Below are 127911 nucleotides of genomic sequence, written 5' to 3'. Positions count from 1 at the left end.
ACTTTCAGCCAATGTGCATTTATGAGCACCCACTGTGTGCCAGGCTCTGGGAACTCAGCAGCGTCTGCGCCAGATATTAACGAAAGAGGCTCCAAAATCCATACACAACTGCAGCCAAAGGCGTTTCAAGGAATCAGAGAGGAAGGGTGCCTGGCAAGGGAACAGCAGGAGCAAAGGCCCTGGGGCCACATGGAGCACGGACTGGTGCAGAAACAGTGTGGCCCTGAACAAGCCCATTTTCTTCTCGTCTTGGAGCCTTATTTACCCCATCTGTGAAATGGGAATAATCACCGACCCTCAGTGATCCCCCTCCCTGCTCCCACCTGCCCCCCTTCCTGGGTTCCTAGGCCTGGCATGCAGTAGGTGCTCAATTAATACTTGCTGCATGCGTAAATCAGAAGTGTGAAGGAACGCTGAGCATGTGCCGGGCCCCGTGTTATTATAATCCCATTTCACAGATGGGAAGACAGGGGCATGGAGCGCCTGTCTGTCTGGGTCTGCGGGCTGTGGGTTTGCGTGTGTGTCTTCACGTGTCCGCATCTTGGTGTGTTCTTGGTCTGACCAAGTGCGTCAAGATAACACACCAGAGGCTTGCACGGGCCCGGGATGGCTGCCTTGAGCTGCAGGCCAGTCCCAGGGCCGGAGTGGGGAGGGCGGGTGGGCAGCAGGGCCCCCCACTCTTCGGGGCGGAGAGTCCAGCCTCCGAGCCTCGTCCGCTCTGCGAGAGCGGGCCCCTCCCGCCTGCGACGGCCTGGGCCCGGCCCAGCCGCCGATCTCGGGAACTCGAGTGCCCCCGGGGACGCAGACAATCAATTAGAGTAGGCAGCGCCGCCTAAGTAAAAGCCCCGCTCTAATGAGGAGGCCGGAGACGCTGCGGCGGGCGGCAGGCGCCGGGCTGCGCCAGGCGGGCCGGGGCTCACAGGGTCCCGCGGCCACCAGTGCCCACCGGCGGCCAATCCCGCAAGTCCCCGTGCGTGTACTTGTTCTGCTTCTCATCATGAGGCCAGAGCTCGTCACAGGCCCCAGTGGAGCCGCCTTCAACAAATGCAGGCCACGAACATTTATTGTGCTGGGTGCGAGGGTACCACAGGGCAAAACGCACGGGCCGCCCCGTCCCAAGGTCTCAAAGTCTGGGACAAGTGACAGATACGTCACCAGGTAACCCACACGGGCTGGTGAGGGCTATAACAGGGACACACAGGCAGCAGTGGGGACCCGAGGGGGCATCAGAGTGGGCTTCCCGGAGGAGGTGACGCATAAGCTGCGATCTGAAGGATGAAGAGGAACAAGTCCCAAAGGAGGGAGGTGGGGGAGTATGGTGGTGTGGTTAGGAAGCAGTCCACGTGTTCCAGTTGTCGCAAGCTGTGTCACCAACTATGGTAGGCAAAGCGATGCTCCCCCAGACGTGTCCACGTCTGAATGCCGGCAGTCTGTGACTATGTTTCCCGCCATGTGAAGGGGAATTACAGTTGCTAATCAGTTGACATGAAGATAAAGAGATCATTTTGGATTATCCTGGGGACCCCAGTGCAGTCACAGGGGTCTTGATAAAAAGGAAGCAAAATCATCAGAGAGATGCATGTGAGAAAGACTGGCCTGGCCGTCGCTGGCTGTGCAGATGGAGGAAGGCGCCCCGAGCCCAGGACGCGGCGCCTCTAGAACCTGGAAAAGGCAGGAGATGATTCTTGCCGGAGCCTCCGGGAGGACCAGCCCTGTCCGCACCTGGACTTTAGCCCCATGAGACCTGTGTCGGACTTCTAAGCTATGGAACTTTAAAATAATAAATTTGTGTTAAGCTGGTAAGTTTGAGGCCAAACTTGGCATTCCTTGGCGCGTGGCCGCGTCACTCTGGTCTCTGCCACCGTCGTCCCATGGCCGTCTTCTCGGTGTGTCCGCGTCTCCCTCTCCTCTCTCATAAACGCACCTGTCATTGGGTTTAAGGCCCACCCTAAACCCAGGACGATTTCATCTCGAGCTCCTTAACTAATTACACCTGCAAAGACCCCGATTCCTGATAGGGTCCCATTCCGAGGCTCCAGGGGGGCATGAATTTGTCGGCAGGGGGTGCTATTCAACCTCTACATGTGTGTGTGTTTGGGTCTATTTCTGCCTCTGGAATATCAGCTCCAGGAAGGCAGGAATTCTGTCCATCTTGGACCTCGCAGTGTCCCCCACACCTAGAATACCGCCTGGCACACAGTAGGTGCTCAATAAATGTCCATTCATTCCGCAAGCAATTATGAAGCACCCACTGTGTACCAGGCCCATCTTTTCACACGGAGAGGGAGTTTTTTGCCTTCTCTGGAAAAGAGAGAAAATATCTGATTCTCCGTTGTTCCGAGGACCTGGGGCAAACTGAGTGAGGATGGGAGAGACCAGGGGACCGGATGGAGATTTCTGGTTCTTCACCGTGCAGCCCTGGGCACCACCAGCAGCAATAACAGGGGACCTGGAGGCAGAGGGAGGGGTGACGCTGTGATGGAGACGGTGTTTCTGCACCTTCTGGGGGTCAGGCTGGGGGAACAGGGGGAAAGAAGAGGTTGGTGGGAGAATCCCGCGGGAGACGGGACCAGAGGGGCCTAGTGCTGCCCGGCCCTGCTCTGGAGGGACAGGTTGAAGCTGCCGGGGGAGGCGGGGCGAGGCGGGGAGGGGGCTCCCCGTGTGGACCAGGATGGAGGAGGACAGAGAGAAGGAGAGCCTGGGAGGAGGCGTGATGGAGGTGAGGAGAGACAGACAGAGAGAGGCACAGAGAGATGCGTATTCTCTATAGCGACAGAGATAGAGAAACGCAGAGGACAGAGGCAGTCAGAGATAAAGGGAGGCGCAGAGAGACTGAGAGACAGAGAGACAGAGGCTCCCAGCCCATCCCCCACTTGTCCTCTCTGGGGTACCCCCAGGCCCTATGGCTCTGGCCCCCCCTTCCCCATTCCCCTACTTAAGACCCTTCCCTGAGGGGCTGCAGTCCCCAGCATGGGGTCTCCCCACCACAGAGGGGGACTCAGCCATGAGACCCTCTGGGGATTAGGGTGCTGACCCCCGACCCAGCCAGAGCCGGATCCCAGAAACAGGGGCACCATTTCCCCTGAAATGGGAGATGTGTCCACCACCCAGGCCTGAACTGACTTAGGGAGGCTGCATTCATGATGCCCTTACTGTTTGCGATCATCCCGGCATTGTCCCTGCCTTCTCTCCCACACCTCATCCCAAGCCTGCATGGGAGGGTTTTGCCCCATTTTACAGAGGAGGAAACTGAGGCCTAAAGATGGGGAGGATTGTCGCGGGGCACACGTTCATCCACTCGGAACACACGGACTGAGCACCTACTGTGTGCCAGGCCTTGTGCTGGGGGTCCTGGGTTCACTGTGGTGGCCAAGACTGACTGTGGCCACAGGCACAGGAGCACTTGAAGTGGAGGCCTGAAAGTTGAGTAACAGAAATAAGAAGAGAGAATGTGGTCCAGGCAGGGATGCAGCGTGTGCAAAGGGCCTGGGGTGAGAACCAGGCAGAGGATTCTTTTTAAAAACCAAAGAAGGAAATAAGAAGTGGATGATGTTGGCAAGGCAGGGGTGGATATGGTTTATTATTATTATTATTATTTTTAATAATTTTATTTATTTATTTTTCCCCCAAGGCCCCAGTAGATATTTGTATGTCATAGCTGCACATCCTTCTAGTTGCTGTATGTGGGACGCAGCCTCAGCATGGCCAGAGAAGTGGTGCGTCGGTACACGCCCAGGATCCGAACCCAGGCCGCCAGCAGCAGAGCGCGCGCACTTGACCGCTAAGCCACAGGGCTGGCCTGGTTTATTATTTTGAGGGCTCTTTTGGGGGTTCATATTTGCCAGGTAAATCTTTTTCTATTCTTTGACTTTTAAGCTCATCTGCATCATTCTTTTTTTTTTTTTCCTGAACATTTTATTATGGCAAATTTCAAACATCTATAAAAGTAGAGAAAATAATACAATGAACACGCATGTACCCACCACCCATGTCAACATTTATCAATCCATGACTCATCTTTTTTCATCTCTTTTGATATTATTTTGAAGAAAATCCCAGACATCATATAATTTATTCATACACAGATCAGTTTGTATCTCTAAAAGATAAGGACTTATAGTTAAAAATTTAGCACTACTTCCATAATATCATCAAATATCCCATTGGGTTTTAAATTTCCAATTATATAAAAAAATTCATCTCTACAGTTTGAAACAGGATCCAAATGAGATCCACACACAGAATTGGTTGATACGTCTTCACGTCTCTTTTAGTCTATAGGTTCCCATCCAGCTCTTTCTCTCTTTTCTTTTTTCCATGCAATTTCTTTGTTGAAGATGCAGCATTCTGTTTTAGACGTGTGACCTCAAAAGAACACAGAAATGGATTTTGTTTGTTTGTTGTTTCTGTGCATCCAATTTGAGAATCTATGTCTTTCAAGTGGCGGGTTTAATCCATTTATATTTATTGCATCTATGGACGTATTTGGATATATTTCCATCACCTTCTATTATTGTCTTTTCTGTCCAACATGATTTTTTTTCCCATTGCTTCCTTTTTCCCTCCTTTTCAACCTTCTGCTGAATTTGTCGGATTTTCTTTGCTTTCTTTTTTATTCCCTCTCGTGATTCAGAAGTTATCCGTTCTATTTCTGTCCTCTGAGTAGTCACCCTTATACTTTTTAACGTGCATGCTTAGCTTATCGTGGCAGAGTGTTAATCAACATCTCTTTGCATCTCCTAACAGGACAAGATTTTAGGATTTGTGCACACTGGACCCACTCCCCCACCCTCCACTCTGTGTGTCACTCTTGTCTGGCATTAGAGTCTCGCCTTGGCACACCCAAGGATGGAGATGGGGGGGTACCCAGGCAGTTCATCATTTGCCTGCAGGACTGGCAGAAGAGATAGAGATGGATACCAGGGGCCTTAACTCTCTATGTGACTTCAGGCAGGTCCTGCTTTGGGCCTCAGTTTCCGCATCTGTAGGAAAGCATTACCAGCCCCTCTTGTGCTAACATCGAGGATTTTGAGCCTCCCACTCTCATTTCTTCCCAGCACTCAGGCAAATCCGTGCAGGCAATTACAGTGCAGGACTGAAGTGTTGGGGGCGGGGTACTCCAGGAGCTCGCGGGAGAACGCTAATGTCATTATTTACTTCACTGAGCTACATAATCTCGGGAATTGCTCATCAGGGCCTGATAATTCGATTGGATTTCACGCACAATTAGGCCTTCGGAGTGAGGCATTTGTCGACCGGTTCGGGGAATAAGCCAGTCTCCCTGCCAGAGGGGCTCAAGTTGAGGGGGCAGCGATGGGAACCCCACCCCCGACCCCAGGAAAGGGCCAAATTCAAGTCCAGAGAATAGTATCACATAAGGACCAAGCTCAGCTAATAAACACGACTAATGTTTTGTCATTTTGGCCTGAGATTTTTGTTTTCCTTTTTGTGTGAACGAATTCAGAACAATCAATTTAAAATCTAAGTAGGTCCTCCCTCCTCTGCCCAAAGCCCTCCAGGGCTCCCACCTCCCTCGGGGGGGAAGCCCACCAGGCCTGCACCACCTGCCCCGTCCCCTCCCTGCCCTCCCTCCTCCCTCTCTCCCCCTCGCTCCCTCTGCTCCAGCCACGCGGGCTCCTCGCTGTTCCTCCAACACGCCAGGCACAGTCGTGCCCCAGGGCCTTTGCACGGGCTGTGCCCTCTGCCTGGAATGCTTTCTCCCAAAGTCTTTTGTTCCTAGTGATTGGTCTCCTGTTCATCCTTTAATACTCCGGCTCCAAGCCCCTCTTCTGTGCAGCCTGAATTCTCCTACCCAAACCACAGCCTCCTCTCCCAGCTCCCCTCTGGACAGCACCCCCCCACCAGCGCCAGCTCCCTTCCACCCCGGCCTGACCACGAGGGCTGGGGGTGGACTCCTGGCCTCCAGCACCTGCCTGGGTACCTAAAGCTAAGTCCTCGAATAACACAAAACAGGAGTTCCAACGTTTGTGACCCGGACGTCACTCTGAGTCTCTACGGCTGACCAGGTCTGTCTCCCTGATCTCTGTAATTATCTCTCCATCTCTCCTCATCCGTGCATATCTCTGACCTCATGTGTCTCTCTGTGTCTGTATCTCTGTCTGGGCCTCTTTGCTCTCCAGCCCTCCCACGGGGCACCTGATTCACGCACAGCCTCTCCCCCTCCCTCAGCCCCCTCCTCTCTTTTCTCCCCTCCCCCAGCTACTGTGGACACACATACCCCTCGGTCACGGGTCACAGAGTGGGGAAATGGTCTGGCCTCCCTCCCTCGGCCCCCCGAAACCCCCTCCCATCCCTTTGCCTCCCCTCTCCCCTCTGACATTCTATTTCAGTCTGTGTCAGCAGGTATCTCAGATGTGCTGGGCGCCCTCCCCCAGCACTGCCCGTCTCTGAGCTCCTCATCTCTACCGGGCTGGGGCCCCCCTCTATTTCCGGGTCCCTCCACCTGCTCCCCGCCTCCCCAGCTACTCAACTTAGAGCTGGGAGGCGGACTTGAAATGTATCCTGTGGTCTCACCTTCTCCCCGCCTGGCTGGGAGTGTGGTGGGGGGACCAGAGAGGGAAAGGGGCCTCCCCAAGGTCGCCCAGCGCCTGGCCTGGGACCCCCCAGCAGCTCCCACCTGCTGTGGGAGCCTGTGGAAGTTCAGCTTCCTCATCTGTATGGGGACAATGAGAGTGCCACCTCATTGGGTGACGATTAAGCAAACCAGCACGAGGAAGGTGCTTAGAACATGACGGAATCATGGGGACCCCTTAGACACCACTATTCCCAGGAGGTGGAGGGGGAGCTGGGGAGGGGCCAGCTTGCTTTGGGACCCTCGCCCAGAGGCCAGTTTGGGTGGGAATGGGTGGCCGGGGGTGCATGGACTGGGGGTGGTGGGTGGATTGGAAAAGCTGGTTTGTTCTACCCAGGAAAGAAGCACGGATTGGGGGCCTGGGGGAGTCATGGATTGGGTTGCCTAGCAACAGGGATGAAGCCGACAGACGGGTCAAGACCACAGATGTCCTGGAGTCTGGGATGGGGGAGCTGACATTCAGGATTTTGCTGGGGAGGCAGATATTAATCAAAGATTAATTTGTGTGTGTGCGTGTGTATAAATTCACATGTTCGACCCGTATTTATTGAGCACCTACTGTGTGCTAGGCGATGGAAACACAGCAGTGAACAAAACAGACGGGAGTCCTCGCCCTCACGAAGCTGATGTTCCAGGGCGGGAGGTGGAGGGTTAGCAAGATAAATATAAGGTCAAATGGTGAGCCGTGCCATGGATAAAACAATGTAGGACGGGAGGATCAGGGAGGGGGATGGGGCTACTTCAGACAGAGTGGTCACAGAGGGCCTCTCGGAGGAGGTGACATTTGAACACAGACCAGAAGGAGATGAGAGAGGGAGCCATGCAGAGAGAGGAAGGAAGAACATTCCAGGCAGAGGGCACAGCACACACAAAGGCCCTGAGGCAGGACCATTACTGGATTATGATGGATGTTTATAGACATGCATTTTTTTCTACCGTAACCGGATACTATTCTAAATTAAAACTCCCCTATCCCTTTTAACAGCTGCATAGTATTCCATGGCATGAGCATAAAATGATATCTTCAATGAAGCCCCAGTTCTACAACAGCCCTCCAAGGATCCCCGCCTCCCGCTTTATCACATCCTTGTGTAATCTCCTCCAGTTGGTGAGTGGGGCCAATGACTCATTTCTAACTGATACAATATAGCAAAAGTGATACAATGTTACTTCTGAGATTAGTTAGGTTACGTAAGATTGTAACTCCCGTTTTACTGGTTCCCTCTCTCTTTCTCTCTCTGGCTCTTCTCACATTCTTGCCCTGATGGAGGAGGCCACCTAGCAAGACACCAAATGCCACCAACACACACACAAGCAGACTTGGAAGCTAAGCTGCCCCAGTCAAGCCTTCGGATGACACCACGACCCTGGCCATCTCCTTGAATGTGGTCTGGAGAGACCCCGAAGCAGGGCACCTGGCTAAGCCACGGGGTTCCCGACCCACAGAAACCGTGGGTGGTGATATGTGTTGCTTGAAGCCTCTAAGTTTGGGGTCACTTCTTACACAGCAGGCGATGACTGAGACAATACGCATGACTTCTTCTTTGGGGTCTGTTTCTGGAAAGGGTGGGGCAGAGGCAGAGGGAACAGCATGGGCAATGGCTTAGAGGTGAGACAGCCTGAAAAGCAGTTTTCTCTGGGCGGGGGGAGCGCAGAGTGGGACAGGGAGGGCAGAGTTTGGGCTTCGCTCGAGGGAATAGCGTGGGACGGGAGGAATCTGGTTTTAGACTCTGGTCAAGGCTGTGTGGGGATTGAGCTGTCGGGGGGCAGTCTTGGGGGGGGCCGGGTCTGGGACCCCAGAAATCTCCTGTCACTGCCCTGTGAGTTTTACATCTTCTCCATCCTCTAAACCCCCCATCTCTCCCTCCCTGTTCTCTCCACTGCCCGTGACGGAGAATGGAATTATATTTTTATAACTTCTTGTTTTTCCCTAACCGAGTTCCATGTGCACCGGGCTAAATTTAAAATCGGATGGATGTAAGGAGATGATGCTCACTCTCGCTCCCCTGGAGAAAAACAAACGCATCGATTCAGGTGCTGCTTCCCCCAGGGATGCAGGAGGGGGGGAGGGGGCCTTTTTAATGGGGAGTGACAGGGCTGAATTGGGAAAATTCATACCCGGATCCCAGTTGCCTCTCCCCTGAAAGCTGATCCTGACCCACCATCTGAGCCGGGGGCTGCCCCTGGGGTTTCCCATCACGGCCCGGGTCACCCTGCATTGGAACTGCCTGCTTACATGTTTGTCGTCTCCTCGGAGCCCTCGCTCTTGCTGTCCCCTCCCCCAGGCACACCTTTCCCACACATCTAGGGCCGGCTCACCCTTCAGGTCTCAGCTCAAATGTCACCTCCTCCGGGAAGCCCTCCCTGACCACACTGGCTCAAAAAGCTACCTGGTCGCTTTCTATCCCATCATCTTCTTGCCTTTTCTTTCTGACGCCTGTCATCATCTGGAATTCTCTTAGGCTAATGATGGCAATTCATTAAGTACAATTAAGGGAACTGGATCTTGGCTGCCCCACCGTTTTCAAGTCCAAACTACACGCTCGCAGAGGCCTGCCCATCCCCCTCACCTTCTCTATTAGTCTTTCTGGATAATTCATTTACCACTCAGCAAACATATTTTAAGTGGCTACTGCACCGGACCGTGTATCCAGTGGTTCCCAGCCCTGTGTGCACATTAGAATCACCTGGGGACCTTTTAACTCCTACCACCGCCTTCCACCTGCTCCCCTGACCCCAGGAGACTCTGAATTACTTGGTCTGGAGTTGGGGGCTGGGTATATGATTCGAATGTGCCCCTAGATGTGTCGAATGGCTGCTCTAGCTTTCTTCATTTCCCGGAAAGACCAGGCTCACCGCAGCCTCCAGGTCTTTGCTGAAGCTGGCGCCTCTGCCGGGAACGCTCTCCCACTTTCGACCCCCCTATTTAAACCCCCCCACGACTTTGTCTCTTCATTATAATCATTTATTTTTAATTTTAAAAACAGTGAAAAAGAAAGGTGCAAAGACGAATTTGGCGCACACCGGTGATCTTCCACCTGGGACTCACAACGAAGGGTTAACACTTGTCATATCTGCTTCACGTCTTTTTCACTTCGCAAGAAACAAACAAAATATTAGAAGGGGAGATGACGTCTCATTTGATCCTCACTTCCATCCACACATTTTTATATATTTATATACGTACATACTCTCACACACATGCATCCACGAACAGTGAATAGGATTATTTTGTGCATTAAAAATACACACTAACGTACTCACGTGGTATATGAAATTCTGCACCTTGCATTTTTCATTCAATGTTTTACTTTTGACTGCCCAAGTTCAAATGTAAGCTCGGCCACGTGCAGGCTCTGTGACCTAGGGAAAGTGACTTAACCTCTCTGTGCCTCATTTCTCTCATCTAGTATAGTAGTCATCTACTGCTGAATAACAAAATACTCTGACACGGAACAGTTTAAAACAACAAACATTTATTATCTTGTAAAATTTCTAAGGGCCAGAAATTTGAGAGTGGTTTACCTGGGTGGTTCTGGCTGGAGGTCCTTTGTGAGGTTGCAGTCAAGACACTGGCTGGGGCTGCGTCATCTGATGGCTTGACTGGGGCTGGAGGGGCCGTTTCCAAGGTGGTCCACGCCCATGGCTGTTGTTTGTGGCCATGTGGACTTCTCCACAGCGTGGCTTGAGCATCCTCACAATATGGCAGCTGGCTCCCCCCTCGATTGGGTGATTCCAAGAAAGAAAGAGCCAGAAGGAAGCCAAAGTGCCTTTTATGATCTAGTCTGAAAAGACACACGTTGTCACTCCTGCCTTATCTTATGCATTAAAAGCAGGCACTGAGTCCAGCCCCCCCTCGAGGAGCGGGGAATTAGTGTCCACTTCTTGAAGAAATCCTCAAAGAATTCATGGACATATTTTAAAGCTGCCACATTTGGCAAATACGGATATTAATACTCCCTACTTTTTGGGCTGGTTTTCTAAAGGATGTTATGTTCTCGCACGTAAAGTGCTTAGCATGGTTGCCTGGCACCTAGTGGTTACTCTATAAATAATAGAAATTATTTTTGTGTACATCGAATTAATTCCTTTTTGACTGCTCTATGCTATTCCATACATGCACCTTCATTTATTTATCTGTTCTCCTCTCGATGGATTTTTGGGTTAATTCCCATTTTTTCATATGACAAACACCACTGCTGTGAGCAGCCTTTACAAATCTCTTTATGCTCTTGGCAAAATATTTCCCTGAGGACTGTGACTAAAAATGGAATCCCTGGGACAATGGGCATGCGAACCTGGTGAGCATCAATTCTCTTCCGTTCTCTCTCCATCTGTGACCCGGACAACAGCTCACCAGAGTTAATGCCTTTGCACACGCTGTTCCCTCTGCCTGAACGCTCTTCCTGCAGATAGCCACATGATCCCTCGTCACCTCCTTCAGGTCTCTGCTCAAAGGTCACCTCCTCAGAGACGCCTTCTACGATGACCTGGTGCCTCCACGAACCTGCTTCATTTTTGGTGAGAGAACTTACCACCTGCCATTATATCATGCATTTTATTCAATTGTTTATTGTGTGTTTTCCCCACTGGAACGTCAGCTTTATGAGGCAGGATTTTTGTCTGTTTTCTCCACTGCTGCATCCCCAGAGCCCAGAACAACGCCTGGTACACAGTAGGTGTCCCATAAATGCTGGCTGAGTGGGCGTCGGGGCTGGACGGAGCTCTCTGGGGTCCTGATTCCCTCGCCCTCCCTCGGGTTCCATCCTGAGATCCCCGGAAGCAAAATCAGGGTGTCAGCAGAACTGCCTTCCTTCTGGGGGCTCTAAGGGAGAACTTGTTTCCTTGCCTTTCCCAGCTTCTAGAAGCTTCCTGCATTCCTCGGCCTGTGCCCTCTTCCTGCACCTTCAAAGCCGGCAAAGGTGGGCCAAGTCTCAACCTGCATCGCTCCTGTTCTTTGCCCCCGTTGTCTCATCCCCTTCTCTGGCTCTGGTGTCCCACCTCCCTCTCGTAACGACCCTCGTGATGACATGGAGCCCACCCGGGTAATCCAGGATTATGTCCCCACCCCAAGATCCTTACCTAAATCCCATCTGCAAAGTCCCTTTTGCCATGGAAGGTGACATACGCACAGATTCTGGGGATTAGGATGGGGACGTCTTTGGGGGAGACTCGCTATTCTGCCACCCACAAGGAGATGCAGACGCGGATATGTTAATTCATTCTATAGACATTTATTGAGCGCCTACTGTATGCTAAGCTGTTCTAGGGGCTGGATTAGCTAGATACTCCGACCTTCGTGGAGCACAAATTCTAGGGAGAGGGACGGATGGGAAACACGACGATGAAGCAGACAGGACAGCTGATGCTGGCTGTCAGGGGGTGTCCCCCCGAGGGGGTGATGTCTCAGCACATGGTTCTAGAATCTTGTGACCAGCGTTGCCCAAAGTACCACGTGCTTCTCAGTCACAGATAACGCGGCTTCAGGGGTGCTCGGCATGGGATGAAATAACCTCCAACTCCAGCGGCAGAGGCTCCTCTTAAATGTTCTTTCCATCTTTCTCAAGTCCCATTGGGTCCTGGGGGTCTGTGACATCCCTCCCCGCCCCCCAATCCCGCCACACGCCCCAGGATCTGTGCTTCCGCAGGCGGCAGGAGCCGGCGAGATTCAGATTAAATTGTATTTTTGGTCACCTTCTACCCATGGCGAGAGATGCTGATTTTTCTTGCACCTTTATGACGAAAACAAAATAATAATAATAATGCCCTAAAATAACCGGTACATTTACTGATGTTCCAAACGTGAGCAGGTGTAAAGGAAAATATTAATTAAACGATTACGGATGTGGAGAAAATGGAAAATGTAAGAAACCGTTGGCACAGATGTGGAAAATGTTACCTGTCCGTTTTACGGATGGGGAAACTGAGGCCCAGGAAGGGGGAGGACTTCTCATGATCATGACCCCTGGGAGGGGCTGAAGGTCTTTCTCCAGGAGAAGAGGGTGAAGGGAGCAAAAGGCACTCCATCGTCTCCTCCCCCTCCCCCTGTTGATGAGAAGGAGATGCTCTGTGAAGATCTCCAGGAAACAGCATCCCAACCCGTGCAAAGGCCCTGGGGCAGGACCCGGCCTGGCCTGTTGGAGGAGCAGCGAGGAGCCGGTGTGGCTGGAGCAGAGGGAGCGAGGGGGAGAGAGGGAGGAGGGAGGGCAGGGAGGGGATGGGGCAGGTCGTGCAGGCCTGGTGGGCAGTGGGGAGGACGTGGGCTTCTCCCCCGAGGGAAGTGGGTGCCCTGTGGGCAGAGGAGGGGACCTGACTCAGTGGCGCACAGGCGCCCTCTGGCGGCTTCGGGGAGAAGGTGCTTGTTGCCCCAGATCCTGGCTGGGCGCGGGGCCGCCCCGTTATTTCACCGTCACCCCCTCCCGAGGTGGGAGGATGAGGTCAGCGGCGCCCGCAGCTCAGGCCCCGGATGAAGTCACCAGGACAGCCGGGAGGGTATGAGGACGGGGCGGAAATAGATTTCCCACCTGCCCCCCTGTCCCTCCAGAGAGGTGACGATTCGAGAACCAGCGGGAACGTGACACATCGCGGGCTCTCGGCGCCGTCCTCAGCACGCCTCGCTGCCCCAGAGCCTCCTCCTGCAGGAAGCCCTCCCGGAGTGCCTGGACGCTCTGGGGTCTTGCAGGAAGCTGCTGGGGGTAGCACCTCAGGGAAATAGCGAGCGAGGCCAGAGAGGCTGGAAGGGAGGGTCAGATAGTGCTCATTTTACAGATGACAAAGTTGAGGGTCAGAGAGGGCCACGGACTAGTCTGAAGTCACACAGTAGGTAACTAGCAGAGCAGGAACTTGAGCCCTTCTAGGAAAGGTTTGTTGAATAAGTAAATGATGGTGGGTTCATCGTGGGGCTCTACTTCCATTGGAACTCCTTGTGGTTTCCTTTCCTGTGGGGATTAAGTCTCAGGTCCTGATTTTCGTGGTGGATCCTCCAGCTCAGACCCCATTCGTCATTCCTCCCCCAGCACCTGGCTCCCATCACCCAGCCACTATAAGCAACTTGCTGTTTTCACACCTCTAAGCCTTTGCCTCTTCCTGAAACACCCTCCTTCTCGTTGCCAAATGCTGTTGGCTCCTGGAAAGCTCCTATTCAACCATCAAGACCCCAACTCCAATGCCCCCTCTTCCATGCAGCCCACCAGAACCCTCACAGATAAACTCTCTCCCTTCAGCTCCCTGAGTTCTGAAACCTCCTTTTGCTGGGAGGGTCTTTTGGGGCTCTGTTCCCCCCAAGATTGGGGGCTCCTTGAGACCTAGGTCTGGAGGATGAGGCTGCTCTGAGCCTGGGGCTAGGAGGTGGGTGGGGAAGTCACAGCTGAAACAGGGGCTCAGCACCAACCGTGTCCCCAACCCGACCTTGACCCTCTCTTTGCCCTTGTCCTCAACTCCGGGCACGCCCCCAAGCAGCTGATTTCTGCATCTCGCCGATAACCCCAAGCCCCCCAAATCCCCTCCACTCTTTTGGGGTGCCGTTGGGCAGGGCACCCTCTCTTTCCTCACACCCCTCCTCCCTGGCCTCCCAGCTCCAGTCCTGCCCACTGCTGTCCACCCCACGCTGGCCACTAGAGAGATATTCCAATACCCTAATCTCCTCCCGGCTCTGTTACCCTCCGTGGCTCCCTATCACCCTTGGGATGAAGTCTGGATTTCTATATCCAGCCTTTGACATCCCGAGGGTCCCTGTGGTCTGATCAGGACACACACTGTCCCCTGTCGGCCCCCAGAACTTTCCAACCTCCGCACCCTCGCTCATGCCTGGAGTGTCTTTCCTTCCTCAACACTTCAGCCTTTCACAATGTCCTTATGCCTCCTTCCTGTCGCCTGGGAGCTCCTGGGGGTAGGGAACAAAACCCCCCAAATAATCATAACCGGTCCTCATGCGGGTGCTTGTGCTGGGTTAAGCACTTTTCTGTACCCTCTCAGCCAATCTTTGCAACTGCCCCACAAAGAGGGTACCATGGGTCTGATTTACAGAGGAGGAAACAGAGGCTCAGAGTGGACCTGTGATTTGCCCGAGGTCAGCAAGCCAAGAATAAAAGGGGGCCTCCTTCCTGCTGCTTCCCGTGGCTGACTCCTGCTCTTTCTTAAGGTCTCAGCTCAGCTGTCACCTCCCCATGAAAGCCCCCCTGGGTCCCCAGGTGGACTGCACCCATCTGCCAGAGGAAGCAACTGAGGCTCCAAGAAGGAACGTTTCCTCCCGCCAGGAATAATGGGGGGCTCACTACCCTCAGAGGCAGCAGCAGGTCAGGCCACCCCCTCCCCAACCACACACACCCACATTCGCACGTGTCAGTGAGGGGGGGTCGCCCCGGGCCCTGTGACCCTGACCCCACGCTGAGCCCGGGGTGAAGACAGCCCCCCACGCTCAGGGCCCCCGGGAAAGTTCCATAGACCTCCTGGTCTGGCCCGGGGTGGGGGCTCCAGCGAGGTTCTCCCCTCCTCTGCCCCCCCCCCGGGGCGCGCCACCCACCCCCTTTCCCAAGTGGCTTTGGGGGGATAGACAGATGGCCCGGGGACAGATGGATCTGGGCACGTGGGCGTGGGGGCGCGGGAGGGGGGTGGTCTGGCCACCGCCACGGGTCCCCAAAGCGCGCCGGAGGCGGGGAAGCCTCCAGGCGGGGGAGGAGGGGCTCCTGGGGGCCCCTGGAGAACAGGGGTCCCCCCCTCCATCCTTCATCCCCAGGGTCCCATTGCGCAGGTGCGAGGCAGAGGCCCAGAGAAGGGGATCACTCGCTCCGGGTCACACAGCCCGATCTCGGGGTGCCTCTGACGCTGGGTGGGTCTAGGGTCTGCGGTGACTTGGACCTGGGGACCCTGCCCCGCACGCAGATCCCGCCCGGCCTGGCGACCCGGTCCCGGGACGCGGAGGCGCCGCGGGCCGGGCTGTGGGCAGAGCGCGCCCCCTGCTGGACACGGCCGGAATCGGCGCGGCCACCACCCCCGGGCCCAGGGACCGAGACCCCACTCCGGGCTGAGCCCCCACCCCGGCTGATGCTGATCCCGGACAGAGCCCCCGACTCTGGGCTGGGCCCCAACTCTGCGCTGAGCTCCGGACCCCGGATCGAGCCCCTGGCCCCTTCTTTACAAGGTCCAGCCCCCTGCCCGGCTGGGGGGACCCCAAGGATGTCGGGGCCACCCAGAGGAGCTGTGCACCTTACGCCCGACTCAACCTGTCCCAGGTTCTAATCCCACCTCTGCCACAACCTGGCTGAGTGGCCTGGGACGGGTCACTTGCTTCCTCTGATCCTCAATCTCATCATCTGTGAAATGGGACGCCTGTCCCCCATCGCGGGGTTGCTGTGAGGTTTTGGTGAGTGAATCACGGTCAAGGGCTAACAGTGACTGGCAGGCAATGATGACCCAGAAATATTCGCTAGGACATTGTTGCTGTTCTGACCGGATGTGCTGCTGGGCACTTTAAAAAGCCGCTCTATTGAGATCTAGTTCACATACCGTACAATTTACCCATTTAACGTGTACCATTCAGTCACTTTCGTATATTACATTATTCATTTTTTTAATTGTGGTAAATATATCACAAAATTTACCATTGTAACCATTTTTAAGTGCACAGTTCAGTGGCATTAATTACATTCACACTGTTGTGCAACCATCCCCACCATCCATCTCCAGAACTTTCTCATCTTCTCAAACTGAGACTCTGTCCCCATGAAACACTGACTCCCCGTCCCCTGCCCCAGCCCCTGGCCCCACCATCTACTTTCTGTCTCTATGGATGTGACTCCTCTAGGGGCCTCCTGTGAGGGGATCACACAGTGTCTGTCCTTCTGTGTCTGGCTCATGTCGCTGAGCATCATGTCCTCCAGGTCCATCCACGGTGTCACATGAATCAGAATTTCCTTCCTTTTATTGTGGAATAATATCCCATTGTCTGGATGGACCACATTGTGTTTATCCATCCTCCATCGATGGACACTTGGGCTGTTTCCACCTCTTGGCTACTGTGACTCATGCTGCTGTGAACACGGGTGTGCAAATATCTCTTCGAGACCCTGCTTTCAACTCCTTTGGGTCTATACCTAGGAGTGGAATTGCTGGTCCTCTGGTAATTCTGGGTTTAGCTTTTCAGGGAACCACCAGCCTTTTCCACAGCGGCTGCCCCCCTTTACATTCCCACCAGCTATGTGCAAAGGTTCTAATTTCTTCATATCCTCATGGGCACTTTTACTTTTTATCTTCTATGTGGACCTCTAGGCTTTATTATTCCCATGTCACAGATTCAGAAAACTGATGCTCAGAGAGAGGAACACAGGTAGGCAGACAGTGACAAAGCTGGGTTTGAGCCCACCTTGGTCACACTCCGCCCAGGCCCACCCTTGACTCTCTGAAGCAATCGGCTGTGGTTTGGTGGGTGCTAAAAACACTTCCTCTGTCTTTATGGCCCCCATTAGCTACCCTGATCCCAAAGAATGAGTCTCCATAGTTTGGGGCTCTGGGGCTGTGAAGAGACAGATCTGTAACAGGGGGTCTCAGCCAGGGCGATCCTGCGCCCCAGGGGACACTTGGCAATGGCTGCAGACGTGTGTGGTTGTCACGGCCTGGGGGGACGGGTTCTCTGGCATTGAGTGGGTGGAGGCCAGGGCTGCCGCTAGACACCCTACACTGCCCAGGGAAGGCCCTCCACAACCAGCCCCAAATATCAACAGTGCTGAGGATGGTCACCCCTGGCCTGGAGAGAGCGCAGGACCCGGCTGTGGGTGGGAAGAAGTGGGTGTGAAAACCTGGCCCTGTGTCTTGTGCCTGTGTGTCCTCAGGCAAGTCGCTTCCCCTCTCTGGGCCTCAGTCTCTCCCTCCAAAGCGGCATAAAGAGACATTTTATTATTTTTGCCTCATGAGACCTACGCCAGGGTTATGTGTCCCCCGCATACCAGACAGGCACTCAACAAAATCTGCTGTCTGGGCTGCTCCGGGCCTCGGCGGCAACGGGGACCCAGGGCTGGGGCCGCAGGGAGGAAACGGAGCAGCCGGGGAGCTGGGAGCCTCTCCCGGGCCGGGTTCCCAGGACTCACAGCTGCATCCTCCCCGGGGGGCCGCAGCTGGCCCCGCCGCACCCCCCGCTGGCGGCCAGGAGGCCCCTGCGTGCCCCGAGGGCTCCTTCCCACGAAACCCAGGCTGGACCTGGGAGCCCCCTGGTGGGGTCTCCACTGCCTCAAACCCCACCCCAAGAATTTACCTGTGACCCAGAAACCTTTACCTACCAACCTGGGTCAGATTCAGCCCATCTGGGGGGGCGGGACAAAAATCTGCATTTTTCAAGGGGCTCCCGGGTGATTCTGATGGAACGTGTTCCCCGGGGCTGTACTTTAAGAAACATGCTTCTGCCCACATTCCTGTTACCCAGATGGGTAAACTGAGTCCCACAGGGAGGGAGGGGCCTGCCCGGGGCCACACGGTTGGTCTGTTTCTTTCTGGCTCTCTGTCTCCTTCTCTCTTCCCCCCGGGTCTCTCCCTGTTTTCGACTCTGCGTCTCCTTCCGGTCCTTTCTCGGGCAGGGGCCCCTCCGGCCGCGCCCCCCACGCCCCCCGCATCCGGCCCCTGCGGCGATTCCGGAGGAATCCCCCGAGCCTCTTGGCCCCGCCCCCTGCGGGGGTGACTGCTCCCATTGGTCTGTTTGTACGTGGCTCGCGCTGCCATTGGCTGAGCCCGCGCCCTCGGTCCGCCCCCCGCGTCCGGCCCCTCTCAGGTTCTCTCCGCGCGGGCGGGGTCGGAGGGGCGTGGCCGAGGGGATGGGCGGGGCGACGGGTGGGCGGGGCCGCGCTTCCCGCCCCGCCCCGCCCGCCCAGTCCCCGGCGCGAGTCCCCGGCCGCCGCAAAGACCCCTCGGAGGCGGCGGGACAGAGCCCCGACGATCGGACCGACGGACGGGCCCCGGGGAGCAGGTGAGCGAGCGGCCCCCCAGCTCGGCGCATCTCGGGGCCACGTGGCCGCCCTCTGTCTCTCCGCCTCCCCAGGCCCTGCTCCCCCACTCTGTCTGTGCTCCTGCCTCAGTTTCCCTGTCTGTCACCCTGTCGCTCTCTTGCTGTGCGGGTTTGGGGGAGGCCGAGGGGGTCAGAACTGCGCCGCGCTGGCGTGGGGCTGTGCTCTGGGGCCACCCCCCCGCCCATGGGGACGCTGATGGACTCTGCCCCTTTCCCAGCGCGGGGTGCCAGGGCCGGATTCCAGACTCGGAGGGCATTCCAGGCGGCGGGCGGCCCGGCCACAGGCGCCGAGGTGGGCGTGAGTGTGGCTTCTGGCCGGGCCCAGCGGCCGGCGGAGCCAGGGCCAGGCCCACCCGGACTGGCCACCTGGGCGCTCCGCCGTGGCCTGAGGGCTTGGCCTCAGTTTTGCCAGCTGTGAACTGGGCGCGCCGCCGCCCAGGTAATTGGCGGGTTGTCTGACCTAGATCTGCAGGCGTCACCGCCTCCCATCCTGGGGGGCCCTCCTGGAGGAGGGGCAGCCCCCGCTGTAAACAGGCCTCCGAGGTTACTTCCGGGCATTTCTGAGCCCAGCTGGCGGAGGTGAGTGCCCTGGGGGGAGCCCCCCCGCAGCGGAGTGAGGGCAGTTTAGCCCAGTGGTTGGGGAGTCCAGACCTTGAAATCCGACAAACATGGGTTCCTGCTCTGCCGCTTGCCGTGGTTCCTTGAACAAGGGATTCGATTCTCCGAGCCCCAGCTTCCTGTCTGTAAAATGGGGGGCAGGGGGGGTGACATATCTCCTTGGGGGTCAGGGCTGCTTCCAGGATTAAATGCAGGCTTGTGGGCCTGCCTGTCTCCTTCTGGCCCTCCCCTCCTCCCTCCCTCCCCCTCGCTCACTCTGCTCCAGCCACACGGGCCTCCACGTTCCTCCAACACGCCTGGCCCTGCCTCAGGGCCTTTGCACGGGCTGTTCCCTCTACGCCTGGCCAGGTCCACAGGCGCCAATTTTAAAACATAACAAATTGCCGAGATAGGCCGGGCCAAGGAGTGCGAGGCTAGGGCTGGGCGGCTGGGAGAGGCGGAGGAGGGGCCGGCCCAGGACGCTGTACCTATGGAAACCAGAACAAAGAGCTGTCGCCCAGCCACGCAAACACCTGGGCTGTGCGTCTTCCACTGGCTGGCCAGGCAGCCTGGGACGCCGGTGGTGGGTGAGTGCCGGACCCCTGGGGGTGGATGGGGGGCTGGAACCCCACTCTGAAGGGGCACAGGGGGTCCCTAAGCAAAGAGACGAGTCAGGCAGGTGCAGATTTGAGGCCCCACAGTGTCCCCTCCCGCTGAGTGGCCTTGGGTAACTCAGGTGTCCCCTTATCTGAGGCCTGGGGAGGTGACGGGCCAGTCCACGGCGGGGCCAGGAGCCTTTGGTTGCTTGGTGATTCCGTGCAGTGGGTTCAGGAGGCCTCAGTGTCCTCATCTGTCAAATGGGGCACCAGAGGGTGTCTGAGGACAGAACTCCACCTGTTGTCATGGAAACGTCCCGCCCAGAGGCAGATGCTGGATAATGACTCACTCTGGTCCCGGTTCAGCCCCAGGTGTGAGGCGGAGAGCAGGGGCCTGGAGACCCAGTGTGGGCGCCTCCCCTGGGGTCCCACCCACTTGAGCTGGTAGGTCAGTTATTCATTCAACGAACAGTTTCTGAGCACCTACTGTGAGCCAATCCAGTGCTCTCCCTCCCTTGACTCACAGACTGGGGTTGGGGGAGATGGATGTTCATCCAGAAAAATCATTACGCTTAGTTGTAATTGCATGGTGATGATGGAGGGACAGATGGATGGGAAGTTAGTTCTGATGGGGGGTCTGGGCAGGCCTCCTGAGGAGGTGACATTTGAGCTGAGGGCTGAATGACAAGAAAGAAACAGCCATGCAGAGACCTGAGGGGAAGAGCATTCCAGGCAGAGGGAACAGCCTGTGCAAAGGCCCTGGGGCAGGACCGGGCCTGGCGTGTTGGAGGAACAGCCAGGAGCCTGTGTGGCTGGAGCAGAGGGAGCGAGGGGGAGAGGGGGAGAGAGGGAGGAGGGAGGGCGAGGAGGGGATGGGGCAGGTTGTGTGGGGCCTGGTGGTGGCGGGGAGGAGGTGGGCTTCTCCCCTGACGGAGGCGGGAGCCCTGGAGGGCTGTGGGCACAGGAGGGGGACCTGACTCGGGCTCACAGGCGCCCTCTGGTGGGGGCTTCGGGGAGGACGGACTGTGTGGTCCAGGGCGGCAGCTGGGTCCAGGTGGGCTCAAGGCAGTGGGTGCCGTGATGTTGGTGGGGGACATTGTGTGGGAACAAGGACGGGGGGGTGCATTTGTCACGGCGGGCGGAGGCCTGGGGCCCCTGAGGCCACCCCCGGCCACTGCGGCCGGGGCTGAGAGAGGCGAGACGGAGCGGGTCCATCAATTATTGACGCCCGTTGTGCGGGGCATGAAGAATTCATGTGGGGCGGGCTGCCTCGTCCCAGCTCACGGGAGCCCCTTGCTGTATTTTCCGGAATTTCACCATTTAATAATTTTGTCATTATTCAAAATGACACACTATGAATTTACAGTTAACACATGATATTTAAGAGAAAGGTATAGATGATTATTGGGCCCTGAAGAGGGGTGAGGCCCTGACACAGCCACACCGTGGATGGACCCTGAACACACGATGCTCAGTGAGAGAACCAGACACAGAGGGACACACGGTGTGTGATCCCCTTGATGTGAAATGTCCAGAACAGGCACATCCACAGAAACTGGGTTCGTGGTTGTCAGGGGCTGGGGAGGGGATGGGGTTTCCTTTGGGGTGATGGAATGTTCTGGAATTAGTGGTGACGGTTATTCAGTGCTGTGAATATATAAACACCGCTGAACTGTCCACTTTAAAAGGGTGAATTCTATGGTATGTGAATCATATTTTGAGAAAACTAAAAAAAGCAAAGGTAAAAAATAGTCAAAAATCCTAACTTTCTCATAATTTTACTCCATTTTACTACCACCTCTGCTCTTGAGGTTATTTTCCCCTGGTGTAGCTATTTGGTGGAAATGATCAGCATCTCTTCCCAACTCCGCATTGGCTGATGGCAACCTGGAAGCTTGAAATTGACCATGGGGGGAGAATTTACATCACGGAAAGTGGCAAATACCGCAAATCAGGGCTTGATTTGTTGTTCCGGTGATTGTCTAGACCAGAGATTGGCACTTTTTCCATGAAGGGCCAGAGAGTAAATTTTTTGGGCTCGGCAAAGCCACACAGTCTCCGTTGCATCCCTTCCTCACTGCCATAGACTGTATGTAAATGAGTGGGCGTGGCCATGTGCCAATAAAACTTTATTTACAAAAGCAAGCAGCGGGCCACCGTCTGCCCACCCCTGGCGTAACTTAAGAAAATGTCAATAATGAAAATTACGCGTAAAAGTGCCGCATGTCCGTGGCTGTTTCCTCGTGAAGAGCGCAGAAGCGTTAGATTCTCCCACTATTTGAAAACTGCTAGCTGATTCTGGAAAGAAATTGCTCCCATCACTCATGAAGGAATGAGCGAAGTTCTAATTCTCCTCGTTCCACGTTAGTCTTCCTTGTTAACGCAAAGGAGGACATTAAATGACGTCCGTGTCACAACCGCACCCGCGTGTCAGTCGAAACAGTAGGCTGCCGACACGAGTTTGACACAACTCGCCGAGAACATTCCGTGGGAATCAGTTGGCGACGTGGAATTTACAATAGAGGCCTGTGTCGTTGATAACGCCTGTAAGGTGTGTGGTCCACATCCTTTACGCCAGGAACAGTGATGATAAACCTGTGCCTGTACATCTATGGGGACAGTTTTTTCCGGCAAGGTGGCGGTTAAGAATTTTCCAGCACGTGTCGAGTGGGACACGGCCTTCACAGAATACCCGAGGGGCAGCGAGGACCCTGGAAGTGGGATGTCTTGCCCCGTGGGGTCCCCGCATCACCCCCACGTCCAGTGGGGGCTGCAGACCCCACCAGGAGTAGGACAGACCCGTTTCCTGCCTTCATGGCCCCATGTTGGGTGCGGGAAGCATAAATCATAAATCAACAGGCCGATCCAATGAATTGTGGAAAATAAACGGGTGAGCTTGAGAAGACGGGGGTGATGTCAAGGAAAGCGTCTCTGAGCAGGGGGACCTTTACGCTGAGAAGGCCCCCCAGTCCCATGGCAGAGGGCACAGCATGTGCAAAGGCCCTGAGGCTGCCATGTTGCAGGGACAACGAGGAGATCGTGGGCTGGAGACAAATGAGCGACGGGGAGACAGGAATGCCCCTCGGCCTCTGCCTCTGCAGGTAAAGGATGCTGTCCTGCCGAGAGCAACCCTGAGGCTCGAGGTCGGGGGGCAGAATGTGGGGGGCAGGGCAGGAGTCGACAGAGCCAGGGACTCAGCGCCTGGACGCCCATTTCACAGATGGGAAAGCTGCCCCTGGGTCGTGGGGCTTGTCTGGGGTCCCAGCAGGGAGGCCTCAGGGCTGTGGGAGGACAGAGGCCTCCTCGCTGTTCCTCTAACACGCCAGGCACAGTCCTGCCCCAGGGCCTTTGCACCAGCCATTCCCCACGCCTGGCTCCCCTTTGTCCCAGACCTTGCCTTCCAGTCCCAGCTCTGGGGGCTCCACCTCAGAGAGGCCTTCCTGACCATCCGGCCAAGGTCACCTGCTGTCCCTCCCCGCCCCCCGGGCCCTTATCTCTCCCTGAAATTATCCTGTTTATTTCTGTGTCCGCTGGTTTCTGGCGTCTCCTCCTTCCAGCGGGGGCGACAACACCTCTCAGGGGCTTGTTCTGGAATTTTGGAGGGCTTTCCTTTCGCTTGTGATAATAACAGGATGTTCTGGCAGCTGAGGGGGCAGGGACCAGGGACACCAGCCCTCCAGCCACGCTTGGGGCAGCCCCCCGGCCCCCACGACTTCCTCTGTCCCGCCAGAACAATAAACCCACGAGCGGGGTTTTTTTGCCCTGTTTTAATATTCCGTGAACATTCCCGAAATGCACCTCCTGGGTAAATCCAGGGAAGATGGGGGCTCTTTGTGGACGAGAATTTCTAGCTCCGTGTCCTTGCGATGTCCCCGGGGGACAAAGGGCAGTGGCCCTGAGCTTTTAAGGAGGGAAAATCTTTTTCATGAACACGCGTCGAGCGCCCACCGTGTGCCTGGCTGTGTGGACGTGGTTGACACGTCTGAACTGTGAATCCCTTTTCTTTCTGTTCGTGTCACAGTTTGGGCCAAATCCTGATTTAAAAAAATTTAAATTTATTTAAGGTTTTAAAAACGAGGCATAAAATATATCCAGTAAGGGGCACAGAGGCGTAAAATATAAACGCTTAATACGTGGACAGTAAGCGTCCAGCTTGGCGACATGTAATTCACATACCGTCAATTTCACCCTTCAAAAGCGTACAATTTGCCGGTGTTTGTGTTTTCACGTTGTTGTGCGATCATCTGGCTCTGTGCCTTTTTACAGTCGTGTAGACCCAGATCAGGACACAGACATGGAACATTCCAGACCCTCCCCGCTCAGTCTCCCTCCGAGGAGGACCTGTATCGCTGTCTATGAATTTTATTTTTAAACTGGCAGGTAGAGGCAGATGATGGTGTGTGTGGACTCCGTGTCAGGGACATATGGGGACACCCAGGTTAACTCGTAACGAGAAGGTGGCTGAGGTCTCGAAGACCGGGGTCCCCGGGAAGGCAGGGACGGGGTCTCTTTCGGTTGTTGCTGGATCCCCAGTGCCTGGTACACAGTTGGCGCTCCATAAATGCTTGTTGAGTGACTGAATGAGCGTTCCCACCGAGCCCCTGAAGCCTTAGCGGGCTTTTGTGGCTTGTGACCGTAGTGGGCTGTTCTGGCATTCGGTGGCAGGGACCGGGGACACTGGCTGTCCCCGGGCAGGGCTGACGTGGCCCCTCCTGGCCGGCTGCCCTTGGCCCCGGGTGAGCTGGGCGGCAGGAAGGAAGGCTGGTTATTTTGGTCCCCGGCCTGCTCCCCTGGGAGAGCTGTCATCTGCCCGTCTGGCCACTGGGATGGGGCGTTGCTGGCGGAACAATGGGACGGGGACGGGGACGGGGGGCGCGCAGCTGGGCTGGCCCAGGTGTCGCAGGCCTGGGGCTGGCCCAAGGGACTGGGAGTGGGGAGGTCAGAGGGAGGCCGCAGCTGCCCCTGCCCCGGCCCCTTTTCCTTCTGGGCTTGGGAGGGAGGTGCTGCCGGGGCCCGGGCCCTTCCAGAAGCCTGTCAGCAGGCCCAGCTCCCCTCCTGAACCACCCGCCAACCTCAGGACCTGCAGATGGGAAGGTCAAGGCCCAGAGAGGGGCAGAGCCCTGCCCCGGGGTCACACAGCATCCGAGAGGCCCTCAGGGTCCAGACACCAGGGCCGCGCCCCTGGACTCAGGGCAACGCCTTTCTCTCTCTCTCTGAGCCTCAGTTTGTTCATCTGTAAACTGGGCAGACCGGACCCAGGGCCTCGGGAGCCCCCCTCTCGATTCTGAGGTTTGCAGAGATCCTTCGCCTGGTGCATTCAACAAACACTTATGGGGCGCCCGCTGTGTACCAGGCCCGGGCTGGCCACTGGAGACGTGGTGTGAACAAAGGAGACTCAGCCCCTGCCCGCGCCATGGGGCCAGGGAGGTGGACATGGAAACTGGGGTGCTCAGGGCTGCGATGGAGGAAGCCCAGGGCGCCGTGGGGGCCGGGGGGGCACCTGGCCCAGCCTGGGGCATCTGGGAGGGCTTCCAGGAGGAGGTGACGACTTGAAGGATGAGTAGGAGTTTACGGGATGAGTAATGGGGCCAAAAGGTCCAGGTAGAGGGAACAGAATAGAATGTTCTAGAAAAACTGGTGGGAGGGTATCTGGGAGGCATAGGTACTCTTAGTGCCAAGCGGCCAGCCCGATGCTGCTGCTCTTTTTTCCAGAGAATTTCACAGAGAAGGTCGACACACTGGGGGTGCTGAGTGGTTGGAGCCTGAATGGCCAGGCCCCAGGCCGTGGGGTCCAGCCTCTTGCCCAGGGGAAGCCCACAGCCTGGGGGGCACTGGGTCGGCCACACGCTTCTGCCCCGGGACCGAGTTAGTTCTGATTTTCCCCATTTGACAGATGGGGAAACTGAGGCACGGGGCAGCTATGTTCCTCCACCAGGCGGTCAGAGCTGGGAGCAGGCCCTGAATATTGGGGTGTCACGGGGGTCAGCTCCCGGCCCTCCAGGACTCGGAGTGACTGGCAGGCGTCAGGCAGGGAAGGCGGAGGGAGGCGGGCAGGCAGAGGCGGCGGGGGCGGGCAGTCACCGAGCTGCTGTGTGGCCGTGGGGAAGTGGCTCAGCCTCTCTGAGCCTGTGTAATTTCTGCAAGACGGGCAAGCCGCCCAATACTGGCGGGAAGTGACGCACTGGGACCGGCCACGCGGGCCTGAGTCAACAGCATCCCTGCGCCGGCCCCGCTGCGGAGCCCCGGGGTCGGTGACCGGGTGGGCGCAGGAAGGCTGGTCCAGTGACCCCCGCGCCCGCCCTGACCCCTGAGGGCAGGGGAGAGGGCGGCCGAGGGTTGGGCTCCTCCCGGGGTCCGAGCTCGCACAAAGACGGCCTTGTGGGGCCCCAGGGTGAGTGGGCGCCCACGTGGCATTCCTGGCCGGCTGGCCTGGGGCCAGGGTGGGGGTGGGTCTCAGGCTCCCCGCGTTCATTCGGCAGACGTTTCTAGAGTCTCCAAGGAGACATCGGATAAGGAATGAGACCCATTACCTCCCCCGTGGCCTGGGGTCAGGCAGACCATTGAGGAAGCAAAGCCTGTGGGGGGGGGCAGAGCAGTGATGGGGGACGCCTGGGGCACTGTGTGGCCCAGAGGAGGGGCTTCGCTCTCAGTTTGGCTTTTCTGGGGTGGCTTCCTAGAGGAAGTGGTGTCCAGGCTGAGCTGAGGGATGAATCTGTGAGGGGAAGAGGCAGGGGCTTGGGGGCCAGGGCTTTGGGGGATGTATAGGAGTTCACCAAGGAAGAGGCAGGGGCTTGAATGAGGTATGGGGCTTGGTCCTGGGAGCTGCCAGAAGGTTCTCAGAAGGGAAGGGCTATGCCCAGATGTGCAGTTTAGGAAGAACTCTGGTGCTGTGGGAAGGAGGTGGTTGGACCCTCTCTCACCAAAGCGCGGGATGGGGGTGGGGAATGATGAGCTGGACCCCCTGTGATAACTCACCTTGAGCCCTTTCTCAACTCACAGCAAGGGTATGGTGGGTTTGGGGGGCTGGTGCCAGGGCCCACAAGTAGTGGGCCTCAGAAGGCCTACCCAGATTTCGCCATTAGGCATTCATTCCTTTGACTTAGCACTCTCTTTTTTTTTAAGAAACCAATCCCCTTAGGTCCCTTAGGGTCCCTTGGGGCATCATCTCTTCAGTGTGAATGCTGCTTTTCCACAAGCTTTTCCTATGCAGGTTCTTGTGCTCTGTGTTCCCCCACCTTCTCCTCTGCCCCTTCCTCCAGGAAGCCTGTGGGGCTCTCTTGACCGGCTGGGGTGCCCGCGCTACGGGCTTGTGGCTTCCCGGATCGTGTCACTTGCCACGCGTTCCTGCCCTGCTCGCGGGTCCACTCTGCCCAGCCCTGGCACGCAGTGGGTGCTCCCTAGCTGGTGTTCCGGGGGCGCTGTGTCCTTCCCGGCGCCCTGACCCGACGGGGGTCTGTCTGTCTGTCTGTCTGTCTGTCCCCGGCAGGGCCGATGGACGCCTTCAGCAGCAAGAGCCTGGCCCTGCAGGCGCAGAAGCAGCTCCTGGGCAAGGTGGCCTCGAGGGCCACGGCGGCCGCCTTCCTGGACGAGGCGAGCAGCGCGGTGCTGGACGAGCTGTACCGCGCCACCAAGGAGTTCACGCGCAGCCGCGCGGAGGCACGGAGGCTGGTGCGCGGCCTGGTGAAGGTGGCGCTGAAGGTGGCCCTGCTGCTCCGCGGCGGCGTCCTGGGCGCCGACGGGCTGGCCGCGCTGGGGCGCCTCCGCCAGCGCGCGCGCCGCCTGGCCCTGACGGCCCTGACCTTCCAGCAGGTGGCCTTCTCCTTCGACCGGCGCGTGCTGGCCGCCGGCCTGCTCGAGTGCCGCGACCTGCTGCTCCAGGCCGCCGGGCCGCACCTCACCGCCAAGTCCCGCGGCCGCATCGGCCACGTCTTCGGCCGCCTGGCCGACGGCGACTTCCTGGCCGCGCTCTACGGGCCCGCCGAGCCCTACCGCTCACACCTGGGCCGCCTCTGCGACGGCCTCTCCAGGATGCTGGACGACGGCAGCATCTGAGCCCCGCGCCCCCGGGGTCGCGTCACCCTCCTCACCCCCCCACCGTGGCCGCGCGCCCCGGACAGCTGGCCGTCCCCTTCGGGGGACGCTGACCCGTCTGAAACAGCAGATGTAAGGACCACGTCCCCTCTCTTCCCGCCTGATCTCGCGCAGGGAGTGGGATTCAGCGTGGGGACCCCCCCACCACGCGCCCCCAGAGCGCTGTCCGCCCGGGGCCACCTGTCGTGGCCGCGGTAGCCGGTGGGTGACCCGCCTGCACCCTCAAATCCCTTGATGTCTCCGAAAGCCGGGCTCCCCACTTCCTGTGTCTGGGCTTTTCGTCCTTCAGACGGGGTCACGGTGAACCGGGAGGGAGTGGGACGGGGGAGCTGTGTCCCCCAAATTCCTCTGCTGAAGTCCTAACCCCCAGCGCCTCCGAGTATGACCTCATTTGGAAATAGGGTCGTTACGCATGTCATTAGTTAAGTCGGGTCAGACTACAGGGTGGCCCTGATCCCGTGTGACCGCTGTCCTTAGAAAAAGGGGACGTTTGTGCCCAGACGCAGAGAAGGGCATATGGAGGTACAAGCAGAAACAGAAGGGGTGTGTCTACCAGCCAGGGGACCCCAAGGATGGCCGGCGACCCCCGGCAGCCCGGGGAGAGGGCAGATCGGCCCTCAGAGGGAGCCACCCCGCTGACCCCGATCTCAGACTCCAGCTCCAGAACTGGGAGCGGACGAGTGTCTGTTGTTCTGGCCGCCCGTCCGGGGTACCCTGCCCGCAGCCCCAGGACCGATCATGGGGAGCCGGCTGAGGGCTGCGGTGGGGCCGTCGCGAGGACGCCCCCATCCGGTTGGGATCGCAGCCCTGGCTCCCACGTGGGAGGGGACAGAGCGTGTGGATTCGCGATTTTTGTTGTCAGAAGGGGGCGTGGGTATAAAAGGTTGCAAAACACGGGGGCAGGTCTGGCCATGTTGGCGTCGGGAGGGTTTTCCTGGGCGCCCTCCGTGGAGGGGGATGGAGGGGAACCGTGTCCCGTGACTGTTTGGCAGAACCGGGTCTGTTGAGGGCAAAGGTTGCAGACAGGAGGCCTTCAGGCATTAGGCGAGAAGATAGCTTTGCTTGGCCCCACCTGGCGTGAGACATTTGGGGTTAGCTGCCAACATTTAAAACCGAGGAAATCGCGGGTCCCAATCTAGATCTGGAGTTTCTGCGCTGCCCGCAGGTGAAGCTGCACAGAGGCTGTCCCGTCTCTGCTTTGCCACAGTCCCCACCACTCCCTTTTGCCTCTCCCCAGCCTGCTGTGCTGGCTGCCGGGAGACGATGAGCCCGGATCCAGGGCGGCCTTGCTGTGGTCTGGTTTCTGTTTCTCTGAAAAAGCCAGAGGCTTTGGCGTGAGAGCCAGCTGTTCCCACCTCGGCCTCACCCTCTAAGGCAAACTTCTCCTCTTATCTCCGGTCAAGAGATGGCTCTGCAAACTCAAGAACGGACGTGCGTTTCAATGACCCCAGAAGCCCAGATGAAACCCTTTGCCCTCAGCCCTGCTGACCGAGTATTGTCAAGGTGCATGACGCTTTGTACTGTCCCCTGCTGGGCTGTGCAGCCCATCTTGACTCTTCATAAATTTGAGATTTCATTTTAAAAAACCAAAGAACACTACAGAACTCTTTAAATAAAAGCGCACATCTCCCATTTGCCTTATGTGGAAGTGGCGGTTAAACTGCTTGGCGTGTCTTTCTCGTGCCCTCCGGGGGTTTTTGCCTTTTAAATCGAGGTTGCATGTAAATGTCACAGGCCCGTGGCCTCGGTGACAGATTGACGGGCTCGGTTTCCACTCCGCCGGGATGACAGACGAGCGGAGTGGCGGTGCCTACTTCTGTGTGCCCCAGCAAGGGTTCCATTCAGCTCCTCGTCATGAGCAAAGATCCTGGGGCCACAGTGTGGATCTGAAAGCTAATAAAGACACACGCACACGGCACGTGGGGCTCAGGGGGCAGCTTCCTGTGTCCACAGATGCCTCCCGTCCCAGCACATTGCACCCACCAGCTCTGCACCCCAACGACGCCCGGGGTTGGGAAGTGGTGATTCCAGGCTGACCGTGGACCTTCCTCGGGGCCTGGGGTGCATGTCACCCTCGCCAGTGTCCAACGGCCTGGTTTGCAGGAGGCCCCGGGCGACCATAATCATCTCCTGTCCTGTTGAGACTCGCCTGGTCCACTGAACCTCAAAGTCGGGGACGGGAGAGGCTCTTGGCCCCTGGAGGCATCTCCCTGACCCCCGTAGGTCCCTGGGCTCGCAGACCTTGAAGCCCAGGTGTTCTTGGTCGAGTGACCCTCCCCGTGGACGTGGGCGCCCTTCAGAACCTCCCCCACGAGGCGGCACAGGACTCATGCGCATGACAGTGCAGGCGGCCTATTCTTTACCACGAGCATCCCCGGGCCGAGGTCCCCCTCTTCTGCCTGCTCAGGCACCTAACCCTGAAGTCACTCTTACACCTGTGTCCACTGCGGGTGTGGACGGGGTGTGACCCTGGGCGGGGACCCAGGCGCCCTCGGCCGCTTCTCCTCTGGCGGTGGAGTCCCGGCAGCGCCCAGCTCCTCGGCCGGCTGGAGGGAGGGCCTCCATCCCTCCAACACGCTCCCCTGTTGAGGACCCCGCCCCACAGCCCCGGGGCTCAGCCGACACAGCCACCGGCTTTCTTTCCCTTCATTTGCTGGCGAGGAGACATGCTCAGAGGTCGGGCTGGGGGTCAGACTCCCAGGGCCCCTCTGAGTGGCTGGGGGATTTGGGGTTCCATTTATTTATTTTTCTTTGCCTGTGGGTGTTTGTTTTTTAAGTCACCGTGCCACAATCCAGCTTCGAAACAGTAGCAAAGCCAGTCACCGGGTGCAGAGGAGGTCTGCCTGGAGCACCCCCCTCCGCCAGCCCCTGGCCTAGGAGCTCCCGAAAAGCCGTGCCCGGAGGTTCTCCGTGCCCGGGGTGACGCGGCTTACCCGCTTCCAACGGGGAAGGGAAGTGGGGGTGCGAGCCCCCCACTGCTGTCCCGGGGTGGGGACCCCACCCCCTGTGCCCGGCCAGGCGGGCACCAGTGCCAGATGCCGCGTCCGTCCGTGTGGTTGCTTTTCAGTGGTCTTTTTTATTTAAATACAAAAGAACGTTTCATTTCTTCCCAGTTAGTCTGGAGGGAGGCCCCCGGGGGAAAATGCCTGAGCACTGCGGAGCCCCGCCTGATCCCACGGGGACGCACGCTGGCTGCAGAAAAGCCGGCGTCCCCCGGGAGCCCCACCTGGTGCCGCGAGGCCTCCCAGGCAGGAAAGACGAGCAGCGGGTCTCAGACCCACACCCCACGTCCAGAGGAGCAGTGCGGGGGTGCTGGGTGGGTGGACCCTGTCCTGGGGCCTCGGCCACCCCTGAGAGCCCCTCGGAACAGGGCCACATCGGCCCGGGCAGAAAACCAACAGTCCCCCTAGAAAACCAGTGAGGCGCCAGCCCCCGCGGCCCGGCTCTGTCAGCAGAGACTAGGAACCGTCGCCCTCGCCGGGGCCGCTGGTCACAGCTCGCTGCGGGACGCCCTGGCCACAATCACCAGCTTGGACAGCTCGGCCTTGAAGGCCCCGGGCCTGTGGGACACTGCAAAACAAGAAACGTCAGTTGGGCCCTCGCCACCCTGCGGGTTCTCGGGGTCCTGGGCCGGGGGCCGGGCAGGGGAGCCGTCCCCTGAGTGGACTCCACCCAGGAAAGGCTCCCAGCCCCGAGAGTCTTACAGGTGAGGGAAGAAGAAAGGTGGAGAGGTTGGTGGGCCTGTCCTGAGGGCAGTGGGGGCCACAGGAGAGTTCAAGGTGGGCAGAGCCGTGGTCATTTTGGCCACATGGAGAATGGACGGGGGTCAGGGGTGGGACTGTGTCACCTCCTGCTCACACTGACAGATTTGTCAGAGGCCCATGTGACGCTTTTCCAGCAGGACCAGGGAATCCGGCCTCCACCTGCCGTCCCCCACCCGAGCCGGACCCTGACTCCCTGCCCCTCCTCTCCTCCCACTGCGTGCCCTGGGGCTCAGGGTCTGCCAGCAACCCCATCTCCCATCCTCGACCTCCACCCTGAATGCTCCCCAGGCCCTCGAGGACCTGCGGACTGGGCGGGGCTCCTTCCGGACCCAGCCCCTCCCCTAAAAGCCCCCTGCCCCTGCCGTCCCCTCCCCTCCACTTTCACGCCTGGTGACGCCCACAGCCACGTGGGGTCCTTCACCTCGTCTTTCCCTGCCCCTCAGGACCCTCAGGGCCCCCCGACTCGGCGAACCCCCATGTCCATCATCACACTTGCTCGCCCCCCACTGCTCGCACATTGAGCCCCAACTCTGGAGCTTCCCACCCATCTTTCTGCTCAGCACCTGCCCCGCGAGGCTCAGAGGACACGGGGCGTGACCCGCCTCCCCCGTCACACACGCGGTCCCACGGCTGGTACCCGGGTTCCGCCCCACAACCCCTCTTTACGCACCTGCCGTTTTGGTCACTTCGAATTCCTCACTTTTCAGGGGAACGTCGCTCTCCCTTTCAAACGCGGCTTGCGACTGCAAGGAAACGGGAAACTTTGCTAACCGGGGGAGAACGTGGTTCCAATCGCTGGAAGCGCGGACTAAAGCCGCGCGATGCTTTTCTTAGCATGGAAGGGAGAATCCCATAGAAGAGTTGGGTTAATCCACTTAAGAGACCCGTCAACTGGCTGAAAACTTCACGCCTTCACTGCAAATCCTGGGGGGGGGGGAGTATTTACTTCAAGTATTTTCTTGAGTTAATTTGTGGAAATGATACAAGCACGGCAGTCTCTTGAGTGTAATTTTTAAAGATCGGAATGGTGTCTCTTTCAACTCAGCTACAATAACAGAGCTTTAAGGTAAGAGGGGACCTCGGAGAGCAGCTGGCTCAAGGGCGTGGTGGGCCGCCTGATGTGTGGACTTGGAAAGGCCACGGTCCCCAGTGACGCAAACTCTCGCTAGTGTGCTGGTAATCTGGAGATGCTCTCAAGGCCCTCCTGAGCTGACCTGAAGTCAAGGGGATTATCCTCGGGGGCGTGGGTGGGCCTGCCCCCCCCCAGTGCCCTGAAAGGTGCGTCCACGGCGGGGCGGCCCGCGCAGCCCCCACGCCCGCCGGTACTCACGTAGGCCATGCCATACTCGATCTCGGCGCCCCGCACCTCTGCCCGGAACTGTGTGAAGTAGAGATAGGACTTGCCCTGGGGCCTGCAGAGAGAGCCGGGCGCGGTCAGGGGCTGCGCGCGCCCCCTCCTCAAGACGGGAACCGTTTCACGGCGCTGCTGGCTCTGGGGAGGACGGGGCCCCCTCAACATCATCCCCCTTTCCTCTTTGCCAGAACGTTCTTCTGGCTCTTTCCCTTTCGAGCTGTTCTGGGACGGGACCCTTCCTCCTGTTCGTTCACTGAATGGTTTGTAACTGAGTGTCCACGACGTTCCAGGTGTGGCAGTGAGGGCCGGGCCAGCGACAACCCCGGAGGGCGAGAAGTACAGGAGTTAACTAGGAAGGGGCGGGGGAGCATCTCAAAGGTCCCAGGGAGGGTGCAAACGGGGGCATTTCAGGACCCACAAGGTGAGCGTGGCCAGAGCAGCGAGGAGCCGAGGGGAGGGCCGGTGACACGAGGGGACGATGGTGTCTGCCATGTGAGGGCTCCATCGGGCGCGTGTGGAGGGCACACACTGATGGGGGTGGGGGGCGGCAGCCAGGAGAGCCCGGCCGGGGGCGTGTGCAGGTGGGTGGGGGGCGATCAGGGAGCCCCCCGATTCTCTCCGCCCCGTGGCTGCGTGTCCCTGGGCACCGAGAGGGCGGGGCTCACGTGGCAGAGCGAGGCAGCGATCTGCAGAGGATGGGCGCAGGCGGGGGCCTTCCCTGTGACGGGGGCGCGCCCACCACTGGGGCGGCGCAGACGGGCTCTGGCCTGGTGAGGACACTGGGCTCCTGGCCCCGGGGCCTCCGCCTGTGCCAACAGGGGCCAGTCCCGCAGAGCGCGTGAGACCCCCCACTATCTAGTAGACGCCTGCTGTTTATACAATGTCAAGCAGGAGACTGGGATGACGCCCATGAGTATGATTAACACGCGCCGTGTCCTTTAGTTAAATGTCGCCGTCACTGCTCTGTAATTGTGTCCCATTTGTGATCTCTCCCCATGTTGACCCCGGTGCCCTGAGGGTGGGACCTTGGCGTGGGCTTCTTCTGCACACCCCCACAGTGCCTGTGCTGTTCCAGGCGCACAATAAATGCAGGAGAAACGGTCCTCTTGGGCGATAGGCCCCAGGCCGCGGAGCCCGGGGAGCAGGGACAGGACCCGAGGCAGCTCTGTCACCCTCGTCCCTGCCGGAGGGCTGAGCACTCCCTGTCCATCACCCCTCTCGGGCTCACCAGCTGGCTCCCAGCAAGGGGACGAGGAGCATGGACAAGGCACTGAACTGTGACCATGACTGCGGTGACATGGCGGGAGCGTCTGGGGAGCCTGGCCCCCCCCCAGGTGCAGCCCCCACCGCCTGGACTGCACTCCCAGCCCCCCAACCGCTCTGGGCCTCCAGGTCCACGTGCTTCCCTGGGGGCCCCCCCGCCCCCGCCAGCTCCCAGCACGGTCAGGCACCCCTCTCCCGCCCGCACGTGGGTGACGTCCCCCCGCCGGCCTGCGCACCTCTCGGGGTGCAGGACCCCGTCGTGTGTCCGCCCCCTTCCCCTGCTGCCCGGAGCAGCCGCGAGCCAGGATACCGACCACGGCCGGGACCCACCCTCACCTCCAGATGGTGCAGGTGAAGTGCTGGTTGTCTTCGCTGGTCCCCAGACTCATCTGCCACCTCTGGGGACAAAGACAGACACGGGTCAGTCCGCACACACAGCCTGGCTGCGCGCGGCTCGCCCCGAGGGCTTCCAGTTCTGCAAAGCGAGCAAACCTTCCCTGGGCCTCCCGGCCGGAGCCCGGCCCGCAGGTCCCCACGCTCTGCCCGGCGGCGGTGACACTGCTGTGGGACCCATAATGGGGGACATGTGTCACTGTACACTCATCCAAACCCACAGAGCGCACACCACCGAGAGTGACCCTAACGTCAACCACGGGCTTGGGGTGACTGTGACCCGTCCCTGTAGGTTCCTCGACTGTACCAGCTGCGCCCTCTGGTGGCGATGTCGATAACGGGGGCCTGGGGTGCAGAAATATACCAGAATCGCTGTGCCTTCCGCTCAATTTTGCTGTGAACCTCAAACCGCTCTAAAAGATAAAGTCTGTTAACAAAAACAGACACGAGAATAAAAGAAACGAAGACAGCATATTCTTGCTTGCTTGGAGAAGCATAAAAGGTCCTCGGAAAAGACACGGGATTTTAATAACCGTGGTTACACGTAGGATGTGGGCGAGAACTGGGCACATGGAAGGTGCTGGGAAGCTTTTCATGTTTTTCTTTTTGAGCGATGTGAATGTGTTAGCTTTTCAAAAACACTAAATTAAAAAATTTCAAGGTTCCAAAACACATCGCTACCAGTTTATTTTGATTTTCACGGCCTCTGAAAACCCGGCCAAATGGGAACAGAAAACCTACATGACTTCTGGGTGGCCTAAGGCGTTTTTGCGTTTTGCTAGGAAAATGAGTTTACAGCCCTCTCCCAGAGCAATAATGGACTCAGATTACCAGTGTTCCGGGTTTAATGTCAGAGCCTTTTGCTGAAGAGAAACCAGGCCATTTTCACGTTTATTATAATGGGAGTAAATGGTCACCTAGAAGCTTTTTGCCTGTGGCAGAATGTGGGAACCAATTACACCTGCAGGACAGGGTCGCCTCCAGGCCACACCTGCGACCTGGCGTAATTTTTTTCTCTTTAAAAATAAACACCTGTTGGGTGTCAAGGCCTCCGAGAACGGGAAATGGTTTTCTGCTGTGAAATATATCTGGGAAGGTTTTCCATAGCTCTTAAAAGCTCATTCATGAAAATGAGGCAAATATTTAAACATTAAAAGAAAACTATGGGGGCTGGCACTGTGGCCTGGTGGTTAGGTTCGGCGTGCTTGGCTTTGGCGGCCCGGGTTCAGTTCCCGGGCACGGACCCACACCACTCGTCAGCGGCCATGCTGTGGTGGCGACCCACATACAAAATAGAGGAAAACTGGCAATGGATGTTAGCTCAGGGTGAATCTTCCTCAGGAAAAAAAAAAAAAATTGAATGCAAACAAATTTAAAACCAAGAGTTTCTTAGCACTACGGTCAACATCCGTCTGAGTGGTCCTGTGATACATGAACTTGACCATGGCTCGTGGCTGCAGGGCGGGGAGCAGCGAGGTGCCCCCTTCAGCCTGGGCCTCTGTGACCTTCTCTGTAAGGCCAGGGGGATTAGCGTTATAAGTGGCTGGGTATAATAGATGACATGTAAATGATAGCCGCTACTGTTTTTTATTAGGATATAAATAACAGATGGTGAAATGCACCCATTTTAGCGCCCAGTTCTATGAGTTTGACAAATGCATATGGTTGTATCCACCACTCTATCAGGATACAGATCCGTTCTATCTCCCCAAATAGGCCCCTGGTTCCCCCGGGTCAACCCCTTCCTGCAAACTCCTGGTGACCACGGATCTGATCTCGGTCCCCACTGCTGTGGCTCTGCAAAATGTCACCTGAGTGGAATCATCAGTGTGTGGTCTTTTGTATCTGTTTTCACTTCACGTGACAAATTCAAGGTCCATCCAGGTTGCTGTAAGCACCCACAGTTCATTCACTTTTAACAGTGAGAAACAGTTTGCAATATGGTTACACTGTACAGTTGTCCTGTTACATACTGTACAACTCAGTTTTTTTTTTGTTATTGTTGAGGAAGATTGGCCCTGAGCTAACATCCGTGCTCATCTTCCTCCATTCTGTATGTGAGACGCCACCACAGCATGGCTTGATGAGCGGGTGCATCGGTCTGCACCCAGGATTTGAACCTGCGAACCCGGGGCTGCTGAAGTGAAGCGCGCAAGCTTAACTACTACACCACCAGGCCGGCCCCTACAATTCACCCTTTTAAGGTGCACAATTCAGTGGTTTCTCATATATTCAGAATTATGCAACCATCACCTATAATTCCAGAATATTCCATCACCACAAAAAGAAACGCCACCCCAATGAGTGGTCACTCCCCACCCCCCTCCCCCAGCCCCTGACAACAAACTCATCCATTTTGTCTCTAGAGATCTGCCTGTTCTGGACATTTCCTATAAACAGATTTCCTTCTGTGTCTGGTTCTCTCACTGAGCGTCGTGTGTTCAAGGTCCATCCACTGTGTGGCTGTGTCAGGGCCTCACTCGTTTTCACGGCTGCGTCATATTCCAGTGTGTGGATGGACCGCATCTTATTTATCCACTCATCTGCTGACGGACATCTGGGTTGTTTCCGCTCATTGGCTGTTAGCAATCACGCTGCTACAAACAGTCACGTACAAGTTTTTGTGTGGCCCTAAGTTTTCATTTCTGTTGGGTGGATCGGGTTGTCTGTTAAGTGTGTTTACGAGAAATGGCCAGGTTTCCCAAGTGGCCACACCTCTTTGCGTTCCTGCCAAGCGTGCCGGCACTGAGAGATCACGAATAACCCTGTGCCCACTGTCACCTGACACCACTGGCCTCTCAGGTGACCCGGGAGAAACGAACCACCATCAAAGAAGCAAGATCCGCCGCCCTCCCTCAGAGGCCCTGGCCCCCGAGCCTGGTGTGAGCAGCCCCCTGTGAGCCGCTGCCCTGAGGCCTCCTGGGTGCCCAGACTGGAAACCGCTCTTTCTTCTCTCTGATGAGGAAGCCTTGGACACAGGCCTGGCTGTCTGGAGAAGCGCCCCTGGGCCTCTCGCACCTTCCATTTCAGCTGCTCCAAGGAGCATCTTGGAGGGGCCTGCCTGGGTGCTGCCTAGCAGATCCTGCGGAACATCTCCAACTGTGCCAAATCCGTTTGCTTCCCTCTTAGGTGATTTCCTTCAGGATGAATCCCCTCGTCCAAGACAGAAGAATCACACCTACTGCTGGTTTCAGAGTTTGTGACTCAACTGCTATTCCAAGAGAAGGCCTCAGCCATGGTCACACCGCCCGGAGGGAGTGACCGTGGCTCTCCCTCTGTGCTGCAGTGGACTGTCTACCTCCAGGTTCAATCAGGGAGGCACATGTGCTGTTTTCCAAGTTGCTGGTGACACTGGGCACGTCCTGGCACAGAGCAGTGGGGAGGGGCCTGCGTCTGGGGACCGCGGTCACCTCCCAGCTGCGGGAGCCTGGAGATTCCTCCACCTCTGGGCCTCCGTGTCCTCGAGTGTGAAAAGGGGATGATGCCAGAACAGTATCGCGTCCTGGGGCCATGGCGAGGATGAAATGCGATGCGATGTGGCTTAGCACCGGGCGGGCGCCTGATAAACGCCACGCTAGCGGGGCTGTGGCCATTTTATTGTCTGGTAAGTTGACTGTCTACACGACGAAAGAGGCATCGGCAGGGCTGACACGTGGAAGAGGGCGCTCTGGGACTCATTCCGGAGCTCCTGGGGGCCAGGGCTGGACCGCGGGCCTTGGCTCGCTATTAGGAAGAATGTTCCACCACTTGGCGCCCTCCCACAGCGGAGTGGACGGTCTGGAGAAGCAGCGAGGCCTGGAGGTGTGGGAGGAACGGGCGGATAATCGCAGGACGCCCACTGTCCGAGTGGCAGAGAGAAGGGCGGACGACGGCGGCGATGCTCCGCGGGAGAGTGGCCACCGCTGGCACCGCTGGGAGGGGTGTCACCAGTCGCTTGCTACACGTTGTTAAAACACTGCCGCTGGGAGTCATTGACTTTTATTTACAAAGTGGATATATCTAAGATAATAAAAGTGGATTTCATGTCACTTTTGCCCAGTGGTTTTCAACTGGGGATAATTCTGTCCCCCGGGGGACACTGGGTGACATCTGGGGACGTCTGTGGTTGTCACACTGGGGGTACTCCTGATATCGAGTGGGTGGAGGCCAGGGATGCTGCTCAACCCCCCACAGCACCCAGGACAGCCCCCCACAGAGAATGACCGGGCCCCATGTCAGCAGTGCCGAGGGGGGAGACCCCTCTGGCCCATTTCACTGTCCTGAGGGCAAGACAAGGAGATGGACGCAGAACCAGCCTGCTGGGAAGGCCACGCATGTGCTGTAGGGGTTCCCGGGTGGCCGCCGTCTCTCAGACTCTACACTGTTATGGGATGCGGGACCACAGAATGTTCTAGAATGAGAGCAGTGTTTCCTGAAGTCTGCGTGTTGGGGAGGAAAGCGCAATAAGGGATACAAAAAATGTTTTTAACTGATTTTCGCAGCGACGGTTAAGTCTTCCTTCTCAGTTTTGTTCCACTCTTTCTAACAGTCGCCAGGAGAAAGTCTGCTCTGCGCCTCTTCTCGAACACATGCTGCTCTCCCTCCAGACAGAACCAAGCAGCGGCACCCAGCCAGAACTGAAAACAGTCTTTTCTTCTCAGAGGTTTTACGTGTCACGGTGCATTCCTGGCTGTACCAGTCGTCTGTTGCTTATGTATCAGTTTCTGGGGCTGCTGTAACAAACTACCACAAATTTGGTCGCTTGCAGCAACTGAAATTTACTCTCTCACAGTCCTGGAGGCCAGAAGTCCAAAGTCAAGGTGTAGCAGGGCCGTCCCTCCGGAGGCTCCAGGGGAGGGTCCTTCCTGCCTCGCCCAGTTCCCAGTGGCTCCCCGTGTTCCTTGGCTCGTGGCCGCATCACTCGTCTCTGCCTCCATCGTCACGTGGCCTCTCCTGTGTCCTCTCCTCTTCTGTCAAATCTCCCTTGTGTGCCCTGGCTGACACCCTGATTTCGGTTTTATGAAGCACCCAGCACAGCCGCTGGGACCTCTGACCTCCAGAACCGTGAGATAACAAACGGGTGTTGTTTTGAGCTTCTGAGCCTGTGATACTTGTTAAAGAGCACAGAAAACGAATACAACACTCCTAAGAGAGGCTCAAGGGAATGGCAGATTCACATCTCACCTCCCTCTTTCTGTCCAGACATCAGCTCACTTTGTGGAATTATGAGTGGACTCTGCCACCACTAGTTAAAGGGAGCACTCTCGCTTTTATTGGTAAAGCAAGAATAGTTTAATGAGTGGAAGTTAACACACACACACGACCCAGCCCTGCTGTCCCCTGGGAGCATCTCTGGATGACAATGGACATCGTCATACTAAACTACGAGGAATTTTGAACCACTCACCTCATTGGTCCCTCCTTGAGAAGCGTAGGTGAACACACAAGTGTACTTGCCCTAAGAAGGGAAGGGGAAAAAAGGCTTGGTAGGAGGTAACCTTTAGTGCTTACGTGCAGGGCCTCAGGAGCCTCAGGCCATCCTTCCGAGACGCAGAATCAACCTCAGCCCTCTTTTGGGCATTTGTACTCAGGGGACAGGAGGCCAGATCGCTTTGGCCCATGTCCCTGGAGGCCAACCCTGCCAGGCCTCCCAGGTCTGCAGACCTCCTGGGTCAGGAGATGTGGGGATGAGGAACAGGAAGGGAGAGGTCACCCCCCTCCAGCACCCAGTCATCTAGGAACACGGGCTGTGGAAGCAGGGACACCTGGGGGCCCCGTCTCTGCTCTGCTGTGAGCCTTGGATAAGTGCAAACTTTTCTGGGCCTCCGTTTCCTCATCTGTAAGATGGGCTTAACACATGATGCATTCGGCACAAGACCCGGCGCTAAGGAAGCACTCAACAGACAGTGACTGTTGATATGGTTGTTACAGACAAGGAAAAGGAGGAGGGGGGAGGAAGCAACTTCTCCAACAAGCTGGGGACAGCACTGGGCTAGACCCAGGCCTGCTGCCTCCACGTAGAGGCCTGGCCTCACATCTCAACGTAAAGGATGTGGGGCCTTGTGAAGTGGAAGGAAAGAGCAGTCTGTCCCCTTCCTCCCTGGTTAGAGCTGCAGCAGCGACCTTCTGCAGGGCCCGGGGCATATACCCCTCAGCCTCCAGCTTCCCTCTCCCCACCTCTGGGTCCGCCCTGCTCTCCGATGGCCGGCCACTCGCCTGGGGCTGGGGGACAGGACTTGCTCTGGGCAAGTGAGAGGAGACGGGGACTGAGGCTCGTGACCCAGCCCCCTCAGAGTCGCCAGCCCCCAGGAGGCCTCTAGAAGTTCAGATTCGGTGATGATCCTGCACTGGAGTCCCGCGACCCCTGGTGGTCCGTGCCCCCTCCTCCAGCCCCGCCCCCGAGAGTCTGCGCCCCCTCCTCCAGCCCCGCCCCCAGGGGTCCGCGCCCCCGCCTCCAGCCCCGCCCCCGGAGGTCCGCGCCCCCTCCTCCAGCCCCGCCCCCGGAGATCCGCGCCCCCTCCTCCAGCCCCGCCCCCGGAGATCCGTGCCCCCTCCTCCAGCCCCGCGACCCCTGGTGGTCCGTGCCCCCTCCTCCAGCCCCGCCCCCGAGAGTCTGCGCCCCCTCCTCCAGCCCCGCCCCCAGGGGTCCGCGCCCCCGCCTCCAGCCCCGCCCCTGGTGCTCCGCGTCCCCTCCTCTAGCCCCGCCCCCAGGGGTCCGCGCCCCCTCCTGCAGCCCCGACCCCGAGTGGGTATGCGCCCCCTCCTCAGGCCCCGCCCCTGGTGCTCCGCGTCCCCTCCTCCAGCCCCGCCCCCGGGGGGTCCGCGCCCCCGCCTGCAGCCCCGACCCCGGGTGGGTCTGCGCCCCCTCCTCAAGCCCCGCCCCCGGGTGGGTCCGCGCCCCCTCCTCGGGCCCCGCCCTAGCGCGAGCCCCCGCGGCGGCGGCTGAGGCACGTACCCCCGGGCCCACGTCCTGGGAGAAGGAGTGCACGACGCCGCCGGGCCGCACGTCAAAGGCCACCGTCGTGGGCTCGGACGCCGCCTCAGCCGGCCCCAGCGCCACGGCCGCCAGGAGCAGCGCGGCCCACATGCTCGCGCCGCCACAGCTCCTCCCGCCGCTGGGCGCCGCCATCTTGGACTGGGTCCGCACGGCAGGGGCGGCGACGGGGCGCGGCGAGGGACACGTGGGGCGTCCGCGGGAGGCCACGTCCTCGTCGGCGCGGCCACGTGACCCGGCGCGCCCCGCCCCCTGCCGCCGGCGCCGCCATCTTGGGGGGCTTGGGAGTCCTGGGAGAATCCCTGGGGTGGGTGGCCTTGGAGCCCGTGTCCTGGCCTCAGGGTCCAGTCGTCCCTCACTTACTAGCCGTGGACTGACCCTGCTTCTCTTCCAAGTAGTAAATGTAGACGGAATGAGGGAAATGGAGGATCACCATTAGACTAACGCCTCAAAAACGTTGCAGCCAAGATCCGTGGATGGATGCTCAATATTGGTGCCGGAAAGGATGATGTGAAACAGGCTATTTGCACAGTCTCCAAGTATTTCCCCCCAAGACACTTATGAGTTACAAAGAGAAAAATAGTCATCTACAACGGAGACACCGTCTTTAGCCCAATGATCAAAGTTAACGTCACCAGAAATGAGACGGCGACATCACAGAGCCGCAGACAGGAAGCACCGAGGGGGACACACCTTCCCAGCGGTGCCTCTGGAACTCCTGCCCCAAATGCACGACCTCAATCTAATCTAAGCAAACATTCAGCACCCCCCGCCCCCGTGGCTTAGCGGTTAAGTGCGCATGCTCCGCTGCTGGCGTCCTGGGTTCGGATCCTGGGCGCGCACCAACGCACCGCTTCTCCAGCCTTGCTGAGGCCGCGTCCCACATACAGCAACTAGAAGGAAGTGCAGCTGTGACATACAACTGTCTACTGGGGCTTTGGGGGAAAAATAAATAGAATTAAAAAAAAAATTTATTAATCTAAGCAAACATCAGACAATCCCGAGATGAGGGGTGCTCTACAAGATAACTGGGCAGTACCCCTCAAAACCGTCATGAAAGACAAGGGCCGAGGATCCATCTCAGAATGAAGGGACCAAGACTACGAGAGGCAATGTGGGCCCCTCGACTGGATCCTAGTCTTGGTTCTGGCTGCTGTGACAAAAATGCCGGAAACGGAAGGACTTAAACAACAGACGTTTGTTTCTCACGGCTCTGGAGGCTGGAAGTCCCAGATCAAGGTGCAGGCAGATCCCTTGTTTGGGGAGGGTCTGCCTTCCGGCCATAGATGGCCCTTCTCACTGTGTCCTCACGTGGTGGCAGGGGCAGGGAGCTCTCTGGGGTCTCTGTTATAAGGGCTCTAATCTCATTCACCAGGGCCCCACCCTCATGACCTAATCACCTCCCAAAGGCCCCACCTCCTGATATCATCCCCTTGGGGGTTAGGATTCAACATATGAATTTTGGGGGGACACAAAGATTCAGTCCATAACAATCCTGGACCAGAAAAATGACCTAGAGGGAGAAATGGTGAAATCCAAATGAAGTCTATATATGAAATACATTAATTAAATTTTTTAATTCAAATTAATATATTAATTTATTAGTATATTAATAGAGTATATAATGCAGAATTAATATATTACATGTTAAAATAATTAATATATAATTGACACAATTATATATTTATATATAAATATAAATATGTATTATATCAAAATAGATATAATTTAAACATGTATGAATATAATTAATATTATTATGTATTAATATATTAATATATTAATATATTAACTTAAATCAATATAATTTAAATTAGCAATTATTTGATATAATTAAATATATCAATTAATTATATTAATCATGTAATTTAATTATATATTAGATAATAGGATGGTATTGATGTTAATTTCCTGACTTCAATAACCTGGCTTGTGCCACGGTTACATAAGATGTTAACATTAGGGGAAGCTGGGTGAAGGGTATTTGAGAACACAACCATTTCTTCAGCTTTTCTGTGAGACTGAAATTACTTCAAAATTAAAAATTAAAAAGAAAATAATTCCTACCTCAGGGAGTTGTCAGGAGGATTAACTGAGGGAATGTAGGTAAAGCTCCTACAAGTAAGAACTCTAAATACTGGCCGTTACTAGCATTAGAAGCCGACGAAGTAATCCCAAGTTCTCACCTACAGTAGGAAATCTTTTTTTTTTTTGCTCACGTATTGCTGAAAATTTCAAGAAAACACTGGTGGCCAGATCTGGAGTGTCCAGAATTAGAATTAGGCTGGTTTTCCTAGTCCTTCCTGGCTAGAAAGAACAGAATGCAGAGAGACAATGTCACAGGTGACCCCTGAGCGGGACTCCATCGCACCCTGTGAGGAATCTAATTACCCCCAACACAGAGGAGGGGCAATTTCAGGGGGATCAGGAGGGTCATGCGGTGGACTGGCTATCCTGCAGATAACTCCACCCACGGGATTCATGCTTTCCTGCTGTGGCAGCCTCTCCTACACTGGGACACCTGCTTGTGTTAAGAAATTTCTTCCGAGGCTGCCCAGTGGCATAGTGGTTAAATTCCTGTGCTCCGCTTCAGCGGCCCCGGGTTTGTGGGTTCAGATCCTGGGCTCGGACCTACATACCTCTCATCAAGCCATGCTGTGGCGGCGTCCCATGTACAAAGTAGAGGAAGATTGGCACAGATGTTAGCTCAGGGACAGTCTTCCTCAAGCAAAAAAGAGGAAGATTGGCAACAGATGTTAGCTCAGGGCCAATCTTCCTCACCAAAAAAAAAAAAAAAAGAAAGAAAGAAAGAAAGAAAAGAAAGAAAAATCTTCCTCCTTGCAACTGCCTGCTCTGGATCCATTAGAACCTAGCCGCATAAACTGGACGACCGCTGTCCTATTCCTTCAACATTTTGCACAGCATGGCTCCGTTGATGTCTTTCCCACATCCCACCACGGTATTTGACCTTCAGCCTCTCACTATGAAGGGTTCGATTAGTGGCCGAGCGCTGTTGCTAACAAGATATTTCAACTGTGAGCTGTTTCAGTAGGTTTGTGTGTGTTTGTGTGTGTGTGTGTTTTCTTTTCAGAAAGATTGAGCCCCAAGCTTCTTGAAAAAACAAAACAAAACAAAAAACCCACACTAAAGTGATTAAAAGAAAAAACCATCATTCCAAAGATCCTGCTTTCTAATCTTGACATGAAATTTAGCAGCCCTAAAGGAAAAAAAGATTTGATAACACCAAGTATCACGATTTCTCTCTCTACCATCAGGACACCACAAACGGCAGGGGGTGTGGATGTAAAGGGATTGGATAGAGGAGCTCCTTTGTGATGAATGAGCAGTTCTGCATTTTGATTGTGTTGGTGTTACAGGACTCTATACAGGTGAGAGAGGAACAGAACCACTCACACACAAATGAGCACGTGTGAAAGCTGTTAAAATCCAAAAAGCTCTCAAGTCTAGTTAATTGCACTGTGCTCATGTCAGTTTCCCGGTTTGGACAATGCACTCTGTTAGGTAAGCTGGGGGAAGGGTACACCGGACTCTGCACTATTTTTGCAACTTCCTATGTGTCTATAGTTATTATTTTTTTAAAATACCATAAATATGTTGGAAAGGCAAATGACAAACCAGGAAAATATCTGCAACCGATATGACATGGGTTTGTTGTGTTTTGTGTGTGTGTGAGGGAGATCAGCCCTGAGCTAACACCTGCCAATCCTCCTCTTTTTGCTGAGGAAGACTGGTCCTGGGCTAACAGCTGTGCCCATCTTCCTCCACTTTATATGGGACACTGTCACAGCATAGCCCGACAAGCGGTGCATCAGTGCGCGCCCAGGATCCGAACCCAGGCCGCCAGCAGCGGAGCACACGCACTTAACTGCTACGCCACGGGGCGGGCCCTGACACAGGGTTTTATGTTCATGTATATGGGTTCCTGCCAGTTAGGGAAGAGCTAAGCCGTTCCACTAGAAGAGGAATCGAGCACATATAGACAATCTGAAACAGCATCGGGGACCCTCCCGCTGACGGAAACCCCACCAGTGGGGGTGGACACTAGCGGCCCATGTAGCAACCTGGGAGAAACAAACGCCTCTTAACCTGCCATCTCAGGGAGACTGAGACTGACTGCCAGCAGACACTTGTCCTTTTGTAGCTGCCCATCATCCATTCCTGCTTCCTGTTGGCACCCCACTTCCCTTTCTGTGCCTCGTTTCTGTGACTTGTGACTAGTTCCCTCCTCCACTTTATTTCAGTGGATTGGGTGAAAGACATCTTGTTCCTGAGATGATTTTAAACATTCATTGGCTGAGCTTCCTACCCATAAAACATTTTGAAATCCGCAACATAGTTCAATTTGCAACATGTATGACAATGGATTGATTTCCTTCATATATAAAGAGTGTCTACAAATCAATGAGGCGGACAGGTCAAAAGAAAGGTGGGCAAATGATTACTAGTAAACAAGTGTCTTAAAACATGAAAATATCCCCACACATAAAAGAAATTTGAGTTCAAATTACAGTGAGATGACATGTTTCACCCGTAAGATTGGCAAAGACAAAAATGTGTGATAACACGTAGTGCTGGTGACGGAATGGAGAAGCAAGGCCATTTCTCCCCTCTTGGCAGGAGTGTACACTGAGGCATTCTCTTTGGAAGGCAATCTGGCAATATTCTTCAAAATTAAGAATGAATATGCCTTTCTTTTGTTAATTCCTAGAAGATATTCCTAGAATAGTTTACCCTATAAACTCAAAACATATGCCCCAAAGATGCACAAGGCTATTTGTTGAAGTATCAATTTTCTAGGGGTTGGCCAATTACAGCCTGTGGGTCAAATCTGGCCAGCTGCCTGGTTTTGTAAATAAAGTTTTATTGGCACACAGCCACGCCCACTCATTTACATATCCTCCGTGCCTGCTTGTGAACTAGGAGGGCGGAGTTGAGTAGTTGGGGGCACAGACTGTCCGGCCTGCAAAGCCTAAAATATTTATGATTTGGTTCTTTACAGAGAAAATCTCCTGTCCTCTGATTTATACTGATTTCATATAAAAAGCCCAGAATAACCCACATTATCCCTTGATAGGTACCTGGCAAAATAAATTCTGGCACATTCACAGGGCGGGAGAGAATGCAGGTATTAAAAATATAGACTGGGGCAGGGTCTCCTCTGGGGGGGGGGGTGCGTCTCTCCTCTCTATACCCTTTTATTTGTTGAGCCATTAAAAATAAAAGCGGAGCTTCCCAGAGGCTGGACAGGGTGACCGCGCAGGGCAAGGCCAGCCTGCTGTTAGGAACTCAAGCGCGCGAGCGCCGTCGGCACAGCCACCAGCCTCTCTCGGGCTCTCGGCTGCTGGGACAAACGTGAACAGGTGCACGGCCTGCGCTCCTGGGTTGGTGTTTCCTGACCCCTGAGCCAGGGTGTCAGGCCCCTGGATAAGCGCAGACGCAAAAGGGGGGCGCATCCTCCAGAAGGATGCGCACCTGGCTGTGCCGGGCCCGGGAGTCTGGGCAGGAACCGTCCCCACCGGACCCGACTGATGGGGGTGGGGGTCTCTCCCAGTGAGGGGCGGGCCCCCTCCCGCTCAGAGGAGCCCCTCCACCAGCCCCAGGGCTGGAAGGAACCTCATTCAGGCAGGTGGCCACGCTTACACCTGGAATCGTTTAATGAGTCTACTTCTGCCACGCATAATTATAAAAGAATAAGAATCGACAAAAATATTTTCTTTCCATAATATGTAGAGGTGGTTCGTTTCTGATGGGGCTTTTTTTTTTTTTTTTTTTTGCTTCTTTTGTTCTTTTTTGCCCCCCCGGCAGAACTGTTGGCGGGGAGGGAAAGGGAGGAGGAAGGATTACCCTGAGGCGGGATGGCTCCACTCCCGGCGCCCGCGCGCTCGCGGCCTGGGGGACTCGGCTCCCCGCTCCCGGAGAAGCGGGGCTCCCCGGGCGCCGGCGGGTGGCCCCCGCGGCGCACCCCGATTCTAATTGAGGCACCCCTTGCTGTCTTTTAAATAATGATGAAAAACGCCCTCCAGAACAAAGCACGGGGACGCGGTGGGCGGGCGGGGAGGCATCGCATGCTCGGTGCCGCCGGGGCTGGCCGGGCAGCCTCTGCCGGCCTCCTGCTCCCGGACCACAGCGGGGACAGGAGCGCATGGCTTGAAAAGTGCCTCATGGGTGTCGGCCGCATCTCTCCGTCCTGGCAACCAAGAAACAGCAGGCAGGAAACCCAGGAGCATTAACAACGGATCAAAGGCGCGGGGCGGCGAAGGCGGCCCCCCCGGGGCGGGCTGTCCGGCGGGGGCGGCGGGGCCACTCGGGCGCGCCCGCTGGTCCCCCGGCGGCGGCGGCGAAGCCACTTGTGCTCTGGATGCGCGGCCCGGCGCCGCGGGGCTCAGAGGTATTCCTGTAGAAAGTGCAGCAGCGTGACTTCGTAGTGCTCGCCGGACTCCGGGCAGCGGATGCTGTGTCTCTCGTTGGGGTAGATCTGGGGGGACAGGGAAGGCAGGGCTGCTGGCACCCAGGGACCCTCCCTGAGTCGCTCCCCACCCCTGCCCCCTGAAGCCCCCGCCCCCTTTCTGGCTCGGGGCGGCTCCCTCGGGGCCCCCGCCCCCTCCCATCCTGGGTGGAGCGGGGCGGAGAGGGGAGGGCAGGCGCTCTGCTCTGGAGCCGACGGGCCAGGGTTCGAGTCCCGCCTCTGCCGCCGACTTGCTGTGTAACTCTGGGCAAGCGACCACCTCCCTGACGGCGGCCGCCCCCTCGAAAACAGGGTGACGAAGACGGACCTCTAAGGTCTCTAAAACGCACAGCCCTTGCACATCGGAAAGACTTCACAACCCCTACAGCCGCTCTGGCCCCCACACCCGGGAAGTGGTGGGGAATGAACCCATCTTGGCGAAGGGGGCGGGGCTTCAAACCTCAGCGACCTTGGTGCCCTCGACCCGAGTCACTTCCACTTTACCAAAGGCCGCGTTTGAACTGCACACGGAAGGGCCCCAGGATGGCCCCGCACCCTGCCAGGCTTTGCCAAGTTTTGTGGGTCCTCCCCTCACCCGACAGGGATCATCCCCAGAGAGGGGCAGGGACGTGTTGGTGCCAACAGCCGTGCCCAAGGAATCACCGAGTCCCTGAGACCTGGCTGGCCGACATCCAGGCCCTTGGGTGGAGGGTGACAGGGCACAAGTTTTGTCTTTGGCCATGACGTGAGGGCTCCCACACCCCAACTGTTCTCTGATGGGCCCTGGAGGCTCGAGGGACAGGCGTGAACGTGCTCCACACTCGCCCCAAGAACCCAGCCCCGGTCTCACGCTGGCTGGTACCAGGGCCAGGGGGCCCATTCCTCACCTCTTCCTGCCAGCGAGGCGGGTTTCTGAGCTAAACCATTCCTTCCTCGCCAGACCCACCGCTGCTGCCCCAGCCCATTACCCCGGGAACGAATCAAACTGCCCACAGGTCTCCCCTCCTCCACCCTTGCCTTCTTTAATCCATCCCTGAATGAATCAAAATTCTGATCATGCTGTCCTCAGCTCAGACCTCTCTAAGTACTTGCCAGCCTGACGTCAAGATCCGGCTTCCTGGGTCCTGCTGCCCTGCAGCCTCACGGGCCCCACTCCTTCCCTGCCCAGGGCCCCTGCTGCCTGGGACAGACCCTGCCGCCCCCACCCCCTCACACCACCCTGGGTTCTGGTTGCCTGGTTACTTCTCCCTCCCCATGGGCTGTGAGGGCAGGGAAGGGGTCTGTCTGTGCTCCCAGCCCCACTGTTTCAGGGTGTCTAAAACAGAATGCGGGGAGTGCTCCATCACCCCCAAACACTGCCCCATCCCCACCCCGACCCCCATGGCGCGTCTCATCTCACTTTCGACCTCTGCTGGGGAGAAGGGACACAGGACACAGGCCCCAGCCTGTGTGCTACATGCTCTTCCTGAGAGAACTGGCCGGCACAGCCCCACTGGAGGCAAGGGTTATCGTGCCCATTTCACAGACGAGGAAGCGAGGCCCGAGGCTCATGGACCTGCCGCCTACGGCCGGCCACACAGGCAGGGAGTGGCTATCCAGCTACCCGGCTCAGGATCTGGGGCTCAGAAGGGACTTTCGAGGTTCCATCCCAGCCTCACCTGACTTCTTCGCTCTGATCTACAGCTGCCTCTGGCCTGTTTTCGAGGAGCATGTGCGGTGGTGTGTGTGTGTGGGGGGGGGCGAGAGAGGCCGCCATGAGGCTCCCCGACAGCTCTTCACCCCCACAGGGAGCTCTGTCTCCCTCCTGCCATGTCTGGCAAGCGCGTGCCCAGCCACAGGACCCTGAGGCCTGTCCCTCCCACCCCGGGACCCTCAGTTTCCCCATCTGTTGCATGGCAATATGGCGCTCCCGACAGTTCAGAGCCCGTGGAGGTGACTGAAAAGCAGAAAGACTGTGTGGCAGCAGCGTTTAATAAAATCTATCCCTCGTCTCCAGCACACCTCCTGAATCCACCAGGCCTCTCGCTCCCCACTGCCGGCCCCTCTCCTGCCCGGAGAACTGATCGTGGCTCACATCCCACTGGTCCCCCTGGGCCCCTGTCTGCAGGGCAGCAGAGGGATGCTGGTCACATGGCAAGGAGACTAGTCACAGCCCTGCTCACAGGCCAGGACACTGCTCCTCACCCTTAGAACAAAATCCAGCTGAGGCCCTGCCCCTCACCTCCAAGGCCCTCCTCCTCACGGCTGAGGCCCCGCCCCCACCTCCAAGGCCCGCCTCCTCACGGCTGAGGCCCCACCCTTCATTTGCAAGGACCGCCCCTTACTGCTGAAGCCCCGCCCCCACCACCAAGGCCCACCTCCTACTGCTGAGGCCCCGCCCCCACCTCCAAGGCCTGCCGCCTTACTGCTGAGGCCCCACCCTTCATTTGCAAGGACCGCCCCTTACTGCTGAAGCCCCGCCCCCACCTCCAAGGCCCACCTCCTACTGCTGAGGCCCCGCCCCCACCTCCAAGGCCCGCCTCCTCACGGCTGAGGCCCCGCTCCCACTTCCAAGGACCGCTCCCTTACTGCTGAAGCCCCGCCCTCACCTCCAAGGACCGCCTCCTTACTGCTGAAGCCCCGCCCTCACCTCCAAGGACCGCCTCCTTACTGCTGAAGCCCCGCCCTCACCCGAGGCCAGCCCAGCGGGCCCTGCCCAGCACCCCTGCCCTGGTCCCCAACTCCTCTCCGGCCTGCTCTAGCCACCCTGGTCTCCTGTCCAGGAGCTGCTCCCTCCTACCCCTTTCCTTTGCCTGGTGTCAGCCAGGGCAGGGCGGCTCCCCCAGGCCTAGCTGACTCCCCACTCATTGTTTAGCCCCCTTAAATGTCACCTCCGCAGGGAAATCTTCTCTGACCCCCAACCAAGGTAACACCCCTGTTAGATGCTCTCAGCACTCTGTACGGTTCCTTCAGAGCAAGTTTCTTGGTTTGAAATGAAACGCGCGCGCAACGACTTCGGTAACATCTACCTCCCCCACCGGGCCGTGGGCTGGGGCGGGTCTGGCCCGTTTCCGGTGTTCCCGGCACAAGGGGCAGTCAGACGGGGGCGAGCACTCCGTGTTTGCTGGATAAAGGACAATGAACGTCGCCAGACGGGGCCCAGGTGAGAGCGGGGCAGTCGGGGGTGGGGTGGAGGCGGGCAGCGGAGGGTGAGCCAGAGGCCCCCGGGGAGGCGGCCTGGCCCCGACCCGCCGCTGCCCACCCCGCCGGCTCCTGGGGAGGGGCCCGGACACGTCCAGGAGCCACCCACCTGGAGCTGGTAAGGTTTCCCCGCTCGGATCAGCTGGGAGACGAGGAAGTTGGTGTGGAAAAAGTGCACGTTCTCATCCAGGAAGCCGTGCAGGATGAGCAGGCGGTTGGGCCTGGAAGACAAGGTGGGGGTGAGGGTCTGAGGTGGGACCCTCCTCTCCCCGGGGGGCCGAGTCCCTCCCCAGCCCCAGCACAGGGAGGACAGAAGCAGCAGCTCAGCAACAGGCAGTGGCAGATGGGAAAGCCTGGGGACAACTGGCGCTCCCCGAGGCCCCTTTGCTTCCTTCCAGGCAAGGAGCGGAGGGGTGTGTGCGGGGCTGTGCGCAGGACGCCCTGAGCTACTGGGAAGCTTCTAGAGCAGTGCTGTCCCGTGGCACTCTGGGAGGATGGAATGTTCTAGACCTGTCCTGCCCCACGCCGTCTCCACCATCATCACCACGTGTGGCTACTGAGCACTTGAAATGTGACAACAGTAGCCAAGAGACTTTGTTTTTTCAGTTTTGATTTTTAAAAATAATTTCTTGAGGTGAAGTTCACGTAACCTAAAACTAACTCATTTTAAAGCGAACAGTTCAGGGGCATTTGGTGCATCCACAATGTTGCGCAACCATCACCTCAATCTAGTTCCAGAACATTCCATCGCTCCAAAGCAAAACCCCGTGCCCATCAGCAGTCACTCCCCATCCCCAGCAACCACCAATCTGGTCTGTCTCGATGCATTTACTAATTCAGTGAATGTGAATGAATGTAAATTTGAATTTCAGTGGCTATGGCGGCTGCTGGCTCTAGGATAGCACAGGTCTAGAGCAGTGGGTTTCAAGCTTGGCTGCACGCTGGCACCGCCGGCTGACCCAGGCTGCACCCCAGACCAGACTGACAGCCTCGCTGGGAGAGGGGCCCAGGTGGGGTCGGCCTGTGACGAAAGCCCGAGAACACCATCATCAAGGTGTGGACCTGGGGCGGAGGTTCACCAGCAGAGCCGCACCAGGAAGCACCAACATCGTCTTCTTTCAATCAGACTCAGAAACCAATGCCAAAACTGTGACATGGGACATCAGAGCTGGTCCCACAGACCCGGATGGTACAACCATGTGGACCCGTGGTCCGAACCACAGAGTGTCAAAGCCTGCAAGACCGAGGCCGTTCAGGTTCAAGACTGATGGACGGGCTCACGGTGCGCTGCGGGCCTGGGGGTGAGGGAAGCCCGTGTGTGCAAAGTGGCACGATTTTAGATCCTTCCTTCCATCTTTCTGGAAGGACAGCACCCCGGATGCCGCTTCAGCGCGGAGCGGTGAGGAGGGAGGGTGGCAGGAGGGGATGCGAGGCGCAGGCAGACAGGTAGGAGTGAAGCCACAGGAGCGCAGCAGGAGGCGGAGGGCGCAGCCGCCCAGCTTCACGGGGCAGCCTGGGGGCCTCAGAGCCCAGACGGCCGGGGTGGCCGGGGCCTTACTCATTGGGCAGCTTCTCCACGTGCAGGGCCACGGAACCCGCCTCGTAGCCGAGCTGGTTGTTCTCCGGGACGTCCATGTAGCGTTCCGTGTACCCTGTGTCATAGGCCATCCAGACTGTGACCGGGGCGCCCGCGATGGCCACCTGAGGGCCACAGGGGATGGACAGGCGGAGAGAGAGAGAGAGAGAGAGGAGAAGAGAGAGACACACACACAGGTCAGGACCTGGGAGCCCACGCTCGGCCGGCCGTCCCGGGGCCTCCCCAGGAGGACGTGAGGAGCGGGCATGCACACGGGGCTGGCGGGGGAGGGGCCCTCAGACCGTGTGTCCCCCGTGGACCGTGCGCTGTCGAGGGAGGGCGGGATCGGCCCCTCCCTGGTCCCACTGCCTTCCTGCCTCCTCCTCCTCATCGCCGCCCGCGGTGCCCTGACAGTGCCGCCGGCCTGGGGGCCCCTCCCCCGACGCTCTTCACACCATGCCCCACCTCTGCCCATCCGAGGCCGGGGTCCCGGGCTCAGCCTCCCACAGAGAGCTGCTGGCGGGGTTTTGTACAGCCGGATGCCATCCTGGGGTCAGCAGTGGCGGGCAATGAGGAGGGGGGCTCGGCCCCGTGGGGCTGCTGCGGGGAGAAACAGCCACGTGGCAAGGCCCCTGCCGAGATGCCTCCCGGGGGGCGGGCTCCGAGGGGCACGGGCGGGCGCCGGCAGACAGGAGGGAGAGGCGGGGCGGGACCCACCTTGAACACCTGTGGCTTGTGGATCAGCCCCATGAGCGAGAGGAAGCCTCCGTAGGACCAGCCGTGGATGGCGACCCGGCTCAGGTCGATGAAGCCGTACTTCTCAGCCACAAACCTCAAGCCCTCCACCTGGTCCTCGATCTCCACCTGGCCCTGGGGGACGAGGCCGGGCACCTCTGAGTCGCCTCCTCCCGGGCGTGTGCCCTGCTGTCCCACCCCTGTCCCTTGCAGGGAGCCCTCTCCCTCTTGGATCAAAAGCAGCTCTCTGGAAGCCACCTCTCCCTCCAGGCCCTGTTCACACCCTCCCTGCCTGCTCTCCAGGGTGGCAGTCAGACACAAGCCCAGCACCAACCTTGCTCTGCCACCACCTGTGAGTGACTCTGAGAAAGTCACGTCCTCTCTCTGGGCCTCAGTTTCCTCATCCCCAAAATGATGATGTTAACGTGAACAGGACCCATTTTACAGTGGGCAGGAAGAGGAAACGAGATGGAGAGTGTCTTGCACTCAGAGACCTGGCACGTGTTAAGGCTCAATGAACGGCTGGCATCTTCACTGTCACTGTCACCACTACGACTGTCACTGTCATCTACATTCTCATCATCACCACCATCACCATCCTCATCCTCACCCCTATCATCACCATCACCCTCACCACCATGCTCATCATCCTTACCATGCCCATTATCTCCATCTTCATTACCACCACCACCACCACCACAACCATCATTACCACCATCATCATCTCCATCACCACCACCATCACCACCATCATCACCACCATCATCACCACCACCACCACCACCTTCGCCAGCTCCTTCATCACAACCACCACCTCCATCATCATCACCATCATCTCCATCATCACCACCATCACAACCAACATCACCACCATCACCACCATCATCATCACCATCATCACCATCATCACCACCATCATCACCACCATCATCACCACCACCACCATCATCACCATCATCACCACCACCACCATCATCACCACCATCATCACCATCACCACCACCATCACCATCACCACCACCATCAACATCACCATCATCATCACCACCATCATCAACATCACCATCATCATCACCATCACCATCATCATCACCATCACCATCACCATCATCATCACCACCACCATCAACATCACTATCATCATCATCATCACCACCATCATCATCAACATCACCATCATCATCACCATCATCATCAACATCATCACCACCATCACCACCACCGTCATCACCATCACCACCATCACCATCAGCACTACTTCTTCAGCCACCTCCCTGTCTGGCCCAGCCCTTGGGACTTCCTGCCGCCCGGGGCCTGTACTCAGTGTCTGGCTGTATCTGGGTCTCAGGCACCAGGGGGATGTGTGTACACCTTTGTCCCCATGGGGCGCAGCTCAGAGCTGAGCAGCAGAGCAGACATTCCCCTTGGTTCCAAAAGGCCCCCCCCCTCTGCCTGGCATCCCAGCCAGCACTGTCCTTGAGGGAGGGCCCCCAGGGCCGCCCCAAACCCCAGCTCTCCCTTCACCACACAGGAAGGGCCCAGACAGACTGGGAAGAGCAGTTACCATTTGGTTTTTCAGGGCCCCTTCGAACCGAAGCCCTCGCTGACAGGAGCCCCTGCCATCTATGACGACCACAGCGTAGCCCAGGGATGCCAGCGTGTTGAGCCGCAAATACTTGATTCCTTTGAAGGAGTTATTCACCAGCTGCACCTGTGGGGCGAGGCGAGGACATGCGGCTTTGCTCGGATGGTAAGAAATCCAGCCCCAGACGCCAGCAGGATGGGGGGCAGGGGGCTTATGGCCTAAGTGGGGCGCCTGCACTGTATCGTGAAGCCTACAGATGGCCCGAAGGGCTGTGGCCGCAGGGGCGTGCACGGGTCAGACGGGGCCCACTCTGCAGCAGGCCCTGTGCTTGGGACATGCTGCAGAGAGGAAGGCCCCACCAGGCCCCCGTCACAGCCCCAGGCCCTCCCTGGAATCTCTCCACTTCTTCAGCCGCGTTCTGCCTCTTTTCTCCCCTCGGCTGTCTCCATCAGACACCACACCCCATGGGGGAGGCAGGCAGGCTGGTGGCGGCGGGCGGCTGTGTCTTCTGAGTGACTTAACCCAGTCCTCACACTGGCACTATTAATATTCAGGGTCGGATCTTCTCTGTCATGGGGTGTCCTGGGTACCGTAGGGCACTGACAGCATCCCTGGCCCCCACCCACTAGATGCCAGGGGCACCCCCACCATAGTTGTGACAACCACAGGTGTCCCCAGGGTGCAGAATCCCCCGGGTGAGAACGGCTGCCTTAGATGGACCCGCCTGCCAGGCTGCCTGCTGGCCCCTTCTCAGGGCACTGGGCCCAGGGCCACGCCCACCTCCATCCCCAAGCAGGTGACCAGGGTGAGGGCGGGTCACTGCTGGGCAGGTGGCCCAGACAGACACAGGGGGATCGAGGGCATTTCCCAGAGGGACCAGGGGGCATCAACAGGTGGAGGGAGAAGGGGAGGGGGAAGCTGTGGGGGAGGGTGGGGTGTGCAGAGACCCAGAGGCAGGAGTGAGGGGCCCCCGGAGCCCTGCGCGGTCAGTGGGCATGGGGCGGGGCACTGGGAGGTGCCAGGGCCCCCCGAGTCCTGGCGTGGAGGGAGGGGGGTCTGGGGAGCAGGGCCAGCACCCACCTGGGGGCCTCCATACACGAAGAGGACGGTGGGATGCTTCTTCCCTGGCTGCACGGCGTGCGGCTTGTAGATCATGCCGTAGAGACGCACGTCGGTCCGCGTGTGGAAATGGAAGATTTCCGGGGGCACGTAATCCGGAGGGCAGCCTGCGGGGACAGAGGGGCTGTGGCTACTGGGGAGCCCGCACGTCTGGCTGACACCCACAGTCCACTGCCCGGCCCCCAGCTGCACCCCACCTATGCTTCCCGACGGTTTACATCAAAATATGAGGACCAGAAATGACTCTGTGCCCTGTGAGCGTGCGCGTGCCAGGCCGCCGTCTGGCCAGAACCTTCTGCAGCAGGCCCGAGGCTGGCTGGTCCCCTACGGAGCTGACAACACCTCTGGAATGTGATTCACAGCCTATTTTGTGGTCTGCTTCTCTCTGATTTTTATGATTACCTTTATTGTTGCAGAGCAACACTAGTTTGCAATCGTGGTGAGGAGAAATCTTTCTCAAGATAAGTGCATTTAGGTGAATAGGGTGAGTGGATGGAAAGTTAATTAAGTGGTAATGTAAGTCAGGGATCGGCAAGTGCTCTGTGTAAAGGGCCAGAGAGGACATATTTTTGGCTTTAGGAGACATTCTGTGTCCTTTGCCTCAGCTTCAGGATTTCAGCGCTAAAGGGGCCACAGACGACGCATAAATGATCAGCTGCAGCCAGACCTGGCCCGCGGGCTGTAGTCTGCCAACTCCTCACAGAGGTGGTCACGGCGAGGCTGGGAGTGTGGGAAACGAGCCCTAGTCCCCCTGCCTGCAAACCCAGGGCTGGGGACCGGAGGATTCCTCATCTGAAAAACCAGGGCAGAGTTCCTGCTCCGTCACGCCCCGTGGTGACGCGAGGAGAGTCACAGCTGAGCTATGGGATGGAGGAGGCCTTTTATCTACTGAGGTTCCGGGGGGTGAGGATATAACAAGATGCTTTGTAGCCCATAAAACACCTCACACACGCCCGAGATTCTTATATCCTAGAATGTTCTGGAAATCTGGCAAGTGGCAGGTCTGGGGTCAGGGAAGGGATCCTTTTAGTGAGGGATTCCCGTGCCCTAGGCGCTGTACAGTGTGTTTGGTTTTCATCCTACAGACTGCTTTGTACCATCCTGTACATAAGGAACATTTAAGGGAGACGAACTGACTTGTCTACACTTCTGCAGCCAGAATTGGAACCCGGGGTCCCCTGATCAGGGCCCTGGCCGTCCTCCAGGCTCATGGCCAAATGACAAGCTCCTGTTCCCCAAGGCTCCACTCGAGACTGACCCCCCGGTCCCTTCCACAGACAAAGGCTTCTGAGCGTCTGCTCTGCCCTTGGAGACGGCTGCCCGTGAGGACGAGGATGTCCTGTACGGGAGCCCTCCGTCTGGGAGGCCGGCTCCTGAACTGAGTCTGTGCTCTGTGCCGTCACCTATTAATTGCGGCACAGAAATGAGACCGTCCCGGGTGGCAGGGCCCGCAGGACAGTCAGGGCCAGTGGTTATGTTCGATGCCAAGTTCTTGGGGCTCCCGGGAGGGGCCAGGGGCGCCGAGCAGGCAGGGCTCTGGGCCGCTCGCTGCCTCACGCCCGCCAGGACGGCCTGTCACCAGCGTCATTTAATGGGGCCACGTCCCACATTACAGCTGGGCCAGCCGAGGCTCCCGGGGGGAAGGACGCAGTCAGGGGCCCCGGGGTTACTCACTGGCTGCCTCCATCATGCTGGCCCAGAACCGGGGCTGCTTGTGCAGAGGGTCGTCGTCGGGGCCGCTCAGCTTGTAGACGTGCACGCAGGGCGGTGTGCCCACACTGCTGTAGTGGCTGACGAACATGTCGAAGTTCTGCGGGCGGACGGGGAGGCTGAGCACCACATGATGCCTGTGCGCACCCCCCTCTCACCCCCTGGGCTTCGGCTCCCTGGGCCCCCGTCGCCCACCAACCTTCACTGACCATTTACCGACTTTGTGCTGCGTGTTCCCTCATTTAAACCTCAAAACCCCACCCACGCAGGGCGGGTGCTACTACCATCACCCCATTTTGCAGATAAGCAAACTGAGGCCGGGAGGAATCTGCCCCTGGCCAGGGGCCCCCGAGGGGTAACTGATGGTCCCAGGGGTCAGACCCAGATCTGTCCGATGCCAGAGCCCACTCATCTTGCTGGTTCTACAGCCAAATGCTTGCCCTGGACCCGGAGTGGCCCTGTGCACATCTGCTGCCTGGCGTTCTAGAATGTTCCAAGAGGCTAAGCGTGGGTGCCGGGACAGCGCCGTCAGGAGCATCGGGGAAGTGCCCACCTGGCTCATGGAGCAGCTGTGGGAGAAGCCGGGCGTGGTGAGGCGCACGATCTCGCCGGCCGACTCGTAGCTGACCACGTAGAGGTGGTGCTCCAGGGGCGTGTCCTTCGTGCCTTGGAAGTACACGAGCTTCGTCTCCTCGTTGACCCAGATCTGCGGGGGCACAGACTCCTCGTGACTCGGCCCCAGGCTTCCCGTGCCTCCCTTCCCATGGCAGCTGGGGGAGGAGGGCTGATGCCCAGTGGAGGGGTCCCGGGCCCCTCCTGCTGCCCCCACAGGGAGGGCGCAGTGCCTGGGACAGAGGCTGAGGGAGGGGCCGTCCTGGGCCCTCGGCACACTAGCCCCGCCACGCTGGCCCTGAGCGGGGTCAGCCTATCCCTCTGACCCAGGTGCTCAGTGTTCAGAAGTGGTAACGCCCTGCCCTACCCGTTTCCTGGGAGGATCCCCATCAGAGCCCAGTGTGGTTCTCAGGTGATGCCCCCAGGAAGACGGGATTGGTTTCACATTTATGGCACAACTCTCTGTGGCCACATAAAACTACTTTCAAAAACCCTACAACTCCCGTAAACAGTGATGCTATACATATCCTACGGAGACACGTGAAAACAAGAAAGATCGGCAGTGACTTCCCACCATGGTCACTTCCCGGGGGGAAGAGGCTACGGGGGTCCAGGGTGGGGATCGAGGGGGATTCTGACTTTAGTCTTATCTAGCACTTTCGATTTTTTTTTTTTGCTGAAGAAGATCAGCCCTGAGCTAACATCCGATGCCAATCCTCCTCTTTTTGCTGAGGAAGACTGGCCCTGGGCTAACATCCGTGCCCATCCTCCTCTACGTTATACATGGGATGCCTGCCAAGGCATGACTTGATAAGCTGGGCATAGGTACGCGCCCAGGATCCGAACCTGCAAACCCCGGGCCACCGAAGCAGAGCGTGCGAACTTCCCCACTATGCAACCGGGCCAGCCCCATGGAACTATTTCATTTTTACAACAAATGCTGAAGTGTTTGTTGTTACCGTACTTTTAAAATAAATGCACATTTTCTAGAAATAAAGGATGTCGTTGGAAGACCCCAAACCACATCATTATGTGCCAGTTCTGTCACGAGGACCCTGTGAGAAGTTACACAAATGGGGAAGGAGGCGCTCTCCAGCTCGCTAGGCTTTGTGTCCCAGCGAGGCCGTGGGGCCTTCGGGGGGCTGAGGGGACACCGAAATGGGCCAGGCGGGTCAGAACCGCCCTCTGCCAGCACAGGTCCCCTGGAAGGTAGACGGTGTGCACGGCCACCAGTTGGGACGGGAGAGGCCACTCTTGCCCTTTTTAATTTTTAAAATGCTGTTGCTTTTTTGTTTCACTTCTGGATAAAGAGCCGTGCCAACCGTAACAGTCACAACGACAGAGAAAGGTTTTAACCCCGCGTGTGTCAGACGCTACGTGTGCCGAGGGCTTCAAGTTACTTTAAGCCAGGGTCCTCACCCAGAGCAATTCTGCCCCCCAGGGCACGTGTGGCAACCTCTGGAGTCATTTGTGGTCGTCACACCTGGGGTGGGGGTGGGGTGCTCCTGGCATCGAGTGGGTGGGGGCCAGGGGTGCTGCTCAATACCCCACAGTGCCCAGGATGGCCCCACACAGAGAATGATCTAGACCCAAATATCACCAGTGCCCAAGGGAGAGACCCTGCTGTAGAGATGAGGAGGTGAGAGCTACCCGATGGTCCCAGTGGTCCCATTCTACAGATGAGGAAACTGAGTGTCAGTACCCAGAGGGCGAGGGGCAGAGCTGGGCTGTGAGCCGGGGGTGCCTCCAGCAGGACTGGCTGCAACCTCGGCAGAGCCGCTGAGGGTAGGTGACTGCCACTTAACCTTTGGGTGCCCAAACTCTGACCTCGCCTCACACACAAAGATGTGCATGTGAAATCCGACAGAATCAGGACCGGCTGCACAGTTTCACAACTTGACAAGACCTCCCCAACCTCTGGACCATAAGTTTGTCTACATCTCCCCCTAGTCACTTGTACGGCTTCACTGTTTATGTCTAAGTCGCTGGTGCTGGTGTGAGGTAGGGATCCAGGAAGTCTGATTACAGCTCCCTCCGCGAAATCTGGAATTCTGTAGACCTGAGCCCCGTAAAGACACTCTAGGTAGAAGCAAAGGCTTGCCATGTGTTTACGATGGTGCGTTTGGGGGAGTGGAAGGTACATCTCTCGTCCCTGTCGCTGCATTTTTTGTTCCAGAATCCCCCAGGAGCAGGCGTGGGGGTGGGCTCTGGTTGGAAGCCGCGGGACAATGCCACAGTAGGCACCATGAATGTCCCACAAACTGCTGTCCTGGGGACAGGTGGTTTCATGGAGCGGAAGGAGGCTAACAGGATGCTCCAGGCGGCACTGAGCATGCGCCAGGGCCCTCCCACCAGGATCCAACAGCGGGTGCTCGGAACCGCCCGTGTCCTGGACCCAGGGTGTCTCCGGCTGGTTGGAGCCACAGCCCCTGTGGCCCTGCGCGTGGTGGAGCAGTGGAGGGAGCAGAGGAGGAGGGAAGAGGGGCTGAGACGGAAGAGAGGAGGCACAGGCACGAGGGATCTGGAAGGGGGCTGGAGTGTGCATGCGTGTGTGTGTCCGCATGTGTGTGTGTGCACGTGTGCATTTACTACTGTGCATGGAGACTCTAGTACCTTGGAGCCGTGCCTTGCCAAAACCTCCCAGTCACCGCTGGTCAGCGCGATCTCCTCCTTGATGGGGCATTTAAATTCATCTGGAAGTAAGCAAAGGAAAAGAGGTGAAGGGGGATCCGGGAAGCTGTGACGGGGATCCCAAGGCACCCAGGCCAAACTCCACCAAAGCAAACTTGCCATGGAGCCCACGCGTCCCAGGCCAGGTGGTCGATGGGAGGGCGGTGGGCTGAGCCTGAGACAGGGCAGACGCACCACACTGGCCTAGGGGGCTGTGGGCAGAGTTCCCATCACGTTGACGGTGGGCCCAGCATTACCCAAAACAAACCAGGAATCTGCATTTTCATCAGAAGTGCCCAATTCTAGAACCCTGTGCGGGTCAAACCGCCACCCTCCAGGCCCTGGACTGGTGACCTCTTAGGACAGGTTGGGATTTTGGAGAACCAGATCTTGATTAAAACGTGTTAGAAACTTATTGAGACAGCTCACGAGCGATGGCTAATGCTTCTTTTGTATTCTTTCGGGTCTAAAGCCAACTTTGGTAAACGTTTATCCAGGGAGAGACAAGTGCCCTGTGCACAAATACTAGAGCGTGGGCAGACAGAAGCTTCTGGTGCAGAGACAGGGGCCGAGCGACGGTCCCATCATGATCTGGGAGGGAGGGACGCTCCTCCCGTGTCCCTCCCTCATGTGGAGGCTGCACACGCCTGGCTTCCTGCTCATTCAAACCTTTGCTGATGCCCGTTCTCTTGTCAGGCCCACGGAGGAGTGTGCGGGGTGGGAGCTGAACTGTACACGGCCCCTCTTGGGCGCGCCCCCACCGATTCACCAACTGCCGGCCTACAGCCTCTGCATCCTAGGCCGGGCGTGCCCCCCAATTCTCCTGCTGCGCCCCCGTGAGGCCTGACGATGGCTCAGCCTGGCTGGCCCCCTGCCTCGCTGCACCTCCTCTGAGCTCTCCACTCCCTCTCGCCCGAGTCTCTTCGGCCCTCGGGATTCAAGCCCACGCTCCTCACGGCCGAGACGGTCCCGCCGACACCTGCCCGGCCGTCTCTTGTAGGACCCTCTGCTGCGAAAGCCACCTTGTGGGAAGACCCCTCCTCCTGCGAGCGCCAGCACGGTCCCCGGCCCTCACCCCGTCCCCCAGGCTCCTGACTTCCCTCCCACTTCCCGGGCGCCCTCTCAGGAACTCATTCTTCCTGCTCCCAAGTGACTGGGGTCTCGCCTTCTCATCTGTTCAACTGCCATCGAGCAGGTGGGAGCCACGTGACAAGAAGAGCGAGCTGGGGATGCAGGCAGGCCCCCTGGCAGGGCGGATGGGAAACCGGGTGGGCCCACCGCGGAGGCAGGAGGCCCCCCGAGGGGCACCTGTTGCAAGTTCCACCCGACAACCACCAGGCAAAATCCCGCTCTCAGCCTACCCATTTCCAGAGGCGGAAACGAGGATTTTCCAAGTGCAACCTCCCAGCGTTGGGCGGTGATGGGTAAGCCAGACAGACAGACAAACCGAAAAGCAAAACGCTGACAATTCAAAGTATGTCCCAAATCAAATCTACCCAGGGCAGCTCACTCGCGGCCATGACCCTGGTCCTGTCACCTCTCCTCACCTTTCAGGCTATGCTCCACAAAACAACCACAGGAATCATTTAAACCGAAGTAAGATCGATGGCCGACGCCCAAGTCCTCCCATGGCCCACACGGCCCTGCACAGCCTACCCCGTCCCCTCCCTGCCCTCCCTCCTCCCTCTCTCCCCCTCGCTCCCTCTGCTCCAGCCACACGGCCTCCTCCCTGTTCCTCCAACACACCAGGCCTGATCCTGCCCCAGGACCTTTGCACAGGCTGCTCCCGCAGCCTGGAGGGCTCTGTGTGGCTGCCTCTGCCACCTCGTCCAGGTCTCTGCTCCATGGCAGATTATCCAGAGATGTCCTCCTGATCTCCCATTCTAAAAAGAAAGCCCCTCCCTCTCTACCCTCTCATCCTGCTGCATTTCCCTCCGCCATGATCATCCCTCCCGACACAGCCTCTTTCCTTGTTCGGGGAATACTGCCTGTCTCCTACACTAGAGCAGGGTTTTCCTTTCCTCTTTCTACAACAATATTCCTAGCACCAAGAGCAGGGGTTGGCACTTTTCCCATAAAGGGCCACACAGCAAATATTTTCAGCTTTGTGAGACATACAGTTCCTATCACACCACTCAACTCTGCTGTTGTGGCATGAAAACAGCCACAGATGATACGTAAATGAATGGGCGTGACCACATGCCAATAAAACTTTATTTATAAAACTAGGTGCTGGGCCGGATTTGACCTGCGGGCTATAGTTTTCCGACCCCTGGTGTGCGAAGGGCCTGGCATCCAGAGTGTGAATGATGTGTGGGAAGGGCTGGTGTCTTACTCATCTGTGCCCCTCCCTCGTGGGGCGTGCCCGGTCATGGTCACAGGAAGGAGTCAGGGAACAAACAGTGCACTGAGTCACAGATGGATGACTCGATGGGCAAGGCCTGAGTCAGGCTTCACTCACCTTCCCCGGGGCTGAAGGGCTCGGTCCAGTCGTAGCCTCTGGGCTTGAGAATGGCGGTGACCTTGTACAGGTGGCAGAAGCCGGTTTTGCATTCGTTGGCGCGGATGAAGCAGAGCTCGTCATCTCCCTCTGATTGGGGGAAGGGATAGAAGATGTCATGAACCTGTCCGGGCAGAAGAGAGAAGACTCGTCAGAAGGTGGGGGGCAAGAACTTGGGGCCCTGCCCCGCCCCACCGAGGAGGGTGAGGCTCTGGCAGCTGGCCGGGCTCAGGTGGAGGGCAAACCTCGCGGGCTCTCTCCCCTCTTGCCCGAGCTCGCCTCTCCACACGGGGGCCCACTCAGCCTGCACACCCCGTGCCCCCGCCCCTGCCCTTACGTTGATCCACACGTCGGTGACCTCCTCGTACACCACGTACGGCTGCACATCCCTGGACACGGCTTTGGCGAAGGCGGCCCGTTGTTCCTCGTTCTCGGTGGTGGGGATGAACAGGGCCGGGGGGAGGAGGACCAGCTGGAGCCGCTGCTGGGGCCGGTCCAGGAACATGGCCCAGGCACTGAGAGGGCAGGAGAGAGGAGCCGGGCCTCAGGGGCCGTCGGAGGCAAGCCAGGTGACGGACGGCCCCCTTTGCCGACTTCACCTACAGTGACAAGTAACCCCGCAGCACACAAAGCTGTCCTGGCTGGCAGTGCACTCGGGGGAGACAGGAGGGACACCAGAACTCCATCATCTGATTGTTCTGGAAACGTCCCACGTCATTAAGTCTTAGAACAGCGTCTTGCAAACTTCACGATTTCTGCCAGATCCTCAGCCCACGCGTACTATCCTTTCGTTTCATTTCATATTTTGCTCAATATAGAAAATGTTTTTGTTTTTGTTTTGCTGAGGAAAATTTGCCCTGAGCTAGCAACCGTTGCTAATCCTCCTCTTTTTTCATTTTTTACGTGGGCCACCGCCACAGCATGGCCACTAATAGACCAGTGGTGTAGGTCCGTGCCCAGGATCCGAACCCAGGCTGCCAAAGCAGAGCGTGCCAAACTTAACCACTATGCCACCAGGGCCGGCCCGAAACGGACAATTTTTTAACTTAAATGTATTATTACTATTTTTTTTGTGTGAGGAAGATCAGCCCTGAGCTAACATCCGTGCTAATCCTCTTCTTTTTGCTGAGGAAGACCGGCTCTGAGCTAACATCTATTGCCAATCCTCCTCCTTTTTCCCCCCAAAGCCCCAGTAGATAGTTGGATGTCACAGCTACACATCCTTCTAGTTGCTGCATGTGGGACGTGGCCTCAGCATGGCCGGAGAAGCGGTGCGTCAGTGCGCGCCCGGGATCCGAACCCGGGCCGCCAGCAGCGGAGCGCGCGCACTTAACCGCTAACCCACGGGGCCGGCCCTTAAATGTATTTTAAATGGAGACCTGTCGGTACTACAAGTGGAAAGCAGCACCTTGACAGAAACACGAAAGCCAGATCAGAGCAGAACCTTGTGCAGATATGAGAGCCGGGCGTGAGCCTGTGGCCCGCCCACGGCGCTGAGCTGAGCCTGGCTGTCTCCGTGGGGAAGGGGCCTGGCGAGCGTCTGGAGAGCAGGAAGCACCTTTTTCTGTAAAGGGCTCAGCGAGTAAATATCTCGGCTTCGTGGGCCACACAGTTTTGTTCGAAACTACCCAACGCTGCAGTCGTAGCACAAAAACGGCCACGGATGAGCCGGAAACAAACGAGTCTGCTGTGCACGGCCGCGTGCCAACGAAACTGTACTACTCCTGGATGCTGAAATGCGGACTTCACATCATGTTCATGTGTGACAGAATATCATCCTTCTTTGGGTTTTTCCTCTCAATCATTTAAAACCATAAAAGCCGTTTTTGGCTCCTAGGCCACACAAAGATTGGCAGCGTGCTGGACTTGGCTCGCGGGCGGTGGCTGGGGGCCCTGATTTAGAGATTTCTGTCCTTCATGTGGGCAGCAGGGGCCCCCCTCTATCTGGTGACGCTGTGTTTCTCACCACCCAGGGTCCCTGGGCCCCGAGTGTGCGTTGCCCGGATCACGCCCGACGGGGACACTCACTATTTTCCGTCCCGGGTCCAGCCGGCCCTGGCGATGTACTCCACTTTTGGGAAGAGCGTGCTGAAGGGCTGCACCAGCTCCTTCTCCTGGGTCGAGACGATCTAAAGGAAAGAAAGCAGACTTGGTCACACTCCGGCCTGACCACACACTGCCCAGGCCACTGTCGGGCCCACTGTGTTCCCCCAAGTCCGGATGTTGAAGTCATGACTCCCACTACCTCAGAGAGCGCCCTTATTTGGAGACAGGGCGGTTGTAGGTGAAATCAGCTAAGATGAGGTTGTACTGGAGTAGGGTGGGCCCCATCCAGGAGGACTGGTGTCCCCGGTGTCCTTATAAAAGGGGGAGATGTGCACAGGGACACCACCCAGGGAGAGAATGTCTTGTGACGAGACACAAGGAGACGGCCATCTACAAGCCAAGGAGAGAGGCCTGGAACAGATCCTTCCCTCACAGCCTCAGAAGGAACCAGCCCGGCCAGCACCTTGATTTCTGACTTCCCGCCTCCAGAACTGGGAGAGAATAACCTTCTCTAGTTTACACCGCCCAGTCTGTGGTACTCTGTTAGGGCAGCCTGTCAGCTGGAAACTGAGAGTTCTGGTCTGGGCTGTCAAGGCAGAGCCAAGTGGCCTTGGGCAAGACACAGCCTCTGGACGCCGCAGCTTCCTCGAGCCTAAATGGGGCTGGCACAGCATCTGCCCAGAGGGACTGAGGGGAGAAAGGCAGGCAGGGCCTCAGCACGCCCCATACCCGTGTGGGCCACCACTCCCACATCCCCTGGCTGCCTGTTCAGTGGGCATGCCTCACGCCCACCACAGGACCCTGCTCGCTGGACAGGGCCAGGAACCATGCCAAACAGCTGGGGGAGCTCAGCAAGGCCGCTTACGGCAGATCCCTGTCAAAGCTGCCAGAATGTTCTGGTCATGAGTGAAGAAGGGGTTTGGTCAGGGCCTAATCATGCCCCAAACAAAAACCAACCCCTGAATTAGAGAAATAAGTGTATTTCACCTCATGCTTTGCTTTTTTCTGGAACATTACACAGAAAGACGTTTTGGCAAAACTACACACAGGTTCCTTGGCTTGTCTGAGTCTCTAACCTCTGATGAGTGGGGTGTTTCCCTTTGACACCTGGCGCCCCCACGGCCAGCTCCCTTCTCGGCCACTGCCCTCCTGGCTGTGAGGGCCTGAGCAACGACCCCCTGGGTGATGAAGACCCTTGTCCTCGATGCTGACCAGGTGAGAGAGAGAAAGATCTGGACACTGATGGGTCTGGTGAAGCAATAGGTGAGGATCTGCCCAAAATGCTGGGCAGGGGAACAGCCCAGTTTGAGGTCCGGGTCCCTCAGACGACTGCCCCATGGAGCTCTCTCTTCTGGAAGCTCGAAGAGAGGTCTGGACCTTCACGTGACCTCTGTGGGGAAGCCCGAGAGGGCCCCACGGCCCCGATTCCTGCGGGACCTCTGCTCGAAGCTGCCCACTGGCCTCGCCCCCTTGTGCCTCACGACCATCTGGAGGCAGGTGAGGGTGGACCCCCCACTCTTCACTTGACAGGCTGAGGCTCAGAGCGACGGGGGGCAGCAGGGAAGCCAGCACTCCAGGCAGTATGTTTTCGGGTTCAGCTGGCCAAGGGAGCGCCTGCCCCCGGGAAGGGGGCGAGCGGCCTGCTGGTGCCGCCCAACCGTCCACCTGTCTCCCCACACACCCCGGCCCCTCCTCATCTGGAAGCTTCCCCAGCCACTCTCACCTTGCCCTGACTATCCGTCTGAAACTCAGCCAGTTTCAAGGCGATCTTGGGATTCTTGCTGCCTGCAGAAATGAGAGCAAGGTGAGTGGGCCGGTGTCGCACACGTGGGTCAAAAGCAGGTGTGTGGGGCAGAGGCCATGGGGTGACGCCCACCACAAGGTGACACAACGGGCGTGGGGGGTGGGGGAGGAAGGGCGTCCAAAGGTCTCTCCGCGGACACGTCACCCTCTCTGGTCCAGGCACAAAGTCCCTCGGGCAGGACCTTACTCCTGACTCAGACGTGACACCGTCTTTCTTTACGGTTTAAGGACATAACCCAGACCCTGCACTGGTGGGGGGCCGGGGAGGGACACAGACAGGAGGAAGACGCTGTCCCGGCCCTTGGAGCGCTTGAAAGCTGGCTGTGAAGACGGCACACATCGTAACAAAACCACTAAGGACGCAGGAAGGCGGCACAAACCACGAGACATGGCGGGGCCCCAGCCTTGGGAAGGCAGGCAGCACACTTCCCGGAGGTGGGGGTCGGTTCAGGCTCCAGTAATTTCTACCACGTCTCAGCTCTGGCCCTCGCACCCCAGGCCAGGTGACGTCTCTGAGTCTCACTTTCTCATCGTGAAACGGGGGAAAAGACTGACTTTCCTCATTGCCCCGGCACTGGAGACGTCCTCTGGGAAGGCTCCACCGGGCACAGCACGTGGCAGTGCTCACTGTGTTAGCAAAAGTGATTCTTCTATGTGCTTCCACAGAAGTCACAAGCGGGAGGCCTGAAGACCTGCATGAGTATTTTTGTGGCTTACTATTTCCAGATAATTTCAGCGACGTTTAAGAACTGGGAGCTATCTCAGATGAGCCTGGATTTCTAGCTTCTCCTGAGAAATGGGGCAGACTTGAGTCTGTATTCTCACAAGGCCATGGATAGGGCCCGCGGGCCCCCACTGCCTCTCTCCGGCCCCGAGGCAGAAGACTGGCCACCACGGATGGTGGCGGGGCCCTGCTGTTGCTCCTGTGCCCAGCCTGCCTCCCCGGGGCCTGTGGGCCCGGCCTGGCTGGTGTACGCCTTGCTCTATGAGACCTCAGGCCACAGCCCGGCTGCCCTCACCTGCCCTGGGCACTCACCTGTCCTGGGGTATCGGTAGGAGTCCGTCTTCCTTTCTTCTAGTGCAGGGGAGGGCACGTGGATGATCTCCACCTCGGACTCATCCACCTCCTCGTAGAGGATTCGCAGCGTCTTGTGGCCTTCTGAACCTGGGAGGGGGCAGGGAGGCTGCTGAGGGGGCCGGGGTCCCCGCCGCGACCCCACCCCCTCCTGCACGCAGGGGCACTCCGCTCTGCCACGCTGAGCCAGACAAGAGCGTGACCCTGGGGGTGGAACCCCAGCTCTGCTGTTCACCACACCTGCAGCCAGTCACCTCTCCTCTCATGTCCTCAGTTTCCTCACTGTACAATTGGCACGAGAACTCAGCTGTCCCCAGCACAAAACGGCAAGGACGCCATCTGGGATGTTCCGGGCTGAACCGTCCCTGCTGGATTTCTATGCTGAATCCCTAACCCCAGGAGCTCAGAACGTGGCTGCATTTGGAGATGAGTCTTTACAGAGGTGATTAGGGTAACATGAGGTCACTAGGGTGGGCCCTGATCCAACATGACTGGTGTCCTTCTAAGAAGAGGAGACGAGGACACAGAGGGGAGACCACGTGAGGACAGAGGGAGGAGACGGCCATCTTCACACCAAGGAGAGAGGCTTCCGAGGGAACCAGCCCTGCCCACACGTTCATCTTGGACTTCCAGCCTCCAGCACTGGGAGGAAAGAAACGCCTGTTGTTTAAGCCCCTGGTCTGTGGGACTTCGTTACGGCCACCCGAGCAAACTCACCCACGGGCATGGCTCTAGAAGGGTTACACTAAACATCGCTATGAGAAATCAGCGAATCACCGGGTGGCGACAGCCTGGAAAGGAGCGTGGTGACTGGCGATGCTGACGTCACAGGAACGTCACACGGCCGTTCCTTCCTGAACAAGCCCTTTCCTTCCTCGGCCGCTGAGAAGGGTCCCGACCTGCTGTTTCCTGTGCCCTCACCTAAGATGCACTACAGACTGACCAGCGACATTCCCAGAACCATCCCCACCGCAGACCTCCGCCAAGCCCCAGCTGCCTGCAGGCTGATGTCACCACACCTGCTTTAGGGGGAGCGCTAAGGCCCCAGGGGCGGAGTGGCTGGCCTGAGGCCACGTGGTATGCGGCTGGCCGCATCGCGGCTCAAACTCAAGTCCAGGGCATGGATCATCCTGGGGCTCTGAGTCTGTCGGCCAGGAAGGACCCTCTTGGGTTGGCACGGTCCGTGCAAGTAGCTCCCGAGGCGGCCGCAGGGCGCCGCACCACGGGGGATACGCACCTCTCTGGCCGCGGCACTTGGGGGGCTGTATTAAAGGGGTTTTTGAGCCGCTACAGAACACCAGAGTTAGCAACTCTGACGTCATCTAGGCCAGTGGATCTCACCCGGGGCCATTCTGTGGCCCCTGGGGACACGTGGCGATGCCGGGAGCCGTCTGTGGTTGTCACGACTCAGGTGACACATGGAGACGGTGGGGCCAGGGCGCTGCTCAGGGCCCCACAGGGCCCAGGACGGCCCTCAGAGAATGGAGGCCCCCCTCGACGTCCACAGGGCCGAGGGGGGAGACCTTCACCTTAGCCAACAATCTCATCTTACAGACCGAGAAATCGAAGCGTGGGATGGTCCCTTCTGTCAGGCCCGCAGGAAGCCACAGGCTGAAGGACCCAACCCCGGACCCTGATTCCTGATCTGGGGTCCAATCCCAGAGACACAGAGCACTGGGGCACACCCGGCATTGCGGTGGTTCAAGACCCGGCCCAGACAGCAGGAGAGGTCAGGGAGCTCCCCCAGAAAGCTTGCTCTTGTTGCCATGTGCTCTTCTGAAACACACAGAAGTCAGGGCTCAGGCGCTGGAGAAACCACTTAGCAGCAGAGGCCTGGTCCACGCCCAAGCCCCGGGGCCCGGGAAACCTTGGCCCGGGGCCTATAAACAAGGAGACCTGGGTCCCACGGTTGCTCCTGCGGCAGAGGGTCTGACACTACCAGCGCATCCCAGGAAACAACTCCCAGACGCTTAGAAGACGATTCTGCTTGACTGAATACGGGAGCGGGGAATAAGATGCTCCCACCCCATGCACAGGGCAGAGAAACAGATACGGAAGGACCCGCTGATCTGGCTTCTCTCATAAATCCTTGGCAAATTCCATCAAGATTTCAGATGCCTGTAGCTTCAATTCAGCTTTATTACAGCTGGGAATTTTCTCTACAGCAGGATTTTTTTTTTTTTTTTTTTTTTAAGATTTTATTTATTCAGTTTTTTCCCCCCAAAGCCCCAGTAGATAGTTGTATGTCATAGGTTCACATCCTTCTAGTTGCTGTACGTGGGACTCGGCCTCACGTTGGACGGAGAAGTGGTGCCTCGGGGCGCGCCCGGGATCCGAACCCGGGCCGCCAGCATCAGAGCGCGCGCACTCAACCGCTAAGCCACGGAGCCGGCCCATACAGCAGGATTTTTGATATTCAGCACTGTGGACGTGGGGCAGGACCATTCTCCCGGCTGGGGCCGGCCCGTGGACCGTGGGGTGCTGATTTTGCACTGCGCTTCCAGAACCGTGAGAAAGAAACTGTTGTCTGGTGTTTATAAGCCACCGGGTTTGAGAAATTCTGTTAGAGCAGCCCAAACCGACTGAGATGCTGGTACTGACAGAAAGGTTGCTGAGGTTCATTTTAAAAGAATAGAGCAAAGAGCAGAAAGGCAACTGTGATTCTGTTAATCAAAGGAGTGTGTGCAAACGCGTTTCATGAAATGGAAAGGGACCTACCCTCCCAGGAGGCTGTGGGGCACCACCAGTAGCCGGTGAAGCGGTCGAATTCTTCCTGGATGACGAAGGTCGCTACGCCTGCGGATCTGGGGTCGTCGAGGACATTGGATAAGCCTGGAGCGGGAGAGCCGGGGGAGAGGTGAGGAGTCGAGTGCAGAGCAGGGCTCCTTCCCCAGGCTGCTGACTTTTGGGGCCAGAGCGTTCTCTCTGGGGGGTGACCCTAGGCACTGTGGGGGGTGGAGCAGCATCCCTGGCCCCCACCCACTCGATGCCAGAAGCTCCCCCACCCAGATGTCTCTGGACACGGCCAGTGTCAGAGCTGCCCCGGCTGAGCAGCTCAGGTTTAGAGAGAGGGCACCAGGGCTGTGGGGCAAGATGGGGCAGGCAGGAGTCCATGATCCGAGACCAGGACTGGCAGAGCCTGCTGACACCTGCAGAAGGTCAGGTCACTTCTGGCGAGCAGGGGTGTGCGGGAAAACCCGGGGAGCAGGTGAGATCTGAGTTTGCCCTGATGGAGTCAGACAGGAGAGCAGAAGAGGGGAACAAGGGCCTGGAGGGGGAGGCCGGGCCACTGTGGCCGGGCCAATCCTCGCAGAGAAAAACCACACACCAGGTGGCTGGCCTTCCTGCGAGCCAGTGGAAGGCCGAGGGCGGGTGACCAGTGAGAGCAGGGTCCAGGAAGGTGCTAGGCAGTGGGGGGAGTGCAGCGGGGGTGGCGACCTTTCTAGAAGCTGGGCCTGCGGCTATGACGGCCGTCCACAGGAAGCGCTGGCCCAGCCCAGCCAACAGACTACACCCAGGGGTGCAGGCCCCCGCCCACCCCGTCAAGCCCGCAGGGGCCCGGGGCAGCCTCACCTCTGTGGCAGAAAGTCAGCCGCCGCTCCTCGCCCGTCTCCAGGTTGGCGACCCACAGGTCGCTGTTGTTGACGAAGGAAAAGAAGGCGGGGTCGGCTCGGCAGATCTTGGGGTCCATCCGGGGCCCCGCACACTGGGTCTTGATCTCCAGCGGCTTCATGGGGGACACCTGGGAACAGAGAGCCGGCTCAGGGGGGCAGGACCCCGCGCGCCCGCCCCCGCCAGGGCCCGGGGCTCACCATGAAGCCGTTCTTGCCCCCGTCGCGGCAGTGGAAGAGGCTGTTGCTGGCCTGGAAGAGGAACAGGCCGCTCTCGCTGTGGAAGTCGTAGGACGTGATGCCGAAGACGCCCAGGCGCTTCCGCTCCCGCAGCAGCTCCTCCTCCCGCGAGTAGACCCCATGGTGGGGCGTGGCCTGGGGACACACGGGGACGGGGACGGGCCGGCTCATCAGCTGGAGGCCCTGGCACCCTGGGCACAGACCCTTGGCTGTGCGTTCCCAGGAGAAACCTGACCACCCGACCTCGGTCCACGCCAGAGAACTTTCTGACAAGCAGAGCCGTGCTGGAAGGCAGACCGGGTGGCGGAGCCCCGACCCGGTGGCCAGAGGGGGCCGTGCCTGGAGGCCGCGAGGGTGCCCAGCGGGCCTGGGGTAGCAGTTTCTGGGGCTCGCCCGGAGCTCCTCCCCTCAGCCCCGCCTCGGGACTCGCCTGCGCCCACAATTCCCTACGGACTCTCTCCAAGGCAGACGGGGCCCAGAGGGACACCGCCACAGCGTGCGTCCCTGGTCCCAACGCCAATCCTACAGACCCTCCCTCCTGCCCACTCACAACCCACTTCTGAGGACATTCAGTCTGAAGCCCCCAATGCCACACGTCCCACTTTCTGCATGAGCGGGGGGTAGGGCAAATTCAGGACCACCCGACGACCCAGACGTGACCCTGGGCGGGGAGGGGGACCGGGCAGGTAAACTACTGTGGACAGCTCGCAGCCCTCCCGAGGAGCATTCTGAAGACAACATAGAGATTTGGAGGAATGGTAATACATTTATAAAGACAGAATCCAAAACAAAATCACCCCCACGCTGCGACGAAAGCTACATCCATGTGAGCTGGTTGGCGTGAGGACTGTAAGGGACAGCCACCGTGTTGGCATGGAGAAATTCAGAGTGTCACGTCATCCCCCTCCCCCCTACTCCAGTATTATTATTATTTCTCTTACAACCAAAAATAAACCAAAGCAAAAGGCACTCGCGGCCCTCACTCGCCATCTTCTCCCCAGAAGAGAGCCACTGTGGATGACGTTATTGGCTATGTCTCCATAAAAGGGCCTCGTCCAGGCTAACTCCAGGTCTTTGGTGAGGTGTTTCAAAGGAAGAGATGCTTCTGATAGTTCTCATCAGAAGCCTACGCGCTGGGGCTGGAGCATAGACTGGGGAGGAGGGCGGGCCACGCCGCGCAGGGGTCCAGAGCTGGACGCTCTTCTCTGCGGGGTCTGCGTTAAGCAGGTGGCGGGCTGGGGCGCCTCGGGGGTTAGGGCACAGAACTCGCGTGCGGCCGGGTGACGCGGCCTTGTGCCCGCCGCCCTCGCGCAGCGGCGGGGCAGGGCCCGGCCCGTGCGGCTCACCTGGAAATGATCGAGCATCTGCTTCCAAGACAGCAGCAGCAAGGCCTCCTTCCGGATCTTCCTGGGGATCTCCGAGTAGAGGAGGGAGTTCTCTCGGCTGCCATAGGGCATCCCTAGGGGGGAAGAGAGGAAAACAGAATGGGGGACTTTGCTCAGGACGGGGACAGGGTCTCGGGCGGGGTTTCGGGCCACGACTCTGGCTCCCGTGGCTGAGCCCAGCCGGTTCCTTCAGCTTTGACATCACCCTGCCAGGCGGGTGGCCGCCCCTCCCCAGAGAAGCTACGGACCCGCGTTCTCGTGCGTCAGCAGCCGTGGCAGAGTCTCCCACCTCTGCGATGCCTGCACCGAGCATCTTGGCTTAAAGGATGGAAGAAAGAGCCCAGGGAGAAGAGAAGAAATGCGTGACACCCTGCTCTCAACAGGTAAGGCTCCGGCCCTGAGCTTCCTTCTCTTCAGGCTTTTGCGAAGGCCAAGAATTAATCCAGGATTAGGGCAAATGCCTGAAAAGGAACTGGGAAATGGGTACCTAACCCAGCGTTTCTTCCCTGGGCACTGCAGACATGGGCCCGGGACACTTCTGTGGGGATGTCCTGGGGGCTGTGGGGGCTTGAGCAGCACCCCTGGCCCCCACTCACTCGATGCAGGAGCACCCCCAGTGTGACAGCCACAGATGTCCCCAGCCAAGGCCTAGTGTCCCGACTGGGAACCCCTGATTAATCTAACCTTCCCTCTAAGAGGACAGTAGTTGCCTCCTAAGGAGCCCATGGATTCAATGAGGTAAGAAATAGGAAGCCCTCGGCACGACGCCCGCGCTGCCACTCAAGGGGCATCAGCAGCTCTCACAGTGAGCTGCAGGTTTCCACATTCTTACATCTCTGAGGCTGAGATGCATCTTACTGTCGCAAGTGCTGTCGTGTTCTTAGTGCCAAATAAAATCAGGGCGTATCTTCCCGCTGGTAGTGTCTCCAACTCGATGGATGACGGTACTATTGTTAATAAAGTCAGCGGCAGAAGCAGAAAACTCTCTCCCATAAGCTGCCGTCTGTGCAACGAGCCAGGGGACCGGTCAGTGCGCCCCCAGGGTGCCAGCCTCCAGCAGCAGGCGGGGTGTCCTGCGTCGGCCCAGGAACGTGCCGTGGGCTAACAACAGGTCACAGAGAGCACGGGGCCCTCTCTGAGCCCCCGAGTCCTGAGTTTCTCCAGGAGGAAGACTCGACTGGGACCTTGCCCCCTTTTGGGACTCCTCGTACGGGCTCTCCCTTCTAAGAGTGACCGGGGGACCCCGAGCTCGGTGCCTGCGGAGCCAGAGCGGATAACTATCTGTTCTGTTCACAGTTATCTTCACAGGTAGCTCCTCGTTATGACAAGCCACTCAGGTTTTCCACTTAAGTTTGCTTGTGAAGTATAGTTAGTAAAAGAAGAGTGTAATTAAAGAAAAATATTAGCTCAATAAGGTTTCCTTGGAAGACGGATTTAGGAACAATGCAAAATTAATTCAGATGTGCGGGAGGGAACGCTCACAGTTTGATCTCGAAGGACTCTCTAAGCCGCCGCGGTCCGACTCATTCCCAGCTAGAGGCACAGACACGAAACTGCCCCTCCAGGCCGCCCACAGGGCCTTCTTCCTTCTCAAGTTCACACGACAAGTGGGGACGGGAATCACGTGGTGTGTGATTCCACTTCTATGAAACGTCCACAACAGGCAAATCCAGAGACAGGAAAGTGGAATAGTGGTTGCCAGGGGCTGGGAGAAGGGGTGGGGAGTGACTTCTGATGGGGACGGGATTTCTTTTGGGGGGATGGAATGTTCTGGAATTACATCGTGGTGATGGTTGCACAATATATACTAAACAGGAATATACTAAAAACCACTGAGTTGTCCACTTTTAAAGGAGTGAATTTCATGGGATGTGAATTACATCTCAATTTAAAAAAAAGCGTCTGGGGCACTGTGGAAGGCTGGCAGGGAGCAGGTGGCCGTTCTGGATGGAGTGGCGTGTGTTCCGGACAGACCCTGCCCGCGGGGCTCTCTGGGAGAGCCTGGGCTTCCCAAACAGGAAGTTGACAGCGTGGCCTTGCCAAGGACATGGGAGCCATCCCCCCCGCCCCCGGCTGATTAATAAGTCATGACACCACACAGCCCCAGCCAGCACACTCCCTTGATAAGCTGCCCTTGGCACCTGTGACAGTGACAGTCGGCGTGAGAGGCAGAGCCCTGAGATGGCTGACGACAGCCGCTGACTCTGCCCTCGCTGCCTCTGTCCTGCCCTCTCTGACCAGCCCCGCCCCATCTTTGGGGACAGTACCCCCACCCCCGCTGGCGTGGCAGATGGCCCAGGCCTGTGCAAGCGCCGTTTCCACCCCCGTGCGCCGCGGCCTCGGGGACTGGCCTGCAAGGCATGTGACCCTGGATCTGGACACAGGACAGAGGTCTCGCTTTCCCCTCTAAGGGCCTCCCAGAGCGGTCCAGGGCCCTGCACCCCGCTGTGCAACACGAGGCTCATCTGCAGTGGCGGGAAGCCAATCCACACGGGGCAGGAGAGCCGAGACGGGGACGGTTTCCTGACGCTGCTGTCCGAGCCCAGGAACCTGAGCCGCGGCCTCCTGTCTTCCTGGCAGCACAAGCCGGCACATTCCCTTCTCTGCCCCGTCTTGTTTTCATTAGGCTTCATCACGCACACTCAAGAGCCTTCCCCGAGGGGCCGCTGACTGGCTCACATGCCCCAAACGGCAAGCCGGGTGCCGCCGAGGAGGCAGGGGTCCCAGGGAGAGCAGAGGGGACGGGTTGCACGCTTAGAGTGGCAGGCTGGGCCTCACCCCCGGAGGCCCCTTCTGTTCAGCCCACACACGTCTGCTGGCTGCCAGCCTTCGCCCGGGTGCTGGGCTAGCGCAAAGGAGTACTACAAACACTCGGGGACTCCGGGGAGGCCTGCCCCAAGAACTCAGACCTGAAGTGAGGTCAATGGAACCCCCAGGGTTTTGGGTGATGGAGACTGGACCAGCTCCAGGGGGAGCAACATCACCCCGAAAGAGGCAGCCCGGCTCTGGGCTGTTCTAGGAATGTTTTGGGGTCTCTGCCAGGTCCACAGCCCTGGTGGGTCCTAAATGTAATCACGTGTCCTTATAAGGAAGGCAGAGATGGGAGGGATGCGGCCACAAGCCCGGGGCTGCCGGCGGCCCCAGAAGCTGGAAGATGCCGGGACCCGATTCTCCCCAAGAGCCTCCGGAGGGAGCGTGACCCTACCGACACCTGGATTTCGGCCTTCTGGTCTCCAGAACTGTGAGACACTAAATATCGGTTGTTTCAAGCCACCAGGTCACTGGTGACTTGTCACCTACCAACCATAGGGAACTCATAAAAATACCTTGATGGGGCGGCAACCTGAACTTGAGCGAGTGGCCGAAGGCTGTGTTGGGAGAAAGGGCTTGGGAAGTCACGGAGCCACAGGAAAAAAGAGGCAACAGTCACCACAGTCCATAGGTCTTAGCCGCTTTTAGTCCAAGAGCCAGCTCTCCCTTGGCTAAAGGAAACTTGAACACATGAGTCCTATCTCCCCCAGGCTGGGGTTGGCAATCTTTTTCTGTAAAGGGCTAGATAGTGAATATTTTCGGCTTGGTCGGCCACATGACCTCTGCTGCAAACTGAAAGCAGCCGTAGATGGCGCGTAAACAGATACAGGCGTGGCCGGGCGCCAGTAAAACAAGATTTCCAAAAACACATGGCCGTCGCTTGCCGGCCCTGTTCTAGATCGTTCCTCTTTCTAATGCCGTGCTGGCCAAGCCACCACCTGGTTTCCGCGTGTGTCTCTATGAAGAGGGGCTAGCCACCTGGCGCCCATCTCGGGCACTGTCATGGTCGTTAGCACGGGCTCAGCCTCCAGCAGGGACGACCTTCACTCATTTGTTGTGTCATTCACTCCAGTGTGGACTGAGGGCCTGCCCAGGTGCAGGCACGGCCCCAGGGGCTGGGGACACAGACAATGACGTGGAGGTCGAGAGGGCTGAGATTGGGTCACCAATCACGTCACGCCGCTTTCAAAGGAACACACTCCCTCCTGCCCTGTAAGACCCTCGGTAAAGGGGGGCATCATTCATTCGCTCCACAGGTAGTGACTGTCCACCTGTCAGGACGGAGCCAGATCCTGGCCCAGCTGCTGAGGCTGCAGTGAGCATGAGGCCTAAGCCATGCCCTGAAGGCTCCCACAGGGCCCGGCCACTGCTGACAGCGTTGAAGGGCTGCTTACGAGGCACACACCCGGAGGAGGAAGTGAGGAGCAATTAACACGCTTATCCGGGGATCTGGGGCAGGGACAGCAGGTGTGGGGCAGGCTACTCTCTGTTGTCGGCACACGCATTTATGCAATCGTGGTGCCTTTGCTTGAGCCTCAGGATCCTTCTTAACACATCACGCCACAGCGACCGCCTACTGGAGTTGCTTGCCACTCCGCTGCTGGAGGAGTCTTATTGTTCACGAGCCCAGCCCAGGTGGCCGGGCAGCGGCTCAGGGGCGGGCCCAGCTGCCCAGGACTGAAAACAGCCTGAGAACGACGGCACAGACGGGGCGGGACTGCCCTCTGCCCCACTCCCCAGTGTACCTGACCCCCCGGGTAAACTTTTGCCCCCGACCTTCACTGTGAGCAGAAGTCCCCTGTGGGTGGCATGGCCTCCTGGGACAGCTCAGCCAGGGCTGGGCTCATCCTCTGGACCTTCAACTAACAGGACCAGTGACCTCTGGGAACCAGAGGACTTAGTCACAGCTGTCCCAGAGATGCTGGCCCGGTCCAGAGCAGCCCGCTGGGCCCGAGGGAGCGCGGGGGCTTACCCAGGTAGTAGAGGCGATGCGAGTGGGGGCCGGACTCGTCTGTCTTCTGCACAAACTGGAAGTCGTGTGGAGCCTTGTTGATGATGAGGCCCGAGTTCTTGCGGCTGCCATGGATGATGCTCCGGAGCCCGTCCCACGAGTGCTTCTGCACCTGGAAGCGGGAGGCCGGGTCCTCCATCTCCACCGCGTCGCCCCGCTCGGGCGTCGGCGTCCCGCTGGCCATCCTCTCGGCCCCCTCAGAATTCAGCGAGAAGCTGTGAGGAGGAAGGGATATGGGGCGGGAAGACGGTGAGAAGGGGGTGGTACCCGAGTTCCACTTACAAGCTGCCCCCTCCTCAGACGCTCTGGTTCTCTCAGATGAGCCCCACCCCCGTGCAACCTTCCCCAGCCCGCTAAATGTTCCTCGAATTCTCTCACTTCTCTCTGACACCGCAAACCCTTCTAAGATCCAAGCCGTCACCTCTTGGCTGAATGATTGGAACTCCTCCTCAACGCAACTTTGTACATCCATTGCAAATCTGACACCATCACTTACAACCCTTCCCGGGTTTTCCACAGCCCGTAGGGTGAAAACCAGACCTCATCACGGCCTTCAAGTCTCTCTGTTCTCTGACCCCTGCCAGGTTCTGGAACCTCATCCCCTTTCATCACCACGTCCTGGCCAAACTGGCCTTCTCTCGGCTCCTCAAACAAGCCAGACTCCTTCCCACCCCAGGGCCTTTGCACGTGCTTTCCCTCCTGCCTGGAACACTTTTTCGCTCTCTTTGCTCGACAAACTTCCAATCAGATCTCAGCTTAAACATTTGTCAGGCCCTCAGAAACCTTCTACGACCATCCGTATCGAAGCTGGTCTCTCCGCTCATCTTTCCCACACTGTGTGGTGGCCCCCGCCCTCAGAGCATTCATCACAATGGTTATTCATTGATCGCCTGTCTCCCCCATGCCTGTTCCATTCACAGTGGTGTCCCCAGAACCTCACGTGGTCCCTGGCACACAGTGGGCTTTCCACAGACAACCGTGGGATGACTCCCTCTCATTAAAGCCCCTGGGAGACACGCTCGCCCACATGCAGAGGCCTGAGCACAGGGAATTAAACCCCCAACGTCATCCCCTGTGCTGTCAGCTTGCTGTCCAGCAGGGGCAATTCCCATCCCTCCCTGGAGGAGCTCAGAGGAGCAGGCCGACAGCAGTGGGAACCCCAGGTGGGAAGCAGGAGGCGCACCTTTCCCTCGGAGGCCGGCCTGCTCCCTCCTCCCACTCCAGGACAGCTGCGGCCGCGCCACGGCGCCCACCCCTCCGCTCTCCCACTCTCACCGCTGAGTACACTTCTTGACCAGACTGGACTGGCCTGGCAAATATTTGCTTTAGGGAAATCTAAACACGGCCATGGTGACCCGGTTCTGAGGCCAGCCAACACGAGCGAGGCCGGGCTCGCCTTCCTCCGTGGGCGGCAGACGGCTGAAGGCCTCAGTGACTCTGTCCCCTGGGATTAGAGGCTTTGCTGGTGGCAGCCGGTGCTCACTTGTCAGAAGTGGGAGCTGAAGCTACTGCGGCACCCGCGGGCTGGGATGGCACGGGCCGAGGGCTTTAGATACACAAGGTGCACCCCTTTCACACAGGTGCCTTCCCGTTTCTAGAAAGCTTGGCCTCTTGCCCATAGGAGACCCCACTGTAGGAGAAAGGACCCCTGCCTGCTTCGAGAAGCAAGGGAGAGAGAGAGAGCCACGAGAACAGTGCCGATGGCTTCTGGGCATCCACTGTGAGCCCCCAGTCGGGGCCAGGCCCGGCTGAGCACTCCGGAACCCTGGCGGCCCCAAGTGCTGTTGGCAAGAAGCCCAGACAACCAGGATAGGGGAACTCCTCGAACCGGCCCAACCACCCCCAAAACTCTCCTACCACAATTCAAGCCTCGCCGGCGGCAGAAAAACAGACCGTGACCTCCAGGGCTCCCAGAGGACCCCCGTACTAAGAGCCTGGCAGACACTCAGAAAACCAGGAGGTTTCTTTCTACAGCAAAGAACAACAGAAACAGCCTTGCCTCCGATCGCTGCACAGAGCCCAAGGAGCAAAGAGACGATCCAGGAGAGGAGAAATGAAATGGAACATTGGGAGAAACTTCTAGGAATCTTCTAGATGTGGCCGGGCAGCCTGAGCTCCCGAGAGGCTAAGGCTTGGTGCTACCCCCTGGCGCTCCGCTGCCCCTCGCCTCCCCGGAGGGCGGGCCCCGACGGCAGAGAGGCTGGGACGGAGGAGCCGGTGGACGGGAGGCGAGGCAAGCCCGTGCGGGCCGCTTGGCGCCCAGCAGCACCCTGTGCCAGGCTTCTGGGTGGAGGGTTTACACAGCTGGAGAAATGAAAGCGGATTCCAAGCCACTTAGGCCAGGTCCACCTACGCGTTCCTTCTGCCAATTGGTTGGACGCCGCGCAGCCCGTGACGCCACAGCAAACAGCGCGGGACCTCGCGGTGTGGTCACTGTCAAAGCCCCACGGGAGCCCTGTGACCTCTGTCCGGGCTGGGGCTCCAAGAGCCGGGACCACCGCCCCCCGAGCACCCGCCAGAAACCCACGTGGGAGAAACTGGATTCTCAGCGCTGCCTGCAGGTCTGGGCGAGTTCAGGTGACCAGAGTGATCCACGAGAAGGAAGGGAGACGCAGGCAGGTGGCGGTGAGGGGCAGGCGCTCGTCACACTCCGGAGGGAGGAAAGGCCTCAGCGTGGCCCTCAGGACACTGGCCGTGTCCCCGCAGGTGCAGGTTCCCGGGAGACAGCAGGGCCCCGCTGCCCTACGAGGGCCACCCCCGGCCCTGTCTACACTTACGACCAGCCTCAGAGGCAGCTCGCAGGGCGGCCTGTGCCCCCCAGGGCTTTACACGTGTGAGAGGGGTGACTCGGGTCGCCGTCACTAACAGACACCCGATGCATTCACCCACCAGACATGTGCACCGCCTGCTTCCAGAGCCTGCGTCTGGGGAATGAATCACGGCGCTTAACATCACTCTGGCTTCCAGAACCTTCTCTGATTCCCTTCCTGCCTCTCCGATCGCTCATGCTCGCTGCAGCAGGTGAGCCTAAGCGCGTCAGAGAGCTGATGCCGAGAGAGGTCAGCTCGGCGGAGGACTTCCTCTGGGCTCTGCATCTCGTGCTGGGCCCCAGACGTGGAACTGACCCAGCACCTGGTCTGGCATGGATAATCATGTTTCATCCTCTTCGTAACTGTGCAGGGGGAGTTCTGGGGTCATCCCGCTTGGGGGACTGGAAAGTGGGCTCAGAGGGGTCAAGTGGCCCGCCCAATGTCACCCCACGAGGAAGGGGAGGGGAGCCCAAGGCTGTGGGTCCCAAAGCCCACATCCTAACCAGCAGGCCAGCAGTTCTCACCTGGGGGAGACTCTGCCCCCAGGGGACACTGGGCGACGACGGGGACATTTGTGGTTGTCACGATTGGGGGGTGCTACTGGCATCAAGTGGGTGGAACCCAGGGATGTGGCTCAGCCCCCCACAGTGCATAGGACGCCCCACCCCCTGCAGGGAATGGTCCAGTCTCGATGTCAAACGTGCCCTGGCTCCTAAACCCGGCCCTAGCCCACGCGGCCTCCTCACGCGGAACAGCCAGGACCGTGCCCCGGGGAAACGCAGAAACGGGGGTGGGGGGCGGTGTCTTCCCAGACCTAAGGCTCGGCTGGCAATTCCGTGCTCCCGAGGCCGTGCCCACCTTCTCCGACTCTCTGCGCTCTCGTTGTCCAGACGCAGCCTCTTAGCCTTCCGCATGAACCGCTCGGCTGACCTCAGGAGGGCGGGGGGCCTGCGGGGAGAGACCGCAGAGCTGCAGCCCTGGGCGGCCGGGGAGGGCGAGCGCGCGCCCCCTTCTCCCCGCCCCATTCTGGGGCCGCCCAACGCCCAGGGCGTCCTGACGCAGAGGATAGTTCAGGCCTTGCCCTGAAATCCAAGACGGTGCCCGGCATCCGCCAGAAATCGGGCGGTTCTCCCAAGGCGAGGTCCCTGAGAGGATGGGCGCTTCCAATGACTCCGGGGACGCCACCTGCGGGCACCTGCCAAACACGGAACACTCCCCAACTCCCCGCTGTGGCTGCTCTGACGGCCCTCCCGACCTCACCTTCTCCCTCTGCCCTGGACCACGATCTGCAGCCACACTGGCCTGACTCTCCCCGAAACGCAGGGACTCCTTCCCACCACAGGGCCTTTGCACTTGCCGGTCCCTCTGCCCGGGGCGCCTTTCCTGCTTCCTGTATGACTTGCTCCCTCTTATCCTTCAGGTCCTGACAGCTCCTCTTCAGAGGTGTTCCCGGCACTCAATCCGAAGTTGCTACCTTGTCACCCCCACCTCAGCACCACGTCTTTCTGCACAGCACTCACCCTAGGACAGTGCCTCTCAATGGGGGCGATTCTGCCCCCCAGGGGACACTGGGCCATGTCTGGGACATCTGTGCTTGTCACACCGGGTGTGCTGCTGGCATCAAGTGGGTGGGGCCAGGGATGCTGCTCGACCCACCCCCCCAGCACCCAGGACGGCCCCCCCTCCCAGAGGACTACCCGGCCTGAGCATCCACAGTGCCGAGGGGGAGAAACTCCACACTCGGTATCAAGCAAAAAAAACTGAGTTTGATCCCCGCTCACGGTAGACACCTGAATAAGTTCCTGAGGGTCAGACGGTGGACACCAGGGTGACCCCCAGCATCTGTGAGTCCTTCCTCTCTCTCTCCCACTCAGTTTGTATATTTAAACGTGGGCAGCATCCTGGACCTCAGCAGTCAGATGATAAGGATGCAGAGTTTCTTGGGGGTTAACGGCATCCCCTAACCCAGGGGGTCTCACCCAGGGACCATCTGCCCCCCCAGGGCACATGTTCGGTTGACACGACTGGAAGGCAGCCTGCCCGCATCTGGCTGGTGGAGACCAGGGATGCTGCAGAGCGTCCCACAATACACAGGACGGCCCCAACGCCACTGCAGAGAATGATCCGACCCCAAATACCACCAGGGACGAGGCTGGGGGAGCGAGCCCTCCTCACTGGGCTCTCAGCCCACGGGGGCAGGCCCACCGCCGTCCTGTTCCTGCTCTATCCCTGGGCCCAGGGCCGTGCCTGGCACACAGAAAGCGCTCAACAAACATTTCAGGTTGAGTGAACGAGTCCCTGTTCTCGCTTGAACGCTATCTGACGTCAAAGGGACCCCTGGTTTGGTCGGCAACCACCTTCTTGCCAGCCAGGCCCCAGGATGGGCAGGTGCCCAGAGGCTTAAAAAAAAAGATAGCAGCCCCCGGTCACAGGACAGAGATCACACGGAAGAGGTGAAGCAAAATGTCCCCATAAAGAAGGACTAGCTTCACTCTCAGTCCAGGGGTGAAATCAGTGGGCTCTGCTCTCAGAGAGATACGGGTTCAAATCCCGGCTCTGCCCCTTCTGGGCTGTGTGACCTTGGGGAAGCCACTTAACTTCTCTGTGCCTCCATTTCCCCAGCTATAAAATGGGACTGCAGTAGCTACACTTAGGGCTCCAGTGAGAATTAAATGAGATGACACAGGTAAAGTACCTGACATAACAGAAACTACATGACAGCTGACACCGTCAACTATACAAGTTATTTAAAATCACGTGCGAGAGAGAACTGGATGAAAGTCCCTTTCAGAGCCAGAATCCACCACCATTTGCTGACGGAGCCCCAGGCAGTTGGAGGGGGACACTGGGTGGAAAGAGAAGTCTCCAGCAACAGCACACAAAGCTGCAGCCACTGGCCTGGGTCCCAGCCAACTGTCCCTGAAGGCAGTGACCCCAGGATTGTGGAAAACCACTTCCTGCCAACTCTCCCCCCACCCCAGGCCCAGCAAATGAATCCCATCAGCCCACCCTCCAGCCTTCCCGGCCACCCCATCCCCGGCACAACCAACCTTCTAAAGGGTCCAGAAAGCCTCCATTTCTGCCGCGGGCATGGGACACAGACCTTGACAGAGGAAACGTGTCATTAACGCAGGCGGGTTAAGGGAGGGACTGGCTAACCACTTTCTCTCCTTCCGATCCTGAGTCCTGATTCTCGGGCCTGATTCTCTCTACCTGGGTAATTCCAGCCACACCTGACAGCCCCCGGGGCGCTGTCTGCGTGCCCTGAACCGCAGCTGGGAGGAAAGTCTTCCCACGGGGCCCGAATACCCCGGGACCCAGGCGGGCCACTGCAGGGACTGGGGCCCCCAGTGCACGCCTCCTGGGCTCTTAGAAAGCAGGCAGGGTCTGGCCAAGGAGACAAGCAAGTGACTTCCTCACCGTGGGGGGGCGGGGGGAAGGGGACGGGCCACCTCTGATGGCTCAGCAGCAGCGCGGATGGGGAAGTGTCAAGGCTGGTCTCAGGCTGCATGGGAAGAAGTGGGGGGCTGCACAGGCCTGGGGGGGAGGCTGGGAGAAGCGGGGGCTGCACAGGCCTGGGGGAGGTTGGGAGAGGGGGCTGGACAGGCCCGGGAGAGAGGCTGGGAGAAAGGGGGGCTGGGAGAACGGGGGGGCTGGACAGGCCTGGAGGGGAGGTTGGGAGAAGGGGGCTGGACAGGCCTGGGGGAGGCTGGGAGAAAGTGGGGGCTGGGAGAAGGGGCTGGACAGGCCTGGAGGAGAGGTTGGGAGAAGGGGGCTGGACAAGCCTGGGGGAGAGGCTGGGAGAAGGGGGCTGGGAGAAGGGGAGGCTGGACCGGCCTGGGGGAGGCTGGGAAAAGGCGGGGAGGCTGCACCGGCCTGGGGGAGGCTGGGAGAAGGGGGCTGCACAGGCCTGGGGGAGGCTGGGAGAAGGGGGCTGGACAGGCCTGGGGGAGGCTGGGAGAAGGGGGCTGGACAGGCCTGGAGGAGGTTGGGAGAAGGGGGCTGGACAGGCCTGGGGGAGGTTGGGAGAAGGGGGCTGGACAGGCCTGGGGGAGGCTGGGAGAAGGGGAGGCTGGGAGAAAGGGGGCTGGGAGAAGGAGGGGGCTGGACAGGCCTGGGGGAGGCTGGGAGAAGGGGGGGCTGGGAGAAGGGGAGGCTGGACCGGCCTGGGGCGGGGGAGGCTGGGAAAAGGCAGGAGGCTGCACCGGCCTGGGGGAGGCTGGGAGAAGGGGAGGCTGCACAGGCCTGGGGGAGGCTGGGAGAAGGGGGCTGGACAGGCCTGGGGGAGGCTGGGAGAAGGGGGCTGGACAGGCCTGGGGGAGGCTGGGAGAAGGGGAGGCTGGGAGAAAGGGGGCTGGGAGAAGGAGGGGCTGGACAGGCCTGGGGGAGGCTGGGAGAAGGGGGCGCTGGGAGAAGGGGAGGCTGGACCGGCCTGGGGGAGGCTGGGAAAGGCGGGGAGGCTGCACCGGCCTGGGGGAGGCTGGGAGAAGGGGGCTGCACAGGCCTGGAGGGAGGTTGGGAGAAGGGGGCTGGACAGGCCTGGGGGAGGTTGGGAGAAGGGGGCTGGACAGGCCTGGGGGAGGCTGGGAGAAAGGGGGTGCTGGGAGAAGGAGGGGGCTGGACAGGCCTGGGGGAGGCTGGGAGAAAGGGGGGGCTGGGAGAAGGGGAGGCTGGACCGGCCTTGGGGGAGGCTGGGAAAAGGCGGGGAGGCTGGACAGGCCTGGGGGGAGGCTGGGAGAAGGGGGGGCAGCACGCGGCCCGGGAGGGGCCTGTGCCGTCGTGGAGGGAGAGGGGAGAGGAGGGGACCTCCGGGGCCTGCAGGGAGGGAGGGCGTCCCTGCGCCCCCCGGAAGGGTGGCTCGGGCAGCCCGGGAGCCGTGGGGAGAGGCCGAAGGGCGGCCGGGGCCGCGGAGGAGGGGCCGGGGCGAAGCGGAACCCGAGGCGGGGCCGGCGGGCGCCGGGGAGGCCTCTCGATGGCGGGCCCGGGGTCGGGGCCGAGCAGGGCGGGTCAGTGGCGGGTGCAGGGTCGCGGCCGAGGCGGCACGGGGCGCGCGGGCGCTGCTCACCGGGGCTCGGGGCTGCGGCCGGGCTGGGCAGGGCGTCCCGGGGCCGGCGGCGCCTCACGCTCGCGGCTCCATGCCCGGGACTGCGGCCCCGGAAGTAGCGGGCGCGGGGACGGCAGGGGCGGCGGACACTGGGGACCCGGCGGCTCGGGCCCCTTTGACCCGGAAGTCGAGCGGCCCAGGAGGCGGCCTGGGATTGGCCACCGCCCGGCCGGAACCAAAGCGCCCGCGGCTCTGGGGGGCGACGCGCGGGCAAGGCCCTCGCAGCCCGCGGGGTGGAACGTCCCAGGGGCGGCGTCTCCCGGGCGGAGGGGGACGCTGAGGGGCAGACACCCCCGCGAGATTTGGTATCGCCCAGCCAGGCCCATGATACTTCTATTAAAGGTGCCTGGAGAAACGCTGGGTTGTCGGAGCGTTGGTGGTATAGTGGTTAGCATAGCTGCCTTCCAAGCAGTTGACCCGGGTTCGATTCCCGGCCAACGCAGACGAGATGGTGGTTTCTCCTTTTTCCTCAACCGCAGTTTCCGTTTTTGTTTTACCTCTTTTTAAAATTTTCTAGTCAAATCATCGAGCTAGAATTTCTATTACTTTGAAATAACTTTTAAAATTCCATAATAATTTCTAAAAAAAACAGCAGGAATAAGAACAAAAGCACGGAACAAGAATTTCCATTACAGTCACTTTGAAATGTTTTAAAATTTTACTACGAGCACGTTTTCGCCAGAACTGAACCGAGGACCTTTCGGGTCTGAAGCACACGTGCTAACCGCTGCACTGAGGAAGCTGGTGAAGGTGGTAACTCTTGGGACTTTAATAGGTAAACAATGTTACAAAAGTTGTTACATTGTAGCTCCTGAAATAAACATTATATGACTGCGGTCAGCCAAGATGATTTTCGCTGTGTCTGAATACCCATCACTCTGCTTGACGCAGGGGAAGCTGGAAGGATTAAGATACAGAAGAAAATATTCAATCAACACACACACACACACACACACACACACACACACACACAATCTTTGTTACTTTATCATCGACACACTTTCTATTAAAACAATCCAAGACAGAAACTGCTCCCAAACCCATCCTGAATCCAACGTTTCATTAATTCGTCTTACACATAGAATCCTTATCTAAAATCCCACCTAAGTGTCTACAGATATTTACCTTGTTGCTTCAGCCCAAACCACTTGCTACAAGAACTTTCTATTAAGGACTTCTATTGTGTGCACCCTAGATGCAGGAAATTTGGAAGGGAAGAAGAAAAAAAAAGCCAGACACAGAAAGAAGGTGATTAAAATGACTTTTTATCTCATAACCCAGAGGTAACTTATTAGCATTTAGACCAGTCTTCTTCTTCTTTTTTTTTTTTTTTGATATTAGAATTTAGGGTCAGACTGCTGTCCCCCCCTCCAGAATCAGGGTGAGGAGAGTGAGGCATTGGCCTCAGGTGCAAAGATTAAGGGGATGCCAAAAAAACTCAATAACCAAGATAAATAACATGTTAATACACTCTTCTAAAATATCAAATTAATGGCAAAACAACCTTGTAAGGAGCAAAACATGAAAATCTTAAATCAAGATAGATTTTGGCAGTGACTTGCCAAGCCATATTGGAGTCTGAGGCAAGAGCCAACATATGTTCCCCATTTATACCTGTGTTTATGTCCTTTTAATGGCTATTTTCTCCCAGAACATCATTGAAAAAATATTGAAACTTAGAAGGAGCTATATTAAAATTCACAACATTAAGAACTTACTAGACTTTTACTTTCCTGCATTTAATGGAAGCAAACACGTCAATAACATTTTCACCATCACCATTAAAAAATTACATAAAATCTATATTGAGTGGCACATTTTTCCTTTGCCTCAGAGCCCAGTATGGCTCAGCAAGGCAGTGTCCCACAGCGATACATCCCGAAGACCTTCTATATTAGTTTTCTGTGGTTGCTGTAACAAATTACCACAAACAGTGGCTGAAAACAACACAAATTTATTATCTCACAGTTCTGGAGGTCTGAAGTCTCCAAATTGGCCTTAGGGGGCTAAAACCCGGAAGTCGTCAGAGCTGCATTCCTTCTGGAGGCTTCAGGGGAGAATCCCTTTCCTTTCCTTTTCCAGCTTCTAGAGGCGCCCACATCCCTTGGCTCATGGCCCCACATCACTCCAACTTCTAGTTCCTTGCCACATCTCCTTCTTAGGTTTTGACTTTCTTTTTTGACTTTTTCTTATAAGGCCCCCTGTAATTAATCAGCTCCACCTTGATAACACAAAATAATCTCCCCATCTCAATATCCTTCACCTCATCCCGTCTGCACAGTCCCTTTTGCCGTGTGAGGGAGAATCGTCACAGGTTCTGAGGATTAGGGTGTGGACATCGAGGGGGCATTATTCTGCCGACCACACTTTTCCTCCTCATTAAACATTCTTTTATACCATCATTTTTGACAGCTGCATAGTATTTCATTCATTCATTGAACAAGTGTTTACTGACCAACTACTGTGTGAACTTGTTTGCGGGGGAGGGGGGGGACCAGGGCAGAAGTTCAAGCTGGGCTGGGGCTGCTGATGAGTGGGTGATTGAGGGATATTTAGAATCTAATATTGACTGGACTTACTGCTTCATACCTGCCAAGATGTCTATAATCAAGAAGACAGACAATAGCAAGTGTTGTCGAGGATGTGGAGAAACTGGACCCTTCTAGTGGAAATGTAAAATGATGCAGCTGCTGTGGAGAACAGTTTGGCAGTATCACAAAAGGTGAAACACAGGGTTACCATCTGGCCCAGCGATTCCACTTCTAGGTATATATGCAAGAGAACTGAAAATGTACATCCGTGCAAAAACTTGCACACTGTGTCCAACGCAGCATGATTCACAGCAGCCAAAAGGTGGAAACAACTCAAATGTCCATCAGTGGATGAATGGATTAACCATATGGGTCCATTCATACAATGGAATATTATTCAGCCACGAAAAGGAAAAAAGATAACTTCGAGGCAACATCCAACCTGGCGGGTGCCCCCTCATCATAGGGAATCCATCCTCGCGCAGCCCTGGACCCCGCACTCGCCCGGCTTCCCTCCCACCACTCTGGGCCTCCCTTGGTCTTCCCATCTCTTGCTCATGGGCCCAGGGCTGCGTCCCCGGGCCTCTTGCCTGCCCCCCACACCCCTTGCCTTGTCTGCTCTCTGGGCTCCAACCTGATCTATGCCCCATCAACTCCCACAGTCCTGTCTCCAGCCCAGGCCACCCCTGAGCTCCAGACTCAGGGTCCAGCTGCCCCTTGATGTCTCCAGGCAGGGTGGGGTTGGGGGTGTCACAGCCATCCCAAACTTATCATGGCCCAAAATGAGCTCCCTGTCTTCCTCTAACCTGCTTGCTATGGAGTGAATGTTCGTGACCCCCAAATTCATATGTTGGAACTTAACCCCTAATGTGATGGTGTTTGGAGGTGGGGCCTTTGGGGATTGATTAGGTCATGAGGGTGGGGCCCTCGTGAATGGGATTAGTGCCCTTATAACAGAGACCCCAGAGAGCTCCCTGCCCCTTCCGCCATGTGAGGACACAGCAAGAAGATGCCATCTATGAACCAGGAAGCACATCCTCACCAGACACCAAATCTGCTGGCACCGTGATCTCGGACTTCCAGCCTCCAGAAGGGTGAGAAATAAATGTCTGCGGCTGGCCCCGTGGCTTAGCGGTTAAGTGCGTGCGCTCCACTACTGGCGGCGCGGGTTCGGATCCTGGGCGCACACCAACGCACCACTTCTCCGGCCATGCTGAGGCCACGTCCCACATACAGCAACTAGAAGGATGTGCAGCTGTGACACAGAACTATCTACTGGGGCTTTGGGGAAAAAAAGGAGGAGGATTGGCAATAGATGTTAGCTCAGAGCCGGTCTTCCTCAGCAAAAAGAGGAAGATTAGCACGGATGTTAGCTCAGGGCTGATCTTCCTTACCAAACCAAACCAAACCAAACCAAACAAAAAACCTAAAAAAAAAAAAAAAGAAAGAAATGTCTGTTGTTTAGAAACCGCCCAGTCCCTGGTAGTTTGCAATAGCAGACCAGACTAAGTAGGAGACTGCACCTCCCTCCCTCTCCCCGCTCAGCCGAGGGCAGCTCCTTCCTTCCAGGGGCTCAGCCGGCACCTGGGGGCTGCCCTCGGCTCCCTGCTCTCCCACCCACATCCAGTCACTCAGCAAATCCAATTAATGCTGCTTTCAAAATACACCCAGAATCTGATCACTTCTCCCCCCTCGATGGGCATCTCCCTGGTCTACCCCATCGTCACAGTCCCCTGCATCCCGGTCCCCAGCTCCCACCCTCACTCCCACAGTCCGTCCTCCTCGCAGCAGCCACTAGAAGGCACCTGCGAGCCCCGGAGCCAGATCTCTTCCTCCTCTGCCCACAGCCCTCCAGGGCTCCCACCTCCCTCAGGGGAGACGCCCACGTCCTCCCTGTGGCCCACCAGGCCCTGCATGACCTGCCCCGTCCCCTCCCCTCCCCCCCACTCCCTTTTCTCCAGCCACTCGGACTCCTCGCTGTTCCTCCAACATGCCAGGCCTGGTCCTGCCCCAGGGCCTTTGCACAGGCTGTGCCCTGTGTCCTCCCCCAGGTATTTCCAGGGCTCACTCCCTCTCCTCCTTCAATTCTTGGTTTCAATGTTACCTCCTCCGAGAGGCCTTTGCTGAGCCCAGCTAACTTTAAACCTCTCCTCCCCCCACCTTGGCATCCACAAATTCACCCTCTATCACTTCACCTTATTCTTTCAATGGCTTCTTAGTCTCTGAAATAATCTCATTTATACATTTGTATACTCATTTCTCCTCTGTCTCCTCCACTGGGGTGTGAATTCCACCAGCACAGGGTTTTTTGTTGTTATTTAATATAAAATATTTTGTTCCCTACATGTCACTAGGGGCTCAGGAAACATTTGTTAAGATGCTGAACAAATGAACAGCTGGCCAGAGGAGAGAAAAGGCCTGGGCGTGGGGATGGAGCAATACAGGTGGGCTTCCTGGTGGAGGAATAAAAGCTCGGAAAATGTGTTATCTCCTCCGTGAACTCCATCAAGGCCTGAGACCTTATTTGCCCCCCCCAAAATGCTCTCCTTTGAGGTGATATCTTGGGTCCTTCAAACCCACCTGGAGCAGCCAATGGGCTGTGTGACGCCCAGCAAGTTGCTCCCTCTCTCAGCCTGGGTTTGCCTGCGTGAGGTCCCGTGGGTGTTCTGGGGGAGACCTCAATCTCAGAGAGGTGCCTTGGCTTAAAAGGATGATAATTCCGTCTTTCCACTAGGTGTCGCCAGGAGCATGGCCGGGCATCACGCAGTGTCCCCCACCCTCCATCACCGCCCCCTCCGCGCCGCCCACCCCAACCTCCCTCCCAGCTCCACTCTGAGCCCCAGACCTCAGCATCTCAAAGTCAGACACTTCCGCCCCATCACACACCCCAGGATTCGCAGAAGTGTCTCTGTCCCCAAGCAGGCCACCTCAGTAGGCAGGGTGCCGGCCTGTCCTACCAGGTGTCTAACCACTCCAGGCGCCTTCGGCAAATGTTGGAGGCAGGAAGCGGAAAGAGGAAAGAAGGGAAGCACATACGGATTCAATGTTTCCAGTCTGGGAAACATTTGTTGCAAATGCTCGCTGTGTCAGATCCCTTTGTATGTCTGAGAATAACAGGCATGAAAGAATGGAAATGTATGCTGGGCACCGTTTTAAGAAAATGCCACGTTTTAAACTCATTTCGTCCTCCCGACAACCCCAGGATATGGGCGCTATCAGCAGCAGCATCCCCCTTTTAATGAGTGAGGAGACCGAGGTATAGAGAAGTTAAATAACTTGCTCAAGAAGGCACAGAGAGGTTAAGTAACCTGCCCAACGTCACACAGCTTATAAGTAGCAGAATCGAGATTCGAAGCCAGGTGGTCTGGCTCCAAAGTCCACAGGACGAGACTAGACTGTCTACTACACAGAGGAAGTTCCAAGTAATCAAGTAACCAAAAATAAAATTGAAAAAAAAAATAGGCTATTGAATCTGAACCAGCCATTAGAACATCCAGCCTGGGCCTTAACGAGGTCATGGGCATATCAAGACATAGCAGCCTGAGGGCTTTGTCAGCAAAAGAACAGAAACAACCCGAATGCCCACCCACAGTTTGGGGAGGCCAGAAAACGAATGAGGAGGCCCTTTGTGTCCTGAGCTGGGGCAATTTGGGGAAGTCTATGTCATCCGCCACCATTGATAGAAATTGCAATCCAAAAAGAATACAAATATATGAAGGACTCCAAAGCACCTGGGGGCTGGGGAGTGGGGGCATCGGGGAGACCGACTTTCCACCCCTCTGTTTTTATACAAGTTGAGTTTCTATTTTCTAAACGATCTCCAACTCACAGAAAAGTATGCGGGGCCGTAGAAACCACGGCTTTCGTACAAAAACCTCTTTTCTTCCACAACGCATTTAGATAAAGAATGGCACCCCTGATTTCAGTGGAGTTAGGGAGAGAGCAAGGAGGATGTGCTGAAGTCGAAAGAGCCCCTCCCTCCAAGATATTGAAGTGAAAAGAGCAAACCACACGCAGGTCGGGCCGTTCTCCTTGGCCTGCGCCGACACGTGAAAATACTCACGCTTGAGAAATTGCTGGAATCAACTAGGAGACACCTCGGAGGAGTTTCTGGCAGTAACGAGACCAGCCTGCCCCCTACGCAGATGAAGTTCAAGGTAATCAGCACAACTTAAAATAAAATAAGAGGCCATTAGATCTTTTTCAGAGGGGTGGGAGACAGCCTCTCTTTTCACAGCACACTCTTTTGTACCGTTGAATTTTCATGAGCCCAGTGTCGGTTTCAGATTTAAAACCCATTCAAAATAGTAAGAATATAGAATATTTGCTTTGAGTCTCTGAAAAACAGTAAGAAAGTCATTTCTGAGAGAGCTGATGTTCTCTGTGAGCTAATATTACTTTTTCAGTTAAAAATTCGTTAAGAAAATAATGATAGTTAACTACTTGTTAACGGATTCGTTAAATAGTTATTTAACGAATTTAACTCATTATCATGAGTTAAATAATGATAATAAAGGTGCCAGGTCCCCAATTAGCTGTTTGAATTGCTTCTTTATCATAACTGACCCTATGGGGGGGGGGGCGGGACTCTCATTATACCCATTTTACAGATGGGGAAACTGAGGCTTGGAGACTTAAGTTACTCAAGGAGCTGTGTACCAGAGAGAGAGATTTTGTGAATAATCTGATTCACTTCACCCCCACTCTGGGCCCCTGCAATGGTGCTATTTCAACTAAGAGGAATTTTTTACTATTGACAAATACTTTTAAATTATTGGTTCCTTTGGTATCAGAACCACAATAGCCATGTTTATTCTCAATGCCACAGTGGCAAATCTTTGATTGATTATCGAGGGAAGTGTGCAGTAGCTGGGAACTCCCCAGTCCCCCTTATCTTTGCGATTTTCATCGATTTATGAAATGAAACCTTTCCCCTGCAGCCCCTGGTGGAGGCCCCCTCCCCCCAATTCTGCCACTTGGGGGTCCTTAAATTCCATCCCACACACGGCCGTGGCCACAACCCTAACAACAGATAACATTTATCGAAGACTCCTGGGCGCTGGGCCCTCTTTGAACGCATTTTGTCCTCACATCTACCCTAAGTGGTGTAATTAGGAATCCCAGAAACTGAGGCCCAAAGAGGTGAAGTCACGGGGTTGGCCAGCCGAGGAGCGGGGATTTTAACCCCGGCATTCTGACCCCAGAAGGCATGTTTCTAAACCTCTCCACACTTAACCCAGCGCCTGTAGATATAGTGACGGCCTTCTCCATCAAGAGATGATGACCAAGTAGGCTTGTTATTCCTGCCGTGGGGATGCAGGAACAGTGCGGTTGGCAGACGCTACAGGAGGGGGGTCTTGGGGGGGCATGCATGGATGCGACTCTCCTCCCTCCCTGCCTCCTTTCCATCTCTGCCTCTCACCTCCCGGATCTCGAGGCCACTTTGCATTGTTCCGAGATATTCTTAGCTCAGCGCAATCAAACCGTCACCCGTCTGAAGGCTAAATGTACCAAGAGAGGGGATGTCAGAGGGAGAGTGATGGAGGGACGTAAGATAGCTCTCCTTATTCCCAATGTCCGGCTCTCCACCCCCTCCCCCAACACCCAGAACCTACTAGAATTTCCCCAGGATTGGGTTTCTCTCTCATTCTCTCTTGGGTGGCCTGGTAAACTCAGCCTCGCTGTGTGAGGCTGGGCAGGTGGCTTTCCCTCTCTGAGCCCCAACTTCCTCATCCTTGAAATGAAGATAACCACAGTGCTCTCTTGTGGAGGGTCGTGGGAGGATTAAATAAAGTAAGGGTGAACCACGGGACTTGGCGCAGAGTGGGTGCTCCATATAGAGGGTCCATGGTGATTTTTATTTGGCCCTGGGGCTCCTCCCAGTGGGGACACTGATATGAGTCCTGCCTTGACTGGAGGTGTCATCACAGCGACAGTTCTCAGAGCCTCAGATCCAACATGGTGATCCTCACCCCCGAGACCCACACGGAGTCCACGATGAAAAAGAATCCGCCCCCCATCCCTTGACTGGACTGAACCATCAAGCGACAAGTCTGGCTATAAATCTTCAGCCAAATTGTCCGGTGCCTTCGTTGCACGCTCTCTGGGCACCAGGCCTGCTCCTCGCCCCCCGACACCGCTGGAGGGTCACATAACAAATAAAGAACACGGAGGTTCCAACAATCACAGCTGATTCTCATCAGGCGCTGCCTGTGAAGTTGCGCGAGTGGGGAGCTGTGCACCTCAGTTTTGTCCTCTGAGAGATGGAGGTCACCAGAGCGCCCACCTCCTGGAGTCGTCGCCAGCACTCAATGGGCCGGGATGCGAAGGAAGGTTTCGCACCACGGGCACCTGGTGCCTGGTGGTGCTGAAGACCTGCCCCTCCCCTGTCGTTCACCCCAGCCCCTCCTCAATGACCCCTGACCTGTCCCCACAGGCGGGGAACACTGCAGTCTTCAGATTGTCCCTTCAGAGGTCTGTTTGCTGTTTCTGCCTTCCCCAAGGCCCACGTGTCTTAGCCACTGCTCCGTCCACGGTACACAGCCTGAGTGTTCCGGAAAGACATTAATTGTATGAATGAATAAATGAATGAATGAATGAATGATTGAAAGAAAGTTGCTGACTCCCTTCTAGCAATCTCTTTCCTTTGAGGAAATAAGGCTGACTTGCCCAAGAGACGACTACATTCCCTCAACACTCATCCTCTGAGGTAGTACAGGCACGCCTTGGAGATAGCGCGGGTTCGGTTCCAGCCCTCCGCAATAGAGCGAATATTGCAAGAAAGTGAGTCACATGAGTTTTTCGGGTCTCCAGTGCATATAAAAGTAATGTTGACACAATACTGTAGTCTATTCAGCGTGCAATGGCGTTATGTCTAAAAAACAATGTGCATACCTTAATTTAAAAATAATTTAGTGCTAAAAAATGCTAACCACTGTCTGAGGCTTCAGAGAGTTGGAATCTTTTGCTGCTGGAGGGTCTTGCCTGGTGGAGAGGGTGGCAACTGTCACCACATTCCATCTCCAAATCCTGTGTCCGGCGATTTCCTCCAGCCCCACGCCTGGCCGCTCTGAGGGCGGGGCATCCTGGTCCTGGGCTGCCCGCGTGGCGTCCCATCCCAGCGGATGGTTCTGGAGCCCACGCGGGGTCCGGGCTGGCTCTGTCTGGGGTGGGGAAGGTGGAGGGGTGATGAGGGCTAAGGGGCCGACCTGGCTCAGAGTGTGTGAGCCTCTGACTTAGGGGGCGGGGCCTGAGTGGTCACAGCGCCCTTTCCTGGCCGGGTGACTGCACATTGTCTGTGCCCGACCATCAGTGACACCTGCTGTCCCACGTCCTGTGACAGTGGGGAACGTCCCTTCACCCTTAAAGGGGCCTGGCTTGGACAATCAGCCACCCATCCCCGTTTCTCAGAAGGCTTTTCTCTGCAGTCATGTCCTTCCCAGCTGGTGGGAAAATCTCCCTCCTCAGACGAGAAGGCGAGGGTGTGGATGAAGCTGTGCTTCGTGTTATTATTTCTGGAAATAGAAGGATGGCAGCCCTCCGGGGTGCTCTGGCCTGTTGCTGGCTCCTGAAATCAAAGGCATGGGGGTCCCGCTTCAGGGAGCCTGTCCTGGATTCCTGGGTCTGGAACGTGGCCACTTGCCACCCACACCTCTTCTGGCGTTGGTGCCTCCTTTTTCTGTTCACACATTCATTCAACAAACCTTTACTGAGTCTCTCTCTGCACGAGCGGTGTGTGAGGGACGCCCTGGGTGGGGTCAGACTGGGAAGCAGATGAGACAAGGTCACTCTCTCGTGGCTCGCTCAGCACCCCAACCCAGCCAGAACCAAGTGCCTCTCGATACAGCACTTTCCACCAACATTTATAGAGAAAAATGTTCACTTACATCGTCCCCTAAACCCAATATGATAGAAAAACGATGCGTGAAAAGCATCGCGTTCATTCCTCTCACGGCAGTGGAAACGCCCAGTGGCCTGTTGAAACCTTACAAGTGTCCGGGACATGAGAGGCTGCTGGTGCGGACAGCCCGTGAACTGGCCCAGCCTGCGACCTTTCCAGCTGTCCACAGGCAGACAAGCCACAGTCCTTCATTTGGATGTTTCTCTGTGCTCCACAAAACTGGTTCTTCATTTTTCCTTTCCCATTTCAGGAACGGGTCTGGTGTTCTGGAACGGTGGCCACGTGAGACCAGAGATGTTGCTCTGAGGAGTGCGGGCCGGGAGGCGGGTGAGGCTGGCACCTGCTCCGTGTTGGTGCAAAGCTCCTGGGGCCTGGACGGCGCCCCGAGGTGCACAGCTGTGGGCCCCTCGGACCCAAGGCTTGTCTTCCCCGGTGGCTGGGCCGTCTGGAGGCTCATCTGCCCCAGGAACTCGTCCCCACTTGTTTTCCCCACGTGGTTCACCCACAGCAGAGCAGCCCACTCTAGTCTAGGGGCAGACCCTGTCCTGCGCACGGGAACCATGATCCAAGGCACAGGCGCTTCGTAAAGATTGGGGGGTCCCTGTGGGACCCCTGGACCAACAGCTACTGTTCAGATAGTGCTCTCTACTGCACAGAGCTGGATCACGTTTGTTTCTTTAAATGTGGCCTCCTGTAAAGAGCAACATACTCATCAGTGCAAACTATCTACTAGGTGGTGGGGCTCAGAGCAGCCCCCGCGCCCACCGAGGTCACATTCTGGGGGACAGATGTCAGCCCAGGGGAGCAATCTCAATGACTCTAACAGCCTACAGTGTGTGCGGAGGAGCAATGTAAGCTCAGGGCAGGGACGGAGGGGGCTGGGTGATGTGCTAGTTTGGGGAGGAGGCCCTCTCTGCAGGGGTCCTCAGGGGGGTCTCCAGAACACCAAGGCACATGGAGATGGGGAGCAGCGCTCCAGAGCAGTCAGGCTGTGCTCAGTGTCAGCTCCTTGTGGTTCCTCGAGACTTTCTCAGAGCCATGGGGACCCCTGCCCCCGTCACAGCTCTGTTCTGAGGGTCACATTAGACACTCGCCCATCGAGACCCATCCAGCTGGAGAACGCGATGACCACTGTGGCCTGGGGCAGTGACTGTGAGCCAGTCACAGTCACTCATGGACACTTCTTCTGTATTCCAAGATGTTTATTTTTTTTGTGAGGAAGATCAGCCCTGAGCTAACATCCATGCTAATCCTCCTCTTTTTGCTGAGGAAGACCGGCTCTGAGCTAACATCTATTGCCAATTCTCCTCCTTTTTTCCCCCCAAAGCCCCAGTAGATAGTTGTATGTCATAGTTGCACATCCTTCTAGTTGCTGTATGTGGGACGCAGCCTCAGCATGGCCGGAGAAGCGGTGCGTCAGTGCACGACCGGGATCCGAACCCGGGCCGCCAGCAGCGGAGCGCGCGCACTTAACTGCTAAGCCACGGGGCCGGCCCCCAAGATGTTTCTTTAAAACTTATCCATGATGAGGCTCACGCCACCTCCCCTCGAGGAGGCGACCCACATTCCACCCCAGCTCCTCCCCTTTGCCCTCCTGGGGTGTCACCCCCTGGTACTGTGAAAACTTCGCCTGGAAGCCAGAAGTTCCAGGTATCATCAAATTTCACCGTAGAAGCCCTCCAGCTCGCAGACCTCAGCCTGCCACTGACACCGCTGCTCGGGCGTCCTTGTCACGCTTCCATCGTCCCCTCCAGTCGGGAGCACCTGTCCTCAGCCTGCAGGAGCTCAGCCAGGACTCCTCTGCGCCCAGGGCCTGAGTCTCCTTCGGGACTTGCTCGCAGCCCCCTCCTCATCTCCCGCCGCGTCCGGGGCAGCCTGGTCTTCTGACAAGTTCTTTAAATCGTGTCCTTCCTGTGATGCCAAGTTGACAAGTAGATTTTTCAGCTTTAGATTTTCTTCCTTACACCGTTTTAGGGAATCTCGTAGCTCAGACACTTCCTTAGAGAGATTTTTATTAATTTCCCTGCTGGCGTTTAGAGCTGGTTTTGTCAATTTCGGCTGTCCCTAAGGGTCCGTCAAACCTTTATCTGAGTTGGATTTCCAGGCCTTTCTCTTGGTCTAAGGCACAGCAGCCTTTGCTCCCTCTGAACAAGAGAACTTTCCAGAAGAGGAAGGCTCCCCTAGTGATATGCCACCAGGACAGCAGGCTGATACTGGTCTCAGGCCAAAGGTCTTCAGGTCATGAGCCCACCAGCACCCAGGCACAGCGACCCATCAGGGGGACTGCGCTCTGACTGGCTCCAAGCACTCAGCCACAAACCACTGAGGTTTCCAAGCCCGTCTCCGACAGAGGCAGCGACCTCTGCCTTCCCAGACAGCCCTGACCCGGTCCCTCCGCTGGAAGATGGATTTCTGCCTGGACTGGCGGCTCGGATGTCTCGTGTCTGAGTCAAGATGCCCACTTTTTTGTGTGCAGGTTGTTCTTCCTGCCCCATTTCCTGTCTATTTCACAGACTGATTGAATCGCGGTGGGTGGGAGGGGTGGCTGGGACTGGTTCTCCCCTTTCTGGCCGTGGGGGCACCACCTGGGGGCCAGGACACAGCCAGGGGCGAGGCTGCCAGGAGGCGACGGGAAGTGTCTGAGGCCGCTCTCCTGGCTCCCTGCAGCTTCTGGGCTCAGATTCTCAGCGTGCAGCATGGTGGGGGGTGCACGATGACTGGTATAAGGTATTTTTATTTTTCCAGCTCACGTGGGCCTGGGAGAGGGGCTGCGGCCCCACAGGCAGATGAGGATTTGGGGAATGTCCGGGGAAGACTTGGGGCTGGACCCGGTGTGCACCTAGGTGGGGTCCAGAGGACGGGAGCGGGGTCGGGGGCTGCCCTGTGCGGCGCTGGGTCAGGGGGCTTGCAGTTAGCCAGGAGTCCGGGTGAATGGCTCACCCTGTGCTGAACGCGGTTGCGGTGCTGGAGGTCTGGGGGGGTCCAGCCTCCCCGGCTGGATGAGGGTCCTTTGTACTCTGATTCCCGATGTCCCCCTGCCAAATCGGAAGGCGTAGGCGAGCAGCACCCTGGGGTGATGGTCCAGGAGGCGCTGGGCACAGGTGTGGGGCCTCGCTGGCCGCAGAGGGGCAGGAAGGTGGACGTGAACAGAGGGCAGAGCGCAGGGTGTGGGCGAGAGGCCCGGGGCAGGACGAGTGGGTGGGGGGCGCTGTCCTCTGGGGTGGAGAATGGGGGAAAACGCTGCAAAGACCCCCAACACTGTCCCTCCCTTCAGGGAGGCCTCGGCCAGGCCCCTGGCTTTTATACCTGCCCCCTGCGTCACAATGCCTCCTCTGACGTCACAGCCGGCTCTCAGCTCAGTCTTGCTTGTACAGCCAATCACCAGGCGGCCAGCCAATCGCCAGGCTGCTCTCCCCATGGCCCTCCTGGTGTCACCGCCCGGACACCATCCCCATCCCCTATGAAGACCACCGGTGCCCAAGCCGGCCCTGGTGCAGCCCGACCAGGTGGTCCCAGGACCTGCTGGGCTCTGAGAGCCAGCGGGGGAGCGGGCTGTTCATCACGTGGCGTGGTCCTCCCTGGGCCCCGCCCATCACCGAAGCTCCGCCCAGGGGTTTCCATGGTGACCCTCAGGGCGCCTGGATCCTGACGCTGCACCTGCTTCCTTCGCTGCCTTAGCTTCTCGCACCTGACGGCCGGTTCTGAGGACAGGACCTCCAGGAAAGGGAGCTCGAGTGCAGGGGGCATGCGCTGCAGGTGGCCTGGGGCAGGGACAGAGGAGGAGAGACTCCAAGAAGAGGGAGGATCCTCACTCCCAGGGTCCAGGGCAACAGAGGGCGTAGGCTGTCCATCTGAGAACGTGGAAGTACCTTCCTGGACAGCACCCCGCACCCCTCGTCTGCAGGCCTCTGCCCCTTCCCCATCACTGTGGTCATCCTCGAAGACTTGAGCCTGCTCGCTGCTGGCACCACTACACCCCTGTCATCATTTTCAGTGAGTTCTACATCCACAATGCCAATCCATTCTATACCTGGACTTCTGGTCAAGGACCTCCTGGTGCAAACATTGCTGGTATTTTCCCCGGCAATCATTTCTTTCTTCTCCACCGAATAACGGTAATACCAATAAATAACATGTAAATTGCTCTGGTCTCCTGATGCAGTGGGCTCAGAGAAAGTGTTCCGTTCCCAGGGAATAAATCATGACAGGAGGAAATCAATCACAGTCCTCCCTTTCCTCTTCGCTAGGATTGGTTGGGGGCGAGGAGGACTTTCGACCTCGTTCTGGCCAACGGGGCTTCAGCGGCCACCTGCTAGAGGAGGCAGGTGTATTTGAGAACGTTTTCTCTCTGTAACTAAAGAAAGGCTGAAGGTGAATCAGCCATCGCTCTCTGCCTTTGATCTGGTAGGATGAACATGTGATGTTAGCAGCTGTAGCAGCCACAGTGAGACCACGAGGAAAGAGGTAAAGAGAATCCCAGAGGAGCTGATGCAAAGGCCCGCCCCTGCTGACAAGATGAATTCACCAAGCCTGGAGCCTCCTGGCTCTGGACTCTGCTGGTGAGATCATAGCCACCTGCGTTGAGGCCACTTTGGGCCAGAAATTCTGAGACATGAATCTGAAGGCATCCTAGCTGATCCATTTCATCCTCAGAATAATCTAAATATCCTATCTAAATATTGCTTGTGCCAATTCAACTTTCTCACTCTGAAAATTCTTATTTATCCTGATAAGACATAGGTCTTTGTAGGTCAAAGTCACGTCTCATTCCCTGTGTGCCCTCCAGTGTCCTAGCATCTTGCTTACCTCATAGTCAGTGCTAAACATGTGTCGCGAATAAAAGTGTGTAATGAATGGTTGACAGTCTGGGCCATGAACAGGGCACAGCCCTTCCCCCAGACCCATATCTTTACCAGTGAAAAACAAAATAAAACAAGAAAAAAAATCAGAGAGAGAAAGATGGAGAACCTGAATGACTCAGTGTACCCTTTCTGGTCACTGCTGTGGAAGCAGTCAGAAGACAGTCTAGATCTGGCCCCGAGGAGGGTGGATCCTGAAGACGAAGGGCCTGTGTTCCCCCACATCCTGCCTACAGACCAGGAATTCTACAAACTCTGAGGTGAGCGTGTTGTGGGACAAGCCAGTGGGGTGTTGGCAGTTTTCCAGGCAGCTCTGTCATCTTAATGCACACCCCCCCCTTCCTCTTCCTTACAGAGCCACGCACCCACCCTACGAAGACCAGTCTCTTGGCTCCCTTGAGCCCTGGTGTGGCCATGGGACTAAGTCTTGAGTCGAAGGGCTGTGTGGGGTTTCTGAGAAGGATCTGGAAGTGAGGCAGCGGCCCCTTCGTTGCCGTCTCCTCTTCCTCCTGCAGATGTGGAGGGCACATGCGATGGCCGGACCCCCTCAGGTGAAGCCTGGAGGCTGGAAGCCACGGGAGGGAGAAGCAGCAGAGAGAGGAGACAAGCTCTTAATCTTGGCGCAGAGAATCCAGACTTCTTTACAGCAGAGAGAAGAACTTCACGTTCCTTTTTCGCACTCATTGTTCTGTCGGCGTTTTGTTACATGGAGATGCACTGATCCCTGACTATCCAGGGCGCCTTCCCCAATCCACGGCTCCCCAGGGATGAGGTCTCCTAGGTCTGTATCTCCCCATCAGCTGTCCCAGGAGTGGGGCTCCTCACCTGCCCACGCTCATGACTTCTCAAACCCCCTCCTCTTCGGCTATGGCAACTTTTTTCCAGTTGCCAGAACTGGCCCATCTCCTCCACGTCCCTGGGACTCCGTGTGTGCTCCTCCCTCGCTCCGTAGTGTCGGCCACCTGGCTAGTGCTGCCCATCATCCACGCTCAGTCATTTCCTCCCGGGGGCCTCCTGGCCCCCCACTGGCTCAGACCCCCTGATTTCTTCTTCACTGCCCCGTCCCCCTTGTAATCACATATGGTTTGTGGGTCCATCTGGTTAATGTCTCATTTCCCACGACCCTGAGCAACCTGGAAGCAGGCAGCCGTGCTGGGTCCTCTCTGTATCCCCAGTCCCCGCACACGGGAGATGCTCACACACGCTGAGGCACGGCCTCATGGGCCTTCACGGCTTCTGTGACCTTCTGTGATCACAGATGCGAGGTCTATGTGAGGTCAAGATGGTCCTGGTCAGCACGGGGGGGACGGAGCAAGGACGTTGGCCTCAGCCAGAAGGTCTTCGTGTGGATGGTCTGCTTAACCCCTTTCTCACTGTACAATTTCAGGCAGGTGGCATCTGCAACCCTGAACGTGGGTGTGAGGAGAGACTCAGCCCCCGGGGCCATGGGGAGAACCCCGTGAAAAGCACAGGGAAATGCTCGGCTCCCTGCCCGCCACGGGCCCCCTCCTGCCCATCACATCCCCAAGGCGGATACACGAGTAACTCCGATTCCCTTCGTCCAGGTCTCCACCAGCTTGAGGACATTCTCTCACTTTCCATGCATGGAGGGGGCTGAGGAAAGAGGTCGCGGGGCATCCACCAGCCTGCCCGGTGTCCAGCAGCGACTGCTCCCCACTTGCCTGTCTGCTGGCTGGAGACGCCTGTCCCCTCCTGCAGAAGGCACAGGCTGGAGATCCTGGGGGGCTGGACCCGGATGGGCAAGGTTATTAGGGGAGGCTGCATGGGGGGCAATTAGGGTGGGTGCTGAGAGCCTGAGGTCGCAGAGATGACCGAAGGCCACTGAGGAGGGCGGCGCAGCAAGGAGGATGCTCCCAAGTGGCATAGACTGTGGGCACAGTCTGAGGAGGCGCAGACCCAGGGCCCCACGGGGGTCTGAGCTCTGCCCCAGTTGGCTGGACCACAGCGAGGCAGTGGGTGGGGGAGACATCAGGGACTGGTAGGTGGTCTCGAGATGCTGCCGGCGTGGGTGGACCCTAGGAGAGAGACTGGGGGTCTCTGGGCACCACTGGAGGGGTTGAGGTGAGGGCCCTGGGGTTCGGCTGGGACGGGCCAAAAGGGAGGAGAGGGGCAGCGTTGAGGGCCAATCATGCCAGGGCATAGGCAGGGCTCTCCCTGGTGTTACAGGCTGTCTGTGTCTGGCCCGTAAAAACTCCTGCTGATCTGTCAGGCCCCAGAGCAGACAGCCCTCCTCCCTGCTCTCCCAATCCTGTGCATTCCAAGCAGGTCCTGTGTAGACCCCACTCAGAGCCTTGTGGGGCGAAGTCACCACATCTTCTCCACCACCGCCACTCCCCGGCTATGTGGGGAGAGGCGTGGTCATCATCTCCATTTTCCTTCATCCCAGCTCACCCTCCCGCCCACCCAGGGGGAAAGCGTCATCATCTCCATTATCCACCAAACCTCCATGGGTGGCGTTGTCATAGCCTACATTCTCCATCGAGCATTTCACCCCCCCCAACCCCCCATGGGGAAGAGTTTTTTGGGTTCTCCATTTTCCATCAACTCACTTTACCCTTCCAACCAACCACAAAGAAGGCACATCAAATATCGTAGCCTAGGGGTTGGGAACACAGGCCTTGAAGCCACACGGCCTGGGTTCAAATCTCAGCTTTGCCACTTAATTACTGTGTGACCTCAGATAAATTACTGACCCTCTCTGTGCCTTAGATTCTCACTTGTGAGGTCTGGAGGTTGTGAAGGGTTTAACAAGCTAATCCTCAGGAAGAGTGGGTTTCTGTGAGGGTTAATTTTATGTGTCAACTTGACTGGACCATGGATGTCCAGATACCTGGAAGGCCCGCAGCCCTCTGAGGCTGGCCCCTGTTGTGAGCCCTGCCTGCACCTCTGTACGCCAATAAGCCTTGTGTGGCTTCCTCCTCCATCCGATCCACCATTTAGAGCAGGTCAGTTCCATCCTGGAACATACCCCCAAACCACATTGCAAACCTTGACGTTGAATTTGGGGCAGACTAAAGAGAGAGACAGAGAGAGGAGGGCAGGGTGACCAGAGGTAGGGATGGGGCGGTTGGTGTCTCTAGGATGTGGTTGGGGGGGGATTGGAGCAGCGGCCACCCAGCCTCTCTGGTGCAGGGGAGACAGGTGGACCCCAGTTCCTGGGGGCCAATGCTGTGACCATTTCCTAGATGGAGAAACTGAGGCTTGGAAGCCCTTCTGTTCTTCCCTGCCCTCCCTGGCTGAGGGGGAGGGAGGGGGGTGGCGGCAGGGGGGGAATGGTAGCAAAGTGGGGGGCGGGGGAGACACAGTAGAGTAGGGGTCTGTTTATCAGCTCTAATCGCTGTCTCCCGGGCAGAATTAGACCAAATTACCGCGGCCCGCCCTTAAGGACTGCAGGCTCCAGGCATCGTCTGTGGGAGCAGGGAGGGGGCTGGGGGGCCACCTCTCCACCGTGGAGCCCCCAATTAGCCGGGCAGGGAGGAGGGGGAGCTGCGGCCCGGCCCCACCTGGCAGGGCTGTGCAATTCAGCTCTGGAAAGCCAATTAAAGACGGCAGGGGGCCGAGTCCGGTGGGCTGCAGGGGAGGGGGAAGGGAGAGGGGGCCGCATGTGGGACCACAGGAGCCCGGGGTGGGGGAGGGGCACCTGGGCTACAGTCTCCAGGCCGACGGAGCCCTGTGTGGATAGCCACGCCGTGCGGGCATCTAGACCCCTAAAAGCATAGAGAGGGCAGAATTCCACACCTGTCCCCTCCCACCCCAACCAGAAAGACAGGGACGCCCACGGGACCCAGAGGGCGACAGGGCCCCTTGGGGACAAAATACACAGGACAGTCTGGGAAGCACCACCCTCAGTGCCCCTCGGCCACCCAGGAGAACACTAATCATGGGGTCCACTCCTGGGGGGTAGGAAGGACCCTCCCAGGGGGAGAGCAGGCCAGCCTCCTGGAAGCCCTCCAGGATTGCTGCAGGCCCCTGGCTGGGGATTCCCCAATGCCCAGGTGCCCTCCGCTCCTTTCCCCCTCTGACTTCCCCCTCCTGAGCACCACCTCTGAGACTTCCTCCCTTCTGGAACCTCCTCACCCTCTTGAGCACCCCCCACCCAGTCCCCCTCCCGTGGGACCTGGGGCCAGAAGTCTTCAGCCGGGCCTGGCTTGAGAGGCCTCGTGATTCTTGTCCAGCCAGGTTTTGGGGGTTTAGTGGCGAGAGGGGCTCCCATCGATCCCTCGTCTCGGTGTCAGAGCAGGCTGCGTGTGGATCTACAGTCAACACTTCGTGCGTGAGATGGGGTGGTCGCTGAAATTTGGGACTACTCTGTGGCTGTCAGCCGTGGGTGGGTCCTCCTGGGGATCCCGTGCACGCGGGGGCTGCAACGTGAATGAGTGTGTGTGGCGTCAGCCGCCGCCACGGAGACCCCACTCTCAGGAGCTGCGGTCAGCACAAACACACTCTCACACACAACACACCCCTTCGCCCGCAGCACTGGCTCCTGGGGAGACCCAGAGAGAGACTAAATGACGAGAGACAGAGAGACGTGGGGAAAAGCTGGGAGCAGACACCTCTGTAACAAGAAGCAGCTGGTGAACATCTAGAGGCGGGGCATTCTTGCAGGCGGGAACAGCAGGTGCAAAGGTCCTGAGGCAGAAGTAAGCCATGGGTGTCATAGAGGGCTTGAGAAGGTCGGCTCTGGAGCCAGACCACCTGGCTTCAAATTTAGCTCGTGTGGCTTCAATGCTCTATGCCTTATTTCACCATCTACAAGATGGGTGTCCTCAGAGCATCTGCTTCTAAAGAATGTCAGGAGGGAAAAGGATCCATGCAGACAATCTACTTAGAGCAGATCAAGTGCCTGGCGCACAGGGAACGCCCACCGCCTGTTGGCTGTTGATGCTGTTGTCATCATCATTATTATTGTGGGTTTGATCTTCACGGTGATGGGACTCATGGGACGATTTTAGGCGAGGGAGGACCAGACCAGATTTACCATTGGATTTACCACTTCCTTGGTCTTCCCGGTCTGGGGGCCCGGAATGTTCCATGAGAGCAGCTGGATGGTGGTTACGCCATCTACCCACGTGTATAAATTCATTGAATCGAACACGGAAGATTTGTCTGCCTCACCGTTTGCAAGGGATGTGTCAATCAAAAGCAGAAAAAATACCATAGACGATGCCTCCGGTGACTGAGTGCAAAGAGGGCTGGGGGGACAGCAGAAGGAGGTGGGACAGGTGTCCCTTGAACCCCGATGTCCCTGCCCTGCTCGGCCGCCTCTGCGTCCCCATCCTGAGCTTGGCTGGGGGTTGGAAGCCTCAGAAACAGAGCCTCAGCACAGAGGCCTTGAAGATTGGCTCTTTCCCTGGCTGTGTGTCCCCCAGCCGTCCACATGCCCGGTTTCCCTACTGGCTCTGCACCCCCAACCTGGGCACTCGGCCCCCTCCTAACCAGAGGAGCCAGGCACAGGGCCCTCGAGGTACCAGACCATGGAGAGTGGGCATCAGGGCCTCCTTCCTGCCTTTGCAAGTCTACAAAGCTAACCCTATGTCGTGGGTTCAACGTGTCCCCCCAGATTCACAGCCACCCGGAACCTCCAAATGTGACCTTATTTGGAAATAGAGTCTTTGCAGATGTAACTAGTTCAGTTAAGGTGAATTTATACTGGATGAGGGTGGGCCCTGAATCCAATGACTGGTGTCCTTCTAGGAAGAGGAGAGACACCAAGAGAGACCCAGAGAAGGTGCTAGCACAGAGTTGGAGAGATGTGTCTAGAAGCCAAGGAACACCAAGGACGGCTGGCGGCCACCAGAGGCTGGGAGAGAGGCATGGGATGGTGTCTCCCCCACAGCTTCCAGAAGGAACCAACCCTACCGACACCTTGATTTATGACTTCTAGTCTCCAGAACTGTGAGAGAAGAAATTTCTATTGTTTTAAGCCACCCAGTTTGGGGTGATTTGTTACAGCAGCCACAGGAAACGAATACATTTGTATTATTATATCCACAAAGTCATAGATGTTTATTGTAGAATCCTTAGAAAATATATATTCGATTTAGAAATTATAGTCGGGCACACCCGGGCTCCTTGCCTGACCTCCACCTCTAAGTAGCTGAGCGTTCCTGGGCAAGTCATTCACCTCTCTGAGCCTGAGTTTCCAATTCTGCAAAATGGGATAACCATACCTCCCACAGAGGGCTGTGGTCCAGATTTAATAAAATAAGCCATGTAAAGCGCTTCATGCCTAGGACACAGCAGACACTCAGAGAGCACTGAAAGTTCACAAGTGACAGACGCTGAGCCCAGTTCTACAACATTAAACATTTTAAGAATAAATTTTAACTTTCGTGACTACCATTGATAACCAGAAGAAAATAGCCACTCGTAACTCCACTCCCCACCGGTTACTTTTTGTTGAATATCCTTTTAGATTTTTTTTTAAAAAAAGGAAAAAAGAAAAATGTATTTCGGCACCACGTGTGGGCTCTTTGAACAAACCAATTGTATAAAAATGTTCGTGGGCCCTGACAGCCTAGTTCATGCTGTTAAGCGATTATTGCTAGTTTTTTCAAGAGTGGTGACCATATTGGGACTACGCTTTTTAAAAAGAGTCCTTCTCTTTTGGAGACCATTAAAATATTTGTGAATGAGACGTGGTATCTGGGAATGGCTATGGAATTGAGACTGGGGGTGGGCACATTTGTAATCAACTGTTGTATAAGAAACCTCTAAGTACTTGGAATTTCCCCCAAGAGACGAGAGTGTCTATTTTTCACAGCGGGGTCAACCACACCTGAGTTTATGTGAAGGAGAGGACTCTGGATGGGGGCTTGTCATGCCAGAAACACTGATCAGGTGATTAGATCAGCCTGACCTCAGGGCATGGGGGGCTGAAGGTTGAGTTCAATTTCACGGCCAATGACTCGGTCAATTATACCAATGTCATGAGACTCCAATAAAAACTCTGGACGCCAAAGCTTGGCAGAGCTTCCTGGTAGGCAAACACATCTAAAGGTAGGATGGTCTTCTTGGAGACTGTGCCTTTAACCTATGGGGTCTCAATAACTCCACGTGTAGTGTTGGAATTGTAGTCTATCACAAAAAACTGGAAATGACCCAGATGTTATTCCAGGTGAATGGATCAACTGTGGTATATCCATGCAGGGGAATACTACTCACCAATGAAAAAGAGCGAGCTATGCATCCACACAATGGCATATGGATGAATCTCACACAGTTAGACTAAGTGAAATAAACCAGACGAAGAGAGTACATACAGTAAGATTCCATTTATAGAAAACTCCAGAAAATGTGAACTCATCTATAGTGTCAGCAAACAGGTCAGTGGTCACCTGGGGACTGAGGGGAGGGATGACAGAGGAACACAAAGAAACTTCTGGAGTGGATGGATGCATTCACTATCTTGATGTTGGCGATGGCTTCATGGGTGTGGACATATGTCCATATATAGCAAATTGTACACTTTAAACATGTGAAGCTCCTTCTATGTCAATTATACCACAATATAGCTGTTTAAAAAATGTACCCATTTGTTCTACATTTGTCCTTCAATAAATATTTATTGAGCACCTATTGTGTGTTAGGCCCTCTTCTTGGAGATTTGCCCGTGACCAGGATAGATAAAGACCCCTGTCCATGTGATATTTTAGCTGGGGAAGACAGAAAACAATAATAAAAATTTAAAAATATTTTATATATGTATACACAAACACATGTATTATATATACACATATCTATATATCTATCTATAACATATTATATCTATATCTATATCTATATCTATCGCCGATCCTTATTATTTGTGGATTCTGTATTTGCGAATTCTTCTACTCACTAAAATGTATTTGTAACCCCAAAATGAATATATGTTGTTTTCACAGTCATTAGCGGACGTGCACAGAATGATGATAAACCTGGGTCGCCCATCATGCGTGTTCCCAGCTGAGGCTCAGCAAGGCGACGCTCTGTCTTCTTATTTTAGCTCACACTGTCAACAGGCGTCCTCTTCAGGGTCTCTTGAGTGCTATGTTTTTGCATTTTTGTGCTTTTTGTGGGTGATTTCACTGTTTGAAATGGCCCCCAGGCATCCAGCTGCAGTGCTGTCTAGTGTTTCTAAGCACAGAAAGGCTGGGATGCACCTTACAGAGAAAAGAACGTGTGAGATGAGCTTCGTGCAGGCTGAGTTATAGGACTGTTGACCAGGAGTTCGATGTTAATGAATCAATAATATATGTTAAATGAGATGTCTTTAAATAGAAACACACATAACACAAGGTTATGTATTGATCGGTTGATGAAAATATTGTGACCAGAGGCTCCAAGGAACCTAACCCAGTATTCCCTCCAGGAGCAGTGGTTCAGCATTGGCTAGCTCAGTGTTTGCAACAACTATGCATAACAGAACCACCATGAATAAGGAGAATTGACTGTCACACAACAAGTGGTAATAAGCAAAGGAAGAAAGTAAAGGGGGCAAGAGATAGAGGGGGTAGAGGCTGATTTTTAGGGGGTCTCAGGGCAGTCTCGTTTGTGCAGAGATGAGGATCTCAGGGGAAAGGCAAAGGCCCTGAGGGATGTATGTGTGACTCAAATACCCGTAAATGGAATTACATGTACGTATTCTTCTGTGATGTGTTCTTCCCCTTAATGTGAGATAAGCAGGCTGTAATGTCAACACGGAACCATCAAGAACATGTTTTCTAATTTAGGTATTTGTCGAAGGAAGAATTTATCACCTCAAAAATCTTGTAGGCCAAGCCACTGTGGATAAAAGTATGGTGGTTCCTCAAAAAATTAAACTTGGAATTACCATATGACCCAGCAATTCCACTTCTGGGTAAACCTCCAAAAAATTGGAAGCAGGGGCTCAAACAGATATTTGCACACCCACCTTCATGGCAGCATGATTCACGACAGCCAAAATGTAGAAGGAACCCAAATGTCCATTGATGAATGGTGGATGAACACAATGTGGTCCATCCACACACTGGAATATTACTCAGCTGTGAACAGGAAGGAAATTCTGACACCTGCTCCAATGTGGATGGACCTGGAGGACATGATGCTCAGTGACATGAGCCAGACACAGAAGGACAGACACTGTGTGATCCCCTCACAGGAGGCCCCTAGAGGAGTCACATCCACAGACACAGAAAGTGGACGGTGGGGCCAGGGGCTGGGGGAGGGGAGGGGAGTCAGTGTGTCATGGGGACAGAGTCTCAGTTTGGGAAGATGAGAACGTTCTGGAGACGGATGGTGGGGATGGTTGTACAACAGTGTGAATGTGCTTAATTCCGTCAAACTGTACACTTCAAAATGGCTAAAACCCCAAATTTCATGTTATATGTATTTTGCCACAATAAAAAAAGTTGGGGGGAAATGTTGGATGCCAAAAATTTATAAAGCCCAGAAAACCCATTGCAGCAAAGATTGCCATGGCTGCAAGGTGGTGGCTGCCGAAATTTTGCAACCAAAGCAATTGGCCTTTTTTTCATGGTTAAGTTGCAGGTTCTGGATGATAAAGCGGTGGTTGTCGGTCTCGTCTCAGCCGAGCTCCCCGTTCCCCTAGTGGCCCCTGAACTTGGGTGGCTTTGGCAGTGGCTGGTTTTAAATTCTGCCCGGGAAGAGTTAAATTCTTAAAAAGGACTGTGTTCCCCAGGCCTTACATGCAGCCTCCAGGGGCTTCTTAGCACTCAGGAGAGCCCTCGGGGTGGCCTCAGAGAACAGCGGCTTGGGAGGAAATGAGGCAGCATTCTTCCCGATTGGAAAGCCACTAGTCCCAGGACCCAGATGTCCCCTAGTGGGAACACTGTATTAACCGTGCCTTTTAATTTCTGTTGCTTTGACATCTGGGTCTTCATTGACCCTGGAGGGATGGCCCCTAGCTTAGCTAGGGCTAGCTAAGTCCTAGAGATAGCTAACAATTTGCCCATGAGTGCACTTTCCTTTTTTTTTTTTTTTTAAAGATTTTATTTATTTTATTTTTTCCCCCCAAAGCCCCAGTAGATAGTTGTATGTCATAGCTGCACATCCTTCTAGTTGCTGTATGTGGGACTCGGCCCCAGGATGGACGGAGAAGTGGTGCCTCGATGCACACCCGGGATCCGAACCCAGGCCACCAGCATTGCAGCGTGCGCACTTAACCACCAAGCCACAGGGCCGGCCCTGAGTGCACTTTTCAAAAATAAACCAACCAATGCAGTGCCCACACTGCCACCTCCTTTGCAGGCTCTCATACTCTGGGTCACTATCCTGGGCCAAGTGCCAGACAACTAGGGCCAGCCCCTCCACCCCGGAGCCTGCTGAAATTATTCAGACTAGCCCATCCCAAGCCTGCTTACCCTGCATCGCCTGTTCCTTGTCTCAGAAACCACGTTAAAGGCTCTGGTCCATGCTTCCCCTCCCCCCCGCCCCGCTGACCGACTCTGGTGCTTCCCCGTGTGGCCCTGCGCAGCGTGGCGGGCCCTCTCCTCTTGGGAAATGTCAGAAACTCTCTTTTCAATGGCCGTTGTCTCCTGATCTGTGGGCCTTAATATACCTCAAATTTTCTATTAATACTTAAAATTATTTATTCTTTACAAAATTTTGGTAAAATACACTTAAAATTTATTTCTCATCATAACCATTTTTAAGTGTACAGTTCAGGGGCATTAGGCACATTCTCATTGCTGTGCGACCACCCCCGTCATCCGTCTCCAGAACTCTTCATCTTCCCAAATGGAAACTGTCCCCACGAAACACTGACCCCCTATTCCCCCCTCCCCCCAGCCAATGCACTATATTTTAAAGGAACATACCTGCAGAAGTTCTCCCAGGCATGCGTGAAGCTGTGGTGCCCAGGATGTCACTACAGCATCCTTCAAAAGTCACCAAAATGTCCCCTCATAGAGAACCAGATAAATCAATCATGATAACATCTGTACACTGAAATGTTGAAAGAATCAAGGAGCTGTGAAATACGAAGCAGGAGGCTCCCGATGAAGGGATCTGGAAAAATCTCCAGTGTGGATTGCTAAGTAAAAACACAGCAGAGCACAGAATGTGTGCAGCATGCTATCTTTATACATAAAATGATGGTACTACTGTGTCGTATATTTGAAAGTTGCTAAGAGAGTGGTCTTAAAAATTCTCGTCACAGGGAGGCAAATTTGTAACTATGTGAGGTGATGGATGTTAGCTAAACTTATTACAATAATTCTTTCTTATCAAACTTATTAGAATGTATCATTTCACAGTATATACATGTAGCAAATCGTTACATGGTACACCTGAAACTAATACAATGTTATACGTCAATTATATCTCATTAAAACTGGGGAAAAAAGCAAAGGGGCTTATGCCCCTCTCCCCTCTGAAAAAGGATGGGGGGAGTAAGAATATGTTTTTCTGAAAGCTAAAAGAAGTGCTTATCTGTGGCACTGGGCAAATGGTGGACAGAGCTACAAATCTAGTCACTGTCTCTCTCTGTCCATCTTTCCACGTGTAGATGAATTATACATTTTATATAAAGTTATATGTTATATTTTATATAATATGTGCACATATTATATATGTACATGTTATATAATCTCTCTATATTACGTTCTATATAGTAATATACATCTCATATATCATATAATGTAAACATACACCAAGAATGTATATTTATATGTATATTTACCCCAATAAGACTACAATCTCAGAAAAAGACAAAAGGAACCAGTAACAGTAGTCACACTGGAAAGGCATTTGGGTGACCAGGAAGAGACTTTTCAAAATAAATTCTTTAGTGCCTTTGGAATTCTGTCCCATGTGCTTCGATTACTTATGCAAAAATAATCCTATTTAAAAAACAGAAAGAGAGTGGTAAATCGATATGCACTGATTTGGTGTGATACGTGAAATTCATTAAATGAAAAATCAATGAAACGATACTTTGTAAGCAAATCTGTGGGAGGGGTGGAGGGTGGGGAGAGAAAGAGAGAGACAGAAAGAGACAGAGATCTGCCTTAAATCTCATCAAAAAATGCCCATGACACTATTCATCAAGGCCGATCTGTCTACAATTACAGAGGGGGGTGGAGGGAACTCGCACTCTTTAATTTAAATGCTTCAAACAAATAAGAGAATAGGGTGACCTTACAGGTAATTTTTACACCCTCTCCCCATGTGTTTCTGGACCTTCTAAATTGTTGCTAATGAACATGCGTTGCTTTTGTAAGCAATGTTTGTCGGGTTGGTAGTGTCCCCTGCGAGTGTCCCCAGGTCACACAAATCATGCTGCTATGAACATGCGTGTGCTGGTTTGTGTGGACATATGTTTTCATTCTCCTAGAAGTGGGATTTCTGAGTAATGTGGTAACTCTGTTTAACTTTTGGAAGAACCACCAGGCTGTATCCATAGCAGCTGCACCATTTTCCATTCCCACCAGCCAGCCGTGTGTGAGGGTTCTAGTTGCCCCAACTCCTCGTCAACACTTATTATTGTCTGTTTTTGTATCCTAGCCACCCTGGTAAGGGTGACGTGGCATCTCACTGTGGTTTTAACTTGCATTTCCCTCATGACTAATGAGGTCAAGCATCGTTTCATGTGCTCATTGTCTGTCTGTATATCTTCTCTGGAGAACTGTCCATTCAAATTATTTGGTTTTTTAATTCTTTATTCTTTTAATAGTTCTTTATTCATTCCGTTACTGTTCACGATCACCCTGCCTGATAGAGAAATATTCTCCCCACTTTACAGATGAAGAAACTGAGGCTCAGAGAGGACCACTGACTCGTCCAAAGTGGCAGAACAAGAACAAATTGCAGCCAGGACTGGAAGCCAGGTTGGGGTGACCCCAGCAACAGGAGGGGAGCGGGAGGGCTCCTGGATGGAGACTCCACACACAGAGGAGGGATGGAGGGGCCTCTATTCTAGCTCAGCACCAAAGGCGGCCCCCAAGGGTGCTCGAGAGAAATAAAGAGCGGAATGAAGAACTCAGCTCTCTGGGGAGGCAGAGGCTGGTCTCAAACGCAGACCCCTCCCCAGACCCCCCCGCCCCTCATCCACCCAGTGCACACACACAGGCACACACTCATGTGTTCACTCGTGTGTCACACATGCAAAGGTACACAGGCAAATGCAGGTGCACACACGCAAACTCACAGAGACACACACAGACACACGCATTCCACCTCTGATTCTTCAAGATCAAAGCTTCCGGGAGAACCCAGCTCAGCCAAGCGGCCTCCCTGCCTCCTCCCGGCGGGGCCTCCAGGCCACTCATGTGAGTGTCTGTGTGTGTGTGTGTGTGTGTGTGTGTGTGTGTGTGTGTGGCAGAAAGACGCAGATGGGGTAGGACCGCAGCAGAGCAGGACAGAGAAATCCAGGGAGAGAGACAGAGGCGGGCAGACACGGAGAGATGGAGAGCACAGGAGTCCTCCCCTGTTCCCTGGCTAAGCTGGCATCATACCACAGTCCTCAAAATAGGCCCTGGAGATGAGGACGGTAATGATAGAATGTTCTAGAAGGGAAAGTGGAGGCTCAGACGGGGTCGGGGGGGCGGTGGTTGTCCAGCTATTAATGGTGTGGCTGGAGTCCCTTTACAAGCTGGGGGCTGAAGTCTAGACCATCAGCAACGCTGGTTTAGGCTGCACAATGCTTATTTTCTTTTTTAAAATTTTTAAATGATTTCACATAAAATCCAGATTGCCAGCTTCTCTGGAAAAAATTGGCAGATCAGGCCAGGCTGGGCTGGCTTTCCTGCCCGGCGACGCGCCGCCGTGAGCGGAGGCTGGGGTGGCCCCGCCTGGCTGGCTGCGGTCGAGTGTGTCGTTGGTGAGTGTGGGGTCACCTCTGCGTGTGCCCGTGCGAGTGTGGCTGGGGGTGTGGTTACGACGGGTTGTGCCTGACCGTGGGTGTGAGGGTGTGTGATGGTGAATTCACAACCCACGTGAGTGGGCCTGTGGTAGTTGTGCCCAACGGGTCCATTTGCAGCCTGTAAGTGTGTGCACGGCTGTGTGTGCAACCGTTTATACATTTTGTGAGTGTGTGTCCTTTAGGTTCTCCGTGTGGCCCAGCTCTGTGTGTGTGAAGCAGTCTGCTTGTGCTCTGGGGTTTTAGGATGGTTTGTGCCTGTGCTGTGTGTGTGAGTGTGCGCTATGATCATGTATCCATGACCGAAGTTGTGTGGATGAGGCCTGTGATCGTGTGTGTGAACATGTGACTGTGTGTCTGTGACCACGTGTGCATGAATGTGGACATAAGCACACTGTGTCCAGGGCCCTTCGCCTGGCATGTTTGTGCCTCTGGAGGCACACGTGTGTGAAGCTGTGAGATTCGTCCCAGGGGCCTGGGGGGTCCCAAGAACTGCTCGAGTGGGAGGGGTGGCTCTGGGGTCACCCCAAGTGGGATCGTGTGGGTGGCGCTCTCTGGGTTGTGCAAGCGTGTGGGGGGCCTGCTCCTGGGGTCTGAGGTCCCGCCTCCCAGGTGCATTTTCCCAGGACCCCCCAGGCCTGAAATGGAGACACAGCCCCCTCCCACCTTACCCTCCCTCCTCACTTCCGTCCCCTTTCTCTTCTCTCCTCTCCCCTCCCTCCCCTCCCCAGCCCCGGGGTGAAAGCTGCTGGGAGAAGTGGCCCAGGCTGCCATCAGCTCCAATGGGCTTAAGTGGCCCATTTCCTGGGCCGGCTGGGCACCCTCCGCAGACACCATTAGGGTAATGAGCCCGCAGCCCCTCCCGGTCCCAGCGCCCTGGCAACCAATGAGGGGGGCGTCCCAGACCCACGGGGCTGCGGTTCCCTCCTGCTTGCACTTAAAGGGGATGGGGGCAGGGAGCCGGGAGACAGGGCCCCAGAGAGAGCCAGAAACACAGGGACAGAGATAGAGAGATAGAAGGAGACAAAAGGAAAGAGATGGAGATAAAGACAGACCAAAAGTCAGGCGAGGAAGGAGAGAGGAAAATGAGACAGAAAGGGGACAATGTTGCAGGCACAGAGCCACCAAGGGGGAGAGCCAGGGCCACCAGGAGAGACAGGACAGAGAAAGGAGGTGGCAGGGGGAGGGATATGGGAGAGAGAGAGAGACAGAGAGAAAGAGAGAGAGAGAGAAACCAAGACAGAGAGAGAGATTCAGAGAGAACAAGAAAGAGAGAGACAGGGAAACCAAGAGACAGAAAGAAAAAGAGAGAGAGAAAAGGCCACAGAAAGACACAGAGACACACACAAAGAAACAGAGAGACAGAGACAGAGACAGAGAGGAGAAAGACACCAACAACTAAACATGAACATAAAAAGTGGTCCAGACCTATGAACCAAAAATTGCGAGATGGAGACGACAGGAGAGGAAGATGGGGGGATTCTCCTGGGGAGGGGGCGGGGGGACAAGGACCAAACACAGACTCGCATGGGGATACAGCCGACAGAACAACAGAACCAGCCCAGACCTCCCGCACCCCCGGGGGCACCAGGCAGTAAATCAGTAGTTAGCAGGCAACTGTATTCACTGGGTGCCGGGCACCATGTGAAGCTCTCCATGGGCCTTAACTTCCTTTCTTTAACTTAACAAACATTTATCCAGCACCTGCTGTGTGGCAGGCATGGGGCTGGCCTGTGGGGACAGGGCATTGAAAAAAATGTAGGGAGATCCCATCTCTGTGGGGCTGACTTGCCAGGGGGAATGGACAATTCCACAAGAAACAGATAATCAGAGATGGTGGTACAATTGCCCAGTGTGTGGGGGGGTGCATCAGAGCATCCCCCTCCTTGACAAGTTAAACATGGAGTTGCCATGTGATAGCAATTCCAATTCTAGGTCTATACCCAAAACAAGTGAAAACATACGTCCACACAAAAATGTATACACCAATGTTCACAACAGCATGATGCACGACAGCCAAAAAGTGAGAGCAGTCCAAATGTCCATTGATGGATGCTGGATACACACAATGTGGTCCAGCTATCCAGTGGAATATTATTCAGCCATGAAAAGGAGTGAAGCCCTGACACAGCCACACCATGGATGGACCTTGAACACATGATGCTCAGTGAGAGAACCAGACATAGAAGGCCACACGGTGTGTGATTCCATTGATGTGAAATGTCCATAACAGGCAAATCCACAGACAGAAAGTGGTTTAGTGGTTGCCAGGGGCTGGGGATGGGGGGTAGGAAGTGACTGCTCATGGGAAGGGGATTTTCTTTTAGGGGGATGAAAATGCTCTAAATTAGACTGTGGCGATGGTTGCACAACTCTCTGAGTATACTAAAAACAGACAGAAAAAAACTAGTGTGAATTGTACACTTTAAAGGTGCAAATTGTACGGTATGTGAATTATATCTTGATAAAGCTGTTTAGAAAAAAGCATCCCCGGATCCAAGCTGGAACTCATGTGGGTGCCCTGAACACCAGCTCTTTGTAGCAGCCCCTTTGACAAGGATGTGGGGACACATACTTCATGGGGGAGCAGAGGAAGCCCTTGGATGGGGTGGGGAAGGGAGACAGGGCAGGGAAGGGGCGATGCGGGAGGTGTGCCCTGTGGGACTCAGGGAGCCTGCACAGAACACACCTCAAGAGTTGTCCCTCCTTTTATCCCCCAATTCCTGTGTCCCACCAGTTGAAGGTCACTCCTGGGGCATCGTCTCAGTGCCCGGACCACAGAACACCCTCAACTTGCAACATTCAGGAACTGACAGCAGGTGACGTCCGGGGTGGGCTGAGGGGATGTGGGTGGGGCACCCTCAGTGACCAAATTAGAAATTTGGGAATTGTCCTGTTGGCTTGACCTTCCAAATCTATCCATATGCTAAAATCAGTGGGCAAAAGTTTGAGGAGAATTAGGGTATGTGCATCATCTCGATGTATCTCCCCCCAAGATATTTGTGAATTGCAAAGGGAAAAGTAGTCACTTTCCAATGGAGACTCCATCACTGTCACCAAGTGATCAAAGTTAATGCCATCGATGATGAGACGTACTGATATCATGTACCTCCCGATAGGATGCACCGAGAATGTGTCACTTCTGCAGTATCCTTCCCCAAAATGCATAAACTCAAATCTAATTACGAGCAACATCAGACAAACCCAAATTGAGGGACATTCTACAAAACATCTGACCAGTGCTCTTCAAGTGTCAAGGTCATGAAAGACAAGATTGGAGGAGACTAAACGCCATGTGGGATCCCGGACCAGAATCCTATTAAGATTTAATAGGATTAATTTAATAATTTTAATAATAATAAGATTAATAATTTAATAATGTCAATCCCATTAAGAGGAAAAATTGGTGAAATTTGAATAAGATCTATAGTTCAGTTAAATAATGTTGTTCCAGAACATCAATAGGACAACTAGTGAAATTTGAATAAGGTCTTTTTTTAAATTGAGATATGATTGACATGTAACATTGTGTAAGTTTAAGGTGTACAATGCGTTGACTTGATACATTTCTATATTGCAACATGATTACCACTGTTGCATGAGCTAACACCTCTATCATGCCACATAATTACCAATTCTTTTTTGTGGCGAGAACAATTAAGATCTAGTCTCTTAGCAACTTTGAAGTTTATGATAGGGTATTGTTGTCTGTATCACAATGCTGTGCACTAGATTTCCAGAACTTATTTATCTACTAGTTGCAAGTTTGTATCCTTAAACCACATCTCCCCAGTTCCCCCCACCTCCCAGCTCCTGGTAATAACCATTCTACTCTGTTTTTATGAGTTCAGCTTTTTTAGATTCCACATATAAGTGACATCATACAGTATAGTCATGCACTGCATAACGACATTTCAGTCAATGATGGACAGCATATATGACGGGGGTCCCACAAGATTAGTACCATAGAGCCTAGGTGTGTAGTAGGCTATACCACCTAGGTTTGTGTAAGTACACTCTATGATGTTCCCACAATGTGGAAATCGCCTAACGATGCACTACTCAGAATGTATCCCTGTCGTTAAGCGACACGACTATATCTGACTTATCTCACTTAACATAATGCCCTTAAGGTCCATCCATGTTGTCACAAATGGCAGGATTTCCTTCTTTCTCACTGCTGAATAATCTTCCATTGTGTGTGTATATATATATGAATAAGGTCCTAAGATTAGTTCATTGTTGTGTCAATGTTAATTTCCTGTGGTTACGAAAGATGTTAAATTAGAAGCTGGGTGAAGGGTGGATGAGAATTATAACTTTTTTGCAACACTTTATAAGTCTAAAATTATTTCAAAGTAAAATAAAAAGAAACAAAACAGTATCTATCCAGAATCCAGCTTCCGGCCAACAGCCACATAAGTGATCTTGGAAGTGGTTCCTCCAGCCCCAGTCGAGCCTTCAGATGGTGCAGCCCCAGCCAACAATTTGACTGTAACATCGTGAGAGATGCTGAGCCAGAACCATCCAGTGAAGCTGCTTCTGGATTCCTGCCCCACAGAAGCTGCTAGATAATAACAGTTCATTGTTTTAAGTTGCTACATTGTGGGAGGGTAATTTGTTACACAGCAGTAGCTGGCTGATACGGTAGGGGATGGACAGCTACAAAGGAAGCATTTCAAAGACAGCCTCTAAGAGTTTGAGGACACTTATGCCCATTTGCTTGTGATGGTCCAGGTAGAACACACCTGGGGGGAGCTCTAGACCTCAGAGAGGGATCTACTCACTCATTTAATCAGTATTTATTGAGTGCCTACTGTGTACCAGGCACAGTTATGGGAGCCGGGACACAGCAGTGCACAAAAAAATTAAAAATCACTGCCTTGGAGGAGTTCACACTGTAGTGGGGGAAATAGTTAGGAAACAGTACCAGAACATAAACTATATCATATTAGATGGTGTTGAATGCTAAGGAGAAAAATAAATCAGAGAAAAGAGATGGGGAATATGGGATGGGGGGTTAAAAATCTTAGATAAAGTGCCCAAAAAAAGGCCTTCCTGAGAAGTCAATATTTGAGCAGAGGCGTAAAGGAAGTGAGGGAATGAGCCATGTAGAGACCTGTGGGAGGAGCATTTCAAGCAGAGGGAACAGCCAGTGCAAAGGCCTTGAGCAGAAACATACGCCACACACATGATCAATTGGTGACACACCATTAGGCACTTTGCTTCATTCGTTTAATAATAACATCCTGGAGGTATTTCTACCTCAGCACACAAAGACCTTTCTTGTTCCTTTTACCAGCTGTATAATATTTCACTGCATGATTTTCTCATAATTGATTTGACCAGCCCCCAGTTGATGGGCACTGAGGGGGTGTCCACTCTTTTGTTATACACACAGTGCTGTGGGAAATACCCTTGTACATGTGTCATTTAGCACACGTGGGGTTCCACCCGGAGTGTAAATTCTTGTCAGGAGATTGTAGAGTCCAAGGGCATGCTTATTTGTAATTTTGGTGGATGTCATCAGATTGCCCTCATGGGAAGTTTTTTTTTGTCGTTGTTTTTAAACAGCTTTCTTTCAACTGGTGATTATGAATCAAGCTGCTATGAACATTTAAGGACATGTTTTCCTAGGGACATATGTTTTCATCTCTCTTGGGTAAATAGCAAGGATTGGAATGTCTCACATGAGAGGTGTATGTTTAATTTTTTAAGAAGCTTCCAAATGGTTTTCCCAAATGTTCTCATGGGAAGGTTTTATGCCGGAGAGTGACTTGCACGGGTTGATGTTCCCAGGACCCCCCTGGGGACATAGGGAGGCAGGGGGAAGTGGTGGTAAGGGGCCGGGAGGAGGCGGGGGCATCATTCAAACAGGTGATGATGGCAGCCTGGACCAGAGCTGTGGTGGGAGGATGGAGAAGCATTGGGAGGGAAGGAGGAGAACTGTGGGTGACTGATGCACACTAGGCTCAAGGTTCTGCTGGGGGCTCATGGCAGAGATGCGAGTACTGCCTGTTCTCCTCGGGCACACCTTGGCACTCTGGGAAGAGCCAGATGAGAGGAGGGAAGCCAGGTCCTTCCCAGGCTCTTGGGAGCAGTTGGAGCAGCTGGGCTGGGTGGCTAAGCAGACAGGCCATCATTTCAAGGATGACCCTACGCGCCACCACCATCATTTCAAGGTGGAACATTTCAGATGGCACAGGCAGCTGGGGCCTCCTGTTGGGAGGCTGTGGTTGACTGGCTTCACCTGTGATTCAAAGGGGGTGGCCCTTGGGTCCATCTTCACCTACCTGATCCCACCTCCCCTGCACCAGCCAGACCTGGCTCCCAAACCTTCCGCTAATCCTGCAATTCAGCCCGTGTGAAACTCATTCCCTTCCCCAGTGTATTAGTTTTCTATGACTGCATAACAAATTACCCCCAAACGTAGTCACTCCAAGTGATATTTGTTATCTCATCTTGTCTGAGGGTCAAGAGTCTGGGATGGCTTAGTGGGGTGATTCTGGCTCCGGGTCTCTCCTGAGGTTGCAGTCAGATCGTTGGTGGGGGCTGAAGAGTTGGCTGGAGCTGGAGAATGGATCCCTAGCACGGCTGTTGGTGGGAGGCCTCAGTTCCTCTCCACATGGGCCTCTCTGTAGGGCTACCTGAGTGTCTTCACGACTTGAAAGCTGGCTTCCCCCAGAATGCATGATCCAAGAGAGAGACCTCTGTTGGTCACACAGACCAACCCTGGTACAGTGAAGGAAAAGCCCACCCAAGGGTCATTGGGGACCACACTGGAGGTTGGCTACCATACCTCCTGAATCAGAGTTTGGGTTCCCTGCTCTGAGGCACAGGCTCACCATCATCTATGACATATTAGAGATACATTCATTTTCCAGAGTGCCAGGGGCTCTGCATTTAGAGCCAGTTCCCTGGGGATCTGCAAAACAATACCTGTATTCTTTAGGAATCTTTTGGTTACAAATGAAAAGAACTCAGCTCAAACTGCCTTGAGAAAAAATATAATAAAAGGAATTTGCTGGCTTGTGGAGCTGGGAAGTACATATTTAAGCTGGCTTCAGACATGGCTGGATCCAGGGGCTCAAACACTATCATCTCTATCTTCCAACTCTCCCGGCAGTCACTGGCTCCTCAGGCCCAGGTCCTTCTCTCTTAGCATCTCCAGTGGACAGGCAGAATGTTTCCCATTAGATCCAGCAAGAAAAAGTCCCAGGGAAGTATCTGATTGGCTCAGCTTCAGTCAGATGACCATCTCTGAACCAATCACTGAGGTCAAGTGGATGGGATACTCTGATTGGCCAAACCGGGTCACATGTCCCACCCTGTGGTCCTGAGAGAGAGGAGCATCTTAAATGATGCCCCCCATCACGTGCCATTAAAAAAAGAAAATATACCCTAGTCAAACCTTGACATGCTACTGATTATAGGCATACCCTGCTTTCATAGATGTTAAAAAATTCATGGCTTAGAATGGATGAAAGATGGTATTATTATCCTCATTTTACAGGTGAGAAAGCTGAGGCACAGAGAGGGTAAGCAGCTCACCCAAGGTCACACAGCCAGGAGGCAGATGAGCCAGCATTTGAGCCCAGGCAGCGTGGTCCAAAGACCCTGCCTCTAACCCCTGTGCTACACAGCCCCGTGTTCAAAGCTCTCTTGGCTTGTGGGCTCTACGGCAATGTCTTCCACCTCTTAGACGAACACAGACATTTATTCACAGCTTTCCTGTGGCTGCACTGCTCAGAAATGTTTCAGCAGTCCCAAAGCTTATTCCAACCTTCTCAAGTGTGCTTCCCTTGTCGGTGGAGTGGTTTTCACTTTGAGAGTCCTTAGGGGGTCCTACAGGGTCCAGCAGCCTCTGACATTCCTTGGCCTCTTTTTTTTTTTTTCTGGAAGCTTCTCTGGGTTTGAGGCCTTATAGTGTAGTGTTTAGAGGTACCAGCTTTAGAGCCACACTGCCTAGATTCAAATCCCCCGCTCTGCTGCTTCAGAGCTGTGGGTTCATGGAAAATATACCTAACTTCTCTGTGCTCAGTTTCCTCATCTGTCGAATGGGGTTGCTGTGAGGATTAGATTAGTTAATTCCTCTCAAATGCTTAGAATCGTGCCAATATCCATTAGCATTAGAGGCAGTTTGCTTTAATATTCCAGTATTTTTTTCTTCTGGTGTGAGTGTCTCATTTCTAGAGAAAATCCCCCTTCCTCTATCCCCTAAGTTAATCATTGATGCTGTCCCCCAAAGATTTCCAGTTCTTTTCCCATGAGATTTGCTCTGACCAATTACATGTGAGCTGAAGTGACATGTGCCCCTTCCAGGTGGAAACTGTAACAGCCAGGGCGCAACTTGTCACATTGTCTCTTTCCTTCAGCTACAGTAACCAGCAAAGGTTGAGACGGTGGTGGCTCCATCAACCTGTCCCCTGGAGGACATAAAACCCTCAGCTGAACCCCAAGTGAGGGGCTAGCACAAGCAAGAAATACATCTTGGGGTTTTGAGCCACTGAGACTTGGGGGATGTTTGTTACTGTAGCATAACGTCGGCCTTCCCTAGTTGATACACTCTTGGTTTCTGAGATCTCATTGTTTCCGCCACAGACACAAACAGAGATTTTGCATTACTTGGTCTAATATGATAAGCCATAACTGTTGGTATGTCTACATCTAGGACGAGAGAGGTAATTTTTGTGCCCTGGGACCCTGGCAACATCAGCCACTGTACTCTTCATCCAGAAACTCAGAGACTGAGTTGAGAGCTTGAAAAAAGCATCGGCCATGTCACAATTTCCCCTGATGTCTGTGCATCTCTGTATCCTTTCTCAGAGCTGGCCCTTCTCAAACCAGTGACATTTGAAGGCTCTGCTTCTCAACCACCTTGCTGATGACTCATTTTTTGTTCCTGTTCTAGTAGCAATCCTGAACACAGAGAAAATTTCTCCCCTTCCTTCCCACGCCTTTCCCCTCCCCCCAGTCATCAGCAGGAAAAGAGCTTCATCCGGCATCACTGTGTGATCCTGGGCAAGTCGTGCCTCTGCTGGACTCAGTTTACTTTGCTGAGGCTCACATAACATTTTTTTGAGGGCTACTGTGGCACTGCTATCCCACGCGGCTACGGCATTATTGCTTTTTGCTTGGGTTGAGCTGGGAAACTGAGCTCATGGAAATTATTTTCCTTAAACTAAATTCCCTGCTTCCTTCTGTATAAAACATCCATCCACGTAGACTTAACCTTCCTGATCACATCAGGTAGGATTCTTTGGGTTGCAAGGGAAAGAAAACCCATCTCAGACGGGTTTAATTGGTCGACAGCCACCGCCCACAACAGCAACAAAAATGGATCCTCCACATTCTGCCTTTCGGTGCCCACAAAAAATGGTACCTGGACCCTCACGCCTCTGTCCCTAACATATCACCACCATGCTTGCCAAGAAATACAGCACAGATGTGGCAGAAGCACAGCCTCTGCATCCAACATTGCATGACCATATTCCATTCACAGACCTTCATTGCATCCAGAGCGTAGCTGCAAGGGATTCTGGGAAATGTAGTTTCTAGCCTTCCAGTCACCCCACAAGGCCCCAGACACGTGGATGTGACCATCTCAGACTTGCCAGCCCAGCTTAGTTGCCCTTTGACTGCAGCTGCATGAATGAGCCCAGACAAGAACAGCTCAGCCAAACCAGAGGATCATGACGAATAATACATTGTTGTTGTTTAAGCCTTTAAGTTTTGGCGTGCTTTGTTACGCAGCAATGGGTAACTGCTACATTAGAGGTCCGTTGAGAGAATGCTGTTGAATGGACCAATTAATTGATCCATCTTTTTGAGCAAGCAATGGCTCAGTAGAGGCAGCAAATGCTTAAACGGTTTCTCTCTGTCTCTCTCTATGGGTCTGTCTCTGTCTCTCTGTCTCTGTCTCTCTGTTTCTCTGTCTTTCCATCTTTATCTGGCTCTATCTCTCTGTCTTTTGTATCTGTCTCTCTGTATGTCTGCCTCTCTGTGTGTCTCTGTCTCTCTATTCATCTGTCTCTGTCTCTGTCTATCTGTAATCTCTGTCTGTCTCTGTCTCTCTGTGTCTCTCTCTGCTCTGCCTGGCCTCTGTCTTTCTCTCTCCCCACCCCCACACCCCTTCAACCCGGGACACTGGGGTTTGGGGAGGACCCCAGCAGCGGCAGGTGGTCAGACAACCTGACACCCCTGGGGATTAGCTGCTCTGCCCTCGCTCCCTGCTGCCCCAAGAGATTTGCTGCTGCTGACTTCTCCCCAACGATTGAATTTCCTCATCTTCACCTGTGAAGCCCCACACCTTCGTCAATGTGGCCGATCCTGTGTTTCACTTCACACGTTCCTGGTCCCCTCCCAGGTGCTCCCGGGTCACCAGACGGCCACATGCCTCATCAGGCCACTGCACCTGCCTGGGTCGGGTATGAGCCCCCCTTCCCCTCCGCCCCCCAACACACACTGCACCTGGACCCCCATCCCTCACCCGGGAGACTTGGGGCATCAACTATGTTCTCAGTGAAAAAATCTTCCCTAAAAAAAACCATCAATTAGCTGCTTAGGTTTTTTCCGTTTTCTCCTGCTTGTTTTGAGGAGACACAAAAATGTGTGAAATTCATGTTTCTCACCCCCAGATTTTTTTAACTTTTTATTTTTTCAATAATTACAGGCTCTACAGGAAGTTGCAAAAATAGCACAGACGGTCCCTGTACTCTCCCCGAAGCTTCCCCCAATAGTAACGTCTTACATAACTCTGGTACATTCTCAAAATCAGGAAACTGACAATAGTGTTAACTAGACTATGGGTTTTCATTTCCCGATTTTTATTTTAAGCTCCCCCTGTGTGAACACACTTAAGTGTGTGTGTGTGCACACTTCTGGAGTCGTACACACACAACCCACACACGCACGTGTGGAGACACACACCTCCATCCGAGCGTAAGTTGCTCACACCAGCGTCGCACGTGTGTATGTACAAGCAGATTCATATAACAACATAAATGTGCACGGTCACACCCGCAACGCACACATGCACACAGCTGGTTACACAAATGCATGCAAAGGGACACTAGAACACACACAAGACTCATCACGTGTCCACACGCAGCTCTGAACATCTATGTAAAAATGCACGCACACATGCTGTCACACCCGTGCACAACACACACACACAGAGCCACACGCCTGCCATCCACACACAGTCACTCACACGCATATTCAGACATCTACGCCAATATGCACGCACACAGCCACACTCGTGCACACACGCCACGTTGTCAATACAATAACCATACTGGAAAAATCCATACCGTGGATTATTATTAACATCAGCAGCTCCCCCTCTCCTAAGTCATACTGGTCACCATGGTTTCAGGAGGATGTTCTCTTCATCTGCCAGTTTCTCTCTCTCTCCACTCCCCTGCCTTCTCCTCTCTTCCTCTTCTCTCTCTCTCTGTTTGAAGAAAACATTTGCTACCTTGGCACAAGTTTTCTGGCTCTGGATCTGATAAGCATAGAATGTTCTGGAAGGGCGGAGAAAGGAGGCTGTACCAAGGTCTGCAGCACAGACCCCTCCCAGGCTCTGTCATTGTTCTGGTGTCGGAGAAGGGTGTCCCAAGAGTGGTGGCAGGGATCTTGGGGCTGGTCTACCGGGTCCCAAAGCATGTGCACAGGCCATCAGGCCACCCTGCCCGTCACCCCTGCCTGTGCCTCTGCAGCACTTTTGATACCTGAGTTCTACCCGCCTGACCTCTTGACTCCCTCCTCAGCTCTCCATCACCAGCGGGGAGCTCAGAGCATCCCAACCCGAACTCATGATCCATCCCCTATAAACCTGGCCCTCGTCAAGCCTCTGCACCATCCATCCTGCCTCACGGGCCGGAATCCTGGGAATCCCCTCGACGCTTGATCTGCTCCCACCCCAAATACCACTTCCCCACACCCAGCTTCATCCTAGCCAGCATCAGCATCAGGACACTTCTAGTGACATTGCCAACCGGGATCCCCCTCACTCGCTTTGCTCCACACCGGCCTGGTTGCAGTGCCTAGAATGGGCCACGTTCCCTCCCACCTCAGGGCCTTTGCACATGCTGT

General features: G+C 55.9%; 3 protein-coding genes and 1 non-coding gene across 8 annotated transcripts; 2 read left to right on the top strand and 2 right to left on the bottom strand.

Annotated features, from left to right (window-relative positions):
- The first annotated feature begins 18440 nt into the window (after positions 1-18440).
- On the top strand, positions 18441-29513 carry TIPE1 (TNF alpha induced protein 8 like 1). 2 transcript variants are annotated; one of them, XM_087425696.1, is made up of 2 exons: positions 18441-18542; positions 27261-29513. In XM_087425696.1, exon 2 carries the CDS (start codon positions 27266-27268, stop codon positions 27824-27826), a length of 561 nt encoding a protein of 186 aa, XP_087281822.1. In that variant the 5' UTR covers positions 18441-18542; positions 27261-27265; the 3' UTR covers positions 27827-29513. The 2 variants fall into 2 exon arrangements, with proteins under 2 accessions (XP_087281822.1, XP_087281823.1); XM_087425697.1 differs by lacking the exon at positions 18441-18542 and adding an exon at positions 18552-19160.
- Positions 29514-30921: 1408 nt separating this feature from the next.
- Positions 30922-41772, bottom strand: MYDGF (myeloid derived growth factor). Its single transcript, XM_014796064.2, has 6 exons — positions 41574-41772; positions 40026-40076; positions 34583-34644; positions 32960-33041; positions 32300-32372; positions 30922-31435 (listed from the first exon to the last, which is right to left on the bottom strand). Exons 1-6 carry the CDS (start codon positions 41745-41747, stop codon positions 31356-31358), a joined length of 522 nt encoding a protein of 173 aa, XP_014651550.2. The 5' UTR covers positions 41748-41772; the 3' UTR covers positions 30922-31355.
- A 5492-nt stretch (positions 41773-47264) lies between these two features.
- On the bottom strand, positions 47265-86715 carry DPP9 (dipeptidyl peptidase 9). Of its 4 annotated transcripts, none has more exons than XM_087425692.1 (22): positions 86623-86715; positions 84608-84660; positions 82416-82505; positions 78709-78962; positions 73887-73999; positions 72502-72675; positions 72263-72431; positions 71408-71521; positions 68651-68779; positions 67535-67596; positions 65794-65894; positions 64103-64280; positions 63727-63889; positions 61209-61288; positions 58537-58689; positions 57948-58083; positions 56235-56380; positions 55134-55280; positions 53552-53704; positions 52817-52959; positions 51368-51479; positions 47265-48108 (listed from the first exon to the last, which is right to left on the bottom strand). In XM_087425692.1, exons 3-22 carry the CDS (start codon positions 82469-82471, stop codon positions 48016-48018), a joined length of 2676 nt encoding a protein of 891 aa, XP_087281818.1. In that variant the 5' UTR covers positions 82472-82505; positions 84608-84660; positions 86623-86715; the 3' UTR covers positions 47265-48015. The 4 variants fall into 4 exon arrangements, with proteins under 4 accessions (XP_087281818.1, XP_087281817.1, XP_087281819.1 ...); XM_087425691.1 differs by lacking the exon at positions 47265-48108 and adding an exon at positions 50607-51181; XM_087425693.1 differs by lacking the exons at positions 47265-48108; positions 51368-51479 and adding an exon at positions 53300-53434 and having other exon boundaries at positions 52812-52959.
- Positions 86716-87031: 316 nt separating this feature from the next.
- Positions 87032-87103, top strand: TRNAG-UCC (transfer RNA glycine (anticodon UCC)). Its single transcript has one exon. It is a non-coding gene; the product is annotated as a tRNA-Gly (tRNA).
- The last annotated feature ends 40808 nt before the right edge of the window (positions 87104-127911 follow it).

The sequence above is a fragment of the Ceratotherium simum genome, chromosome 39 (assembly GCF_057802395.1).
Source record: "Ceratotherium simum simum isolate JZ-2026a chromosome 39, ASM5780239v1, whole genome shotgun sequence".
Classification (NCBI taxonomy): Eukaryota; Metazoa; Chordata; class Mammalia; order Perissodactyla; family Rhinocerotidae; genus Ceratotherium; species Ceratotherium simum.
Note: the sequence above shows the minus strand (reverse complement) of the source record. Positions and strands in the feature narration are given on the sequence as shown.

Excerpts from the sequence above, each read along its gene's own strand:
- TIPE1 (XM_087425696.1), top strand. The coding sequence starts at position 27,266 with ATGGACGCCTTCAGCAGCAAGAGCCTGGCCCTGCAGGCGCAGAAGCAG.
- MYDGF (XM_014796064.2), bottom strand. The coding sequence starts at position 41,747 with ATGGCGGCGCCCAGCGGCGGGAGGAGCTGTGGCGGCGCGAGCATGTGG. Across the intron at positions 34,645-40,025 it reads CTCAAGGAGGGACCAATGAG|AGGTGGCAGATGAGTCTGGG; the intron begins GTGAGTGGTTCA and ends CTTTGTCCCCAG. Across the intron at positions 31,436-32,299 it reads CGAAGTGACCAAAACGGCAG|TGTCCCACAGGCCCGGGGCC; the intron begins GTGCGTAAAGAG and ends CTTGTTTTGCAG.
- DPP9 (XM_087425691.1), bottom strand. The coding sequence starts at position 82,471 with ATGCGGAAGGCTAAGAGGCTGCGTCTGGACAACGAGAGCGCAGAGAGT. Across the intron at positions 74,000-78,708 it reads GCATCGCCTCTACTACCTGG|GGATGCCCTATGGCAGCCGA; the intron begins GTAAGCCCCCGC and ends CTTCCCCCCTAG. Across the intron at positions 68,780-71,407 it reads CCCCACAGCCTCCTGGGAGG|GTTCAGAAGGCCACAAGACG; the intron begins GTAGGTCCCTTT and ends GCCCCCTCCCAG.